The sequence below is a fragment of the Grampus griseus genome (assembly GCF_964374135.1).
Source record: "Grampus griseus genome assembly, chromosome: X".
Lineage (NCBI taxonomy): Eukaryota > Metazoa > Chordata > Mammalia > Artiodactyla > Delphinidae > Grampus > Grampus griseus.
This window is the reverse complement of record NC_138999.1, coordinates 92,774,984-92,919,162: the sequence shown is the minus strand read 5'-3', so window position 1 is coordinate 92,919,162 and position 144,179 is coordinate 92,774,984. Positions and strand designations below refer to the sequence as shown.

The following is a 144,179-nucleotide window of genomic DNA, read 5'->3' as shown; positions in this document are numbered from 1 at the left end:
ACCAGGGTCCAGGGAGGAGACAGGACTTGTCCGACATTGCCTAGCCATTCAGTGGCAGGTGTGGGAACAGAACTCAAGACTCCTAATTTTTCTGGACGGTCTTCGCGGTCTTTTCCAGAGACCACTCTGCCTTCCTGGCCTTGCAAACCCTTTACCTGGGAAACAAGGATGCAGCGCCCTTCAAAATGAATTCTTCTCTTCTATGGAACCCTCCCTCAAAGCTTTGACCAAGTTGGTCCTGAGACGTAACCTGAGCCCGTGATGGCTCTGTTCTTGTAGCACACACCACTGACATCATCCAACACAGGCCCGCTGCCAAGGGTGCAAGCTGGAACCTGGAGCGGATGGAGAGTAGTTCGGATGTGTGGCCAGGCGCCACAGTCTTTGGTCCTAGAATGATCAAATCAAGCATGGAAAGGCTGCCCACAATGTATATGGAGGTGGGGACGATGGTGAGGGATGGGGGCGGGGGGGGACAATGACAAGAAAGAGAGGCTCCCCAAGGCCAAGTGCAATGAAAGCCAGCTTAAATAAAAGGTTGGAGGGGAGAGTAAGAGTCAAGCAGGCCAGAGGAGATCGCCAGAAGCCACTGAAAGGATACGATGGGGGTTAAGGCGGGTGTGGGGTGGGGACCGGAGTGAGTGAGTGAGCAAATAAAGTCAGGCGGTCATTTAATTATTCCAACTTCGCCTTTTCTCAGAAAAGATTTCCAGCAGCTTACAAGGGCACACAAGATAAGTCAAGGCAGCACAAATTAAAGATGGAAAGAAAAACAAGAGTGGGCAGGACGTGGAGCCAAGAATAAGGGTAGGAATGCATACCATCAAAACCTCTGCTCCCACGAAGGGTGGGCCCGAAAGTTGGCTCTAAGCTTTCTAGCAGCCAACAGGAAAGGGGAAACCTTGTTACACAATTCACAATGTCCAGGAGATAAAAACAAAGTCGTTGCTCAGAAGGGCAACTGTTCCCAGTACTCAGATCAGACAGGAATTCCTCCCGGGGGTCCTCAGAGAGGATGTTGTGGGATACAATGAACGACATCCTTGACGACATCCTTACAACAGCGGTAGCAACAAGTTTCAAAGGGCTGTTTTTCATAAGGACCCTCAGGATCGGGGCCTGTATCCCACTGCAGCCAGGCAATTAGATGCTAAAAATAGCGTGTGAAGGTGCAGAACAGTGCGGCTAGTATGTTCACACTGGTGGGAAAAAAGAGGGTTATATATAGGCATACATATGCATAGAGCTCCTCTGGAAGCATAAATTGGTAACAGCGGTTGCCTCTAGGGAGAGGAAGTGGAGGACTGTGGCTGGGATAGGAGAGACTTCCTTTTCATCGTATACAATTTTGTACTGCCTGGATTTTTGTTAACCATGTTTTATCTTTTCAATAAAAGCATTCGTTACTAAAATAATAATGACATTCAGAGTTCAGAGGGTCAGCTGGGTTTTATCTCTGAGCCACAGACAGGCCCAGGATGTTGGGAAGTTCTTGATGATTCAGGAAAAAGTTAACGATATTTATTGAGCAACTCCTGGGTGCTAAGGGCTTTCACTTCCATTAGCTCGCCTAATCCACACAATAATCTTGTGAGAGAAATCTACCTCATAGACAATCATGTCAGTTTCCTTGGAGAAGAGACCTGAGGTAAACTGCTTATTTTTCGTGGGACTATTAATTTTTGTAGGAGAGGTGAGCAAATTGGGAAGAAAACAAGCAGCTATGGGGAACTTAAAATAGCAGTTGCATGGGACATACTTACACTACAAAAATTATTCATTTTGGGGCTTCCCTGGTGGCGCAGTGGTTGAGAGTCCACCTGCCAATGCAGGGGATGCGGGTTCGTGTCCCGGTCCGGGAGGATCCCACATGCCGCGGAGCGGCTGGGCCTGTGAGCTATGGCCACTGAGCCTGCGTGTCCAGAGCCTGTGCTCCACAACGGGAGAGGCCACAACAGTGAGAGGCCCGCGTACCAAAAAAAAAAAAAAAAAGAAAAATTATTCATTTCTATCTGAAATTCAAATTTAGCTGGCCATCCAGTATTTTTTTTAACTTTAAAAAAATGCAGATACAATTGACAGATAACATTATATTAGTTTCAGGTAAGCAATATGATTCACTACATGTATATATTTCAGAATGATCACCACAATAAATCTAGTTAACATCCATCCAGTATTCTTTTCATGTTTTTTAATCTACTGTGTAACTCTAATACTTTTATTTGGTGTATTTAAACCATATACATCAAATGGGATTATTTGCTATATATTCTGGAGATCGAGACCACCATTTTATTGTTTGTTTCTTCTGTTTTTTGTTTTCTTTTTCCAAATTCCTGTGGGTTACTTGTACCATTTTTAGAATTCTATTTTAATTATCTATAGTGCTTTGGGGTGTATCTCTTTGCATGACTTTTCTAGTGGTTGCTCTAAGCACTATATAATATGCACGTAACTTATCACAGCCTACTGGTATTGACATTTTTCCAGTTTGAGTGAAGTATAGAAATCTTATCTCCTTTTACACTCCATCATTTATAATATAGTGGGCTGTTTTCTTATTTTCTTTTATTTTTTTCTAGCTTTATTAAAGTATAATTTATAAGCATATAATTGTCTTAAATATCACTTCTACATACATTGAGAACCACATCAGACAGGGTTACCAGTTTTGCTTCAACCATCAAACATAATTTAGAAAACTCAAGAGGAGAAAGAAAGCCTATTGTATTTACCCATGTTTTTGCTTACCTTGTTCTTTCCTTTTTTCTGATGTTCTATGATTCTATTCCTTCTTTAATCGACTCCTTTCTATTTAGAGAACTTCCTTTAGTCATTCATTCTTTCAGAGTAGGTCTACTGGTGACAAATTGTCCTTAATTTTCCTTCATCTAAGAACGTCTTGATTCTTCACCTTGATTCCTGAAGGATATTTGCGCTGGATTCTGGGTTGACATTTCTTTTCTTTCAGCACTGCCTCCTGCCCCCCTTGGTTTCTGATGAGAAATCTGCTGTCATTTGAATTGTTTTCCCTCTATGGGTAAGGTGTTGTTTCTTCCTCCCTGTGTTTTATTTTTTTAAATTAATTTTTATACGTATATGTATATATGTATAATCCTCTTTTTTGGATTTTCTTCCCATTTAGGTCACCACAGAGCATGGAGTAGAGTTCCTTGTGCTATACAGTAGGTTCTCATTAGTTATCTATTTTATACATAGTATCAATAGTGTATATATGTCAATCCCAATTCTCCCTCCCTGTCTTTAAGACTTTTTCTGTCTTTGGTTTTGATGTGTTTGGGTGTGGATTATATTGGGGTTTATCCTGATTGGGGTTCACCCAGCTTCTTGAATCTGTGGGTGTGTGTCTTCTGCCAAATTTAGGAAGTTTACAGCCATTATTTCTTCTAGTACCTTTTTAGCCCCATCCTCTTTCTCCTTTCCTTCCAGAACTCCAATGTCATGAATGTTAGGTTTTCGTTATTATAGTCACACAAGTCGGCAAGGTTCTGTTCTTTTTCTTCCATTTCCATCTACTTTCTCTCTGATGTTCAGAGTGGGTCATGTCTATTGTTCTATCTTGGAGTGCGCTGACACTTTCTCTCTGGCCCCTGCACTCTGCTGTTGAGCCCATCCTTTGAGGTTTTGGTATTTTTCAGTTCTGAAATTTCCAATCGTCTCTTTATGTCTCTATTTCTTTGCTGAGACTTACTATTTGTTTAATGTGTTTTTAATTTGTTTCATATTTGCTCATAGAAGCGCTTTTATGATGGCTGCTTTAAAATCTTTATCAGATAATTCTAACATCTCCATCATCCTGGTGTTGGCGTCTGTTGACAGTCACTTTTCAATCAGTTTGAGATCTTCCTGGCTCTTGGAGAGATGAGTCATTTTTTTATTGCACTTTGCACATTTGGGGTATTAGGAGATTCTGGATCTCATTTAAACCTTCTGTTTTAGTCAACCTGCTCAGACACCATCTTGCTGGGAGAAGGAGGACAAGGTCCCCACTCAGGCTCCACTGACATCCAGAGGCCAGGTAGGAGGGGGAGGTCAGTCTCCCCACTAGGCCTGAACTGGGAGGGGAGAGGGTATCTCCATTGGCACCATGGGATGAAGGACCTCCTTATGGTCTGGTGGCAGTGAAAACCGCGGCCGCATGCTAGGTCTTTCATGAAACCACCCTGGTGTGTGTACGTGTGTGTGTGTGTGTGTGTGTGTGTGTGTGTGGGCGTGTTGGGACACCTCCTTATGGTCTGCAATTGTGGTGTCTCACTAGGCCTTCCCTTTTCTTTGTGGTGTTTGGTTGCTGTAGAGCAGTTTTTATCTGAAAGTTTTCTGTCTCAGGCTGTCTCTTTCCTGTTCCTTTGCCTAGAGAGAGCTGGGTTTTGTAAGGGCTTTTTTTGTCTGTGCCCACTGGCACTTCTGGATTGCCTTCCTCCCCAGCACCAAGTCCAGCATATATGAGACAAAAAAGAAACCCAATGAAATGTTGGGACATAAAAGCTACTTAAAAAAAAAAAAAAAAAGGAAACCCAAGGAACTCACCACTATGCTTTTCCTCAGGTCCTGAGCTCCCTAGCTGCTCTGCCTTCCTGTCTCCATCTTTCAGAGTCTTATTTAAAAAAGAAACAACGAAATGTCAAGGGTTGTTATTTGACATCCTGTATTTTTACTTTCTAAATCTGGCAGCCCTACCCAGGATCCCAATTCCAAATTGAGGCAGTGAAGACAACTTGTGAATTTTGGATGAATTTGCAACCACATGGAGTGGAACAATGAGAAGGTTCTCCTTAACCCCTATTAACTCAGAAAATCCTTTTTTTTTAAGGGAATTAAGCCGAACAGCCAATTTTCTTGCACATTTCTGTTAAAGTTTTACTTTGCTTCAAGAACCTTGGCAAACATCCCTTCCCATATATTTGTCAGTGACATTGAGTTTGTGCTAATGAGGCCCCCTGCTGTCTGCAGAGAGAAGGGCAACGCCATAAATCCAGAGGCTGTAGCAAATCTCTGCACTGGAACAAGGCAGAGCACGAGTTCATAAATTACATTCAGGTATTACAGTAGCTGATCCCCAAACTTTGGGGAGTTGTAATGCCCTAGCTCTGTTCAACTTCAAGATACTCTTTCCTTCTCTCCTAACAGGAATGTGTAGTGACATAGTTTGGAAATGAAGGTTACGTCAGACTACATTTGGGTTATTTATTGACAAGCTCTCTCCTTAACCCCCAGATTGGGGTGCTGGGAGACACCTTGGGACTTCACCGAGGCAGGCCTGGGCATGGCGGCCAGTACCATTTGCCAGAGAAAGGAAAGGACTCACAGGGACCAAGCTAGGACATGGAGTTGTACTGGCCCGGAACTCTCCAGGGCCTTTACTCTGCCATATTAAGAAGGAAGTACAGTAGTGTCAGAGCTGGGGGGCCAGGCAGACCTCAACCTGTGGAGAGGGGGCTGGCTTTCCCACGAGCATTACCTTCTGCTCCATCCAGGCCTTCACTGAGAAGAGTGCAGAGTCGGGGCATGAAGGAAGGCACTGGAACCTGACCTTGCTCCCAAGCAGGGGAAGGAAGTCTGTCCCAAGGGAGCCTGATGCATATTCCCAGGAGGCCCTGGGAAGGACATCACAGCACAGCCACGGTGTGTGCTGAAAACTCTGGAGAGTATGTATGAAACAACCACAGGATCTTCCCCACTGAAGCTTTTCCCTCTTTTCCTCTGACCCATGAGAACAAAATTACAATAGGTACCAACTCCTTAGTGTTCCCCTGCAGGCAGGAAGGAGGAGAGCTAACACTTACCGAGTGTCAGGAACTGTATCGGGCACTTGACATAATTGATATCCCTTAAGATTCACACAAGTGCTAATACTAACCGTGGTAATACCTACATTGATTGAGGGTTGGCTTGTGTGTCAAGTGCTTTTCTAAGCACTTCACATGAGTTGTTTCATTTAATCCTCACAGCACCACGTAAGGGCCTACTGTTATTACCCTTTTCTGGACCACACAGCCGACAAATGGGAGAGCTGGGATTTGAACTCAGGTTTGACTCCAATGCCCATGTTCTTAGTCACTACACTGAACTTTGGGTAAGTAATGGAACTCAAATTTGAACTCAGGTCTGTGAAGAACTTGCAAACCTAAGGTGCCCAGGCGAGGAGGTCAGATGGATAGAGTGGTGTGCAAAACCCCACCAGCCTGCACGTGAGGAGGCATACACACACACACGCACACAACACAGGAGAGAGCTACAAGCCAGAGTGGATCTCCAGCTGTTGCTGCCCTTCTGCTGGGCTAGCCAGGTAAGAGCCACAGAGGCAGTAGCTGCTGCAGTGTGGAAAGTGTGGCCGAGAAGGGCCATGAGGGGACTCATGAAGTGCTGGTTATGTTCTGTTGCTTTGATCTAGGTGTTAGGTGTGTCCAGTGTGTGAACATTCATTGAGCTGTAAACTTATGAATTGCACATTTTCCGATATGTTGTTCGTCAATACAAAGTTGTGTTTTTTTCAAAAGCAAAAGGAGGTCTGGGAAGATGGTGTAGATGTGCTTTTGCCAATTCCTTCTGCTAAGTACATCTGAAAACTCTGGAGAGTATGTACGAAACAACCACAGGAGATTCTGAAAGGTGGAGAAGGCAGGCAGGCTAGGGATTTTTGGACTCAAGGAACGACATGGTGGTGAGTTCCCTCAGTTTTCTTCTTGCCTCATTTTCCCAGACTTTGGGCTGAAGAAGCTGACGATCTGGAAAGGCTAATGGTTGCAGATTAAAAAGCCCCAGCAAAAGTTGTCTCTCTCTAGGAAAGGGGCAGCCTAGGAAGACAGAACATTTTAGATATGAACCTCTCTACTGTTGCTAAACACCACAGGAAAAACTGTGGCCCCATCGCTACCAGCAAAGGCCGAGGGGAGAGCAGAGACTTCAGCTTCAGGCCCCCAAGCTCCCACCCGAGTCCCCTGCCAGATGGGGAGGGAGAGGAGGCAGAGGAGGGAGCTGGATTTTCATCCTCACTGGGTGGTAATGTGGTCCCTCCTCAGGCATCAGTGGAGACCATGTGGGGACGGAGGACTTCCACACCCACAAGGCGGTAATGCGACTACCCTTCCCTTCCTGGTTGGGTGGTGTCAGAAGCTCTAGGAGGACTTCCCTGGTGACACAGTAGTTAAGAATCCGCCTGCCAATGCAGGGGACATGGGTTCGAACCCTGGTCCAGGAAGAGCCCACATGCCGGGGAGCAACTAAGTCTGTGCGCCACAACTACTGAGCCTGTGCTCTAGAGCCCGTGAGCCACAACTACTGAGCCCATGTGCCACAACTACTGAAGCCCGTGTGCCTAGAGCCAGTGCTCCACAACAAGAGAAGCCACCGCAATGAGAAGCCCGCTGCACCGCAACAAAGACCCAATGCAGCCAAAAATAAATTAAAAAAAAAAAAGCTCTAGTAGAGAGCTAAGACTTTCTCTGTCACCCAGCAATAATGGAGACACACCCCTCCCACCCTGTGATGTCAGTGGAGGCCATGTGGGGAGCAGTAACGAGGAACTCCTACCCCTCCCAGCCAGGAGGTATCAGTGGAGGCTGGAACTACCAATCCTGACCACCAGTAACAGGGAGGCTCCCTACTTGGTTGTCAGTGGAGGCTGAGTGGCGACCTGTATTTCGACCCCCAGCTGGCAGTCCTGCGGTGGCGTCCTATCCCCCGCTTTCTGTGCTGGAGCCATGTCAGAGGGAGCCAGCTGAAACAGAAGGCTTAGAAAAGATCCACAAAGATTTGATCAGACACTACAGCAAAGAGGATCTAAGGGTGGCAAATAAGCACAAGAAAAGATGGGCAATATCATCAGCCATTAGGGAAACGCAAATGAAAACCAGGAGACATCGCTACACACCTCTCAGAGGTGTGTAAACAAAAGCCAAAAACCAAACGGTGATACCACCAAAGGCTGGTGAGGATGCAGAGAAACTGGACCATTCGTACACTGCTGCTGGGAATGCGAAATGATGCAGCCACTGTGGAAACCAGTTTGGCAGTTTCTAAAAAAAACCTAAACGTGCAACCACCATACGACTCAGCAACTGTGTTTCTGGGCATTTATCCCAGAGAAATAAAAACTTGTGTTCACACAAAAACCTGTACATGAATGTTCATAGCAGTTTTATTCTTAACAGCCCCAAACTGGAAATACATATGTCCTTCGATGGGTGAATGGCTGAACTGTACATATATACCATGGAACAAACTATTGATAACTATCCCTAAAGGTGACGTGCTGTATGATTCTATTTATATAACATTCTTGAAATGACCAAATTATAGAAATGAAGAACAGATTAGTAGTTGCCAGTGATTAAGGAGGGGGCAGGGGTGGGAGGGAAGTGGCTGTGAGGGCTCCTGGTGGTGATGGCACTGTTTGTATCTTGCTTGTATCAATATATTGATTCTGGTTGTATATTACACTCTAGTTCTGCAAGATGTGCCTACTGGGAGAAAGTGGGCAAAGGGCATATGGGATCTCTTTGAATTATTTTTCACAGCTGCATGTGAATCTATAATCATCTCAAAATAGACATTTTAATTAAGAAGAAAAACATAAGGATTCCGTTCAGTGTGGACACAAGGCTCTGAAGCCCTTGCCCCCTGCTTTCAGTGAGTCCCTGATTGCCATTCCCTAGCTGGGTTGCTGATGTAGCCTTCTAAATCTGGCCTTGGACCCTGTTAAACTGTTACCATAGATTTTCTTTAGTTAACCTGCTGTTGCTGCTCTTGCTTCACTCATGCATACCTCCCAAATACACCAAAATAATCATCACTGTCATGGGGTGGCAGATTACAGGTTAAGGCTTTTTACACACGTCTCCCTGTCTATAATGCTGTTGTAAACTGTCTGTAATTTTTAAAATATCCACATTTCTTTCGTTTAGAGTCTTCTTTGTTGGCTTCTATTTATCGTTCTCCTTTAGATAACCTATAATCCAGATTTTTATCTTGTGCATTTAAAACACTTCTTACCTTTCTTCACTGTTCCCTAGCTTTCCTCCCATTCCACAACTTCCCCCCACTTTTCCTTATCCTTTGGATTCAAACACCCAGCATCCTTAAGGCTGGCCCGGTTTACAGCCCCACCGCCTCATGACTATCTGGAGAGGGCATTTGGGCAGAAATGTATTGATGAGCACAACCTCTCCGCTGGCAGCAACGGCTGCCCGTTGGGCCCTCCCCCAGGCACCTTAAACTTAGCAGTTCCTCAGCTGAACTTCAGCATCACGCCCCATCCTCCACAGTACCAGCATCCAGCAGGCACTCAAGCCAGAAAAATGGAAGTTGTCCTGGACCCCCTCCTCCCTCAACCCATGCATCAAAACATCACCAAGTTCTGTTGCACTTTCCTGCCAAATATATTGCAGATTGGTCTTCTCTCTACCAGCACTTCTCTCGCCCTGGCTGCCCTCATCTCTCCCTTGGACAACTGCACGGCCCTGTAACTGATCTCCTTCCTCCACACTCACCCTCACCTGATCCATTCTTCACATGCTGCCAGTCTATTTTAACTGTGTGGATCTTATCCTGTCAGTACCCTGCTTAAAACTTTCAGTGGCTTCTCTCTGCTCCTAGGATAAAGTTCACACTCGTAAGCATGTCCGGTCATCATTCTACTTATAAGATCCTTCATGGTCTGGTCTCACCAGCCCCGTTCCTCATCGCGGCTCCCCATCTTACCCCTACACACACACACACACACACACACACACACACACACACACACACCAGCTGCATTCTTTTGGATGTCCAGGTAAGCACATGCTATTCTGTTCGCCTGAAACACCCTTCTCCCCAGTCCCCCTTTGGCCAACTTGTAATCAACTGCTTTGAGTCAAAATAATTTTCACGAGGAAGCCTTCCCTGACTTCCACCACTGACTCAGGTGCCCCTTCTGTACTCCTAGCGCACTTTGCTCTTCCCTCTTCAGAGTTCCTATCACAGCAAGTTGTAATGTCCTGTTTCGCCCTCTAGACGAGTGCCTCGGGTAGAGAACCAAGGCAGTTTCCTCTGTGTTCCTAGCATCTAGCACAGCACTTGGAATACGCTTACACTGTGTGCACTTTCCTGTCTGCTGAATGAGTGGGAATTGGGCACCACGTTGTCACCCTGACTGCTGGGGACATAAAAGGGAAGAGGGGACATGGAGTTCCGGCAGGTGCTTAGAGCCCTGAGCAGGTCTCCCTTCCCTCCAGCCCGCTTGGCTCCCCCTGGTGGAAGTCGGACAGTAGTGACAGGCCCCGTGGTTGGTGGCTGCAGGAAAACCATGGGAGGGGGAAGGGTCCTCATCCAGGCTGGGAAGGGTCCTCATCTGGGCTGCAGCAGACCTCCTCTCATTGTGCTCCTCCCCTGCCTCGCTGCAGCCCCTCCGGCACACTGAGTCCCCATCCACTGTGTCATCAGAGGCCCTACCCCAGGAACTTTGAGGATGAGGGCTACAATTGGGTGGAGTGGCTCCAGGCTTGCTTACATACAGAGAACCTCTGCTGTGTATCGCCCGGGTGAATGGACAAGCCTGGCTGCCCTGTTTGTTTCACAGTAAGTCCCCTACATACGAACCTTTAAGTTGCGAACTTTCAAAGATGCGAATGTGCGTTCACATGTCCAGTCACGTAAGTTAGTTCACGTCTGGCGTCCACTGTCACGTGCGTGCATCCTCTACAAGTGGTTGTGCTTCTGTGTACTTTACTGTACAGTACTGTATAGAGTACAGTGGTACAGTATCTTTATTTCAAGCCCAGGATGGCTGGAAGAAGTGTAAAAGCAGCAGTGATGTAGCTGGTACAGTACTACCCAGACATCACTGGACCGTTTTTTCAAGAGGGTAGATAGAATTGAATCCAGCAAGGAACCAGAACCTGTGCCATCCACGTCAGGCGTGAGTGAAACTGCAGCTTGTCCTCCGTCTCCTGTTGCTGACGATCCTTCAGCTCTACCATCTCCCACCTCCCCTCCCTCCTCCAGTCAGTAACTCTTCTTGCCTGTTCACTCGATGCCAGCCTCTGTATGCCAGCTGTTGTACTGTACTACTGTACTTTTCAAGGTACTGTCCTGTAAGATTAAAAATGTTTTATTTTTTGTTTTTTATGCATTATTTATGTGAAAATTATTATAAACCTATTACAGTACAGTACTGTATAGCCGATTGTGTTAGTTGGGTACCTAGGCTAACTCTGTTGGACTTACGAACAAATTGGACTTACGAACATGCTCTTGGAACTGAACTTGTCTGTAGGTAGGGGATTTACCCTGAATCAAAACCCCAAGATGTGAGTGAGCTCATGGCAACTGTTATGGGTGAAGAAGCAACAAGACCCAGCTGCAGCGGCAAGTGGACACGTCAAGTGTGGAGGTGAACGTGGAGAATATAGAATTGAGCCATTTGAAAAAACAAAGCAGGATGGAGAGGAATGGGAGAAAGGCCTCTTGTCACTCTGCAGGGCTTCAGACATTTTTGCTTCAAAAAGAGCCTTCCCCTCCCTGTTTTTAATTTTATAGTTGGCCACTGAGCTTTCGGAGAAACGTACTGGGGAAAAGAGCTTGGAGAAAGGGAAAGATGGGGAAGAGTCCGACTCTGGTGGCTGGCTTTGGTGTCCCTCCAGACATGGGGTGGGGACAGTGAGCTGTCACCAAGGGGCGTACAACAGGTCAGCAGCAAAGAGGATCACACCACGTGGACTCAGCTGGAAGAGGAGCCAGCCAGGTTTCTGAGGCTCTGGGGCGGGTAAGTTTACCAAGGGTTGGGATGGAAAAAGTTACCCTGCCGCTCTGTGTCTCCTTCCCTTTCACTCTGCAAGCTAAAAACCAAGGGAACACGCTCAGGAACAGAGGGCCTAAGGAACTTCATGGCAAGATCAATGTCCTTAGGAACATCAAAGGCTAAGGGCATCCAGACAGGAGAGCGGGGGAGGAGGGATGGAAGGTGGTGGCCAGGCCCTCAGTGCTGAGACAGGAAAGCAGCCTCAGGAAGGGTGAGGCAGTGGGGACCTGTCCAGTCCCTGCAAACCCTTTACCTTTGCAATCTTAGAGGCCATGTAGAGCAGCTACTCAACCATCATTACCACGGGTCTTCTGGGGCCAAGTCAACTTCCTGAAAGTTTTAAGGAAAGAACCATCGCTGCTTCTTCGTATCACCCTCTGTATCGCTCACCCTCCACTTCAACGTTTCTCATTAATATACACTCACGGGGATTCCTGGCGGTCCAGTGGTTAGGACTCAGCAGTTTCGGTGCTGGGGCATGGGTTCAATCCCTGGTTGGGGAACTATGATCTCACAAGCCGGGTGGCATGCTCCCCCAACCCAAAGAAACCGTGAGCTCACCCCCATGCAAATGTACCAAATGTGACCATAGGTCAGTCTTCTGGTGAGCAGACTTAAGGCAAACCCTCAGAAACTGACTTTACGCTGGAATTTCCTTGAGATTTGAAAACTAACATCTGGCCTCACATTCAATCTTCTCCCTGAAATAATAGTTTTCCTAACACAGGTTTTTCTTAACAGCACAAAGGTTTTCTTCTGAGGCAGCTAACATCACCTGCCCCGGCAGAAATATCCCAGAAGAGCAACCCGAGAACCAATGGCAAGGCCTGATGGATCCTAACCCCGACGTGTGTTTAGTACCAGGGATCTGAATATGCCCGTTAACATCTTAGCTCCCTTGCCGCTGTCCGGCCAAGACTTTGGAAAAGGTGATTTAGAAGAAATATTTGAACCAAGCAAGATTCTGCGGAACATCAAGCCTCATCTGTCATAATTTGGAGAATTTGCTTTTTTCTTAAACAAGGAGTGCGAGACTCGCCAAAAAAATCTACAAGAGAAAACAGGCTTCAAAACCTGGCGAAAGAATACAGCAGCAAGGGGAGTCTTTAGCTGTAGCTCCATTGCCTTTCAACCATGACCGTCAAGACAGAACCTGTTTCAGGCAGGAGTGTCCAGGGGCCAATGACTGGTTCTGAGGGGAGGGACACCACCGAGCGTGCTTTTGGATAAGCAGGTGCCAAAGGCTGAGCCTTTCAGAACAGCCTTACTGTTGCCGGCTGTTGGCAAGAGGCAGCAAATGACTAACAGGCACATGATCGGTCAAGCCTCAGCCTGGAAATGAGGTGTGAATTAACTTCAGTGTGTTCCCACCATATGGCTGTGTGAATTCCAATCCCCCCCTCTCCCATTTGCAGCTCCGATAGGAGGGCAGCACAGATGACCCTGGTGACCTCAGTTACCTCATGATCCGGGGTGGCGGGATGCTTTGGCCTCTGTAGAGGACTCCAAAGACACAGGGCCCTCCTATAATCTCTTTTGGTTCTGTAATGCACTGGTCGCAAAAGGCCTTGTCAGGGTAATGGAAGTGAATCCCCGGCATAGGCAGGGCAAGGGAAAACCAGAAACAGAGGAGACTGGGTCTCAGTGCTGCAGGAGCCAATCAACTGAAGAGCCAGCCGTCTCAAGGCTGGAGGTGCAGACTAAGGCGAGGCTGGGGGCTGGCTCTACTTCCTGACTGAACGTAATGGCTCTTTTTGCAAACTGGGCACATACCCACTCAGTGGTCTCCAGTCCGAGTGGTGGGCCCCGGGGCGGCAGTGCAGAGCTTTCTTCCCCCGTCCTCACCTTAAAAGTTGCTGGGGAGGTGCCACCAATAACCTGACTCCTTTTCGGAGGCCTCATCCCCCCGCCCAAGAGCTAGTTAAGAGGGAGGTTGGTAGGAGGGCAGGTCAATAGGGGAGACAACGTTTCTCTTTTTAAAATTTCAAGTTTTCCATGATTCTAATAACCCTCAGGTTAAGGGCTACATGCTATTAATGGGCAAGCTAAGTAAACTCTTGAGCAGAAAATGCTTTTATTCCAAACGTGGAAAGCTCCAACTTGAGATGAAAGAAACCTCTGATAAAGGCATTAGGTTTGAGGGTTGCCCAGCTCAGCCCTGGTCCAAGGAATCTTCTTTTCTCCAGTTCTGAGGGTAAGGGGAGGTTAGGGCATATGGGAAATCGAACCTGGTGATGCCTTTTGCTCAGAAGCAGTTACATAGCTATTTCCTTTCAACTGTGCTCTCCCTGCAACTCCAGCTTTTGTGCCTCCTCCCCGGCCCCTCCAGGTCTGTTCCTGCTACTGTTCCCCAGTCAAGAATCACTTGCCATCCAGCACACTTGGGTCTCTCCCACTGGAGAGAAAAAGAATGGCCTCAGTGGTACTTAGGGCACTTTACTGGGTGTCACAGGGAATTGAATCTTGACCTTCCCCCCGGGCATAGGGATCAAAGATGGGGACTGAGGGCCTTTCTTGAGGGCCTCAAAACCTCATCCTAGGAACTGGATTGCCCAAGGGGGCCCAGAGTACAGGTCTGATGTCAAAATATTCTGACATGGCAAGCCCTGATCAACTGACCCAATACTTCAGGAAATAGCAGAATCAGCAAGTTATAGCATCAGTGCTCCATGTCAGCTTCTCCCAGAGCAAAGACTTGAAGTTAAAGAGGGCTAGAGGGTCAAAAGAACATGCTTCATAACTCAATTCAGTCCCTTTTCAATCACTTTTTTCAAAAGATCATTGTAAATATCCCAATATTCAACATAAAGCAAAAACAAAAGCAGAACCAGGCTTCAAAGACAAGGGAGCACTCTTCACAAAGCTCCAGAAGCATTTAGCATCCCAAAAAGTCAGTGTCCTTATTTGACGATGCAAAAAGAAACTCACTTAACATTTTGGAATGCGTTATAATTAGAAGGGCTGAAATTAAATGCTAAATGTGTGTCAACTACTGATGGAGGGAAGTCTTACCACATTTGGCAAAATTGGCTCAAAATGAATAAACTGTACAAACTACTCTCTTCCTCTGAGAAAATACCTAAATCCTATCACCAGGAATAAGAACCAGAGATCCAACAGGCATTATACAGCCTGTAATTCAGGTATAATGCACCGAATTACACTACATCTAGTTCTTAGTTAACCTCAGACAGCTCAAGGTCTTACAGTTGAATAAAACCACTGCCGTGTCTACTCAATGCAGTTAATGCAGTTAATAGCTCAGAAACAAAGAAGTAAGAGCTATCATTGGGCAGCCAAGACACTTAAACCAAAGCTTTGGCAGAGAGATCAGTACAGATACAGACCCACAATCAAACAGAAACTTTATTAGTTTCTTCTACAAGAGACAGTGACATCAATCTTTTTAACAGAAATCTCAGGTCATCTGAGAGGTCAAACAGATCCAAGGAAGAAAGATGACAATTAAACAGTTAAATTAATCAAAAGGCACTACAACACCACCTAAAACCTACTACCGCAGTGGTAGTGGGCTAAGGAAGATTAAGCTACAGCGAAATAGTCTCATGTAAATTGTTATAGATTATATAGTAGGAAGCGAGTTTGCTTTCCAGAAGACTATGGCACAATGATCACTTGGGACCAAGTTGATATTTGGCCAGGAAAAGAAGGTCAGGCCAAATGGAAAGGAACAGGGACAAAGGAGAATCCAAGTGACAGAATCCAAGCAAAGGGTGATGGATCAGGCTTTTTCCTCCCAAGAAGCATTTGTTGCATGGTGGGTTGTCTCCCCTCAGGCTCCTGCCCTAGAGCTGTTCCAGCCTTAGAGGGGCTCAGCAACCAGAGCTGGGTTCAGGCTGCCCCAGGATCATGCTGGAATTTAGTACAGACTTTAGAGAACTTGTCACAATTTCGGGGGGGGGGGGCGCTGAAGCATTCACATGCAAAGTAGTCTGAGCTCCCCAAACACATTCAGACATCCTTACACAACTTTTTCCAAAGTCTGACATCTTGTACCAGCTGAGCTGTAGTTAAAGCTGCAAGGCTCACAAGATCAAAGAAGCCAGGACGAGACAATACAGGTAGGAAATCTCAGCAGTTAATCTCAATCTTTCTCTAATGTAGGAGAAACACTCATATACCTGATGTGGGATGTAGAAAGCTACACTGTAACAAGTTGGGTCTTCTGCTGGATTTTTCATCAAATACCAAAGGAAAATAAGGGGTGGGACTCACTTTATTTTTTAAAAGCCTCAGAACTTATTCTATTATAAAGGGACATGGCTGAACAGGTAGGAGACAGATTCCCCATTGTGAGTTCTCCTGATGGCTTCTGCAAGGATCATGGAGATGTCGATCACCTAGGAGGGCAAGGCAAGCATCAGGTTAGTATCATACAGACAGAGATGACTGGCCAGTTTGCAGACACTGATGAGCAGCCCGATGAGGGTCCTTCCTCTTAAGACTGCTGCACTGTGCTGTTTCCCCAAGGGAGCCCACAGCCAGATGCTCTTCATACCCACATTTTAAATATAACCAACCACTTGGGAAAGAGTCAAAATGCTTATGGAGGAAAAACTCTGACTCAGACTCACCAAGATGGTGGTAAGTTGGCATTTAAAAATTCTTAGGAATGAAAAAAGAATATTTAAGCTGAAAAAGAAATCCTTAAGAATGATATCAACCCTCCAATTCCATATATTTCTAGTGGATTATATTTCCATATTTCTAATGGAAAGCCTTGTTCTTTTAGTGCAACAGCACTCAAACTTCATTGTCTGACAATTACCTGGGGAAATTAAAGTCCCGGTCCCATGACCTCTGTTTTTGTAGGCCCTGGGTAGAGCAAAAGAATCTGTATTTTAACGAGAACCCTAGGTGATTAACTTAGGTGGTTTCCAGAGCACACTTTGAGAAACACTGAAGTTCTAAGGAGCATACCGTCAGTTTAAAAGTTTCACATTATGTTTGCAGGGGCCAATAGTTAAGAGTGATACACACAAACTGTAAAGCATGGACCTGGAAACTTGAGTGTGCATCACAATCACTGGGAGAGCCTGTTAAAATGTAGAATCCTGGGCTCTGTAGGTTTTAGGTGGTGTTGTAGTGCCTTTTGATTAATTTAACTGTTTAATTGTCATCTTTCTTCCTTGGATCTATTTGACCTCTCAGATGACCTGAGATTTCTGTTAAAAAGATTGATGTCACTGTCTCTTGTAGAAGAAACTAATAAAGTTTCTGTTTGATTGTGGGTCTGTATCTGTACTGATCTCTCCTCCAGAGATTCTAGGTCTAGCTGTTTGAATATTTAGACACATGATCTTTTTCCTTTTGGGTCACAAATCCTGATGACTAAGCCTTGAGAGCAAAGGAGGAAATCTTTAGAACCCACCCAGACACCTAATTCAACACATGTAACCACCTCCTAAATACTCAGTGGAGTCTTGTTTTGCAAGAATCTCAGCCTCACCTGTATTTTGGAGCAATGCTTCATCTTATCCTCCTGAGGTATGGTATTGGTGACAACTACTGCTTCAAAGCATGCATTATTAATGCGAGAAATGGCTGGGCCAGAAAAGATTCCATGAGTCAGGATAGCATAAACCCTGGTGGCTCCAGCTGAGAGAAGTCTAGAGGAAAAAGCAGAGTTGATTAGGAGTAATCTTACTTGTCACTATAAAATCCGACTTAGGGAAGAAGAATGTCTTAGTCAACTTGGGCTGCCATAACAAAATACCACAGACTGGATGGCTTAAACAGAATTTTATTTCTCACTCGTTTCTGGAGGTTGGGAGTTCTAAGATCAAGGTGTCAGCAAGGTAGGTTTCATTCTGAGACCTCTTCTCTTGGTTTGGTGGTGGCCACCATCTCGCTATACGCTTCCATGACCTCTTTGTGTGCATAGACCAAGAGGGAGAATGGGTGGTGGGGTTGGGAGGGAGCTCCCTGGTGTCTCTTCTCATAAGGGCACCAATATCATCATAAGAGCCCCACCCTCATGACCTCACCTAAACCTAATAACCTCCCAAAGATCCCATCTCCAAACACCATCACACTGGGGGTTAGGGCTGAATTTTAGGGTGATACAATTCAGTTGATAGCAAGGAGAGAGAAACAGACTAAGAACTTATCTGAATAGGTTTAGATTAGTGTAGAAGGACTGTGGCACAGACTTCTATGCTCAACAAAATCTGTCTCCTCTTCTTCCTAGCACACAGCTGGACATTTCCTAGCCTCCCTTGCATAGCTAGGTGTGGCCATGTGACTTAATTCTGGCTATCTAAATGTGGACAGAGGCTTGTAAAATCTCCCATGGATGATCCTCCATGCTCCTTTCCCTTTCTGGCTGGACAAAATGGAAATGTTAAAGATGCAGCGCCAAGAGACTGAAAGGGGAATACTCGCATTGGAGCATACCATGAACAAGAAAGAAACTTTACCGTGTTCAGGGAGTTGATCTGTTAAGAGCAATTAGCATTAACTTACTAATATGATAAAAGGAGTTTTATAAATGTATACTCCAGGATCCAAACCAGGAGAGCACACAAGTCTTTTTTTTTAAGCATTTATTATACATATATGCTACGCACTGTGCAAGGCACGGATACCTGGAGATTTAAAAAACAAATTATGAGAAACAATGCTGTCCATACTGGCTTGGATTATAAGCAGTGGGGAGCCACTTAAGGTTTTAAAGGAGGCATGAGGGGAATCTAGTCTTAGTTTTAGGAAGATAAGCGAGTATGGTGGCAATGTGAAAGATGGACTGGGGAGGTAAGAGACTGGTGACTGGCAGCAGAGAACAGAGGGAAGGCAATTCAGAACAGTGCAGGCAAATGATGAGAAGGAATACGAATGAAGGTAGTAGCAGCGAAAATGAACAGTCAAAAGGTAAGGCCAGGGATTCTAGCTTAGGTAAAATATAAACATGAGAATCTATTTCTGTCTCCTCAGGCATATGGACATTTTTACCTTAACTTGTTTTAAAAAACTATCAAGGGACATCCCTGGTGGTCCAGTGGTAAAGAATCCCCCTTACAATGCAGGGGACATGGGTTCAATCCGTGGTCAGGGAACTAAGATCCCACATGCCACGGGGCAACTAAGCCCATGTGCCACAACTACTGAGCTCGTGCGCCTCAACTAGAGCCTGCATGCCGCAAACTACAGAGCCCATGTGCTCTGGACCCCACACGCCACAAATAGAGAAGAGAAAACCCGCATGCCACAACTAGAGAGAAGCCCATGCACCACAATGAAGAGCCCATGCACTACAACAAAAGATCCCGTGTGCCTCAACGAAGATCCCGCGTGCCACAACTAAGACCCGACGCAGCCATAAATAAATAAATAAATAATAAATAAATCTTAAAAAAAAAAACTATCAAAAGTAGAGTACTTAGAATGATGAGATAATTTTGGAAATATAGTGGTGACAGTTGCACAACACTGAATGCAACTAATGCCACTGAATTGCACACTTAAAAATGGTTAAAACAGCAAATTTCATGTTACATAAAGTTTAGCACAATAACAAGGAAAAATAAAACTAAGAAAATCTAGAGAAAAACATAATACTTATCAATTTACATGCATTGCAATTTTAGCCTAGGGTGACAAAAGAAAGCTAGTTGTCATCTCCTCAATTCAGTTCCAAAGAGAATCAACAGGATTAGGGCATTCAGATAGCAGTTAGCTTTTTACTTCTAACCCCCAGCTCCCCCACTAGGCACTCACTTGTCAGCTGCGTGGCAGATTGTACCACAAGTGTCAGCCATGTCATCCACGAGGATGGCCACCCGGTCCTTCACATCTCCCACTAGCACCATGCGGTCCACTTCATTAGCTTTCTTCCGTTCTTTGTGAATCAAGGCAAAGTCCACATTCAACCGGTCTGCGATGGAGGTCACTCTGCAACACAGGGTATTCACAGTTAAAACGTGTGCATGTGCCTGTGCGTGTGCGTGTGCGTGTGTGTGTCTTAGGACAAAGAAAGGAAATAAAGGATGGGCTTGTTTTCTGGGGGAGAAGACTCCTTGAAACCCAACAGTTCCCAGGGTTGGAAGAAAGCAACCGGAATTGATTGGCATCACAAACTGGGTTTCATAGACTAATGCCTCCATACCCTGAGAGCAGTTTATGAATGTATTAGTCAAACTTAGATTACAATTCATTCTGGGTTACTGTAGGGGAAGACAGACACCCTCACCAGTCCCAGGAAGCGGTATAATGAATGCTAGGGCATGTTCGTTTACTAGACTGGCAGTGAAAGGGGAGAGAGAGGTGACTTGGTTAACTAATGCTGGGAGTGTAGATCACCCCAATTTGACATGCGGATGTGGTGAGAAGTGAACCTGAACTTGGTGGGAGAGGAGCAGTACCCAGCCCATTCCAATGCCCACGCCCTCATCACAGTCCCCTCAGTGATCCACCAACTGTCAATGTCAACTGTACCTGGACACCAAGCTTGGGAATTCCTTTAAGGACTGCTAGAAAAAAAGTTTTACCAATTAACTGGGCAAACCAGGCATCTTGCTGTACAGCTCAAAGCATCTCCAAATCAAAACAAAATTCCTTTTTTTAAAATGACAAGGCAAGGGCTTCCCTGGTGGCACAGTGGTTGAGAGTCCGCCTGCCGATGCAGGGGACACAGGTTCGTGCCCCGGTCCGGGAAGATCCCACATGCCGCGGAGTGGCTAGGCCCGTGAGCCATGGCCGCTAAGCCTGCGCGTCCGGAGCCTGTGCTCCGCAATGGGAGAGGCCACAACAGTGAGAGGCCCGCGTAACGCAAAAAAAAAAAAAAAAAAAAAAATTACAAGGCAATAAAAACCAGACTAGAAGGTGGGATAGAAAACAAATCTTTCTGGCGACAAAGTACCATGTAATCACTCAAACAACAATCCATTCAGTGTATATGACTGTGGTGCCCCAGTGACACATACGACCACGCTCCACCATGCCATCCTTCTTATGGGTGAAGAGGCCTTTGCGCTTTGTGTTTTAATGTAATACTGATCCAACCAGAGCATTATGTCCTATTTCCCTTGTGGCTATGGTCACATATCTCGAGTTTGTGCTGAATAAGGGAGAACCTGTGACCATATAATAAAGAACAAACAAGACTTGGACCACGACCTAGGCAACATTTATACCTGATCTAAACAACCCATACCCTGTGCTCTCCTTTCCTACTGCATGGGCACATAACAACATGAGTTACCAACCTGGGACTTCCCTGGTGGTCCAGTGGTTAAGACTCTGTGCTCCCAAAGTGGGGAGCACAGGTTCGATCCCTGGTTGGGGAACTAGGATCCCACATGCCGCACGGTGCAGCCAAAAAAAAAAAAAAAGTTACCAATCTGCTTGGAATGATTATTTAGCCGAGGCAAATGCATGATCACTTAGTTCAAGCATCCCAAACCGTCCACACTCAATGGCCAACAAACTCAGTGACTGACAAAGTGTAAAGGGCTCAAAAAAGTCACTCCCAATATCCTTGATGGTAGAACTACGTGCAAGTCACAATCACACAGGAATCTCTACCTAGTCCAAAAACCCTGCCAAGACAGACGTGATAGCCATTCACTTTGAAAATCTTTCATCACTAAAAGAAAATTATAAACAAACAAACAAAATCATTTAGCAATAAACCATCTACTGAAGGCAGTTTTTTTGTACCCAACTTTGGAAAAAAAATCGTGCTTGATTACTTATTTCAAATGTGACTGTTTTCTAAGTCTCTGTGGAAGATGATTTTCCCAAGTATGACAACCACCATGAGGGGGATGTGTTTTAGGCTCCGTCTCTAGTATTACAGATGGTAACTAGCGACAAGGGACTCACAAAGCCATACATCTGGCTGGAGAACAGAACTCAAGCTCTCAGCTTATCAGTTCTGTTGACGTTCCTGAAATAAAGAGGTTGTTGAGAAACAGTCATTGAAGGTTTGAATGGCTTTTGCAAAGATCTGAATTCGCGTTTCCTAATCATCTGTGTTTTGTAGCTCTTCATTCTATTTCCACAACAAGAACATGTGTCACGCTTTTGAATGCATTACTAACGAGTGAGCCGCTAAAGAAATGAAAAGCTCTTAGTCTGCACCACGTGAGCTGAAGCACTGCAACTGGCAATCCCTGGCAATCAGTTTGTTTAGAATGTTCAGAGCTTGGCTTAAATAAAATCACCACACTTTCTTTTCCTTCCTGCTTAATATTTTAATCTAAAGGATCAAAACGGTTTAACCAACCATTTGGAGGTATGTAAAAGCTTACTTGTTCACTATTATCATGGGCTTCGATAGCAGGTGCCATTCATTAGAAAACCAAATTCCTCCCCCTCCTGATGGGTCACAGCGCTGTTGCCAGCCCTGCAGCGCTGAGTCACTGTTGGGTTATGGTCAAGCCCACGATGCCAGACTATTTTGTGCACCTCTGCTGTCTTTCAGGTAGTGACTCAGGCCAGTAGAAGAGGAGTGAGTAAAACCATATCCAGCCCATGTCCTAGCTACCGGCACATCCAAGTACTTAAAAACGGTCACTTCTCAATATCTTGTAGTAACCGATAATGGAAAAGAATCTGAAAAAGACTATATATATATGTATATGTGTATATATATATGTGTATATGTGTATATATATATGTATATGTGTGTATATATATATATACACACATACATATATATATACACATATACATACATACATACATATATATATATATATATATATATATATATATATATAGTCTTTTTCAGATCACTTTGCTGTACCCCTGATGCTAACACAACATAGTAAATCAACTATACTTCAAGAAGAGAAAAATTCACTTCAATAGAGAAACATCGTTTTCTGACACAACTGTCTGAAAGCTTTTCCCCAGTACGTTGGGAATAACATGACGTTCAACCATACCTCTTAGCTCCTCCAGCATCGGGTGAAACAATCGTGCAGTTCCTCCATTCCGAGATGTTCTCCCTTATCCACTTGAGGACAGCTGGCTCTGCATACAAATTGTCCACTGGGATATCAAAAAAGCCCTATAGAAAGAAAGAAGCTGGGTCAGTTTTGCTTGTTTTCCTTCTCTTCCATTTACAAATAATGAACACAAAGAGAATAGTAACTTGCCAACAGAATACTTTACTGCAACATTCAAACTGATCAGAAGGCATGCCCGGTGTGGCAGACTGTAAAAACAGCCTCCTCAAATCTGGGTTATGTAAGAGAGCCCAGCCACGACGGGCAAAGCCAGGCCTCAGCTACACCACAGCTGACCACAGGCACATGAGCAAGCTCTTGGGAAAAAATGGCCAAGTCCAGCCAAGACCAGAACTACCCAGCCAACGTGCAGACCCACGAGGTAATAAATGCTTACTACCTTATGCCAGTAAATGTTGGGCTGGTTTGTTAAGGAGCAAAAACTAACTGGTAAACAGGTTAGAGATGCTATGGTATATAAACTTAATGGAAGCCATTTACAATAAATGGTCACAGTAACTAGAAGTCAGGAGATCTGTGTTCTAACACTAGTTGCTACATATTAGTTGTATTTCACAACTAATCTGTTCCTCTTCTATAAAATGGGTATAATCACCTGTCCTGTATCTCACTGAATTCCCAGAAGCCTCCAATGATAATGATTTCAAAGTCTCTTTAAAAAGTATAAACTATAAGGTGGTATTCTGCTCCCCTAACTCTGTTTAGGATAGAAGGTAGGTTCCAATATCTATGGCTCTAAATTTAATGATGACAATAACAGCTTCCATGTATTTTGTATCTTTCATGAGCCAGGTGTTATACTATGAATTTAATATCTTACTTGATACTCACAATAACAAAGCAGTGTGTGTTCAGAGAAGTTAAATAACCTGCCCAAGGTTACAAAGCTAGTTAGTGTCAGAGCCAGTATTCAAACTAAGTCTGATGCCAAAGCCTACGTGCTTCCCAGAATCCCAGACGTCCTCCCTGTCCAACCACCCCACGTGGCTAAGATCATGATCTATGCTTAAGGTGAGGATGTTGAAAATGTCATCAATGTCTAGTTTATTTGAGCTGTACTTGGGCAGTTTTTGCTTCCCTACGGTTTTCAGCATTCAGTCCTCTCCTACCCCCTTTCTAATCCCTAATAATCCCTAAGCTAATACTTAGCTTCCACTGATACCTGAATTTGAGAAGCATGCAGGTCCATGGTGATAATATGATCCGCGCCTGCTACAGAGAGCATATTTGCGACAAGCTTGGCTGAGATTGGAGCCCGACTCTAAATGGAGGGGAGGAAAGAAAAAAAAAAAAGCCAATTTGAGAAACAATTCATTTGCTCAAGAAGCACTTATTTACTGTGCACCTACTGTGTTTAAGGTACTGTGCTACCAGGAAATTCATAAAAAGTGACATAGCCACTGACTTTGAGTAGATCACAATCTGGCACAAATATGAAGTGGATTATCATTTTTCCAAATCAAGATACATATTTCAGAAAAGAAAATACCTTCCCTACCTTTCTTTTTCTTCACGTACATATTTTCTGCCTATTCAAGTGTTTCCAATGCTCCATTATTTAAATTATGCAGACTTTAAAAATCTTTTTTGAAAGAATTTTATTAAAATCTCTTTTAACACATACATCCTCAAACCTGTGTAACATCTAACGTGTCAACATTTAAAGACACATTAGGGGCTTCCCTGGTGGCACAGTGGTTGAGAATCTGCCTGCTAATGCAGGGGACATGGGTTCGAACCCTCGTCTGGGAAGATACCACATGCCGCGGAGCAACTAGCCCCGTGAGCCACAACTACTGAGCCTGCGCGTCTGGAGCCTGTGCTCCGCAACAAGAGAGGCCGCGATAGTGAGATGCCCGCGCACCGCGATGAAGAGTGGCCCCCTCTCGCTGCAACTAGAGAAAGCCCTCACACAGAAACGAAGACCCAACACAGCCAAAAATAAATAAATAAATAAATAAAATTAAAGACACATCACAGGATGGAAATTATAGTTTTATTTTATAAATTACACCACTCCCTTACTCATCCGGAGGCCAATGTTCCAGTAACCTCAACCCCCTTTAATAACAGGTAAACACACCTGGCTGCACCATAAAATAGCAAGGCCCATGCCCTTTACTCTACTCTGTGGGAGCACTGTATTTTACTGAAATAAAAATATCTGGCCTTCTCCCAGGCATTGTATGTAAAATTTAGGCATCAATTACAACAGACCTGCAAAGTTTTACATATATGCTTTATCCTCTAATACTCCAAATAAGGTGAGAAGTGTGTGTGCGTGTGTGTGCGCGCGCGTGTGTGTAATGAGACCGAGTATTCATGTAACTGACTTCAAATTATATGAAGAGGTCACCACTAGAACCAAGAGGGTCCCAGAGGAGCTACCATAGTTTAAAAAAATATTCTACTCCATGGGAGCTGGTGCTTAGTCTTGCTGATACAATGAAAAAATAGCAGTGAGTTAGCCAAAAGTCACATACATATGACTGGAATAAAACAGACAGACTGCAAATGTGTTACTTTATACAAACCAATCACACCAATTGCTGTGAAAATCAGGTAATGCCTACGATAAAAAAAAGTAATATCCTCTAAATATACATTTGATAATTAAGGAAGATTTTGACTTTGGGCAAGTGCTCCTGCTTCCCCTGATTTTAAAAAAAGAATTAAAGAAAAAAAAAAGATTCCGCTCCTACCTTATCCTTCTTATCCTGCCGGGCATAAGGGAAGCATGGGATGACTGCAGTAACCCGACTGGCTGAAGCAATCTTGCAGGCATTAATCATGATCAAAAGTTCCATGAGATTGTCGTTGATTTCACCGCAGCCACTCTGAACAATGTAGACATCCTCTCCACGCACACTTTCGCCAATTTCCACACTACAGGAAAGGGAAGGACAACAAAAACAATAGATTTTAAAGCACTATAATGTATATCTACAGACAGTAAGGTCTAAAAAACACAGCTTCCCCACTAGTATGCTATGAATGGGTTACAGCTGCATGTGGTCTTGATCCCCTCAGACTTCAGGAGATTCCCCAGGAGTCTATTTACTGCCTCAGTTTACTCCAGTGTACTATACAGATATTACCTGCTTTTATAGGTGACATGACATGAAAAAGATTGGCTAAGGCACTTAGAAGTGACTGGACTATAATTTCAGTAGGCAGGCTGTATCTCATTTCATATACTGAATGCAAATCTGATATAGCATCTATGACTGTCACAATCCATATATAACAAAAGAAGTAGAAAGCTCATATAAGGAATGAATCACTACCATTCTATAATGATGCCTTCTACAGAAGCTAGTGCTACATCTACCACATTGGCAGTTCACTGAACAAATAATAAATGTTCATCGCCAATCACTTTGCTTGGTGCCAGGGATACGATGGAGAACAGATGTGGTCCCTGCCTTCATTCTATGCTAACTGTACTCTGGTCCAATTAGTAATTCTTATTTTAAAAAATTCCACAGGAAGTTACTCTGATTATGGAGTAACACTATATTTTACCATAAAATGAAAGTTTTAATATTCATACTTGGATCCTTACCAAGAATAACTTATTAAAAAATAATAACCTCAGTGACACCTCAAAGCAACACCATTTCCCCAATTAATCCTCTAGGTGAGGTGGGGTGTGTGTGTGGGTGTACGGGCACGCGTGCATGTGTAGCGTGGGTAGGCAAGTAGACCAGAACAGCTGATAACCTGTACTGATGAAGAGAAAAACTTCTTCAACAGAAGTAATTCCATTGCCAGAAGCTGATATAAGAGCTAATTGTTATTTAAAATTTATTCCTTTCCAATCCAAGTAACAATTGTTACTTAGTTCCCCGACTAGGGATTGAATCCACGCCCTCGGCAGTGAAAGCACCGAGTCTCCAATCCCAGGATCCTACTTTTTAAAAAATGGGGTTAGCTTATATTGTAAAGCAAGAGAAATAAAAGCAAAGAGTAAAAATCAAACCAGAAAGCAATTAGAACAGGGAAGTTGAGATTCCTGGTAGCCAGAACAAAGAGGAAAAATCATTTGTCGGGATGTTTGGAGGTAAACCTTCAGGCACTGAAAAATGGGCAAAATAAACCCAAAGTAAACAGAAGAAAATATAAACATAAGAGCAAAAACCAATGAAGTTAAAGACAGTAAAACAATAGAGAAAAACCACTGAAACAAAAAGCTAGCTCTTGGGGCCTCCCCTCGTGGTCCAGTGGTTAAGAATCTGCCTTCCAACACAGGGGAAGTGGGTTCAATCCCTGGTCAGGGAACTAAGATCCCACATGCTGCAGGGCAACTAAGCCCATGCACTCTAGAGCCTGCGTGCCACAACTAGAGAACCCGTGTGCACCACAACTACTGAGCCCTTGCACTCTGAAGCCCACGCACCACAACTAGAGAGAAGTCTGTGTGCCACAATGAAGAGCCCATGCGCTGCAATGAAAGATCTCGCATGCTGCAATGAAGATCCCACATGTTGCAACTAAGACCCAATATAGCCAAATAGATAAATAAATAAATAAATAATAAATAAATTCTGAGAGGGACTTCCCTGGTGGCGCAGCGGTTAAGAATCTGCCTGCCAATGCAGGGGACACGGGTTCAAGCCCTGGTCCAGGAAGATCCCACATGCCACAGAGCAACTAAGCCCGTGCACCACAACTACCGAGCCTGCGCTCTAGAGCCTGCGACCCACAACTAGTGAGCCACATGCCACAACTACTGAAGCCCGCATGCCTAGAGCCCGTGCTCCGCAACAAGAGAAGCCACTGTAATGAGAAGGCTGCACGAGCAGCCACCGCTCACCGCAATGAGAAGCCCGCAATGAGTAGCCCCCGCTCACCGCAACTAGAGAAAGCCCGTGTGCAGCAACGAAGACCCAATGCAGCCAAATAAATACATAAAAAAAATCAACCAATTGCACTGTATGGACCTTATTTGCATACCAATTCAAGCAAATTGTTTAAAAATCCCACATTTATGAGACAAATGTGAATACTGGCTAATTATTTGATATTAAGAGATTACTGTTAATTTGTTTCAGGCAAGAAAATGGTATTGTGGTTAATGAAATGTATATGGGTGATATGACATAATATCAAGGTTTGCTTCAAAATAATCCAATTGTGGGGGGGGCGGGGGGAGGGGGAATAATAAATGAAACAAGATTAGCCGTGAATTGATAACTGCTGAACTGGGTGACGGGTGCATGGCAGGGAAATCATTTACTATTCTCTCTACTTCTGTACATGTTTGAAATGTTCTATAACAGGAAGAATGAATGAATGAATGAATACCACTCCGGATTAGGCTGCCTCTTGCATCTGCTCACTTATGAACCTTCTGCAGGCCTGCCATCGTGAAAATTTAGAAGACTGAGGTTTATCGTCCCTCACAAAGTAACTCACCTCACACTAGAGGTAAGTGGGTCCAACGTGTTTCTTCAAAAGGTTTTGACAGATCTGCTCATACACTTTTACAGATACCCAGCTGACAGATATTTAATTTTGGGTGGAAGTACAACTTGATGGGTCCACCAGGATGCAATGGCTACAAAGAATTTTATGGCAGGATCCTGAAATAGTGATGCTGAGCAACACGATGAACTGAACAGCAATTCTGTGGACCCCAGGACACAGCTGGACAGACATCTATTAATCACCAAGATCAGCCTTAGGAAACAAGTAAATCCGTCAGCAATGTCAACTATGCTAATACCAAAATTGCTTTCTGGAGACATTGCTTTAAATTCAAATGGACAGGCACGAGAGGGCCAGGGAGGGCTTCCTGGGAGAGCAACTTGCATGCTATCCAAAGTGTAGGCCCTAGAGCGTCACTGTCCAGTAAGGGAGTCACTGGCCTCAGGTGGTTGTTGAGCACTTGAAATGTGGCTAGTGTGACTGAGGAGGTGAACTGAGATGCGCAGTAAGTGTGAAATACCACACCTTACTGTGAAGCTGGTATAAATAAAATAAAAATATATTGATTTTTTATATTAATTACATGTTAAGTTTTTTTAAAAAAACACTCAAATGGACAGGACTAAATAACACCTTGTGGTGAGCCTGCTCTGCAAGTTCCTCACTGTGGTGGGCCCAAACAAGAGGCTGCGGGAGTTTCAAGAGACTTCCAGATCTCCTTTACTAACGCTGCCTGCCCTTTGAGAGGTTCCAGGCTGAGTCCCTTCTGTATTTTATGGCGCACAACTCTAGGGCCCTGACTGAGTACTTCAAATATCCAGCAACTTCAAAACTGAAGAAATTTTATTTTATTTTTCAAGAAAATTTTATTTTATTTTTCAAGAAAATTTCATTTTATTTTATTTTATTTTTCACTCCCTGCCCCCCCTGCCACCTCACCTCCTTGACCAAGCTCTCCACTTCTCTGGGGGAGAATGAAAGTCAGGCATATTGATTGCCAATAAAAAGCCAATCGTGTCCTCTACACCTGGCGTGGGAAACCTATGGCTCTTGTTCCAGTCAAGAACACAGAATATCATCTGTGCTCCAGACATTCACTCACCAGTCAGACTGTTTGATTAGGAGCCAGGGGAGAGCAGTTTGATAATTGATCCAAGACAGTATAAGGGATGGGCTAATTATCTACTGTAAAGCTGTCTTATTATCAAGTAAGACCAGAAAACAGTATATTTAAGACCATGGTGGCTTATCTCTTTTTACAAATGCCTCAACTACCAAAGTCAATATAAAAAATATTCACAAAATTGCTTACATTGTTCATTATGTTACTCGGTATCACTATTTAAGGATTCCACCCATAAAATTTGTAGAATTTTGTGCCTGGAAGTATCTAAAGAGTTTTATGAAAATGAAAACTACATAATCCATTGCATATGCCTTTATCCCTTTGGCTGCCGGGAAGCCAAGGGATACAGTTAAAGTAACACTAAATCAAATTCAGTAATCACTTTATGCCAAATTCTTGGCACAATTACTATAGTCCTTTGTTCTAACAGGCTTCTGATGTATCTACTTAAACTTTTTGTACCTGTGACTATCATGAAACACTTTAAATCCTTTCTTGAAAGCAGGTAAGGTATTAATTACAAAATTAAATTTTCACTGCCAACTTAAACATCAGAGAGCATTTGCTAAATACATAACTTTAGTAGAAGTGATATTTTTAAAAAGTATATTCTAACATCACATAAGGTTTGAAAAGTAATTCTTAAAAAAAGTCACCAGCTCACCACCTAACAATCACCAGTACCATTTTTGTATTATATCACCTAATAAGCAACCAACAGTGCAGCCGTTTCCCAAAGCCACACTTAGGACTAGCACATACCCTCAAGCAAAGAAGGATGTTATGACCAGACATGTATCTAATAACTTAAAAAAGTTATTTAACTATATTAAAAATAAAGTGGTACACATAAACTAGGACACTGCCTTGTTTTACTGTACATAATTCTAATCCCACTAATCAAGACCAATCTTTCCCTCCAGTTAGTGCTATGACGTACAGACTTGCATAAAGCCTTTAAAAAAGCCCATGAAGTACACTTAGATTATACAGCTCGGTCAATAAACAGTTCAGTGAATCCCAAAAAACCTTAATATTATTCTTATGGTTTCCTCTAAGAGATGATAAGTTAGGCAGTGATGGATGGTAGAAGAATTGATGGTGTTTCTGAAACCTGTTTGCTCTTAATATCATCTACCACCGCAACGAAGAGTAGCGCCAGCCGGCGTGCAAACACAGCCATAAATAAATAAATAAATAAATTAATTAATAAATTAATATATATATATATATAAATCATCTACCAGGTGGAAAGACCTGGTTTAGCAATTGAAAGGGTAACAATCCTTGTTCTTTCCCTCTAGCCAATGGTATGCCCTCCAAATGGCTTTGGGCCAATGATTCTCCCAGCTGTTCTGGGGAGGCCAGATGACTGGCTATGTCCATCCAGTGAGAAAAACTGGCTTCTCCTTTACCCTTTCCTTTAGCATCAGACATAATTGCATCTGACAAGCACAAAATGTTAAACATAAAATGGAAATAAAGTGAATCTAAAAGTGCCTTTTGATCTGTGGTATTCTTAAGAAAATCTCAAGAATTTAGATGGATGTTGGCACGTGCAAAATATATGGGATTAACTAACAAAGGTTATAGTTCTTAGGAAAATCCTAGGCAACCAAGGTTAAAGTCATCCCCCTCTCAGCCTATCCAGAGTAACCAAATAAACCAAAGTTATTTAACAATATTGAAGAGAATTGAGTCCAAAAATTTAGTACATATAACAAGAAAGAAACAGACTCACAGATATAGAGAACAAACCAGAGGTTACCAGTGGGGAGAGGGAAGGGGGAAGGGGAAGATAAGGGTAGGGGATTTAAGAGGTACAAACTACCATGTATAAAATAAATAAGTTATAAGGATATATTGTACAACACAGGGAATACAGCCAATATTTTATAATAACTATAAACGGAATATAACCTTTAAAAATTGTGAACCACTTTGTTGTACACATGAAGCATATAATATTGTACATCAACTATACCTCAATAAAAAAAAATTTAGTACATTCAGAAGTTTCAAAAGCCAGATGAATACTGTAACAGCAAAAAATTTAAAGAAAATACTCAGAGTTGGGCAAGTTACTTAACCTCTGAATCTTAGTTCCTTCCTCCATAAAATGGGGATAGTAAGAGTACCCCCTCAGAGCAGTGTTGAGGGGATTAAATATTAGATGTGTATAAAGTGCACAGCATAGGAACTAGCACATTTTAAGCATTCACTATTTATTAATTATTAATATCATCATTGCTGATAGCAGAACTCGTTCAACTTTTCTAGAAAGCAAATTTGGCAATAGGTATTAAAAAGCCTGAGAGGGACTTCCCTGGTGGCACAGGGGTTAAGAATCCGCCTGCCAATGCAGGGGACATGGGTTCGAACCCTGGGCCAGGAAGATCCCACATGCCGCAGAGCAACTAAGCCCGTGCACCACAACTATAGAGCCTGCGCTCTAGAGCCCGTGAGCCACAACTACTGAGCCCATGTGCCACAACTACTGAAGCCCGCGTGCCTAGAGACCATGCTCCACAACAAGAGAAGCCACCGCAGTGAGAAGCCCGTGCACCGCAACGAGTAGCCCCCGCTCACCGCAACTAGAGCAAGCCCGCACGCAGCAAGGAAGACCCAACGCAGCCAAAAAAAAAGCAAGCCTGAGAAGTGGTGTATACCCTTTAACCTAGTAATTCCCCTTCTAGATATTTATCCTAAGGAAATAATCAGAAACAGTCAAAAGATTTACATTCAAGAGTTTTCACATAAAAGAATCAGATCAAAACTTTTAAATATGTAATAGAGACTTGCTTATCTAAAATTATAGTAAAACCATGACAAGACTATACAGCTATTTAAAACCATGTAGACTAAATATTAAGAGAAACTACTCAAAATATATTGCTGAGTGAAGAAAGCTATAAACAACCTATCTTACTTTTTTTAAAAAGTACATAAACAAGCAAACATCTGGAAGTTCATAAATCAAATGTTAAGTTTATCTTGGGTGGTGGAATTATTTGGGATGTCTTTTCTCCCCTCTGTCCTCTTCTATATTTTCCACATTTTCTGCAATACCATCACCACCCCTTACCAACACTGTGAATTTGTTAGACAATTTTCTAATAACTTTACTCCTATCTCATTTAATTGTCACAATAGACTCTGGGTAGATGCTACTTTAGAGATGAGATTACTGAGGCAAAGAAAGGCTTAGGATTCAAACCCAGCTTCTCTGATTCCAGAGCCTGAACCTTTAACCTCTCATAGCTATTTGTGTGTGTCATACACCCACATATATGTATGTATGTTTCCTCAAAAACAGGACAGCAGGGGCTTCCCTGGTGGCGCAGTGGTTAAGAATCTGCCTGCCAATGCGGGGGACACCGGTTTGAGCCCTGGTCCGAGCACTGGTCCAGGAAGATCCCCCATGCCTTGGAGCAACTGAGCCTGTGCACCACAACTACTGAGCCTGTGCTCTAGAGCGCGCGAGCCACAACTACCGAAGCCTGCGCGCCTAGACCCTGTGCTCTGCAACAAGAGAAGCCACCTCAATGAGAAGCCCTCGCATGGCAACGAAGAGTAGCCCCCGCTGGCAGCAACTAGAGAAAGCCTGCGCACAGCAAAGGAAGACCCAACGCAGCCAATAAATACATTAATTAATTAATTAAATCTATATATATATGAAAAAACAAAAACTAAAAAACTGGACAGCAAAGGATGATCCTGACTTCAGAAGAAAGCTTCTTGCTCAAGAGAGCATCAACCCCTGAGATTCAGCCAAATTGCTGCAAAACAGTCTCATTTGAGGATGGGCTCTGCAGTTCCCCGTCTGATGACCCAAAGCACCCACTGAGCTGCCCTGTCCATGACCTTTAGATCCCAAGAGTCACACAGGGCAGCAGTTACCACTTATGCAGTGCAGAAAAGCCAGAGGTTGGGGGAGGGAGGTAAGGGGAAGCTCCATAAGCAACATATTCGATTATGTTCAATGAAGATTTCAGAACATCTAAGGAACCAAAAAGCTAATGATTAAGCCAGAAACAAGGCAACTTAACCAGTCAGCAATTTTCCACATTGGGCTTAATCTTATCCAATGTTTCCAAGCATGTTACTGTCCAGTTGTTTAAAAATGAATTCAGGGGCTTCCCTGGTGGCGCAGTGGTTGAGAGTCCGCCTGCCGATGCAGGGGACACGGGTTCGTGCCCCGGTCTGGGAAGATCCCACATGCCGCGGAGCGGCTAGGCCCGTGAGCCACGGCCGCTGAGCCTGCGCGTCCAGAGCCTGTGCTCCGCAATGGGAGAGGCCACAACAGTGAGAGGCCCGCGTACCAACAAAAAAAAAAAAAAAAAATGAATTCAGCTTTTTATCTCAGGGAAGTACATTGGGACTCCTGCTAATTCCGATAAATCAATCAGTAGAACATTAAAGTGTTCTCCCCCTCCCCTCTCCCAATATAGCCTCAGGTCCTGATGTGTTGCACTAGGCAGAGGGTCCACAAAGAAAAAAAAGTCTTTGTATTTTTTCATGAAGCATAGGAAAAGGACTTAATAGTCACAGTTCTCTAAGGGGAACCAAAAAAACCTCTAAATGAAAATCATTCTTGTCCCCTAGCTATAGTGCCACTTGCAAAGTCTGGTCCTGTTTTGTTTTATTACAGCCCATGAGTCATAATGCTGTGGTTAAAGCTAAAGACAGCAGCTCGGCTAGCCTTTCGACTAAGGTACTGCCTGGTTACAAATGGCATCAATGTTTGCACTATCATTTGCATCACAACCAATGGTACAATGATCAAGAATCCAGAAGGAAGCTGTCCACTACAGATGAATGCTCTTATCAGCAGAGTCTACAAAGGATAGGGGGAGTTACACTTTGGTAAACAGTTTAAAGAAAGAAAAAAGGGAACAAAAGCATTTAGGAAAAAATGTTCAAAGCAATCTTCACTAATTTAACTGATTCATTAGGTTTGGTGTAAACTTTCCCCTAAACTGCTCTGATTTGATCAACAGGGTACCAACGAGAAACACAAAAAAACACCTAACAGAACCAGAAGATGCTATGTTTAGGTGGAAGGGGTATTGAAAGGATCAGGTGACCAAGCTATCTCTAAGATGGCCCCAAGGTGCAAGAGCACGGTAGAAGTGGGGGGAAGGTGCAAATTTAATTAGCAAAGCAATGAAAACAATTCATTGCAATGCTCTATGCATTCCTGGCCTTCCACTCCATGACCTTTTCTCGATTATCTTAATATTCAGGGATAAAACTGTTTCCTAAATCCCCTGCACAACGTTAGAAGTGGGCAAGTTCAGGATAGACTTTGGTACTGAAAAATATGCTTTTGTATTGTCTAGACCAGTAGCTACACTTGGGAAGATCAAGGATTCCAGAATTAAGGTTCCCTAAGATTTTCTGGATGGCTCAAACGGAGATGCTGGCAATCAGGATGCAGTTAATGCATCCTTTTATCCGAGCAACTAGATTTAACTTAAGTATGGCTCCGAGTCTAAAGATGTGAAAAGCCAACGCTTGCCAATCGAAGGGAAGTCCTCAGTATTAATTTTGGCGCCCTCAGTACATAATGTCAAATTCCCTCAACAGGAAATCCGACCGACACCGTTTCGAATTGAAAAGCTACTTCTTAGACTCTAGGAGAAGCACTACGAGGGCGCAGTACGCAGTAGGATCTCCCAGGCAAGCTGGTCTAAGAGCTGAAGAGAACCCAATCTGGTCTGGATGGCTCAAAAGCGAAGCGACAAAGCCACGTGTCCCCACTGCCGAGCCTAGGCGTCTTTTCCCTCTAGCCGCTCTAGGCAGCGTTGGGTCCTCCAGCCCTTGCCTTCAAACCCAGTAGCTTCGCCTCCTGCTCCATCTTGACTCCACCCAACCGCACGGTGAGAATGAACGTGACCCTCCCGCGAGAGGTAAAATAACGGAAACAGCCCGTGGGGCACGCTTGCCACAGAGCTGCCCCGTACCCCACCCCCCAAAGCCGGCCCTTCAGAACTCACGCGGTGGCCCCATCCCCCTACCCTCTGCTGCCCAAGTGTCGCCTGGCCGCCCCGGCAGGTGAGGCCGGTCGGGGTCCCAACTTCATCCTCACCAGGTCTCCTGGTTGCTGAATTTCTTAGTCACCACCTTGCCCAGCTCCAGGCCCAGGCGGTCGGCAATCTTCTGGGATAGGTCCTGGTGGGAGCTGCCGCTGAAGATTTTGATATTTGGCATCTTGGCCAACTACCCTAGGCACTCTCTGCTTAGTAATCGCTGCTGCCGCCGAGACCCGAACCGAGTCGGCCCAGAGACTCAGTACTAAGCACTTCGCATTGCTACTCCGCCATCTTACATTCCCGCCGGCGCGCGGCTCTAAATTGCCTAGCGCCGGGTAGGCGGAGTCAGCGGGGAAGTTTACACCCTGCCCTTTCCGATTAGCTGAGCGCCGGCGAGGGGCGGGTCCTTGTTGTAGTTCCGCCTACCCCCAGCTGTCTCAGGGATTGACTGGAAGCCCTGAAGGGGGCGAGGCTAAGGAATCGCCCCGCCCCCTATAGCGAGGCAGCCCGAGAGGGCTGACTAAAAAACGCTGAGATACCCGCGCTTGGCTGGGGGTGGAGGGGTGCTGGTGACGCGTAGGGCCAGATCTTTCCCGCAAGTCACGCTTTTTTTTTTTTCTTCAGCACCTGAAAGCAAGCCTGGCTCTGGTTTACAGTTTCTTTTAAAAATATCTGTTTATCAGGATGGCAGCCACAGTTCGTCTGAATGAAGGGGAGATTTCTCAACGTGATTGAGTTTGCATGTTTCTGAACATGATTTTTGTCTTTTTGTAAGGATGGGGCTGAATTAAAGCACGTTTGCATCACAGACAGACGCCCATAGCACAGGCTCATCCAAAGGGCAAACAAGCAATTTCAGTGTCGCCTTTGCCTGGCAGACAAGTCCCAAGGGGAAAGTGACTGAGGGCAGGCTACCTGAGTCATCCAGGGACACTGCAAGAGAAGTCTCATTTTGTTTTCAGCGCTGGGACCAAGTATGTTCAAACAAGTGATGAAGTATGGATTTCCCACGATATCTGGGCAATAAAGTTCTGATTTATCTGACCCTTGGAAAGGAGAGAAAATTTAGAATACTTATGGGACTTCAGATAAAGAACCCCGGAGGAATCAGAAAACCTGGTTTTTGGTCCTGTCTGCCTCATGTTGTCCTCAGCATCATATTCTGCGTGTTACTAATGTGTCCTTTTACACCACTATTTTATTATTTTTATGATGATAACTGCTAATTGGACCAAAGAGGGCCTTTATTCTCACCACATTTTCATTAAGCATATTCCAACCATGGGTTAGAAGTAAGAGAAAAATCATACAATTTTAGAATCATACAATTTTAGTTATGAGTGCCATAATGCTCATAACTACAAGCTGTAAAAATAAAAGGGACTTCAAAAATCATCTAGTCTGGGCTTCCCTGGTGGCGCAGTGGTTGGGGGTCCGCCTGCCGATGCAGGGGACACGGGTTCGTGCCCCGGTCCGGGAAGACCCCCCATGCCGCGGAGCGGCTAGGCCCGTGAGCCATGGCCGCTGGGCATGCGCGTCCGGAGTCTGTGCTCCGCAACGGGAGGGGCCCCAGCAGTGAGAGGCCCGCGTACCGCAAAAAAAAAAAAAAAAATCATCTAGTCTAGTGGCTTCATTTTACATATGGTTGAAACTGAGACCAGAGATGGGAAGGAATTTGTCCAAGTGGCAAAGGCAGAAAATATTTAAAGCAGCATCCTAGCTTTCCCTTCCTGCCATTTTCAGCAGTGTCCGCAGAGGACCTCTCCTTCTGACCTTTTGTCATAATTTTACGAGTTCAGAAATGTAACATAGGCCTAGGTGTATAGGGATACTTGAAGAAGGAAGTAGACTGCAAGGCAGAATATTAGTAGTCTTCCATCATATTTCATTCATCAAAGATTTACTGAGTGCTTCATTGCATACAAGGCAGTACACTAGGCACTGAGGGGACTATAAAGTATTTGCCTCCAAGGAATTTGTTCTTTCAATATTTAATGAAATATTTATTGAATACTTCTAATGCACCGGGCCATGTTCTGGGCACTGAGAATACAGCAGTAAACAATCAGAAATCCCTGCTCTCATAGAGTTTACATTCTCAAACAATAAACATGTAAATGAAGAAATTGTATAATATATCAAGTGGTGATAAGCGATGTGGAGAAAAATCAAGCAAGGAAGTAGCAAAATGTGCCATGATGGTGGTGAAGGGGAGGAGTCTAATTTTAAATAGGATAGTCAGAGAAGGCCTATCTGGGAAGGTGACATTTGAGCAAAGACCTCAAGGAGTTAAAGGAATGAGCCATGTTGATATCTGGGACAAGCAGAGGGTACAGCAAAAACCCTAGGACAGGAGTGCATCTAAGTTGTTTGAGGAATAGTAAGGAGGCTGATGTGTCTGGTGCAGAGTGAGTGTTGGGGCCGAAGGGGTAGAACACACCAGTAAGAAAAAATAAGATCAGTGAACTAAGAGCAATTGGTGGGAAGGTGCCAACCATGTAGGACCTTGTAGGTCATTTTAAGGAGTTTTGCTATTACTGAGTAAGGGTGTTTACCAAAGAATGACATGATCTGACTGCTCTCTTAAAAGGAATAGAGCGTAGGCAGCAAGATAAGAAGCAGAGAGACCAATTAGGAGATGGCTTCCTAGTAGAGATGAGACATTTATACAAATATTTATAAGACATGGCACAATTTAATACACTACCATAGAGAACCCTGTGTTTGGGTAAAGGGTAAGCTGCTGTAACACAGACCCTAAAACACAGTCGCTCAAATAACACAGATTATTTCTCTCTTGCATAACATGCTCCCAGGCCAATGCGACAATTCTGCTCCATGCTAGGTCATGAGCACATCCATGTTCCAGCCCATGGGAAGGAGGAAAGAGAAGAGGCAAGGGATTTCTTTTTAAACAAGTCACGTGGAATTTGCTCATTTCATTTTCCATCACATCCCTTTGGAATGAGCTTAGTCACGTGGCAAGAGCTTAGTTGCAAGTCACACCTACCTGCAGGAAAGACTAAGAAATGTCTTGTTAGGTGGCCCTGTACTCAGGATGCAGAGGAAAAGGGGATTTTGGAGGTACAACTAGACATCCGACCCAAACAAAGTCATATGCAGACTCAGCAGTAAAAAATATCACCTCTGCCTGGGACATCCTGTCCAGATATCCTGGAGGTATTTCTGGCAGTGGAAGCACATGAGCTAGGCCTTGAAGGATGGGCAGGGTTTTGACAGTGATGAAATAAAATGCATATATTGTGGCAAGACTAAATGTTTCTCTGCCCGTTTGGGCCTCCTCCCTCCCTTTTAGTGTGTATTGTGTATCTGCACTAACCAGACCTCCCTAGGAAATAACCTTCCTTCTCAGTCTTGTAAGGGTTCACCATGACCCACTACTCACTTTGTATGCACAGATCAGGATTATGTAAACTGTCAATATAGGACTTGATGTATAACCCTATGTCTCAAAAACTTATATATAACTGTGCTTTGACCTTTAACGGGCTGAACAGTCCTCACAGCTTTCTGAAATATTGTCTCCCACATTATAATCCTCAGGTTGGCTTGAATAAAATTTTCCATTTCTTTCTTAGTTCGATTAAATTTTTTTTGACAACAGGCAATGATTGGCAGGAGGTGGTTCTCCCCTGGCAGGAAGCAAAGGTGAAGAAGTAGAGGTTTTGAGGAAAGGGAAGTAGTCTGCTTTGGCTGGAGTATCAGGTACCATGTTGAGATTTTATTCTGCCCGTGGTGGGAAGCCACTGACTACTCTGGAATAAGGGAATGACATGATCCTAATTGTGCTTTTGGTAAATTTAACTGTGTGAATTAATAATAGGGAAGAGATCGGAGGCAGGCAAATCAGGTTGGGAGGGTAAGTTAGTAATGTCCTTAATTGGGCCAGTAGCTGTAGGGTTTAAGAAGAGGGATGAGAGATGTGAATCTCAACCTTTTGGAAATCATGGACCCCTTTGAGAACTTTATGAACACAAGGGACCTTCTCTCCAGATAAATGATCAAAGAGCCCTGTGCTCATTAGATTAAAACTAATAATCCCATTAGGGCAAAAACTAAGTAATCTAATCAGAGAATTCGAGAATATAAATGTATGTGGGAAAAATGCTGTTGTCTTTGTTCCTTTTGTCTCTATCTAGAAAGGTAAGCAATGTTAGGGCATGGGAGATAGGTGTCTTAGTCCATATCTAAGGTAAGGTAGTCCTGAGGAGAAAGTTTAAAGGAGACTTGAGTTAAAGTCATCTAGGAAAAAAATGTCCTCAGACCTTTAGGGATGGATGAACGTGGACAAATTAGGCCATCAGAATAGGAACAATGTGTGCGAAGCTGGCATAAGGATCCTAAGATGTGAGGTTTTGAAAAGAGTATGCTGAGTTATATGTAAATGGTGATGGGTTCTGTAAGTTTGATATCATTCAAAAGAAATGTGCTGTGGGACTTCCCTGGTGGCGCAGTGGTTAAGAACTCGCCTGCCAATGCAGGGGATACGTGTTCGAGCCCTGGTCCGGAAGATCCCACATGCCGCAGAGCAACTAAGCCCATGCGCCACAACTACTGAGCCTGAGCTCTAGAGCCCGTGAACCACAACTGCTGAGCCTGCCCTCAAGAGCCCGCGTGCCACAACTACTGAAGCCCGCGTGCCTAGAGCCCGTGCTCCACAACGAGAGAGGCCACCGCAATGAGAAGCCCGCGCACCGCAAGGAAGAGTAGCCCCCGCTCGCCGCAACTAGAGAAACCCTGCGTGCAGCAACGAAGACCCAACACAGCCAAAAATAAATAAATTAAATGAAATAAATTTATTAAAAAAAAGAAATGTGCTGAGATCCTTCTATATGCCAGGGCCTCTGGAGGGTGGGTATACAGAGAATGAGCAGTACACAATCCTTTCCCCCTAGCAGGCAAGACAGATAGTTACAGAAATAAGGTTAAGTATGGGGGGTGGGGCGTGAGAAATGCAATCAAATTGAGAGGATGTGCGAAGGGTCTTGCAGGAAATGGGCCTCCTAAGACCAAGGATTGCAACCTTGAGAAGAGGGTTGTTGCAGAGAAAGAAGGGGTGCAAAAGGATGGTCATGTCCCAGGTCTCAGGTGAATCCCTGGGACGAGCTGCCAAGTACGGGTTCTTGGCTTTGCGCAGGAAAGAATTCAAGCCATAGTAAAGTGAAAGCAGGTTTATTTAGAGAGATACACATTGACAGAATGCAGCCCGTCTCAGAAAGTGAGAGCAGCCTTGGAAGAAACATACTTGACAGACAGAGTGTGGGCCCTGAAATACGGGGTGGTTAGTTTTATGGGCTGGGTAACTTCCAGGCTAATGAGTGGGAGGATTATTCCAACTATTTTGGGGAAGGGGTGGAGATTTCCAGGAATTGGGTCACCGCCCACTTTTTGGTCTTTTATGGTCATGGCGCTCGTGGGTGTGTCTTTTTATTTTTTTGGCCTCGCTGCACGGCATGAGGGATCACGCAGGATCTTACTTCCCCAACCAGGGATTGAACCGTGCCCCCTGCAATGGAAACGTGGAGTCCTAAACACTGGACCACCAGGGAATTCCTGGGTGTGTCATTTAGCATGCTGACGTATTACAATGAGCATATAATGAGGCTCAGCTTCTAGTGGAAATAGCATCTTCCACCATCGGCGTAGTTGGTTCTAACCAGTTTATGTTGTGTCCTCAACGGCTATGTCGTTCTTTTAAAGGTTGTGCACTGCCCCCTTCCTGACTCAGGTTTATCAAAGGCCCTGGGGAAGGTGAATGCACAAGTGGGGTGAGGTGAGGTGAGGGAAGGTGTGTTGGGAGCTGAGGCAAGAAAGGCAACTAGAAGCCTTTTATGTATCAACTTGTCTAGGCTGTGGTCCCAGTTCCTGAATCAAACACTAATCTGGGGGTTGCTGTGAAGGTATGAGGCTTCCCTAGTTGAGGCACACGGACTCTACAGCACACTCAGTAGTTGCGGTGCGTGGGCTTATATTTGCCCCGAGGCATGTGGGATCTTAGTTCCCCGACCAGGGATCGAACCTGCGTTGGAAGGTGGATTTCTAACCACTGGACCACCGGGGAAGTCCCGGTATTTTGTAGATGTGATTAATATTCCTAATGCTTGTCTTTAAGTAGAGGAGATTTTCCTAGACAATTTGGGTGGGTCTGATTCAATCAGTTGAAAGGTCTTAAGAGCAGAACTGCAGTTTTTCTGAGGAAAAAGGAATTGCAGCCTGCCCTTCCTGATGGCCTGCCCACAGATTTCAGACTTGCTGAGCCAGCCCCACAAAGGTATAAGCCAATTCCTTACAAGAAATCCCTTAATATACACTTCCTACTGGGTCTTTTTCTCTGGTTGACCCTGACCTATACAAAACCAGACTGTGGAGAGCTTTTTTTTATTTTTTTCTGTACGCGGGCCTCTCACTGCTGTGGCCTCTCCCGTTGCGGAGCACAGGCTCCGGATGCGCAGGCCCAGCAGCCGTGGCTCACGGGCCCAGCCGCTCCGCGGCATGCGGGATCCTCCCGGATCAGGGCACGAACCCGTGTCCCCTGCATCGGCAGGCGGACTCTCAACCACTGCGCCACCAGGGAAGGCCTGTGGAGAGCTTTGAATACCGGTTTCCGGGTGCTGAAGGTAAAGGGCTGGAATCCTGATCCCCAAATTGGAGAGGAAGGGAGGAGCAGGAGCAGACTATTTTGTTCTAGAAAAGGCTGAGGAATGCCCTCTTGTCCATATTTCACATTTCCAACTAACTCCAAAGCTCAGACCCCTGGGAGAATTTTGTAAACACCCACCTCCTTGGAAGGGCCCCCTCCCTTCCCCTCCCCACATAGGGTAGGCATGGCTTTGCTTCCTTTTGAAATTCTAGGCATTATAGGAGGGTCTAAATTCATCCATTTATTCAATCAGTCACTTCTTCTGTAGGTATTTCTTCGGCAGCAACTATGGGCAAAATAACAGTGCTCAGCCTTTGGATTACAGGAATGAATAAAACACGACCTTTTCCTTGAGAAGCTTTACAGACTCATAAATGACTCCTTTAACAGCAGGCAGAGAGAAAGAATTCCCCCTGTAGGACTAGAAGGAAGGAGTTGCAGCAGAATCTTTCCTGGGTCTGCCACTTCAATCCCAGTGCGCAGGACTTTTTTTTTTTTTTTGGCTGCACCGCGCGGGCTTCTGGGATCTTCCCCGGCCAGGGACTGAACCCTCGCCCCCTGCAGGGGAAGCGGAGAGTCTTGACCACCGGACCGCCAGGGAAGTTCACGCAAGGCTCCTTCTAGCGTCACCTTTGACTAGCTGGACCTCCTTGTCATCTTCAAGCAAACTTTCCTGCTCCTTCTGGGTATTAGCATTTCTTTCAAGACATTTTCTCTTTTCTGTCTACTGCCTATGTTCAGATTTTTCCCTCTGGAGGCCAGTGTGGCCTGTCATTATTCATATCCTCAGCTTCGAATTTTCAGCCTAATTCAATGCCAAATTGATGGCAGGTGGGCGTCTCTCTTTTGTAAGCACATCAGAGGGCTTTCAGGCCACCAGAAAGCACATCACATCTGTAGAGACAGCCCAGTGTGCTGCAGCCCATGCTGAGAGCACCAGCTCTCAGGAGTCAGCCCTTGCATTAGGACCTGGACTCCCAAACTTATGTTCTCTGTGTCTTCAGCAAGCATGCAAGCTCTTTGAGGCCAGAGACCCTGCATTTCCCACAGCCTCTTGCACAGACCCTCAGAGTAGATGCATTTTATTTATTTTTATTTATTTATTTTCACTTGTGGGAGTTTTTTAAAAGGTTTTTTTTGATGTGGACCATTTTTAAAGGCTTTATTGAATTCATTACAATATTGCTTCTGTTTTATGTTTTGTTTTTTTGGCCACAAAGCATGTGGGATCTTAGCTCCCTGACCAGGGATTGAACCCACACCCCTTGCATTGGAAGGTGAAGTCTTAACCACTGGACTGCCAGGGAAGTCCCTGGATGCTTTCTATTTTATTTATTTTATTATTATTTTTTAACAGGGAAGTCCCTGGATGCTTTTTATTTTATTTTTAAAAATTATTTATTTATTTATTTATGGTTGTGCTGGGTCTTAGTTGCGGCATGTGGGCTCCTTAGTTGTGGCATGCAAACTCTTAGTTGCGGCATGCATGTGGGATCTAGTTCCCTGACCAGGGATTGAACCCTGGCCCCCTGAATTGGGAGCTCGGAGTCTTAGCCACTGTGCCACCAGGGAAGTCCCCTTGGATGTATTTTAAACGCTTAAGGATTTGAACTGAAAAACTGGATTTACACCGAAGATATATTAGGAGGTGAGTATTAATGGCTTTTCAAAAGTATTCACTTTAGGAGTCCTTTGAAAGAGCGAAGGGCATACATGTAAATCATGGTTTTATTAACAAACGAGTATCTTTTTTGTGTGTGTGCTGTGTGGCATGGCTTGTGGGATTTTTAGTTCCCTGACCAAGGCCCTTGGCAGTGAGAATGCAGAGTCCTAACCACTGGACCACTAGGGAATTCCCAACGAAAGTCTATCTTAAAAGCAGCCCTGCCTGTTCCAGAAGATTTATCTCATAAAACAAAGTTCACTGTTTTACCTTAGGATTTGCCTGGACCCTTTAGATGCATTTCACTCTCCTAGGGTGCCTGTGAGTTGGTTTCCTGTGAATATAGGCTTTATTGTACAAGTTCAGTATCCCAGTGAGTTAGAATCATCTGGGGATTTAAAAGAGATGGGAGATTTCAGCCCCCCTTGACAGAAGGGAATTAGATGAAAGCAGCAGGGCCAAGCAGGCTCTGTGGTCTGTTCTGGTGCTTAACTTTTATGAGTTGGGGAGTTCTCCCAGTTTAATTACTGATCTGAGGAGTGTTTGGGTGATGCTAGAAGTACTTGCCTTTGTCCAAAAAATGTTTAATGTCGAGAAAATGTGCTTTTTTTAAAGCTAAAAGGCCCTCTAGTTCAACCCACTCCTTTTATATGGCAAGACACTGATACTCAGAGAAGGGAAGTGAATGCCCAAGGTCACACAGCTAGTTCTTGGAAGAGCTGCAAGTAGAACCAAAATCTCCTGGCACCTAATGCAGCTCTGTTAACAGAGCCAAGCTAGCGTGGGCTCAGGGCTGCAGAAACTGCAAGTCAGATCAAAGCCTCTTCCATTGTTCAGCAGGAGGAACATCTGTCTGTTTTCGACTTGGCTCTTTGAATTTTTCCAGGTCCCTGGAGGCATACATGCCTGCTGTACCAGGTTAGAAAAGGGGCAGGAATGCTTGTCTTTGCCTCTCTTTCCTAGCAATTCCCCTGTCCTTGGGGGCCAAGGGTCATGCCACTGCCATATAGCATTTTTTCCCCTTTTTTCCTATAAACTGTACTAGGAAGCAGGAATTGTAGTTACCTCCAAGAAACTGCAAAACAGCCTGCCCATACTGCAGATTTATCTTCCAATTTAAATGAGGGGAATTCCCTGGCAGACCAGTGATTAGGACTCCGCACTTCCACAGCAGGGGGCACGGGTTTGATCCCTGGTTGGGGAACTGAGATCCTGTATGCTTTGTGGCTTGGCCAAAAAAATAATATTTTTTATATGAGGTAGGGAGAGACAGGTGGGCTTCTGAGTTTACAAGTGGGCAGGCTGAGGGATTGAGTGATTAGGGTTCTAGAGAAGGCGAAGAGAACACTGTTTACCTTGGTGGCTCAGACCCTCCCCACTGGCATAATCCCATCACTGAGAGAAGGGATTTCCAGCAGCCCCGTTACCAAGGTCACAGGCATGCATACCAATTAAAATATCAGATTCATTGCGTCCTGCATTGGATATGACTAAATCGCACTTTGTAGGAAGCCCTGAGGCACAGCATTATTGCTCTGTGTGTTAATCAGATGGCTCAAAACCAAACATATGCCCATAAGACCAGTTTTTACTTGGGGAGAGGAAGATGTCATTTTGAAGGGAGAACAGGCCTAGAGGGTTATTACCATGTAGGGCATTGAGAAGCCAGAAGAATGCTTGAGGGCCCAGGACATCCTGGAGAGAACAGGGGGTAGGAAAGGAACCAGGAAGTGGGAATCGAAGCCAGCTTTGCCTTCTAAGCCATCTTGCCATGATCTGAGAACTGAACTACCCCTGCCCCCCACCATGGGTCTTCAAAAATCGTTTCTCCGGCTGCCCTTGGCATGCTGCCATAGGTTGGCAAACCGCTAGGGTGGGAGTGGGATGCACGGGAACTAAACACTGGGCACGGTAGCTAGAGCTCGAAGCTGTCACCGGGAAGCTGGCTGAGAGTTTGGAGTTGAAAGCCGTTTCCTGTGACCTAAGCCTAAATGATGAAGAAAACCGAGAAGTTCAAGCCTCCTTGAATTATAGCTGCTTCTAGCGAAGAGGATGAGAATGAAGAGAGGAGAGGAGGGTGTCAGAGAAACAAGCTGGGGTATTGGCCAAAGGCCAAGCAGAGTCTTGGGTCTGCCTGACTGTGTCCACCCCAGGACGTGGGTCTTTACTGAGGTAGCAGGTGGGCTTCCCAATTTCAAAAGGAAGGCCCAAGAGGGAGGAGGCAGGCCTCAAATATGCCTTTTTTAGGGGAAGGTGGTTTTGACGGAAAATAATGGATATTTGAAGGAAACAGACACCCAGTTTTCTAGTGCTAGGCTCTTGGTGCAAGCTTAATTAGTTTCTGTGGACGAGGTGCAAACGGGGCGGTTCAATTTGTACTTGTTAAGCTCATATGGCTAGGATTTGGGATTTTTATAGCGGTTTTATTCAGCACCACATCATTAATCCTCCGAGCCTCAGAGAGAGGCTGAAGACTCAGTCATCTTCATTTTAGAGAAGAGACCCAAGCAGGTGAAATGACTTGTATCCCATCATATGGCAAGTCAGCGGCTGGGCTGAAGATATGAACCAAGCCCTGATTCTAGGGGGAATGGCTCACCTTAGCCCACATGGCCTCCCTGCTTTGCTTGCTCATTACAGATGCAGAAATCTCGGCTGGCACAGAATCTGGCTCCCCTCAGTCTGTGCCTGGAGCTGACCCTGTGCTAAAGTGTATAAGAGGCAACACTGGGACTGAGAAGGAGGCTTTGATAACGCTGCCCCATCTCCTTCCTGGCATCCTGTTATGCCAGGTCTCTCATCCCCAGAGAAGTGCCTGACCCCTACCTATGCCCAGATCCATGGAAATAGGCCAGTCCTAGATGTCCTCCCCTTGGGGCCCACACCACTAGTTAGTTCATCTGATGGACCCTGAGTGTGTCCAGCATTTCCACCAAAGCATCTCTGGGGTAGAGGAGAGTGAACCTGGACGCTGGGAAGGTGGACATGGGAATGAAACCAGAAGTATCAGGCACAAGTCTCAAGTGTCTTTGAAATGATGTTTTCTTTACAGGGTGTGCAACTTCTGCATTCCGATCCATATTTTTACATAAAAACATTGAAGATATCATTTGTGTGATATTTGCCTCCAAAATCTTTGAGAAAAATGCAAATGCATAAGGAGTATGGGTCACAGCCTTGGGAGCTCAGACCCCAATTTGAGGAACACAGGGGGGTCCCCTCATTTTGATGGTGCCTTTTTGGACACAGCTGCTCTACCCACAAATTTTCATGCACAGATACCACTCCACCCCCTGGTTCCGAGAGGCATGTGGCACTAGGGCCGCCTGGCGAAGAGAGTCAGGTGGGCTTGCTGTATCCCACACCTTACACCCCAATGTTACCAATGTCTGGTTACCCACAGGCTGCCTGTACCCTGAACAACTGTTACAGGTTATCCTCTGATGAGTGTGGCTGCATCCATGCCTCTGTTTTCAGGGGAAGGGCTTCAGAGGCGGCACTGGGCTGAGTACTGCAGGGTAGCAGGTGAAATCTTGGGCTGGGCTTGGAAACCAACTGGCTTACCGCTTACCAGCTGTGTGACCTCAGGATAGGGATTTAGCCTCTCTAGGCTTCAGCTTTCTCCTAAGAAAAGTGGATATGCTCATAGTATCTCTCTCAAAGGATTGTTAAGGCGATTAAATAAGATCGTGGGGAATTCCCTGGCAATCCAGTGGTTAGGACTCTTTTTACTGCCGAGGGCACAGGTTAAATCCCTGGTCGGGGAACTAAGATCCTGCAAGCCTCTCGGCATGGCCAAAAAAAAAAAAAAAAAGAAGAAGAAATAAAACTTAAAAATAATGAGATTGTGGGGCTTCCCTGGTGGCGCAATGGTTAAGAATCCACCTGCCAACGCAGGGGACACGGGTTCGAGCCCTGGTCCGGGAAGATCCCACATGCTGCGGAGCAACTAAGCCAGTGCGCCACAACTACTGAGCCCGCGTGCCACAACTACTGAAGCCCACGTGCCTAGAGCCCATGCTCTATAACAAGAGAAGCCACCAGTGAAAAGCCCGCGCACCGCAATGAAGAGTATCCCGCGCTCACTGCGACTAAAGAAAACCCACATGCAGCAATAAAGACCCAACACAGCCAAAAATAAAAATAAATAAATTTTTAAAAAGTGAGATTTTGCATGTAAAGTACTTAACACAGTGCCTGGCATAGGGTAAATGCTTGTACACAGTTGTTTGTGCACATTTAAGGGCAGCAGTCAAGTTTTCTGTGTTGTGCAAGGCTCCCGACCTACTACAGCCACGTATCCCTTTCAGCCGAAGCAGTGAACATAGGAATGAAGAGTCAACATGCAGAAGGACAGACATCACAGACAGGAGGGCAGGGAAGCTCAAACTGAGCACATTGCTAAGTGGTAGGTCTAGAACCCACAGCTGGAAACGTCAGCGAGGGTGTCAGAGGATGTCCCTGTGATGCTGGGAGCGTGGGCAGCACTTGATGCGTGGGCACGTGGTCATGAGTGGGAAGCAGTTGCTAGAAACCCAAAGTGAAACAAGCAGTTCTGTACTTGTGAGAAGGCAGGCCTCCATAATTTCCACCTAATGGTGGCTTCCAGGAGGTCAGGGCATTGAAACCAAGAGACCCGCCTGGAATCTGAATCCAGGACATTTTGCCCCGGCCCGAGATTGAACCCTCAGAGGCCATTTCCTCCCACTCCATGGAGGACCTCCTCCTTGCTCCAGACACACCCACACTCTGGCTTCCAGCCTACAGGATGGGGCATGGGGTGCAGTTATTACTGCCATCCTAGTGGCTGTTTGGAGGAATCTGATCCTAAGACATTATGCTAAATTCATGCTTCTTCCCAGTGCGGGCAGCTGATCCTTCCCCACCCCTTGGGCAGTAAAGCTCTGGCTGAGGCAGGTCCTTTCAAATCATTGTTGATGAAATTGCCTATTATCCGCAGTGCCTTGACAACAGCTTGGAAAAAATGTGACTGTCCCAGCACCACAGGCATCCTGGGCCCACACCAATAGCATGAACCCATTTTCCTTGAATGAACTGAAGTTGGAAAGGCAGGAGTCAGGCTCTGGGGATTTGTGTCAGGTATGGGATGGCTGGAGAGCTTCAGCTTCAGGCTCCAGCTCAGGCCAGAGCTGGTGAGCAAGATACTGGGGGGAAGATGTCCCTGCCAGCCCCCACTCAGGGCTCCCAGCTCTGCAGAGAAAGGCCCTGGGACCACAGAAAAGGAGCTTGGGGAGTTGGCAAAGCTTTTGGAAAGTAGTTGGTGAAACTCAGCTGAGTGCGTGGGACGCTGGGTGATGGACCTGTCTCCTCATCTTTGATAGGAGGATGCCAGGCTGCCTGGCCTCGTCCAACTGCACTGACCTGGATTAGTCATTCCCAGAGGAGAGAGGACCCTTTTCACGAGGTACAGAGGTCTGGGGGGACTCACTCACGGCAGTCATCTCATTCAACACTCATGCATTCAACAAATACTTATTGAAGAACTACTATGTGCCGGGTGGGTACCGGGTGGGTGGGTACCCAGAGTATAGAACCGAATAAGAATGCTTTCTGACTTTAAGGAATTACCAGTGTAGTTCAGGAGCCCAAGTTTCTGGACTGTCCAGTCAGGTCGTCTTGAGTGGTGGCAGGCCTCACTTTATACTGGCACCAATTTCCTGAGTCCCAACGTGATGTTGTGGGACAGTATCCCTGGCAGGCACATCCCTGATGGGCAGCTCCCAGTCTGACTGTGTTGTCTCTGGCTCCTCCTCCATGCTTGGCTTCCAAACCACTATATATATATTTTTTTATTTTTAAATTTTATTTATTTATTCATTCATTTATTTTTAATTTTTTGAATTTTTGAATTTTATTTTATTCATTTTTTTATATACCAGGTTCTTATTAGTTATCTATTTTATACATATTAGTGTACATATGTCAATCCCAATCTCCCAATTCATCCCACCACCACCACCCCCCTTCCCCCCTTGGTGTCCATATGTTTGTTCTCTACATCTGTGTCTCTATTTCTGCCCTACAAACCGGTTCATCTGTACCATTTTTAGAGATTCCACATATATGCATTAATATACGATATTTGTTTTTCTCTTTGACTTACTTCACTCTGTATGACAGTCTCTAGATCCATCCACATCTCTACAAATGACCCAATTTCGTTCCTTTTTATGGCTGAGTAATATTGCATTGTATATATGTACCACATCTTCTTTACCCATTTGTCTATTGACAGACACTTAGGTTGCTTCCATGTCCTGGCTATTGTAAATAGAGCTGCAATGAACATTGTGGTACATGCCTCTTTTTGAATTATGATTTTCTCAGGGTATATGTCCAGTAGTGGGATTGCTGGGTCATATGGTAATTCTATTTTTAGATTTTAAGGAACCTCCATACTGTTCTCCATAGTGGCTGTATCAATTTACATTCCCACCAACAGTGCAAGAGGGTTCCTTTTTCTCCACACCCTCTCCAGCACTAGTTGTTTGCAGATTTTCTGACAATGCCCATTCTAACTGGTGTGAGGTGATACCTCATTGTAGTTTTGATTTGCATTTCTCTAATAATAGTGATGTTGAGCATCTTTTCATGTGTTTGTTAGCCATCTGTATGTCTTCTTTGGAGAAATGTCTATTTAGGTCTTCTGCCCATTTATTGAATGGGTTGTTTGTTTTTTTAATATTGAGCTGTATGAGCTGTTTATAGATTTTGGAGATTAATCCTTTGTCCATTGATTCGTTTGCAGAGTTCGTTTGGAAGAGTTTGAGAAGGATGGGTGTTAGCTCTTCTCTAAATGTTTGATAGAATTCACCTGTGAAGACATGTGGTCCTGGGCTTTTGTTTGTTGGAAGATTTTTAATCACAGTTTCAATTTCATTACTTGTGATTGGTCTGTTCATATTTTCTATTTCTTCCTCGTTCAGTCTTGGAAGGTTATACCTTTCTAAGACTTTGTCTATTTCTTCCAGGTTGTCCATTTTATTGGCAGAGTTGCTTGTAGTAGTCTCTTAGGATGTTTTGTATTTCTGCGGTGTCTGTTGTAACTTCTCTTTTTTCATTTCTAATTTTACTGATTTGAGTCCTCTCCCTTTTTCTTGATGAATCTGGCTAAATGTTTATCAATTTTGTTTATCTTCTCAAAGAACCATCTGTTATTTTTATTGATCTTTGCTATTGTTTTCTTTGTTCCTATTTCATTTATTTTTGCTCTGATCTTTATGATTTCTTTCCTTCTACTAACTTTAGGTTTTGTTTGCTCTTTGTTCTCTAGTTCCTTTAGGTGTAAGGTTAGGTTGTTTATTTGAGATGTTTCTTATTTCTTGAGGTAGGCTTTTATTGCTATAAACTTCCCTCTTAGAACTGCTTTTGCTGCATCCCATAGGTTTTGGATCTTCGTGTTTTCACTGTCCTTTGTCTCTAGGTATTTTTTGATTTCCTCTTTGATTTCTTCAGTGATCTCTTGGTTATTTAGTAACGTATTTTTTAGCCTCCGTATGTTTTTTTTTTTTTTTTTGCGGTTTTTTTCCCCCTGTAATTGATTTCTAATCTCATAGCGTTGTGGTCGGAAAAGATGCTTGATATGATTTCAGTTTTCTTAAATTTACTGAGGCTTGATTTGGGACCCAAGGTGTGATCTATCCTGGAGAATGTTCTGCGTGCGCTTGAGAAGAAAGTGCAATCTGCTGTTTTTAGATGGAATGTCCTATAAATATCAATTAAATCTATCTGTTCTATTGTGTCATTTAAAGCTTGTGTTTCCTTATTAATTTTCTTTCTGGATGAACTGTCCATTGGTGTAAGTGAGGTGTTATAGTCCCCCACTATTATTGTCTTACTGTCGATTCCTCTTTTATAGCTGTTAACTGTTGCCTTATGTATTGAGGTGCTCCTATGTTGGGTGCATATATATTCATAATTGTTATATCTTCTTCTTGGATTGATCCCTTCATCATTATGTAGTGTCCTTCCTTGTCTCTTGTAACATTCTTTATTTTAAAGTCTATTTTATCTGATATGAGTATAGCTACTCCAGCTTTCTTTTGATTTCCATTTGCATGGCATATCTTTTTTCCATCCCCTCACTTTCAGTCTGTATGTGTCCCTAGGTCTGAAGTGGGTCTCTTGTAGACAGCATATATATGGGTCTTGTTTTGGTATCCATTCAGCGAGCCTGTGTCTTTTGGTTGGAGCATTTAATCCATTCACATTTAAGGTAATTATCAATATGTATGTCCCTGTTACCATTTTCTTCATTGTTATGGGTTTGCTTTTGTAGGTCCTTTTCTTCTTTTGTGTTTCCCACTTAGAGAAGTTCCTTTAGCATTTGTTGTAGAGCTGGTTTGGTGGTGCTGAATTCTCTTAGCTTTTGCTTGTCTGTAAAGCTTTTGATTTCTCCGTCGAATCTGAATGAGATCCTTGCTGGGTAGACTAATCTTGGTTGTAGGTCCTTCCCTTTCATCACTTTAAATATATCATGTCGCTCCCTTCTGTCTTGGTGAGTTTCTGCTGAGAAATCAGCTCTTAACCTTATGGGAGTTTCCTTGTATCTTAGTCATTTTTCCCTTGTTGCTTTCAACAATTTTTCTTTGTCTTTAATTTTTGTCAATTTGATTACTACGTGTCTTGGCGTGTTTCTCCTTGGGTTTATCCTGCCTGGGACTCTACCCTTCCTGGACTTGGGTGGCTATTTCCTTTCCCATGTTAGTGAAGTTTTCGACAATAATCTCTTCAAATATTTTCTCTGGTCCTTTCTCTCTCTCCTCCTTCTGGGACCCCTATAATGTGAATGTTGTTGTGCTTAATGTTGTCCCAGAGGTATCTTAGGCTGTCTTCATATCTTTTCATTCTTTTCTCTTTACTCAGTTCTGCAGCAGTGAATTCCAGCATTCTGTCTTCCAGGTCACTTATCCGTTCTTCTGCCTCAGTTATTCTGCTATTGATTCCTTCTAGTGTATTTTTCATTTCAGTTATTGTATTGTTTATGTTTGTTTGCTCTTTACTTCTTCTAGGTGTTTGTTTTTTAATTATTCTAGGTCTTTGTTAAACAATGTTAAACATTTCTTGCATCTTCTCGATCTTTGCCTCCATTCTTTTTCCGAGGTCCTGTATCATCTTCACTATCATTATTCTGAATTCTTTTTCTGGAAGGCTGCCTATCTCCACTTCATTTAGTTGTTTTTAAGTTTTTTTTTTAACATAAATGTATGTATTTTATTTTATTTATTTTTGGCTGCATTGGGTCTTCGTTGCTGCATGCGGGCTTTCTCTAGTTGCGGTGAGTGGGGGCTACTCTTCATTGTGGTGCATGGCTTTCTCATTGAGGTGGCTTCTCTTGTTGCGGAGCATGGGCTTTAGGCGCGTGGGCTTCAGTAGTTGTGGCTTGTGGGCTCTAGAGCGCAGGCTCAGTAGTTGTGGCACATGGTCTTAGTTGCTCCTTGGCATGTGGGATCTTCCCGGACCAGGGATCGAACCCATGTCCCCTGCACTGGTAGGCAGATTCTTAACCACTGTGCCACCAGGGAAGCCCCATTTAATTGTTTTTCTGGGGTTTTATCTTGTTCCTTCATCTGGTACAAAGTCCTCTGCCTTTTCACTTTGTCTGTCTTTCTATGAATGTGGTTTTCCTTCCACAGGCTGCAGAATTTTAGCTCTTCTTGCTTCTGCTGTCTGCCCTCTCCCAAACCACTTTAGCCACGACTTTTGCAAACATGAGAAAAAGCATCTGTGCCCAAGCTGTGGAAGGAAGTTACTCATCAGGGCTACTGTAAATGGTTGTATAGTTTGTACAACCGGCCATCAAAGTAAGTGGGGCTGAAATTACCAAGACCTGTGCTCACAGGTCTAGCATCACCCAGAGGACTGGTTTTTTTTTGTTGCTGTTGTTTTCTAATTCATCACGGTGGGTAGGTCCTGCAGGGAGAATCTTTTTCTAGTTGGCACAAAGGCATCTCATAGGCTAGAGGGGACCTGTGATTACCAGAAGGACCTAGAACAGGAGAAATAGAATCATCACCCACCATTAGGTAACTCTCTGAAAAGCCAGAGAAGTCAGCTCTGGTTAGGGTCCTGCTGCTTCTATTGTATGGAAATACCCTCTCCCAAGAAATCGCCAGAGGCCATTGCAAGGGACTGGCTAGCCTGAGCTACAAGGCAGTCAAGCTACGTTCTGAGGTGACTGGGAACGTTTCAGAGGGAGAGGCCCCATTTCCCAAAGCAATTTGAGAGCTGACCTGAATCCCTATCTCCCAATTCCCAGGCTGTCCGGTGCTGAGGAGCACATTGTTTTTATGTGTCCAGCCCACCCATCAGCTCTGAGGTCACAGCCATGGTGGCCAGGTGAGCCAAAGGACCCAAGGTCAAGAGAAAGGAGTAGACAGTATCCAACTCCCGTGACCAACAGGAGACTTCTAAGACGGGCAAAGGGGAGGCGGGAGGAGCAGGATTCTCATCTCTCCTCAACCACCAGGGCCCAGGTAGATGGGCGCAGAGGCCTGGGGGAGCACCCAGCAACCAACAATTCAAGGACACAAGGACACCCACACAGAGGCATTGCAAAGGCTTATTGGGATAGTAAGATGAATAGATTTAATCATTCTTGTTTGAAAAACAAGACATAAATTAGTATAATATAGAATTTATATATTTTATGTAGTATATATACTATATACAGACATTAGAAAATATGTTCTCTCCGTGAAGCCGAGGGAGAGGTGAAGGATGGCGGTGGAATGAATGACACAGGTGGGGCCTGAGTGGTGAAGGGGCAGGATCAAGATGTTGGGAGAAGAGGCAGACCACGTCAGCAGGCAGGGTCGCGGTGGTCGCGGGGGGCAACGGTCCCCCACTGGCTGCATCTCTGGCCCATTAAACAACTTGGTCCTGTGGGAGGAGAGGCAAGGAAGAGGGGGGCTGGCTTTTGCAGAAGGAGCTCCCCTAATCCTTGCCGGGAGGAAGCGCCACTTGGGGGGTCCTTTATCGCACTCGGGGACACCAAGGATGGGTGGGGGTTAAGCACAGTGTACATCTTTATAAAACTCACATAAGAACGGAAGGTTTCACGTAAGCCTCTCACGGAATGATGAAAGAGAGGCAGACACAGGGCACGAGCTTGTGGGAAATGGGGGGTATGGAGAGGTGGATGAGAAGCAATCTATACAGAAGAAACATTGGCTTTCTTTGTTCCCTACAATGGGCAATTAGTAGGGACTCCGTGTCTTCACTCCCAGGAACGCTGTAGTGGGGGCGGTGACGGCAGCAGATGTGTGTCAAGGAGGATGCTAAACAGTGTGGATTCCCTTCCAGATGACTCCGGGGGAGTGGGGGGGGAGAGAGAGAGAGAGAGAGAGAGAGAGAGAGAGAGAGAGAGAGAGAGAGAGAGAGGTGCCGGACTGCACCAGGTAAGGCGCTCAGCTTCTTTTCTTAGAGAGACAAATCCACAGGGTCAATACACAGCCAAAAGCATATACTCAGGGTTAACATATCACGCTAGCTTCCAGAAGTTTAAGATATAGTCATCAACAGCCCCCCTGACCCCTCCCCCCCACCCCCACCCCCCACCCCCCACCCCCCATCTGTAGCTAAGTCGGACTCCTAAGGACAGTCTGTCTGGTAGAGAGATGTTGAGAGGAGCCGCACGCCGGCAGCGACAGCCCCTGCGCTGGGCTGGGCCAGGCGGGCTCTGAGGCCTGCGCTGGGTCTCCCCAGGGCAGACGTGTTCACCAGGTACCTTACCCAGAATGAGCGGGGTGATCCCAGATGCTTGCTCCCTAGTGGACTGAGCCGCCCTGCCTGTCAGCGAGGGGCAGGGCACTTTGGGGATGGCTGGTGTGGAGCTACTGGGCCCGGGGGCGAGCGCTCCCTGAGGCCGCCAGCCTGCTGGGCCGGCCACAAACAGCTGAGCGCGGCTGTTTTCTGCAGACCCACTACCCGGGCACAAGCCCTCCGGGGTGGCTCCTGCCGAGTTAGTGTGAGCCCAGGGTGGGTGGGCACGTCTGGACTGCGTGCCCGAGCCTCTCCGCTCGCTCGGCGCTGTGGCCTGCTGCTACTGCCACTGCTCCCCAGAGGGGCACAGTAGCCAAGAGGAGCTCAAGGCCCACGGGCCCCCTGCTTCAGGCCCGCCTCCCTCCGGCTACCACGATGGAGCAGGAAGTGGACCCGACGTCACGTCTCAGCCCTAGAGAAGAGAGGCAAAACAGATCTGCGGCGGGCGTGGTGACGGGGGAGGGGGGGCCTTGGCCCTCACAGTGACGCCCAGAGGCCAGGGAAGGGGTGAGGATACCCAGGGTGGCAGTTGCCCGGAGCCCTCAGGGACAGCCTCAATGCACGGAGCTGTCACTCCCTGGAGACTGAGGGCTCTGGGACCCTGACTGGCCCAGCAGACACCTATACTCACCACAAGATGCAAAGACCACAAAGCTCAAACCTGGGGCCACGGTTGGGGAAGGGGGGCAGGCCCGGGCAGATGGCCTACTTGATAAGGGTTTTTAAGGAGCGGGTGAATGTGCTCATAACAGTCGCTGAAGTGGGGGAGCCCGGCGTGTGCCCCGCGGCTGCTGCCTGCTGCTGCTGCTTAAGGCTCCGGGCGGTGGACTCCTCGGCTGCGCGCAGCAGGAAGGTGTAGTTCCTCACCACCTCTTCCACCTTGGCCAGCAGCTCTTGGCGCTGGGCCTCAGAGCGCACGATGAACACCAGCCGCACGAACGTCTCAATGAGGCTGCTCAGCACCTGGAAGCTGCCCGTGATGGCCGCCAGCATGTGAGTGGGGCTCTTGTCCACGTTGGCCACGCGGCGGCAGGAGGCCCGGAGCTCCTTGAACTTGAGAGCCAGCTCGAGCTTGTACTCAGAGATCTGGGAGACGTAGGGCTTGGGGGCGCGGGCCTCGGGGCTGGCCACGCACTGCCTCAGGACCGTCAGCAGCTCGTTGGTGTCCAGCCGGGCGGCCAGGAAGCCGTCAGGCAGGCCGTAGGCATGGGCCCGCAGGGCGTTGATCTTGGCCAGGCTCCCCTCGAAGGTGGACACCCGCAGGTCGATCTCCTGGGTGCGGGAGGCCTCCGGGCTGCTGCAGGTGGCGGCATCCAGCACCTGCAGGGTCCTGCTCACCACGGGCACCACCTGTTCGTCCAGCTTCATGCCGGGCAGGATCTTCATGGGGATGGAGTAGGACAGCTCGTCCTTGCCATCGCTGGTGTCATCCGCCATGTCGCACTTGCGGTAGTAGAAGCAGTAGCGGATGGAGCAGCACTTGCCACTCTCACTGTCCTCGTCCAGCTCCGCGGGCTTCCGGTACACCTCTTCCGGCAGTGAGAACACGGCCATCTGTCTGGGGCCTTTGGTCTCAGGGGCAACGTGGACGTAGGAGGGGTCTCCCAGGGTCGGGGATTCCAGTGACATGCTTTTGGGACCCACGCCTAGGGGGAGGCCTGCCTCTACCTCCCTGGCCTCCCTGGGCAGCATGCCCAGGGGTGGGTGCGGGTAGACGTCCGAGGTCAGCGAGGCCCTGTCGCCCTGGTCCAGCTCACTGATGCTGTAGCGGCGCATCAGTTTCCTGTAGTTGGGAGCTCCTAGACACTCGCCCCCCGAGGCACATGTGGTCAGGCATGAAACCCCGCTCTCAGGGTCCGATCGGCACTCTCGGGATTCCAGGCTGGTGGAGCGCATGCGCCGGACACTGGTGGGGCTGCCGAGGCTCAAGCCTAGGCCGGCCTCTGGCTGCCTCTGGGTCGGGGGGACCCTGTCCCCCTCCCTCCCCCGGAGGCCGGGCACCGGCGTCTGGGGGGCCTGAGGCCGGGCCCCCCGGCACATGCGCTTGCAATCACAGCTGCGCCTCTGCTCTCGGGACATGCCGGGCCCCTGCTGCACGGGGCTGCTGCGGAGCTGGCAGCTGCAGCGGCCTGGAGCTGGGGGTTGCAGGTACTCGGTGCCCGACAGCTCCCCCTGGCTTGGTGGCTTGAGAAGTTCCTCAAGGAACTCCAGCTCATACTGCTTCACCTTCTGCAGCTGGGCCTGCCGCTCATCGGTCTCCTTCTTCTGGCGGGTTGGGAAGGTGGCAGAGAATAAGTTGCGGAGCCGGAAAGGGCCCCGGGACGATTTGGGCTTGGTGGGGCCTTCGGAGGCCAAGTGGGCTCCATCCAGGGTCGTTTCAATCTTTCTGGAGGGCATGGTGCTCACCTGCCGGCTGGCAGCCTGAGGCCTCAGCGGGCTCTGGCCTCGCTGCTGACAGCTGGGGCTCTGGCCTCGCGGCGGACAGCTGGGGCTCTGCAGAACCATGGGGTAGCCGGCTCGGGGGACCAGGCTGGTGTCTTCAAGCTTGCTGCTTTGGAGGGTGCTCTCCAGCTGCCCCTTCTCCCCTTGGCCGGAGACGGTGCCCTGCTTGTGCAGGGAAGGCTTAGCACCCTCAGGCCCGCCCTTGCCCGCCACCTCCCCGGTACCTTGCTTGCCCACTGACTCTCGACTCACTCGAGAAAGATAGCTTTTGGGAGGGAAGCTTTGAATAGGCAGCCTGTCCTCTTGTGAGGAGAGGTGCAGGCTATCAGCTCGGCTGCCTGTGGGCGCTCTGGAGCCGGAAGAGACTTCCGGGCTCAGCTGCAGCTGGGAATTCCGTGAGGCCTCTGGAGCACTGGGACTCATTTTGAACTTAAGATTCTTATTGGCACTGCCGCTCATCATGCTAACTTCTGGCCTTCCCATGCTGACCTCTGACCTCCCCATGCTGGCCTCTAACCTCTCCCCACTGTTGGGGGTGCTCCCCAAGGCCCCGCCAGGGGCAGACAGACTCTTAGTATGAACCACCTGCTGTAGGGCGGCCGAGATGATGGCTGGGGTCACACTGCCCTTTGGGTCCAGGATAAGCTTGGGGCTCAACCTGACCTCCTTGGGCAGGCTCTCCCTTAGCTCAGAGACCTGCTCTTCACTGAGGGACGGTGTGGCCGCCCTCAGTGACATCTCTAGGCCCGCCCGAGTGTGGCCAGGCCCTTTGTCCTCAGGAACTGGGGACAGCAGGCTCAGATTCTTCTGCTCACTCAGCTGAGGGGACAGTGCTGGGTGCACAGCCAGGGCGTACGTTTGCTCATTCTGTGGCTGCGCCTCTGACGGGGGCACCTTCCTCCGAGCACCAGGGGCGCCAGGACTCTGGCCTGTGACAGCTGGCTGGAGGGATGGGTTGGGATCCGGGCGCCCGAGAGAGTAAGGGGCCGTGAGAACGGCCTGGGCTGCACAGCTCTGGATCCGGAAGGGCAGGTCCTTGCGGGCCAGGAGGCTGTCCTTGTTGAGATGCTGGGCCAGGAAGTAGGTGGTATTCTGGTGTTGCTTCATGGCTGACATCACCTCCGACATGTCCGTGAGCTCCGAAGAGTTGGTTTCGTGGCCCGAGTCCAGCGACGATTCAGGGGTGATTGTGGCCAGCACAATCAGACCTGGAGGGACAGGGATAGGGTCTGCAGCACTTACTCGTGTCAAGTCCTTTCCAACCATATGTAGACAGTCTATGAGGGTCAAGGTTAGTCAGCAGGATTTCAAGCCGGAAAAAACCAGTCAGGCCTGGGGGTCCTGCAGGGCTGAGGGTGGGAGGTCGGGAGGGGAGGGGACAAAGAAAGGCAAGCTGGGAGAGGGGTGATGAAGGGCTGGAATCCGAGAGAGAAACAAAAGAGGCCTAGAGAAGATCCGGGCAGTTTGATGGCAAATTAACATGCAGATCACAGGCAAAACAACATGCTAATCATCACTATTTTTAGATTCAACAGCTAGGAAATTTTTGTTAATTGTCCTGAAGAGAGCCAGCAAAGAGAGCTCCCTCTCTCTCTGGCCCTCCTCATCTGGCCAGGCCTGCCTACAGTCCCTGCAGCTGAGGCCATTTAGCTGAGCTTGGCCTCTCTCTGGCTATCACATGGGCCTCTAGCCTGGGAGCAGCCAGTGCTTGGAGCTCCAGACTCTGAGCAAAGAGAAATGCCAGGCCTGGGGGCCGAACACATGGGGGCTGCCCGACACCAAGGATGCGCTCACATACAGAAAAGGCAGGTACTCGCTCTGGTCAGCGAGGTTCCCTCTGACCCCAATTGCTTCACCCTCTCTGTCCACACTTGCCCTCGCCTCACAGGCTTTCTCATATGCCTTATTCCTCCCTATTTCCTTCCTGTCACTGTATCACTGACCTCTTTGTTTGAAGGCATATGTGTGTGGAAGGATGTATGTGTGACTATGGGTGCATGTCTGACATCCGTGTTTGTCTACAAGATGGATGTATGTGGGTCTATAACAGGGAATAGCATGCATGCTGTATAGTTTGCCCACCGAATAATAACAACAATGATAGCGGCTACCACTTACAGAGTCCTTACTATGTGCTAGGTAGTGTTCATGTACTTTGCATGAACGATCTCATTTAATCCTCGCAACAACCCTACGTGATAGGACTATTGTTCTCAAATCCATTGAAGATGACAAAAGTGAGGCTCAGAGAGGGTTAAGTGCCTTGCCAAAGCAAAGGTGACCCTGAAAGTGGTGAAGAAGCCAGGACTTGGATGCGTCTGAGAGCCAAAGCTCTTAGGCGGATAAAGGTCTCAGCCCTGAGCGGTGAGGGCTCCTGGCTCCCCTGATCCCAGGTCCCTAGGTGGTTAGTTGGTCATTTTGTTTTTCTTCCAGTCATATGCATGCTGGATGTTCTTTGCCTGTCTTCTATATGTCTCACAATCTTGCTCTGATCCTCCATCCTGGCCTGGCTCCGTAGCTGTCACGGCCCCAATCCCTGGGGTCCATCGGCAAGACATTTCCAAAGCGATAGGAATGGTGAGAGCCGGAGCTCTAGCGGGGGCTGAGCAGTAGATCCCTGCCGCAGCTTCGTCGCTCCCCCGACCCTACCTGAACTGTCTCTGGCCCATCCACTGCCCTGACACACCACGCTGACTTTGACCTCTGCTTGGGAAGAAGAAATGTCACCTGCTGGGTCTGCCTGGCCAAGAGAAGGAAAGGGAGGCAAGAGGGAGGAGGAACGCGCTGTTACCTGCAGTCTGAGGGGCTGGGGGGTGTGGTCCATCCTCTGAGGCTGCCAGGGCTTCCAGAGCCTGCAGAGTGGACACCAGGGCATCATCTAGCTCCTGGGCATGATCTCGGACTGTCCGGGTCTGCACGCTGTCAATCAGTGTCACCGGAATCTCATCGTACAGGAGCCCATGCAGGTGGCGTCCTTGCTCCTGGCTCTGGACGGCCCGGCGCTTGGGGTCCTCTTCATCAGAACTGTTGTCTCGGAAACCAGGAGGTGGGGCAGCAATGGAAGGCAACAGCGAAGTGCTCTCATCTTCCTCCTCTTCCTCCTCCTCACTCCCGGGGGGTGGGAGGGACATCAAGTCTACCATATTGTCACGAGAGGAGCCAGACCTCCCACCTTTGCGAGGGCCCAGCTGCTCCTGGAGTTTGGCTTTGCAAGAGTCACAGTAGAAATTCAGGGCTTCAGCCCCAAGGGAATTGTCCAAAGTGTAGGAACGGGCCCTGCTGGCACAAGGCTCATGGTCTAGGCTAGCTGCATCAAAGTCATCAGGGATCACATAACCTTGGCCAGAACTCTTGGACGTGGGGTCAGACTTGGTCCGGGGCCTGGTCTCCTCAAAGAAGATTAAGTTCTCATTGACATCTGTCCGGCTTTCCTGATCCTTCCTTTGTTCCCGCATGTGGAGGTAGCAAAAGCTGACAAGCTCAGAGTCGGCAGGCGGGGGCGTGCAGCGGCTCGACTTCCTGGGGCTGGTGCCCATGCTGCCCACATAACTACTCTCCTTTTTCCCCAGGTGGCCCCCAGTGACAGGGCGGTGGGCGCTGTGCATGTAATCTAAACCCAGAAAGAGAATCAACACATGAGCCCTGGTGCTGAGGACTGTGGCTGAGTTTCCTTGGAGTCTCAGGCCTGGGTCTCTGGAGCCCAGCTGGGTGGTAGGTACTGAGAGGGAGCACTATCTGGCTGCTAGAGAGGAGGGCAAGGGGCAGCCATGCTGCTGCTGCCCCTGAAAGTAAAGTGAGTGGAATCAAATGGCCTGGGCTGCTAATAGCCCCATCACCTGTGAAATGGGAAAAGGCATGGGCTGGGGTGGGGGTGAACACCTTGGTATCTGGGCACAGCTGGACTCTTACACGGGTATGTCTGGTCTGAGAGTCAGCTGTAGGGTGAGGTTTGTTTTATGTCCCCCCTGGAACTGTCCCTGTCTCAAACCCCAATCTATTCAGAATCTGAACCACCCCCAGTGCTCTGTTACACTCGTGTTATGTTGGATCTCTTGAGGCAGAAGGAAATGAATCTGACAGGTTAGGAGTGGTTCAGTGGGTAAGTGTAAAATAGGCTAGTACAATCCCAAGAGTGTGTATTTCAAAGAGGATTTTCGATGGAGGGACCCTAAAAGAATAGAGCTCTACTAGTAAAATTCAGTGTATCTGAATGTGTAAAGCATATGAGGGATACGCTGGGATGTGGGAGGAGGGTAGGGGGAGCATTTTTGTCAACTCCTCAAATCATAGCACTTCTCTGTATTCATACAGGGCTAGGCTGCCTGCTCTATATACATGTGGCAAAATGTTCTAGTCAAAAGTTTTTAACGATGGTAAGTGTGTGCATCTGAGAATTATCCACAGCAAATGCTTTCTTTCTGGTTTCTCTCTTTTAGTCTGTTTTGGGGACCCCTTCCCATGTTATCTGTGAGAATATACTCAGACAATGCCAATTCCCTTTGCTATCAGCAGACAGACAGACAGATGGCAGGCATTAACTTAGGCTAAGGTCATAAACATGATCCTGTTTAATCCTCACAACAACCCAGTGAGGTAGGTGCTATCATTATCCCCATTTTACAGACAAAGAAACTGATCCATTCGTTTTGTGACTTACACAAGGTCACATGAGTTGTGAATGGCAGTATGGATTCTTTTTATTTATTTCTTGGCCGTGCCACGTGGCTTGTGGGTTCTTACTTTCCCGACCAGGGATTGAACCTGGGCCCTTGGCAGTGAAAGCACAGAGTCGTAACCACTGGACCGCCAGGGAATGCCCTGGCAGTCTGGATTTGAGCCCAGGTTTGAGGGTCTACAAAGCCCATGTTTCTTTTTTTTCTTAAACATCTTTATTGGAGTATAATTGCTTTACAGTGGTGTGTTAGTTTCTGCTTTATAACAAAGTGAATCAGTTATACATATACATATGTTCCCATATCTCTTCCTTCTTGCGTTTCCCTCCCTCCCACCCTCCCGATCCCACCCCTCCAGGCGGTCACAAAGCACCGAGCTGATCTCCCTGTGCTATGCGGCCGCTTCCCACTAGCTATCTATTTTAAGTTTGGTAGTGTATATATGTCCATGCCACTCTCTCACTTTGTCACAGCTTACCCCTCCCCCTCCCCATATACTCAAGTCCATTCTCTAGTAGGTCTGTGTCTTTACTCCTGTCCTGCCCTTAGGGTCTTCATGACCTTTTTTTGTTTTTTTTTAGATTCCATATATATGTGTTAGCATACGGTATTTGTTTTCCTCTTTCTGACTTACTTTACTGTATGACAGACTCTAGGTCCATCCACCTCACTACAAATAACTCAATTTCGTTTCTTTTTATGCAAAGCCCATATTTTTTAACCATTACCCTATAGTTCATCATGATTCTTAAGATGCTGGGGAAAAAAAGTCTCAAATGCCCTTCAAATTCCAGCTGGACAGGGTCAATGTGTCAGTGTTGCTTTTTATTAGTGCTTACAGTCATCACAAAAGCATGGTGCCGTCACTTAACAATGGAGCCGTGAAATACATGAAGCAAAACCTGACTGAATTGAAAGGAGAAATACACAACTCAACTGCAATAGTTGGAGACTTCAATACCCTACTTTCAATAATGGATAGAACAACTAGGCAGAAGATCAACAAGGAAATAGAGGACCTGAACAGCACTATAAGCCAACTGGACCTAACAGAAATCTATAGAGAAAGGGGGAAGATGGCAGAAGAGTAAGACGCGGAGACCACCTTCCTCCCCACAGATACATCAGAAATACATCTACACGTGGAACAACTCCTACAGAACACCTACTGAACGCTGGCAGAAGACCTCAGACCTCCCAAAAGGCAAGAAACCCCCCACGTACCTGGGTAGGGCAAAAGAAAAAAGAATAAACAGAGACAAAAGAATAGGGACGGGACCTGCACCAGTGGGAGGGAGTTGTGAAGGAGGAAAGGTTTCCACACATTAGGAAGCCCCTTCGCGGGCGGAGACTGCAGGTGGCGGAGGGGGGGGAAGCTTCGGAGCCACCAAGGAGAGCGCAGCAACAGGGGTGTGGAGGGCAAAGCGGACAGATTTCCGCACAGAGGATAGGTGCCGACCGGCACTCACCAACTCAAGAGGCTTGTCTGCTCACCCGCCGGGACGGGTTGGGGCTGGGAGCTGAGGCTCGGGCTTCGGAGGTCGGATCCCAGGGAGAGGACTGCGGTTGGTTGCGTGAACACAGCCTGCAGGGGGTTAGTGCACCATGGGTAGCCGGGAGGGAGTCCGGGGAAAAGTCTGGACCTGCCGAAGAGGCAAGAGACTTTTCCTTTCCTCTTTGTTTCCTGGTGCACGAGGAGAGGGTATTAAGAGCGCTGCTTAAAGGAGCTCCAGAGATGGGCACGAGCCGCGGCTAACAGCGCGGACCCCAGAGATGGGTGGGAGATGCTAAGGCTGCTGCTGCCGTCACCAAGGGGCCTGTGTGCGAGCACAGGTCACTCTCCACACCCCCCTTCCGAGGAGCCTGTGCAGCCCGCCACTGCCAGGGTCCCGGGATCCAGGGACAACTCCCCTGGGAGAACGCACGGCATGCCTCAGGCTGGTGCAGTGTCATGCCGGCCTCTGCCGCCGCAGGCTCGCCCCGCACTCCGTGCCCCTCCCTCCCCCCGCGGCCTGAGTGAGCCAGAGCCCCCGAATCAGCGGCTCCTTTAACCCCATCCTGTCTGAGTGAAGAACAGACGCCCTCTGGCGACCTACACGCAGAGGCGGGACCAAATCCAAAGCTGAACCCCAGGAGCTGTGCGAACAAAGAAGAGAAAGGGAAACCTCTCCCAGCAGCCGCAGGAGCAGGGGATTAAAGCTCCACAATCAACTTGATGTACCCTGCATCTGTGGAATACATGAATAGACAACGAATCATCCCAAATTAAGGAGGTGGACTCTGAGAGCAAGATTTATTATTTTTTCCCCTTTTCCTCTTTTTGTGAGTGTGTATGTGTATGATTCTGTGGGAGATTTTGTCTGTATAGCTTTGCTTTCACCATTTGTCCTAGGGTTCTATCCGTCTGTTTTTTTTTTAATTAAAAATTTTTTTTTCTTAATAATTATTTTTTTATTTTAATAACTTTATTTTATTTTACCTTACTTTATTTTCTTTTATCCCCTTTCTTCCTTCCTTTTTTTCTTTTTTTTTTTTTTTTGCAGTACACGGGCCTGTCACTGTTATGGCTTCTCCCGTTGTGGAGTACAGGCTCCAGACGTGCAGGCTCAGCGGCCATGGCTCACAGGCCCAGCCACTCCGCGCCATGTGGGATCTTCCCGGACCGGGGCATGAACCCGTGTCCCCTGCATCGGCAGGCGGACTCTCAACCACTGCACCACCAGGGAAGCCCTCTTTCTTTCTTTCTTTCTTTCTTTCTACTTTTTCTCCTTTTATTCTGAGCCGTGTGGATGAAAGGCTCTTGGTGCTGCAGCCAGGAGTCAGTGCTGTGCCTCTGAGGTGGGAGAGCCAACTTCAGGACACTGGTCCACAAGAGACCTCCCAGCTCCACATAATATCAAATGGCGAAAATCTCCCCGAGATCTCCATCTCAACACCAACACCCAGCTTCACTCAACGACCAGCAAGCTACAGTGCTGGACACCCTATGCCAAACAACAAGCAAGAGAGGAACACAACCCCACCCATTAGCAGAGAGGCTACCTAAAATCATAATAAGTCCACAGACACCCCAAAACACACCACCAGACGTGGACCTGCCCACCAGACGACAAGATCCAGCCTCATCCACCAGAACACAGACACTAGTCCCCTCCACCAGGAAGCCTACACAAATCACTGAACCACCTTTAGCCACTGGGGACAGACACCAAAAACAACGGGAACTTTGAAGCTGCAGCCTGCAAAAAGGACACCCCAAACACAGTAAGATAAGCAAAATGAGAAGTAAGAAAAACACATAGCAGATGAAGGAGAAAGATAAAAACCCACCAGACCTAAAAATGAAGAGGAAATAGGCAGTCTACCTGAAAAAGAATTCAGAGTAATGATAGTAAAGATGATCCAAAATCTTGGAAATAGAATAGAGAAAATGCAAGAACATTTAACAAGGACCTAGAAGAACTAAAGATGAAACAAGCAATGATGAACAACACAATAAATGAAATTAAAAATACTCTAGAAGGGATCAATAGCAGAATAACTGAGGCAAAAGAACAGATAAGTGACTTGGAAGATAAAATAGTGGAAATAACTACTGCAGAGCAGAATAAAGAAAAAAGAATGAAAGGAACTGAGGACAGTCTCAGAGACCTTTGGAACAACATTAAACGCACCAACATTCAAATTATAGGGGTTCCAGAAGAAGAAGAGAAAAAGAAAGGGATGGAGAAAATATTTGAAAAGATTATAGTTGAAAACTTCCCTAATATGGGAAAGGAAATAGTTAAGTCCAGGAAGCACAGAGAGTCCCATACAGGATAAATCCAAGGAGAAACACACCAAGACACATATTAATCAAACTGTCAAAAATTAAATACAAAGAAAACATATGAAAAGCAGCAAGGGAAAAACAACAAATAACACACAAGGGAATCCCCATAAGGTTAACAGCTGATCTTTAAGCAGAAACTCTGCAAACCAGAAGGGACTGGCAGGACATACTTAAAGTGATGAAGGAGAAGAACCTACAACCAAGATTACTCTACCCAGCAAGGATCTCATTCAGATTTGATGGAGAAATTAAAACCTTTACAGACAAGCAAAAGCTGAGAGAGTTCAGCACCACCAAACCAGCTTTACAACAAATGCTAAAGGATCTTCTCTAGGCAAGAAACACAAGAGAAGGAAAAGACCTACAATAACAAACCCAAAACAATTAAGAAAATAGGAATAGGAACATTAATTACCTTAAATGTAAATGGATTAAATGCTCCCACCAAAAGACACAGAATGGCGGAATGGATACAAAAACAAGACCCATATATATGCTGTCTACAAGAGACCCACTTCAGACCTAGAGACACACACAGACTAAAAGTGAGGGGATGGAAAAAGATATTCCATGCAAATGGAAACCAAAAGAAAGCTAGAGTAGCAATTCTCATATCAGACAAAATAGACTTTAAAATAAAGGCTACTAGAAGAGACAAAGAAAGACACTACATAATGATAAAAAGATCAATCCAAGAAGAAGATATAACAATTGTAAATATTTATGCACCTAACATAGGAGCACCTCAATACATAAGGCAAATACTAACAGCCATAAAAGGGGAAATCGACAGTAACACATTCATAGTAGGGGACTTTAACACCCCACTTTCACTAATGGACATATCATTCAAAATGAAAATAAATAAGGAAACACAAGCTTTCACTGATACGTTAAACAAGATGGACTTCATTGATATTTATAGGACATTCCATCCAAAAACAACAGAATACACATTTTTCTCAAGTGCTCATGGAACATTCCCCAGGATAGATCATATCTTGGGTCACAAATCAAGCCTTGGTAAATTTAAGAAAATTGAAATTGTATCAAGTATCTTTTCCGACCACAACACTCTGAGACTAGATATCAACTACATGAAAAGATCTGAAAAAAATACAAACACATGGAGGCTAAACAATACACTACTTAATAACGAAGTGATCACTGAAGAAATCAAAGAGGAAATGAAAAAACACCTAGAAACAAATGACAATGGAGACACGACGACCCAAAACCTATGGGATGCAGCAAAAGCAGTTCTAAGAGGGAAGTTTATAGCAATACAATCCCATCTTAAGAAACAGGAAACATCTCGAATAAACAACCTAACCTTGCACCTAAAGCAATTAGAGAAAGAAGAACAAAAAACCCCCAAAGTTAGCAGAAGGAAAGAAATCATAAAAATCAGATCAGAAATAAATGCAAAAGAAATAAAGGAAACAATAGCAAAGGTCAATAAAACTAAAAGCTGGTTCTTTGAGAAGATAAACAAAATTGATAAACCATTAGCCAGACTCATCAAGAAAAAAAGCGAGAAGACTCAAATCAATAGAATTAGAAATGAAAAAGGAGAAGTAACAACTGACACTGCAGAAATACAAAAGATCGTGAGAGATTACTACAAGCAACTCTATGCCAATAAAATGGACAACCTGGAAGAAATGGACAAATTCTTAGAAATACACAACCTACCAAGACTGAATCAGGAAGAAATAGAAAATATGATCGGACCAATCACAAGCACTGAAATTGAAACTGTGATTAAAAATCTTCCAACAAACAAAAGCCCAGGACCACATGGCTTCACAGGCAAATTCTATCAAACATTTAGAGAAGAGCTAACACCTATCCTTCTCAAACTCTTCCAAAATATAGCAGAGGGAGGAACACTCCCAAACTCATTCTAAGCGGCCACCATCACCCTGATACCAAAACCAGACAAGGATGTCACAAAGAAAGAAAACTACAGGCCAATATCACTGATGAGCATAGATGCAAAAAACCTCAACAAAATACTAGCAAACAGAATCCAACAGCACATTAAACGGATCATACACCATGATCAAGTGGGGTTTATTCCAGGAATGCAAGGATTCTTCAATATACGCAAATCAATCAAGGTGATACACCATATTAACAAATTGAAGGAGAAAAACCATATGGTCATCTCAATAGATGCAGAGAAAGCTTTCAACAAAATTCAACACCCATTTATGATAAAAACCCTCCAGAAAGTAGGCATAGAGGGAACTTTCCTCAACATAATAAAGGCCATATATGACAAACCCACAGCCAACATCGTCCTCAATGGTGAAAAACTGAAAGCATTTCCACTAAAATCAGGAACAAGACAAGGTTGCCCACTCTCACCACTGTTATTCAACATAGTTTTGGAAGTTTTAGCCATAGCAATCATAGAAGAAAAGGAAATAAAAGGAATCCAGATCGGAAAAGAAGAAGTAAAGCTGTCACTGTTTGCAGATGACATGATACTATACATAGAGAATCCTAAGGAAGCTACCAGAAAACTACTAGAGCTAATCAATGAATTCGGTAAAGTGGCAGGATACAAAATGAATGCACAGAAATCTCTGGCATTCCTATACACTAATGATGAAAAACCTGAAAGTGAAATCAAGAAAACACTCCCATTTACCACTGCAACAAAAAGAATAAAATATCTAGGAATAAACCTACCTAAGGAGACAAAAGACCTGTATGCAGAAAATTATAAAACACTGATGAAAGAAATGAAGGATGATACAAATAGATGGAGAGATATACCATGTTCTTAGATTGGAAGAATCAACATTGTGAAAATGACTCTACTACCCAAAGCAATCTACGATTCAATGAAATCTCTATCAAGCTACCACTGGCATTTTTCACAGAACTAGAACAAAAAATTTCACAATTTGTATGGAAACACAAAAGACCCCGAATAGCCAAAGTAATCTTGAAAATGAAAAACGGAGCTGGAGGAATCAGACTCCCTGACTTCAGACTATACTACAAAGCTAATCAAGTAATCAAGTAATCAAGTAATCAATACAGTAATCAAGACTATACTACAAAGTATACAAAGTATACAAAGCTAGTATACTAGCTATACTACAAAGCTAATCAAGTAATCAAGTAATCAAGTAATCAATCAGTAATCAAGACAGTATGGTACTGGCACAAAAACAGAAAGATAGATCAATGGAACAGGATAGAAAGCCCAGAGATAAACCCACGCACATATGGTCACCTTATCTTTGATAAAGGAGGCAGGAATGTACAGTGGAGAAAGGACAGCCTCTTCAATAAGTGGTGCTGGGAAAACTGGACAGGTACATGTAAAAGTATGAGATTAGATCACTCCCTAACACCATACACAAAAATAAGCTCAAAATGGATTAAAGACCTAAATATAAGGCCAGACACTATAAAACTCTTAGAGGAAAACACAGGCAGAACACTCTATGACATAAATTACAGCAAGATCATTTTTGACCCACCTCCTAGAGAAATGGAAATAAAAACAAAAGTAAACAAATGGGACCTAATGAAAGTTCAAAGCTTTTGCACAGCAAAGGAAACCATAAACAAGACCAAAAGACAACCCTCAGAATGGGAGAAAATATTTGCAAATGAAGCAATTGACAAAGGATTAATCTCCAAAATTTACAAGCAGCTCATGCACCTCTATAACAAAAAAACAAACAACCCAATCCAAAAATGGGCAGAAGACCTAAATAGACATTTCTCCAAAGAAGATATAGACTGCCAACAAACACATGAAAGAATGCTCAACATCATTAATCATTAGAGAAATGCAAATCAAAACGACAATGAGATATCATCTCACACCAGTCAGAATGGCCATCATCAAAAAATCTAGAAACAATAAATGCTGGAGAGGGTGTGGAGAAAAGGGAACACTCTTGCAGTGCTGGTGGGAATGTGAATTGGTACAGCCACTATGGAGAACAGTATGGAGGTTCCTTAAAAAACTACAAATAGAACTACCATATGACCCAGCAATCCCACTACTGGGCATATACCCTGAGAAAACCATAATTCAAAAAGAGTCATGTACCAAAATGTTCATTGCAGCTCTACTTACAATAGCCAGGAGATGGAAACAACCTAAGTGTCCATCATCGGATGAATGGATAAAGAAGATGTGGCACATATATACAATGGAATATTACTCAGCTATATAAAGAAACGAAATTGAGCTATTTGTAATGAGGTGGATGGACCTAGAGTCTGTCATACAGAGTGAAGTAAGTCAGAAAGAGAAAGACAAATACCGTATGCTAACACATATTGTGGAATTTAAGAAAAAAAAATGTCATGAAGAACCTAGGGGCAAGACGGGAATAAAGACACAGACGTACTAGAGAATGGACTTGAGGATATGGGGAGGGGGAAGGGTAAGCTGTGACAAAGTGAGAGAGTGGCATGGACATATATACACTACCAAATGTAAAATAGATAGCTAGTGGGAAGCAGCCGCATAGCACAGGAAAATCAGCTCGGTGCTTTGTGACCACCTAGAGGGGTGGGATAGGGAGGGTGGGAGGGAGGGAGACGCAAGAGGGAAGAGATATGGGGACATATGTATATGTATAACTGATTCACTTTGTTATAAAGCAGAAACTAACACAGCATTGTAAAGCAATTATACTCCAATAAAGATGTAGAAAAAAAAAGAGAAATCTATAGAATATGTCACCTAACAGTAGCAGAATATACATTCTGCTTAAGTACACCTGAAACATTCTCCAGGACAGACCATATGTTAGGTCATAAAATAGACCTCAATGAATTTAAAAGGAATGTAATCATATAAAGTATGTTTTTTGAGCACAACAGAATTAAATTAGAAATTAATAACAGAAGGAAATTTGCGAAATTCATATATGCGTGGAAATTAAATAAAACAGTCCTAAATAACCAATGGGTCAAAAGAGGAATCAAAGGAAATTCGAAAATACTTGGACATGAATGAAAATGAAGACAGTATATGAAAACTTATGAGATCTAACTAATGTAGGGTTTAGAGGGAAATTTATAAACACCTACATTTAAAAAAGAAGAAGGATTTCACATCAATTACCTGACCTTCCACCTTACAAAACTTGAAAAAGAAGAGCGAACTATGGGAATTCCCTGGTGGTCCAGTGCTTAGGACTCGACGCTCTCAGTGCTGTGGCTCAGGTGCAGTCCCTGGTCAGGGAACTAAGATCCTGCAAGTCACACAGCGCAGCCAAAAACAAAACAAAACAAAACAAAACATAACAAAGCAAACAAAAAAACAAACTAAACCTAAAACAAAGCAAGCAGAAGGAAATAAATAATAAAGTATAGAGGATACAAAAATGGAGAAAAATAAATGAAACTAATAGTTGGTTCTTTGAAAAGATCAATAATAATAACAAACCTTTAGCTGTACAGACCAGGCAAAAAAGAGAAGATTCAAATTACTAAAATCAGGAATGAAAGAAGGGACATCACTGCTGACTCTACAGGTATGGAATCATTTATAAGGTGAATATTTTGCATAAGCTTATACCAACAAATTAGATAACCTGAGATAAAATGGACAAATTCCTAGAAATATACAAATTACCAAAACTGACTTAAGAAGACAGAAAGTCTGAATAGGCCAATAACAGGAAGATAAATTGAATTAGTAATTAACTCTCCCCAAATCAATCAATCAAGTCAGCCAGTCAGTCAGTCAGTCTGTCAGTCCAGGCCCAAATGGCTTCACTGGTGAATTTTGTCAAATGCTCAAAGAAGCATTTATAGTAAATTTTCAAAAACCCTTCCAAGAAATAGAAAAGGAAGGGATACTTCTCAACTCATTTTGTGATGCCAATATTACCTTGCTACCATAACCAGACAAAGACATCACAAGAAAACTACAGACCAATATTTCTTATGAATTTAGATACAAAATATAGATCTCAACAAAATACTAGCAACCTGAATCCAGAAACATATACCAAGAATTATACACCATGACCAAGTGGGATTTACTGCAGGAATGCAAGGTTGATTTAACATCCAAAAATCAATTAATATAATATACTATGTTAATAGAACAGAGGACAAAAGCCACATGATCATCTCAATAGACACAGAAAAATCACTTGACAAAGTCCAACACCTTTCATGATAAAACTCGACAAAATAAAAGGGAACTTCCTCCACACGATAAAGGTTAACTATAAAAAACCAAAGCTGGGCTTCCCTGGTGGTGCAGTGGTTAAGAATCCACCTGCCAATGCAGGGGACATGGGTTCAAGCCCTTGTCCGGGAAGATCCCACATGCCGCAGAGCAACTAAGCCCGTGTGCCACAACTACTGAGCCTGTGCTCTAGAGCCTGCAAGCCACAACTACTGAACCCGTGTGCCACAACTACTGAAGCCCATACGCCTAGAGACCGTGCTCCGCAACAAGAGAAGCCACCGCAATGAGAAGCCTGCGCACCTCAATGAAGAGTAGCCCCCGCTCACCGCAACTAGAGAAAGCCCGTGCACAGCAACGAAGACCCAACACAGCCATAAATAAATAAGCAAACAAATAAATAAATAAAAACAAAGCTTAACATCATACTTGATGGTGAAAGACTGAAAACTTTCCCCCTAAAATAAGGAAAAGTCCAGGATTTCCATTTTAACCACTTCTATTCAACACCATACTTGGATTTCTAGCCAGGACAATTAGACAGTAAAATGAAATACAGTCATCTAGACTGGAAAGGAAGAAGTAAAACTATCTCTATTTGTAGATGACATGATCTTATATAAAGAAAAATCCCAAGGAATCCACTAATAAGCTATTAGAACTAATAATCTCAGCAAGGTTACATACAGGATAAAAGCTTAATATACAAAAATCAATTGTATTTTTATGCACTAGCAATAAACAATCTAATTGTAAAATTAGGAAACAATTCTATTTATAATAGCATCAAAAAGAATAAAATACTTAGGTATAAATTTAATAAAAGAAGTACAAGACTTGTATACTGGAAACTACAAAACATTTGTGAAAGAAATTTGAAGAAGATTTAAATAAATGGAAAGACTCTATGTTCATGGACTGGAGGACTTAATATGGCTAAGATGGCAATACTTCCCAAATTGATCTATAGATTCAACACAGTCCCTATCAGAATCCCAGCTGACTTTGTAGAAACTGATAAGGTAATTCAAAATTTCACATGGAATCACAAGAGACCCAGAATAACCAAAACAATCTTAAAAAGAAGAACAAAGCAGGAGGACTCATACGTCCCAATTTAAAAACTTAACTACGAAGCAATGGTAATCAAAACTGTGGTACTGGCATAAGACTTAGACATTATAGGTTATATGGAATAGAACTGAGAGTCCAGAAATAAACTCTCTTTTATGGTCAAATAGCCCAATTTAAAAATGAGCAAAGGATTTGAATAGATATTTCACAAAAAAAGATATGCAAATGACCGATAAGCACACGAAAAGATGCTCAACATCACTAATTATTATGGAAATGCAAATCAAAACTACAGTGAGATACCACTTCACATCCGCTACAATGGATATAATAAAAAAGATGAACAATACATGTGTTGGCGAGGATATGTTGAAATTGTAACCCTCCAACATTTCTGATGGGAATGTAAAATGATGCAGTCACTTTGGAAAACAGTTTGCAGTTTCTCAAAATTAAACATAGAACAGCAATCTTACTCCTAGATATAAATACCCAGTAGGAATGAAAAAATGTGTCCCTACAAAAACTTGTACATCAATGTTTATAACATCATTATTCATAACAGCCAAAAGGTGGAAACAACCCAAATGTCCATCAGTTGACGAATGGATAAACAAAATGTGGTCTATCCATACAAAGGAATATTATTAGTCAACAAAAAGAAATGAAGTACTGATACATGCTGCAACATGGATGACCCTTGAAAATATTATGCTAAGTGAAAAAAACCAAGCTACAAAAAGACCATATATTATATAATTCCATTTATACAAAATGTCCAGAATAGGCAAAGCTATAGAGACAGAAAAGTCAATTAGTGGTTGCCTAGGGCTGGGTGGGGGAATGGGAATGAGTGCTAATGGGTACAGAGTTTGTTTTAGAAGGGGTGTAAACATTCTAAAACTAAATTGTGGCAAGGGGCTTCCCTGGGGGCGCAGTGGATGAGAATCTGCCTGCCAATGCAGGGGACATGGGTTCGAGACCTGGTCCGGGATCCCACATGCCACGGAGCAACTAAGCCCGTTGCTACTGAGCCTGCGCTCTGGAGCCAGCGAGCCACAACTACTGAAGCCCGCACACCTAGAGCCCATGCTCCGCAACAAGAGAAGCCACCACAATGAGAAGCCTGCGCACTGCAATGTAGAGTAGCCCCCGGTCGCCGCAACTAGAGAAAGCCTGCGACCCAACACAGCCAAAAATAAACAAACAAACAAATAAATAAACAAATTTATTTTTTTTTAAATGTGGCAAGGGGCTTCCCTGGTGGCGCAGTGGTTGAGAGTCCGCCTGCCGATGCAGGGGACAGGGTTCGTGCCCCAGTCTGGGAGGATCCCACATGCCGCGGAGCGGCTGGGCCCGTGAGCCATGGCCGCTGGGCCCGCGCGTCCGGAGCCTGTGCTCCGCAACGGGAGAGGCCACAGCAGTGAGAGGCCCACGTACCAAAAAAAAAAAAAAAAAAAAAAATGTGGCAAGGATTGTACAACCCTGTGAATATATTAAATATACTCAAAAACACTGAGTTGTGAACTTTAAATGGGTGAATTTTATGGCTTAGAAATTATGTCTAAATAAAGTTATTTTTTTTTAAAAAAAAGCACAGCCCTGGGTACATGATGAACTCCCAATCATTATAAAAAGAGCAAAAATGTGCTCTGTACTTGAAAGGACCTTATGGGGTTTATCTCACACGAGCCTGTCAATCCCTCATGAGGCAGGAACTATTATTATCCTCATGATCACACAGCTGGGACATGGCAGAGCAGGGACTGGAACCCAAGTCTTTCTGACTTCAGATCCCAACCCCTGCTGTTTTCCATAAGCCATGTTGCCTCTCTATACAGTCAATGTAACCACATTGAGTGGGTTCAATTTAGATCATAGTGGCTGTATCTAGGGAACTCTGGGTCAGCTGGGGGAGTAGTATGTAATGACCTCTGTGCCTTAGGTAAGAAGTGCTCTAGGGGAGCACTGAGCCAGGAGCACAAACTATCAGTTCAGGAAGTCTACCCGCAGGCACTGTCCATGGGTCCTCGCCATGTACCCGTGCTAACTCCCTGTGACACAGCTGAACAATCAGCATAGCCAGCCTGGCAATAAGCTGCCATCCGAGGTGGCTCCCATGGGCGTGTCCAATAAGCAGGTGGTGACTTCTCTCAGACAAGATCTGGAAGTCTAACGGTGGCTTCCCTCCCTGCAAGACGGAAACATCTCCCAGCATCAGGTTATCAAGGCCAGGTGATGCGCAGCCTGCCACTCGGTATTGTGATTTGCAGATCCAAGAAGCAGCATGGGGCTGTGTGGAGGAGAAAATGTGCCTGGAAAAGCCCAAATCTCCTCTGGACAGAAGGTTAGAAATGCCAGTAAAGCCAGGTGCGGTAGGCTGATGGCTGGGACAGCATGCCTCTCAGATTGTGAATCTGCTGTAAATTGCTCATCAGCTTTCCCCAAGAGGGATGCCCTAGTCTATCGCTCTGTACTCAGCCACTCGGCAGGCTGACTTAAAAGAAATGCTTGCAAAGAAACAGGACGGTGATCCAAGTAGGTCAGCATATATATATGCTCAAATATATATCGCACACACACACACACAGCACGATGTTGACCCAACCAGCTTTCTATTACTTGGCCTTGCTGTATTCTATAGTCCGATGATCATTACTGGTTATAATGACCTAGAAGACTTGGAATACGTTCATGTTCTTTCTGAATCATCATTAAAAAAAAAGAGTCTGTTATGTTCAGTCTAGCTTTAGCACTCTGCATGTTGTGGAGTTTTAACTTCATGAAAATCAGTAAGCCACGCATGGGCTATGTAGTAGCCTTTAACCAATATTCAATTCACTAGACCAAACTGTTTTCTAACCATGGGAGAAAATGTAGAGTGAGTTCCTCCAACTGTGGTCCCAGTTGGGGCCCCCAAAGCCTTATTTTCCTGGATTTCCCCAGGACACAAGTGAATTCAAGGCTGGAGAGATGGTAGCTGCCTCTGGATTTCCCACCAGCGGTACAGCTGGAGAAGTGGTATTTGTCTGAGCCTTTCTCAAGCCCAGGTGTTGTTCTGTTGTGTCAGCTGAATTTCCCCTAAATAAATGCAAATGTACTTACTGCATTGACATTATCCCTTTAATCATCTGTCCGTATTCCCCCACTAGATTGTAAGCTCAGTGAGGGCAAGGACCACGTCTGTTACTCATGGCTCTATCCGCAAGGCCTGGCACATAATGAATAATCGAGAAATAGTTGTTGGGTGAATAAATGAAATACCTACTGTGGGGAAACTACTGATAAAGCCTAAGAGGTAATCCCTTCCATCCCACTTCCCCATTTTCCTTTTGTTTTCTCGGTCTCAAAGGAGAGGTGATGCTTTCCCTTTTCCACTTGTGGGTTTAACAGCATCCTTTTGGCCCAGCCGGCTGAGCATTGAGTTGGCTAGCTGGCAGCCAGCGGCTGCAGAGGAACGAGAGTAGAGGGCCGGCCAGAGAGACCAGGCCCTGAGTAGGCTGGAGTTTTGGCCCCCGAGGGAAAAGCCCCGCTGAGGTTGGCAAGATTCCTGTTTCCGATAGGCCTTTGCTAAACAACAGGTAGCACTGGGGCTTCTGTTCTGATATGAAAGTGCGGGCCAATGGAGGAAACCCATCTCAACTTTGTACCAGGGACTGATGGCCCCTCACTGTAACCTGGGCAGAGGTCTCCTCAGTGGTGCCGCTTGCTGTCCCCCTTGCCCGTCCTTGGGGCCATGGGATAAGATGTGCATACCAGCCCCCGACAAGCGGAGCTGTGAGGCTCACCCTGTCCCACTGGCCAAGAGCACTGGGTGGCTGATGTTGAACCCAGCATCTAACAGTCCCAAATGCCACACATCTGGGCCCCAAGCGTGGACTCAGGGCCTTGGGGAAGTGAAGCACTGCAAACAGCAGGGACACCACCGTGGTCCATGTGGCTCCTGTATGGACAGAGAGGCCTTGTGCTAGAGGCAGCCTGAGCCCCCGTCACTCTGCAGGCCCAAGGAGGCTCTCAGGAATCAGGGAGGAGCTCTAAAGCCATGCCCGTTATTTCTAGAAGTCTCCTTTCCAGGCTGCAACACCTCCAAGAGAAATCGATTTGCCTTTGGAACAGCTTCCCTTTTCCCTTTCTCCCTCTCTATCCTGCTCAGTAAGAGGTATCATTGGGTGTGATGACAGAGGAAGACCACAGGGGACACTGACAAAGCTAATGCCGGCCTTGCTTTCCTTTGGCCATCTGAGATTTGATAGTACAGATGGCCACCGCTTCAGAGCTATTCACCTGGAGGGGTGTGGCAGCTCAGCCCCTGGGCACCTTCTATTCTAAGTCAGTTCCTTTGCTTCTCTATGTGAAGCCTCCTTCATATGCTTTGAGGCCACCTATCCTTTCCCACATCTGTGGTGGATTGCCTTCTAATTCCTGTGGACGTGACGAGATGTAAACGTGGGCCTGTCACGACGTTCGTGATGAAGAGATCATGAGGTGAGAGGGTGGGTGTAGGTACACGGCCCACGGGGTGCTGGTCATCCATCAGGAGTGTGTTTCTAGGGGCTTCCCTGGCGGTCCAGTGGTTAGGACTCCGCGCTTCCACTGCAGGGGGCCCTGCAGGTTCGATCCCTGGTCGGGGAACTAAGATCTTGCAAGCTGTGCAGCATGGCCCCCCACCACCAAAAAAAAAAAAGGAGTGTTTCTACTCTCAAACTCCTCGCTCTAGATCACATGGGACCACGCCGTAAACCAAGACAGCTTTGAAGAGAGAAGAAAGAGTCAAGCAGCAAGGCAAGTGGATGGAGCCATCAGCACGTGAGGAGGGTGACTCCTGGGTGGTCAGTCTCAGCTTCCACCCGTGATGTTTGGGTGCAGGGATGGGGAAAGCCTCGGGTCTAATACGTAGAGTACCTGTTCTTTGGGTCTCCCCCTTCTCCTCCTACTCTGGTTCGGGGCAGCAGCATCTGGACTGGGCCGATTTGTCCTGAGGCCCCTGTTTGTGTCATCACCAGGACAGCCCTGAGGGGTGGCTGTACTGAGTTGCCTAACTGGGAAGCCTTCTGTTTGGGGGCAGCACTTGACCCTGTTTGTTCTCAGTGATCGTCCCCTCCTATCTCCAAGCCTCCTGCTGGATTGCATTCTGGGCCTGCACAGCCTTTCCTATCCCAGCCTTCCATGGCCTCTTACTTCAGGCAGCTCTGTCAATGCCGACTCTGATGGACAAAGAAAGGTTTTAGCTTCAGTTTCCACCTCCACTTTCAACTAAGCCAGAACACCCGTGCATCTCTCTTAGATCACTGTAGCTCTAAAGCTTTGCCTTAGATCCAATGCAATTCTCGAATTGGCTCTACGTATTGCTCGTTTGCTATTTTTATCTTACGTTCCTTGATCAACTAAGACACAAGGTATTGTCACAGGCATCCTTTGTGGGACAGGCCCATCTGAAGGCCAGCTGTCTTTTCCACTGTCTTGTGCCACGTAGGACGCAGTGGTACAGCATGGGCTCCTGGTAAACCAGGCGCTGGCAGAATGGGGTGAGCATTCCATGTCTCCAGGGTCCAAAGGGCCTCTGTTACACTGAAAACCGAGACTCAGCCCTACCTGCCTTGATCATTGGAGGTGGGAGAGGCTGGCTAGCAGGCCTGGAGAAGACCATCTTCCTGGAATCCAGCAGGAGGCGGCAGTACCCCGCAATCAGGCAGGCAAAGTTGGTGGCTTCGGGCCACTCCATCAACAGCACCAGAGGCTGGGGGAGACATGGGAGGAAACGTGAAGACACAGGAAGGAGCGGAGCAGGTGCGTGTCCAACAGAACAACAGCAAAGGCAAGATGACTTGCATAGTTATGAGAACATACTCTCTGAACCCCAAATGAAGGCACATAGCCTGACAAATAATTTCTTCTGATTTGAGAATTCATTTATAGTAAACTCTTACCCAGGTATCAAAACTAAATCAACCTTTAATGACACATTTAATGAACCACTTTTACTGAAAAAGACTAAAATAATATAACATCACATGACTGCTGTGTGGCTGTTTGGGTTTTTTGGGGCTCAGCAGATGTGCAGGCCTGCCGGGAGAGCAGGGCTGAACCTGGGAGTCTAGGCTAGGTTGGGGAACATCCTTGACAGGAAGTTCCTCAAGTGCACAAGCTATCTCTTGCTCATCGCTATAACCCGTTATGGTACCCAGAACAGCCCCCCGGACATGGACACTCTGTGCAACCTGGTTCTCACTGTGTCTTCTGGGCCACAAAGTCTTTATGGTCTGCAGTCCTGCTCAGACCTTCATGCTCTCCCCCCCCGTTTTCCTCTGTTTCCCAAAGTGCTCTCACGATGTTAACTGGTGCTCCTTAAAAGAGTTCCTTGGTCAAATACGTGGTGAAATGCTGAGTTAAACAAAGCTATGCAGATAGTTATACTTATGGGAATTCTCAGATCCTTTAATATATTAACGTGCACTGTGAAACTTCCAGAGGGCTTTAGTATTCCAACTTTTTCCAATTATTTGATGGAAAAATCTATTTTCATAGAACATCTCATGGTAGTAGGGTTGCTTTTTCTGTTTTGTCTTGTTTAACCCACGTTGGAAAATACTAGCATACCCTGTTGACTTCTGTTCCTGACCGTAAATCAGTCAAATTAATCTTGGCGTTAGCTAGTTGACTGCTTCAGAGACCTGGCAACGATATACCCAAAAAATCAGTACCTTTTTAAGAAACCTTCCCAATATCTGCATTGTAATTTTATGGTTTGAAAATAAATCTGGGTCAGACTGACGTCAGCCATGAGAGTATTCTCCCTGCCATAGGGCAGTGGCCTCCAGATAAAGACCACTGAAGACTGGCTGAAGAGGGAGCCATGGGGTCGTGGCGCATCTCGTCTTTTGAGGGTTCCCGGACCAGGCATTAAGAGCTAAAAGAATTAAGAGCAGGGAATGAGTCTCTTCTCTGACTAGTGAGGGGTGAGGAGTGAGGTGAGGGGTGATTAGGGCCCCCACTAGGGTACTGGCAGTAAAAAGGGACATAATGAAGACTTGATGGAACTTGGTCACCAACTAGACTAGCCTTCTTTGGCTGGATCATCACCTTGGGAACAATTCTGAATCCAAACCAGCTCAGCTTTTAGCTAAAGTTGTACCAGTTTTCTTTGCTATTTCTCAGGATCCTGACACGTAGCTTGAGTTGAATATTTTCAGTTCATATAGACCATGGGTTGGCAAACTTTTTCTGCAAAGGGCTAAATCGTAAATATTTTAGGCCTTGTGGGACACACGGGCTGTGTTGCAAGACCTCTGCTATTGTAGTGTGAGAAAAGCCATAGATCATCTGTAAGCTAAACAAATGGATGTGACGGTATTCTAAGAAAACTGTTTCCAGAAATAAGCAGTGGCGGGTCAGGTTTGGTTCATGGGCCATAGTTTGCCACCTGATCTAAGAGAAAAGCTTCTTTCCAGTTAAATACAATTGTCTGTATTCATTTTCACACCTCTCAGCTTGTTTCATTTGTCAACAGTGATCTCCTTGTCCACTGGAAATTCTTCTCTTGGCTTCTTCACAGTGAGGTGACACTGTGCTCTGGTTCTATAATCTCTGACCACCTCCATCTCTGTCTCTCTCTTCTTGTGCAACCTCCCCACTCGATGTCCCAGGCTCAGTGCTCAGCCCTCAGTTCTCCACGAGGGCATCAACTTTCACTTTTGAGCTGGGGATCCCAAAGTCACCATCTCTAGTCTATTTCCCCCTTGAACTCTTCCTATCTCAGAGCTCGTACAGTGCTGGGTCTATATCGTACAATCTTGTGCTGGATCGAATCCTCTCTTGAGTTGTTTAATAGTTATTGTTCATCCAATTCTACAGCACACCACGGTAAGGCATTCGGATTCTGCCCCACAGGCAATGAGTTAGCGATGCTCCTATGGAACTCATTCAATACCATCAGGAAAAAAAAGGAACCATCCATACTCGGAAGAGCAATGTCTCCTTTCTCCAGTGAGAAAGGGACCAGGGATGAGACGTTACCTTTGGGTCATCATTTGGAAGGGGCAGAGGGGATGTCTGTACCTCCAGTTAATGCATGCTTCTTAATCACAACAGAATGGTCAACTCTGGGTACAACAAAGTAGAGACAGAAGGGGAATAGAATGGGGGTGGGGGAGAATAAGATGCCCTTCCTTTCTGCCTCACCCCCTACCACCAATGACAGAGGTTTGGGTATGGATAGCTGCTACCGCCATTACTATGAGGTCCCAAGACCTGCTAAGCTGGCCTCCAGAGCGTTCACAGACATCATGGCCGTCACTGCTGCCACTGCTTTATTTCGGACCCTCAACATCTTCCTCCAAGGCCAAAACTTCTCAAGGTATATGTGAATGGGTCACAAGTGTGCTGAGATCCTGAGCCCCTCGGCTTCTGGGTCCTGTTGCCTCTGGCCACAAGGTGCCTCATCTGTTTATTCCAGTGGGTCGTACAAATTGTGGCATTTTCATGATATGGAAAAGGTGGGGACACACTAACCTCAAGACCTTCAGTAGCCTCCTGATCGGCCTCTCTGCTTCTAGGCTCTACCCACTTCACCTCCATATTGCTGCCTGAGTGTCTTCCTAAAACACAACTCTCACTTAAAATCTTTAATAGCACATCACCTAAAACCCACTGCCTTCCAACATCACACAAAGCCTCTTGTGACCCAACCTATAGCTCCAAGCATATCTCCCACTAACTCTGCCCTCCTCCCGCCACCGTCCCTCACCGTATGCTCCAGCAACACCACCTCATTTACAGGGTGCTAGAGAGGCCTTGTCGTTTTACCCATTCATACCTTAACCTATGTTGTTCTCTCTGACTGAAATGCTCCCGTGCCCCACTCTGTCCACCCAGCAAGCTGCTACGCACTGGCTAGATGGCTCATGGACCATGCGACCCGTTGGGATGTGCAGCTGTGCATCCCAGAATGGGGCCAACGCAGGTCCTGCCCTCGTGGAGTTTATGAACCATCAGGAAATAAGACATAAATGAAAGGGATTTCCTGGCGGTCCAGTGGTTAGGACTCAGCACTTTCACTGTGGTGGCCTGGGTTCAATCCCTGGTCGGAGAACTGAGATCCCACAAGCCTCGTGGTGTGGCCAAAAAAAAAAAAAAAAAAAAAACAAAAACAAAGACATAAATGAAATAATCACACAGAGGAATATGATTGCAAGGTATGATAAGCACTATGAAGGAAAAGTAGAGAGACCTACCAGAACACAGAATACCCTGGACTGGGGGATGGGTGGATGGGTGGGTGTGAATGTGTGCATGTGTGACTACTTTGGTTTCAGAAGCTGGAGGGAGCTTCTTTGAGGAAATGGCATTGGCTGACAAACAGAATGAGAGACCACTGGACCAAAGCACAGGCTGACTGGCTGGCTGACTGATGGAGAGACTGATAGACTAGCTGGCTGCAGAGTAGCCTGACTCGCTGATGTCCTTGCTGACGAGCTGTCTGCAGGACAGGCACAATGCCTCCCAGCCTGACATCCTGACTGGTTAGCCGCCTGGCTGGCTGGTCTGCTGGCCGATGGACAGATCGGAGGCTGAGTGCCTAACTGGCTGATGGACTTAACTGTCTGCCTTCAATTTCCCCTCTTCTCTCTTACCCCCAATACAGCCCAATGTCGGTAATAAAACAGCATGAAGGCAAAACCTTGTGCCCAGAGAGGGCCGAACACAGCCCGAACTGGTTCAGCACAGCACATCAGCAGCCTCTCGTCTGCATCCACCCACAGCCCACTGGGTCCCAGCACCGGCCAAATGCAGCTGGCAAAAGGGACACAGAAGCAATTTTTGCCAGCAGGGGTAAAAATCAAATCAAAGGCAGGCAAGCAAAGAGACTGGATAGGTTTTCTTAGAAACCTTCAGAAACAACATTTTATTTTAAATAGAATTTTAATGATCATGACGTCTAATGTAATGCTTGTCCCGACAGAAAGCACGAGAGCAATGAGGCTCAAACACGAGAAGAGGAGACACACTGGACCGCAAGAGATCCCTTGGGACTTTCCTTTGATGGTTTACTTTCCCCCCTTACGGGCTCCTGTGGTAATGGGGTATGGTAGTGGCCCAGAGCTGTCTCATTCCCAGACTGTGCTGTCTCCTGAAGAAAGATATTTGCATACTACCTCACGTTTGCCCCACTAAGAGCAAGTAAGCTGAGTGAAAACTGTAATTAAATATGCCCAGGCCATCTTCAAATGGAAAAGGAGAAAAGGAGAATGGAGTTGGCGGCATGGCCAGCCCTGAGAAGGTACAGCAGGCATTAATTTGACATGCTCTAGCCCCATCTCCTTCCTGGGGTGCCCTGGGAGCTCAAACACAGCCAGCACTTTGGGATGCCAGCTAGGGAGGGGACTGGCTTTGGGGTAGCCTTACCTCATGCTAGCATCCCTGAAAACAGGGAAACAAAATCGCAATCCAGGGGTCTGGAGGAGTAAGTGTACAAGATGACGGTCCTTGAGTCCCAGGGGACCGGTACCTTTGAGTTCTTGCCTCCACAGCACTCACTCAGCAAAGTGCAACCTTCTCGTAGCCCCCTCCATGCACCAACACGATGTCCTGTTTATCCTGCGACGTAGGCTCTCACCTCTTCACCCACCCACGATTTGGACCGTCCGTGTGCTGCGTGCGCAGCACTGTCGTTCAGTGCACTCAGGATATAGGCAGCAGGCAGTAAGGGTTACGTATGACTTATGCTTTGTGTGTGCAAGACAGGAATGTGTAAGGGGATACGCGTGCACTCTTAGTGATTCTACGTTTCATCCTCACTCTTTCTTTTCCATTACCACTGCTATTCCTCCAGCTCAGGCCCTGCCCTTGTCACTTCACACCTGCACTAGCACTACGATCCCCTCCCCGCCTCCCTGGCTTGGCACTAGCCTTGCAGACAACCATCTGGTACATTGGTCCCAGTCAGCTTCCATCCTGTCACTCCTCTCTTCAAGGGCCTACAGTGGATTCCCACTAGGATTCTCAATTCCTCAGACTGGCCTTCGAAGCTTTTCACCAGCTTCTTCTGCCCACTGCCAATCTCTCTCCAATCTCTTTTCTCGTTATTCTCCTCTCCAGTCAAGCAACTATGCTTATCGACCTGCACATATGGCTTACTTATTTCTGTGCTTACTCTCTTCCTGTGAACACATCCCACTTCTCCCTGCTAATCCATGCCTATCACTTCAAGATCCAGCTTCAAATACCCTCTTGTGGGAAGCCAGTTCTGGTTAACCCCTTCCTCTTCTTTTGTTCCATGTTCCACACCACACTTACCTACAAAATTTTACTTCATATGAACTTCTCCTCATTGCTGTTTTGCTTCGGAAAAATAACAGGTCTCGTTTGTTGACTACTTACTCTGTGTCAGGCAGTGTCCTAAGACGTTTTACCTACATTTTCTCATTTAATCCTGAACGACAACCTATGGAGGAAGGCACTCCATTTTGCAGTTGAGGAAATCAGGGTTCACAGAAGTTAAGACACCTTTTCAAGGCCACACAGCTAGAAAGTGGTAGAGCTGGGATTTGAACCTGGTCTGTCTGATTCCAGAACTCCATACATGTTCCAATGTGGTGTGATTAAGGCAGGTCATGTGCCTTTGTGAGTCTCCCCACTAAGAGCGAGACCCCTCCTGGGCAGCATTCATGCCCACAACTGTGGCCAGATCACTCCTAGAAATGAGAATAGTGTTCCTCACTCAGGCAACATCCACTGACCCTGCTTGGGCTGGTTCCTCCCAGAGCTTTGGACCCAGAGGTCAGTGGTTCTCAAACCTGGCTGTACTACAGAATCACCTGGGAAGTGAAAAAGAAATAAATCCTGACGCTCAGGCTGTACCCTGACCAATTAAATCACAATCTCTGGGAGTAGGGTCCAGTCATCTGTATTTTTTAAAAGCTCTCAAGGAAATTCTATTGCGTAGCCAACATTGAGAATCACTCGTAGAACACAGGAGACTTGGTTGGAAAGGTGTTTCTAGTTTTAAACCCTTTTTATTTCTCAGGAAGCCATATCTCCCCTGCATGTCTTGTCTTTCCTCCCACGCTTCCCTACCTGTCCGTTTGGCTTTTTACCCAGCAACATCTGAGGAGGGCAGCAATCATTGGTTGAGGTAGTGGCCACAAGCCAATGAAATATCAGCTCCGGGCAGGTTCCTAAACCAATGGGAAGCCTGTGAATCACAGGTGGAAAACTCAACATATTAAAGCTTCCTGGGTTTCACAAAGACACAAATAAATAATTTGCTCTTTTAGAAAGAGCAAACGTTCCACCTGTTAATCTGCTAACAATATCTCCCCCCGGGAAATCCTTTAAGAAAGGAAACTTGCACCTCCTCTAAGAGCATCCGCCAGCTGGCAGGCCGGCCTTCCGCCACCCACACTGGTCACTGGGTGTTGAAACAGGAGAGCCATGGAGGAGGCGGCTGACCACGGCTGTCAGACTCTGCACAGGCGACAGCTGCTTGCCAGTCTGAACGAGCTGATCTATGGGAAAGGTTCTAAGATTCGAGAAGAGCCGAACCCTGGGAGGTGAAATGGGGACGAGGTTCTGCCTGCTCCCTGTCTCCCCAGGCCCCCTTGGTTCTGTCCACATACTCAGACACCCTCTCATCCATGGATCCAAGTGTGCACGCCTACGGCAGAGCTCCCTAACTGGCATGCACATATCCCTTCAGCCTCAGGGGCAGCCAGGCGGGGCCTGGGGTGGCCAGAGTCCCCGGGGCTGGTCCATTTAACCCAGTGTCCTGCATGAATATAATTTTCTCTGTGTGCTGTGACACGAGAAAGATTGGGAAGCAATGGCCTGGGAGGTAGCTCCGAGTTCCCCAATCCCCCTGCCCATTGCTGAAAACCTGTCACAGGTTGATCAGACACTTTCTAGCCTTCCCTAGCACCGCCTGATCTTAATATGGGGTCAAGACAGTGTCCCAGAGGGTTGAGAACAGAAAGAAAGATGAGCCCCCAAAGGCCCAGAGTCTGAACCACTTCAGAATCACTGAACCTCACCTAATGGGTTGACACTCTGTTTCTCAAGTTTACTTCTTCCTCTGTTCCCAAGGCCTGTTCCTGGGAAGAAGTAGCCCCTTGAAGCCGCGCTTACCTTGGCATCCATGATGCTGGTCTCCACCCGGGCCACGCCCTGGTTCTCCCGGAACAGCTGGATCTTGCTGATCTTGCTGAACTCGGACAGCACAGTGGTGAGGTTGGTTTTGAGGTCAATAACATGGCTGATGCCGTGACGGGGTCCCACTAGGAGGGTGGTGGCCGACTGCTTCTCATCCTGGTGCCCCAGCGTGGTGGGCAGCATTCAAAGAAAGAAGGGCAGAGGAAGTGAGGAGAGGAGGCGGGAGGAGGAAACAGAAAACAGGCGTTGGACCGGTTCTGCTGGAAGGTCTGGAAACATCTGGAGCTCAGTGCCAGGGCCAGAGGACAACCTCGAAGGGAAAATGGTCTGGGATGCCCCTGTTCTCAGGCCAGGGCCCCGGATCATCGGTCCAAATGGACACATTAGCCTCAGCAGAAGGGAGAGTGAAGAGGGCAGCAGCAGGGCTGGTTCTAGCAAAATCGTCAAATAGGTGAGGTTTATTTTGGCGCCTTGGAAGCACCCTCTTCCTACCAAGCCCCAGGGATTTTCCATTTGTTGCCTCAGGCCACTCAAGGCTCCCACCTGGTGCTCTGTCTGAACAGGTGACATCCTGTGTTTGGTCTTTACCCTCCCTCACCAACAGCCACTTGAACTTGCACTTCTCACCTGGTGCTAAAAGCTGAAGTGACAAAGTAACTCTGCCCAAGGTGTCAAAGGTTGACTGGGCGCTTAATGACTGGAGGAGTGGAGGGGGACCTCCCTCCCTAAGAAGATATTTGCCCTTTAATAGGCATTACAGCAGTCTTACCCCAGAGGAATGACCTATAAGAATTTCAGCACTGGGCTTTCCGTAATCCTCAAATCCCAGTATGTAAGTGGCCACCTCTGCGCCTGATGGACTGGATTCCCTTAAGTGGTCGTGACAGGCTCCTTGACGCCATCAAGCCTGAGCCCTCTGCCGGCCCATTCCCTGGCATTAGCATCATTCCCGAGGAACCTATTCCATCTGCTCTAGACGCTTCGGTAAGCGGCTTTCCATCAGTTGCCCCACGAGCATGACAGCGTGTTCCCCAGAGCGTGACAAGCACCTGGATCCAGTCAGCAAGATGATTTGAATTTCCTTTCACCGAGGCTCACTAGGGTAAACTAGCCTGGGGCACAGTCTTAGGGGGACCACTTGTGCCCCACTGGAGAGGAGCGTTGCTATAGTGAAGGCCCTGGCAGGGAGGGGGGACGTCTGGGCTAGGGGATTGAGGGAATATGGGTAAGAGCAATGAAACAGGGCAGGGGTCGGCAAACTCTGGCCCACAGGCCAAATCCAGCCCTCTGCCAGTTTTTGTCCAGCTCACGGACTAAGAATGGTTTTATACATTTTTAAATGCTTGGAAAAAATTCAAAAGAACCGTATTTTGTGACATGTGAAAAATCACATGAAATTCACATTTCAGTGTCCCGTAAACAAAGAGATGTTGGAACACAGCCAGGCCCATGTGTCTATGCGTTGTCGACGGCTGCTTTCATGCTGCAACGGCCGGGCTGAGTAGTTGCGACAGGGACCTTCATGGCCTGCCGGCCAGGCCTAAACTATTCACTTATCTGGCCCTTTATAAAAAAAGCTTGCTAACCTCTGAAATTGAGAAAAGGGGGCACAAAAGAGCCTAGAGGGATACTGTTAACAAATATAGCCTCCTACTTTACATTTTATCTTTTCTTTTTGTCCGCATCGCGAGGCTTGCGGGATCTTAATTCCCCAACCAGGGATCGAACCCAGGCCCTGGGCAGTAACAGCGTGGAGTCCTAGTCACTGGACCGCCGGGGAATTCCTGAAATTTTTTATTTTATTTTTTTGCCTCCTACTTTCACCATTTTACCAGAGGCGGGACCAGAACACCACGGGAGGGAAGAGGGAGAAGAAGGAGGAAGAGGACAGAGCATGCCACCTGAAAGATCTAATGGAGTCTCTCCTGTCCCCCCAGCCAAGGACAAGCGCCCCCGAAGGGTTCCCTCCCCCTCGCTGCCCTCACTGACCAGGCCCACAGTGTTGAACAAAACGCCCGTGAACGTCGGAAGTTCATTCAGAATTCGAAGATACTGGAGTTTGGCCTGAATTGCAGAGCCCTGTGGAAACAACCGACTCAGAAATATGAGAAACTTGAGGTGCACAGGAAAAGCAAACCCATGTTCGCAGGAAGGAGGGTCAACAGCTTAGGACAGGCACTAGTCAGACCAGTCAGAAAGCCCCACTGTGGGACACTCGGGAGAACCACAGGAAGGTTCCAGTTTGGACAGCTCTTGCCAGACTCTAGCATCCCATCTCCCTTCCTAAACCCTCCTCCTATCCCCCGATCTTCATTCCTGAAGAATCCAGCTTACTCATTTTGTTCCTCGGTTAATTTCGACGCCTTTCCCCAACTCCAACACCCCACGACATCTATACCTCTCTCCTGAGATCCCTGATGGCCACTAGGTACTGGCCCTCCCCAACTGGGGGTCACACTCAGTACCTTTATCCTGAGCACCTCTAAGTCCCGAGCCTGCTCTTCCTCTGGCAGAAAAGTCTCCATCAGTGGTACCCGCATCCCCCGGGCACTTGAGCCAGAAACCTGTGAGTCACACTGGACTCTTCCCTCAGCCTCTCACCTGAGGGCCACCAGTCACCAGATCATCTTGATTCTACCTCCTAAGTCCCTCTCCACCCTACCCATCCCTCTTCTCTAGCCCCGTGGTCATTGCCTGGATGTCCCCCACTTGCATCACGGTGGCAGCCGGGTTACCTTCAGTACTAACACTCCTTTCCCTCCATCCCTCCACATTTTCAGTTACAGGGAACAGCCTAAAACATAATCACACCACTGGCCGCTTAAAGCCTTCAGTGGCTCCATGCTGCCTACAGGGTGAAGGATAACCCCTTTCCACGGCACACGAGGCCCTCCGTGAACAGGTTCCTGCCAACCTCTTTGGCCTCCTCTCTTGCCCGTACCCCACTCAGGCAGCTTCCTTGAACCCTCCGCACTGGTTTCTGCTGCTCTCTTTGGATCTCCCTGCCTGGGAAAGTCTTCCTCCCCGCAACTCATCTAGACAAACTTCTATCTGTCCTTTAAGACCCAACTCTGGCATCAAATGCACCGACTCCTGGCCTTTTCCATCTCCTCCAGGCTGCGCTGGCTGCTGTTCCTCCGCGCTTCCAGGGCACCTGCACTGGTCGCACTGTGTTGTGACTGCCTCTTGTTTCCCCACCAGCCTGTGCCTGACTTGAGGGCAGAGACCGGGCCTTCTTCATCTTTGTATCTCCAGCCCAAGCACTGGGGGTGGGGGGCTCTCAGAAAAAGTGTTTGCTGAGGAGATGGTTGGGAGCCCTGAAGCTCTCAGCTGGGAAGAAAACAATCTGATTAAATATGCACAGCAAAGTAGGAATGGCTTAACTCTCGGGGGAAATCTGCATCTTAAAAGAGAAGCTAGTTGGTAATGCAGGGAATCTGGCATGGGTGGAATATAAGGGGGCAACTGTGTCCAGTGTCTCCATCTGCATGTGGATTCTGGTGCCCCTCACCACCCGCCTGCCTCCTAGGCAAGCAGACTGAGCCTTGCAAGCCTGAGAAGGGCCTGCGGGGTTGGGAAGGCAGGGAGTGGGAAAGCGCGGGAGAGCACAGCAGTGACCTGAGTCCTCCACCCGCCACCCGGCGACCCATTCTCCAGGTCAGGCCTTGCCCCATGGGGCTGGGCTTTTATCTCCCAGAATTCCCTGTACCAGGGCTGATGAATTAGAAAGCTGATGAGGGACAGAGCAGTTGTTTCCACGGGAAACATGTCTCCCCAGGGTCCAGTGCTGTCCACACCACAAGTGCTTCATCAGCACTGACTAAATGGGTGGAACGACCCAAGAATATTCTCCTCCTGCACCTTTGTCCCTTTGCTTTGAGGACCCTGGGCTCTCCCAGTTACTTGCCACTGAGCAGTCTCTGGGGGTGTCTCAGGCTTGGGGAAAACCCCTCTCCACAATCATGCCCCATATCTGGCCAAGCTAGATGTGTATCCAAGTCAAAAACAGTGGGGAGGGTTCCCCAGAAGACCACACCTGCTGGGAAACCACACAGGAGTCCCCCATGGCCACTAGTGCCCGAGCAGGGTGCCCGGTGGCCTACTCTGGATACCTTGGTGCTGCTGGAAGGATGTGTTTGGTGCGCCTTCAGCTGCTGAGAGAGAGATTTCCGGAGGTTCTTCTCTTTGATGCCCTGTAGGAGGGAGGGGGGAAGAAAGGGTTCCAGGCCCCACTCCTTCCTAAAAGCAGAAGAAAAGTAAGAAATTAGAGAGACAAGGTGAGACAGAGAAAGCAAAATGGTAAGACAGAAACTAGCTGAAATCTGAGACAGAGATGGAGGAATGGAGATTAGGAGAGAGAGACAGAGAGGGGCTGGAGGCAGGCGAGTAACATTGGCCACAGTTCTCTAGTAGAAGCTGTAGCCCAAGGGCATCCTGGTCTAGGTGTGAGGAATTCCAATTCTCACTCCCATCCCAGGCCCACATTCCTAAAACGCAGAGCACAGCTCAACCACTGCACCTTCTCCCTACACAGCTATTTGCCCCCATCCGGAAGGGCCCTGGCGCAACTCACTCCACATTCTTGAGTGAGATCTTCTGACTAGGTCGAGTAGCTGAGACAGTGATATAGATGTGGAGGGCAGCAAGGCCCAAAAGCATCTCTGGCTTGGAGTCCATTCCAAAGCGTTCTCGGATGACATCGTTCCGACTCTGTGAGAGAGGGCAGTCCAAACCCGTCAGTTAAAGGAGACGTTCCCTCCCCACCCCCCACCCCACCCCACCCCATGGACTCCCTTATATCCTAGAAAAAACTCGTGGTGTAAGTAAGCATCCTAGATCAAGCGGAAGAGGAAGATTCTGCCCTTGGGGAAGAGGTAACAGAGGAACCTCAGGTCTCAGAGACACTATTTGCTTCATTCAGCGGATACTGGACAGCCCCCTTCTCAGTGACTGGTACACACAATGGCAAGGCACAAATGGTCAGAACATCTAGGGCGCTGCAAAAGTGAGACATGGCAACACTCCCTTTCTTTCCTCCTGTTACAAGAGACCTTTCTGCCTTTTCTCTGGGGCCTATACTCACCGCCCCCCAGCCCCAGCCATCGGAGGCTCCTCTACCAGCTCAGATGGGAACAAAGGAAGAGAGACACTGGGAGGGATTCTCTACAGGTCTCTGGCCCAGAAGCCCACAGTGAGAGATGGATTGCAGGGATGGGGCAGATATTCTTTCCTTGGGGTCTGCAGATCAAAGCAGTGATGAGTCAGTCTTCCCTATGCTATCCTAAAAAGGGTCTCCTGGAACTACTGGCCAAAGGTATGACAACCCCTAAACCCTGAAGGTCAGAATCCCAGCTATCAAGGATTCAGCCTTGGTTAGACCAGTTGCCCATTGTGCTGAGGTGAAACCAGGATGAGCTAAGAGACTAGAGAGCCACAGTGGTATCACTACAGCATAGGAGAGAGTGTAAAAGGAATACTCCATCAGTGATCATCTATGCAGAAAATCCAATGGAATCTACAAAAAAAAAAAAACTACTAGAACTAATGAGTTAGCAAGGTTGCAGGATATAAGATCAATATACAAAACCAACTGTATTTCTACATGCTTGCAACAATCAGAAATTAAAGCTAAAATCGAAACCATTTACAATAGCATCAAAAAACGAAATAATTAAGGATAAATCTGTCAAAACATGTGAAAGACCTGTACATTGAAAAGTAGAAAACACTGCTGAGAAAAATTAGAGAAGACCTAAATAGATATATATTGTGTTCATGGGTTGGAAGACTCAAACCAATGTATAGATTCAACACAATCTCAATCAGAATCACGGCAGGTTTTTGGTAGAAATTAACAAACTAATTCTAAAATTCACATAGAAATGCAAAGGACCTAGAATGGCCAAAACAACTTTGAAAAAGAACAAAGTTGGAGAACACACACTACCTGATTTTAAGACTTAATATAAAGCTACAGTAATCAAACGAGTGTGATGTTGGCATAAAGATAGACACATAGATCAATGGAATAGAATGGAGAGTTCAGTAATGACCCACACATATACAGGCAACTGATTTTTCACAAAGGCACAAAGGCAACTACATGGAGAAAGGATGGTCTTTTCAATCAATGGTGCTGGAACAATTGGATATCCATATGGAAAAAAGAAGAACTTTGGTCAATACTTTGTAACACATATAAAAGTTAACTCAAAATGGACCACAGACTTAAATGTAGAACCTAAAATGATAACACTTCTAGAAAAAACTAAGAGCAAAATCTTTGTGACCTTGGATTAGGCAAAGACTTCTTAGATATGACATCAGAAGCACAAGCCATAAAAGAACAAATTGACAAATTGGACTTCATCAGAATTCAAACTTCTGCTCTGTGAAAGACACTCTTTGGAGACTGAAAAGACAAGTTAGAGACTGGGAGAAAATAACTGCAAATAACATACAAATGACTTGTATCCAGAATACACAAATAACTCTCAAAACTCCATAATAAGTAAACAAACAACCCCAATTTAAAAAGTGGGCAAAAGAGTTGAATAGACACTTCACCAAAAAAGCTGTATGATGACAAGGAGGCACACGAAAAGGTGTTCAACATCATTAGTCATGAGGGAAATGCAAATGAAAACCAGAATGAGATACCCCTGCATGCTATTAGAATGACGGAAACTTCAAAAATACTGCTAACACCAAGTGCTGGTGAGGATGTGGAGAAACTGGGACTCTAACACACGGCTGGCGCTTACATAAAATGGTACAGCCACCTTGGAAAACAGCACTGGAGTTTCTTCAAGAAATTAAAGAAAGATAGATCTACCATATGAATCAAGCCATTCCATTCTTAGGTATTTACCCAAGAGAAAAGAAAGCATATGTCATACAAAGACTTGTACGTGAATGTTCATGGAAGTTTTATTTGTAGTAGCCAAAACATGGAGACAACCCAAATGTCCATCAGCAGGTGAACTGTAAACAAATTTTTATACATCCATACGATAGAACACTACTCAACGATGAAAAGGAATGAACTACTGATACACACAACAACATGGGTGGACCTCAAAACCATTATGCTGAGTGAAAGAAGTGAGATCAAAATAAGTGTTCACACCGTATGATTTCATTTGTATAAAACTGTAGAAAACGCAAAGTAATCTGCAGTGACAGAAAGCAGGTCGGTGGCCGCCTGGAGATGGGAGTATGAATTACAAAGGAGCCTGGGGAGGCTTTTGGGGGTGTTGGATGTGTTTAATATCTTGAGTGCGGTGATGGTTTCGTGGATATAAACATATGTCAAAACTTATCACACTGCCATTTTAAATACGTGCAGTTTGCCGTGCGTCAATTAGACCTCACTAAAGCTGTTCAGTATAGAAAAGGAATACAGCTGAACACATCATCACAGAGGGGAGAGAGAGGGTGGACAAGGTCCTGTCACCAAATTCCAAACTATCTGAACTAAACATCCATCTCTGCACCCAGCAAACATCCACTCATCTTTCAAGGCTAACAGCACGCATGCATCACTTCCTCTGTGAAGCCTGCATCGTGCCCCTCCCAGGGAGAGTTGGCAAATTGCTTCCTGAGTGCCCCTACTGACATTGTACCCTGCCATCCTCATGGTGCGTGCCTGTCACACTGCCTTTATTTGTGCACATATCTGCCTATGAGCTCTAGCGATCTAGGATAGTTCTTTGACCACCTTGATTGTCAGCACCTAGCACAGGGCCTGGCCCAGAGGAAGTGCTCAGCAAACGTTTCTGGATGAACTGAACTGGGAACCATCTCCTTAGTGGAGCTCGGGATTGGGGATTGGGACCTCCCGTTACTCAAATGCACTTGTTAAACCGGGGTATGCTGTGAAGATGCCAGAGTTACTGGGGTTGCTTCCTCCTGAAAACTGATAAGATCTGTCTAGACAAACAGACAAGACTTGGAGCCAGAGCCAGCTCAGGTTGCCAGGCCAACCAACTTGACCATGGCCTACGGTGGTAGCAGAAAATAAGAGAGCTTCAGAGCTACCTGAAGGTTGGAAAAACTTACATAGCGACTTCATTGTGATGGCAGAACAGCCTGCCAGCTTGTTTGTCCATTGGTCTGTCTGTCTGTGTATCCCCAAGCCAGACTCTACCTGGATGTAGAGGTACTCGAAAGCAGCAGGATCCCGATGCAGCAGCTCCACCGGGTCTTTGGGAAAGAAACTTATCCGGAAGAGGCATTTCATTCCATGATAGTGTGTCCGCTGCACTACCTGAATCCCAGGGGTGAGAGGTGGGAGGAAAAGAGAGCTGGGATCAGTGGCTGGGTGCCAGGAGTCAGCTCGGCGGCTCTTCAAGGCAGGGCCTGGCTGATCCCAATTACCACTGGGGAAAGTGATGAGGAGCTAAGTCTTTTCTGCCCTTCTGACCCAAAGTGACTAGAATTTTCGAACCACTTATCCACGACTTGGCCTTTATCAACAACCTAAGGCCCAGGACATGAGGTAGGAAGCAAGGGCTCCTGGCAACTTCTCTGACTCTTCTTGCTGCGGGGCTAATGCCTTTGCCTTGCAGAGGAGCTCAGCCTCAAGCAAAGGAAGTTGCTTATGAGAAAGCAAATCAAAGACTTAAAATCCCATTTGGAGGTGTAGCTGAAACAAGCTGGCAATATACCAGTAACTGCTGAAGCTGGGATAGGTAATGAGGGTTCATTATCCAATTCCTTCTACTTTGGTGTATATTTGAGATTTTTTTGTAATAAAAATGCTTAAAAATCCCATTTGGAACAAGAGACCAGTTGGATCCACAAGGCCCCTTGAGGGGTGGGGAGGCGCTTAGGCATCCCTCCAGGCAGGACACCCACCTTTCCTTCACAGGTGGGAACCTGTGAGTCTCTGAAGTGCATCTGGCTGAGAGCTAAACTTGAAGAATTCTTCTTTCCTAAATCCTTTCATTTTTGCGTGTCTGATTTCAGCTTTTGTTTCGCTTCCTTCAGACATTTCTTCCCAGCCGTCTCTCTCCAACTCCTTCCCTCCCTCCCTGGGAATATATTTTTTTTGAAGCAACTGAGAAATTATTTATTTATTTGGCCGCAGCACGCGGCATGTGGGATCTTAGTTCCCTGACCGGGGATTGAACCCCCGTCCCCTGTATTGGAGGCGCGGAGTCTCAACGACTGGACCACCAGGAAAGGAAGTCTCCACTCCCTGGGAACACTGATTGGCCCTGGTTGCCTCTCTTGCTCTCCATGGTGCATCACCACTGGTAAAATACTATCGAGCAATCTTGGATTTCCTTGGCCTTTTTCCAGAGGCTGGGAAGATAAGACACTTTCTCCTACTCTACTTTGGAACTTGACACGGGTGACATGCTGTCTATGCTTGGTCGCACCCAGCCCGTTCCCAGCCCACGTGTGTCCTAGCCTCAGAGGTCTCACTAGACTCCACTCGCTCATCCTTCCATATTACAGCCTTCACCCTGAAGGTAAAGTTTCCCCTCGCAGGAGGAAAAGTCTAGCAGGACCTCCAGGAGACAGTGGAGTTGACACTGCTCAATTCAGTCTTGCACGCGGTAAATCACCACCCCATGCTTTCCCCACTAGTGACCGCCAAGACTAACAACTGTCATGCCTTTCTTAGGTCACAAGAGACATTTTACAGAGTTTTTTTTTGGCTGTGCTGTGTGGCTTGTGGGATCTTAGTCCCCTGACCAGGGATTGAACCCGGGCCCTTGGCAGTGAAAGCACAGAGTCCTAACCACTGGACCTCCAGGGAATTCCCAAGAGACATTTGAAAAGGCCTCTGTGGGTGGGTCATAAAGATCTTGATTGAGAATTGGGACTTCTGGGAGCTGGCTGAGCGTATCATGATGAATTTTCCAGAAGGAGAGTACCTGGTGGCCTCTTCTCTACTAAAGGCCATCTGCAAAGCTATCAGGCCAGGACAAAGGAGTTACTTACATAAGCCAGGGGCTGCTTGTCCTGGAGAAGCAGGAACTTGTGGTTCTGTTCTGGCCCGGCATATTCAAGGACAAGGGCAAAGTGCTCAATGTACCTCAGGGAAAGCCGGTCCTGTAATGTCACCATGACATCCTGTGGAAGACAAAAGAGCCTTGAGAGAGAGATCCCTTCCAGCTCTAAGATACTCTAAGCAGGACAGGACCCAAAATGGGAGACGGGGACTGAACATCCAGAAATATAGTCCTGGGGAGAAGGCTGAGGCTGGGAAAGTGGGCCAGACAGAGACACTGGCCTTTATGGTAGCCCAGGCATGGCGCTCCAGGATGAGGAGAATGACCCAGGAGTGCTGTTCAGAGGCCTGGGCCCTGGGGAACAACACAGGTGCAGGGGGTGGAGGGAGGTATTTCTGAACTTGGCCGGGCCAGGCATATGGCAAAAGAAGGTCATGGCCCTTCCTCCCCCTCTCTCTCCTTTCATTCAACAAATTGTCTCCTGAGTGTGTCCTAAGTGCCAGGCACTGTGTTGGTTCTTCCCTCAGCTTCTCACATGAGTCAGAACGTTCACTCTGGTTTGTCCGGCAACTTAGGAATTAACAAAAGCCAAAGCCACAATTACATGATTAAAAAGTAGACGATTTCTGGATTCATAACCTAAATTGAATGACTGGAGTTACTGGCAAAATGTTCATCTTTGATTTAGCTGGCTTTGAGAGACGATCAATTTAGCAACTTGAAAAATGCATCCACGCAGAGGAACAATGTCATGTGTTTTATGTACAGTCATGAATTTGACTACTTCTGCACTCTGCTCCGCTGCCCTACTCTTGATATTAGGGTGTCTGGAAGCAGATCCATGGGGGCTGCCCACATGTCAGTTTTGAGACTTCTACCATCTATTTGCTGTGGCTTCAGCATACACTGGCTTCCAGCGTGTGTGTTCGTAGAATCGGCATCGCTCAGCCCCCGAAGGCTGGAAAGAAGCAGGCTTGGGAATGCGAAGCTCCCTTCCAGCCAGGGTTGCCAAACAAGCCCCTCAGTGAACATTGACAGCTGTTTAGCTATTCAAATGTTAGGCTGGAAATTGGTGGGTACTTGAGAATATCTCTTTGTATTATCCAAGTAGTCACAGAGGCGCCAGTGTTGCTGAAGTGCTGGCAGGGAGAGATGAGATTTTCTCTGCAGTTCGGCTGCTTTGGGACTGTGGACGGCCAAGCTGGTGATTGCCAACCAGTGTTACAAGTCTAACAGCTCCCATGCCAGGCTGTCAATTCACCCAGGTACCTCTCTGGGACAAGCGGCCTGGCAGCCTGTCCAAGTTCCAATGAACAGCCAGTGCACCCTCCCTGAAGTCATGGTAAGGTCACAAGCCAGGGGACGCTGCTGTCCTGGAAGGCTGGGGCTACCTGGAAGCACTAACGGCGGTGACATTGTGAGGTGGGAGGACGCTCAGAGGAGCCTCCACGGGGAAAGAGAGGAGTAAATGCTCCAGTGTGGAGACAGATCGACAACGGACATACCGGTCCATGATTTAACACAAAGGAGGATTCTGACACAGAGAGATACCCACATCTGGAGGAGGGGAACTTGGACACCCCTGGGTGGCCTAGTTTCAATGTCCCTCCCATAGACGGAAACCTTCGATAGTCAAGAGACCATTCTGCGGCACCCTAAGGAGTGTGTTTTGGTCCTAAGTCCCCTGGGGGACCCACCCAGGCCTAAGCCTTCCTAAGAAACTCTCGGTTCAATCAACACGGGTTAGGCCCAGGCTTTTGCAACTCGGGCGCTACTGGCACTTTGGACAGGACAATTCATCATTCGGGGACTGTCCCATTCCTTGCAGGACATCTAGCATCTCTGACCCCGAGATGCCAAATGCCAGTAGCATGCCAAACCATGGGGATGACCCCAAATACCCTCAGACATTCCTAAAAACTACCTGGGAGGGGACAGTGCCAACCCTGGCTGAGAACCGCTGGCAAAGCCAATTCTGAACACCTGGTAACTCCTCTTAGGGAAAGTTTCCTGGCCCAGGGCTTGCTTTATTTATAGGGTTGTCTTAGCCCCAGCAGGGGCACCTCAGGACATTCGTGGGCCAAGGTGGGTTTTCTGGGCAGGCAGCACTGATTGCATGGAAACATTCATTCTGGGGATGGCATTCTCTTTCTGGAGAGAATCCAGAAGAAGCAGGAGCAGATATTTCTATCCCAGAGCAGAGCTGAACCTGAGGGTTAATAGTACATCGCCTCTCCTCCTCAGGACTAAGGGAATAACTACAACTTCTAGATGCCTGGCTGAGCCGTTAAGAATCAGAGCTCATTAATTGCTCTTCCTGGGAAAGGAACAGCCAAAGGGACTGTTGGTGGACTTTTCAAATCTTGGTTCAGTGCTTAAGAGCTGGCTGGTATTTAAAAAGCAAGCCATGGCTAAGCTAATCTCCTGAGAGATGGTTTGTTGATTTCTGTGTGTAAACTTGCGTAGGTGTTATTGTATCCATTTAAATCACTTTTGCTTTATAAATGGTTTAATGATCTTCATACTCCTTAGCTCCTAAGCACTCCTTGAAGGACGCAGTGTAACATGGACACGGAACAGTTAGCAGATGTGTGCACACATGCATGCATACACACATGCATGCACGTGTACATGCGTGCACGCACGCACACACATACACACAAACAGTCACTAGCACACAGTCGGGCATTCAACTTTCCCTCACCACAGTCATCCGAGGACTGTATGTTTTTGCAACAGGGTGCTCCCAGAAGCAGGAGTTCAAAGACCAAGACCACCTTGCTCTGGTAGCAAGCGGCTTGGTGCAGACTCAGAGGAGCCCAAGGACCAGCAGTGGTGTGTGCTCCAGAGGAGAGCACCTCCTAAGAGAGGACAACACCAATCCGGGAGAGGAGACCCTGTGGGTACCTTAACAGTGGTCCGGCCATCAAACGTGAACGACTTGATCTGCCCATTTTCTAAGAAAACCTTCAGGACATTGGGGATGAGGAGAAGAGCTTCTTTCTTCATCATCTTCTGTGAACAGGCAGGGAAAGGACAAGGAGGGGGACTCATTTAGAAGGAGGAGGGAAGCCAGAGGAGGGGCGTGGAAAGGAAGAGAAAGGAGTGAGTGAAGGAGACAGGGAACCAAAGGTATGGAAGGACAGAGATACAGAGGAAAGAACCCATCAGTGATAATGTTAACGTGGAGACCAGAACCGAATTCTCCAAGAAGACACTGGGCCATATCCAAAGCTCACCCTTCATTCGATGTCACTGCACATCCACAGTCTACTGTGGCTCAAAGCTCCGCAGCTCAGAGGGGGCTTGGCCCATAGAGACCACCGCACTCTGAAGGGCTGATGGAAGGCCTTAGGAGCCTGCCTCACTCACCTGCTCCTATCTCCTGACTCCTGCCTTTCCACCTGGCCCTTCACACATCGAGATCACTTCCATGTCCATGCCTTTGCTCTGCCAGTCTCCCTCCCTCAAGGCATCCTAGGTCTTCTGTGACCTGGCCCCTGCCTACTTTTCCAGAGTCATATCTTACCATTCCCGGTACTCACAGTGCTCTTTCATGCCTGCATACCTCTAACAACTCATCATTCAGGGACTGCCATAATCCCTGCAGGACATTTAGCGTCTCTGACTCTGAGATAATAAATGTCAATAGCATGCCAAATCGTTGGGATGACCCCAAACACCCTCAGATGTTCCGAAAAGCTTTCTGAGAGTGGGCGGTACTGACGCTGATTGAGAACCACTGGCAACGCCCATTAAAAAAATATTTAATTAATTAATTTATCTGGCTGCACTGGGTCTTGGTTGTGGCACACAGGATCTTCACTGCCGCGTGAGGGATCTTCACTGCGGCATGCGGGATCATTTAGTTACAGCACGTGGGATCTACTTCCCTGACCAGGGATCGAACCCAGGCCCCCTGGATTGGGAGCACAGAGTCTTAGCCTCTGGACCACCAGGGAAGCCCCCAAAGCCCATTTTCGAATACCCGGGGCTACAGCAAGTGCAGAGGACCAGGGTCTAGCCTTACACTAGTAGTGACCTGGCACACATACGCAAATCCACTAGAGAACAACAATAACACCAAACCAAACCAACAGGTATAAGATAGCTACGGTTTCCCAGATGAGGTGAATTGGATTTTGATTTTAAAGGAGGTGGCAGGCATGGACTATTAGAGAGGCCAGACAAGAACAGTCCAGATCTAGGGACTGTCACGGACAAAGTATGAAAACATAAGCAAGTCCTCCTGGGTCAGGGTGTGGTAGGAGGAGGGGGGTGGTGCTATCGTGACATCAGATCATTTCGTGATGGAGTCAAGCCACAGTGGGGAGTGATGGGATCTAAAGTTGGAAAAGTGACTCCCCGGTTCTCTCCCTGATCCCGAGACGCCTCGCTCCCGCCAAGCCCAGAGGCCCCGGATTCCCAGGCTGATGACGCTCAGCGGTGGCTGGTTTTATTTAGCACACTGGGTTGGACTCAGATAATTACTTAATTGATCGTGCTTAAAAATAGAGCTGGCAAGGAACACCCACAGGATTTATTTTTGCTCTGGCTACTTAATAAAGCGCTGGAACACCAAGAGAAAGGGATGATAGGGTAGCTGGGAGTCACCTGGGCCTGGACTCCCCCCGGGACCTGACCGGTGGTGAAGCTGCTACGGTCCACACTGGGGTGGTGGTGGTGGGCGTGTATTGTGACATCATTTCCTGAGCACAGTGAGAGTGAGAAGGTTGATCCCTGTGTCTCTCCCAGACAAGAGCCTCCACCATGCTTGGTGGCCTGTCCGGGAGCCTGTCCTGGAGCGACAGAGTAACCCTGGGGGGTTTCTAGCTACACTGGGGCATTTATGTGCAGACTGGTCTGCAGTGGGGGCCGGCTTCTGCCTGTGGCTAGACGTGACATGTGGAGAGGGGAATCATGGGGGAGGAAGGGGGAGTGGGGAAGGGAGAGGAAGAAAGAGGAGGAAAAAGGAGGGAAAGAAGGGGAGGGGGAGGAGAGGAGGGATTCTTCACTGGGTGGCCTGGCCTTGGTGGGTTACTCGGTGATGCCAAGACGGGATAGGTTGTACCTATCTGTACTCTCCAAATTCAAGCCTCACTTCCTCTGGGTGTTCAAGGGTTCAGGACACAGATGTCCCCTTAGTGACTTGGACCTCAGGATCTGCTTTACTCCGATCCACAAGGACTCCACACCACTCCCTTTCCTCTCTGCTCACTGGCCCCGGCTTCTCTTCAACCTCTTCTTCTGTGACCGACACGGAGCTCAGCCACCAATTATTCCGATGGCTTAGCCAATGGGGCCCAGTTGTCACTTGGGCTTCACAGCCTTCCTTGAACAGGGATGGAGGAGGGCCTAGGTGGAGTTTGGGTATGAGAGTCAGGGAAATGGAGACGGAAGACACCTCTGTCCTCTATCCATCCCTTCGTCTGGGTGGCTCTGCCTCAAAGAACTATAGGGGTGCCTGGCAACCTACTGATTTCTCCACTCAGGCTGGGCCTCCTAGCTTGTCTCAGCTGCAGCTGTTCCTCACTACAGAAATGCCACGGGCCTCCCGAGAGCCCAGCCCAGGACAGCCTGTAAATGCACACAGTGCCTGTTAGCTCCGGCTGTCCTTCCCTCACCCACCCCCATGGGATGTCACCAACTTCTGCGGATTCCTAGAGGACTCGGAGTTATCCATGGCCGCTTAATACACATCTTTCTGCGCTCCACCCACCTCTTCTCATTTGCTTATCTGGAACAGATGGCTCAGTTCACGTTAACCCCACAAAGCAGTGCGAAAGAGTGGGCTGGCCATGACCCCCCAGATTGGCCGCTGCATGGCATGGGCGGTCAAGCATCACCTGCTCCTCGAAATCATACCACCCTGCGGTGGATTCTACACTGTCTCAGTCTGAGCCGCTTGTACTCCCAACATCACTGAGAGGTATCCAGAGGCAGGGAACAGGCATTTATTTTGCATCCCTTGTAACGCTGGGAACACAGCCGGTGCCTACTAAAAGCTCTGTGACTTAATGAGTCTATATCATTTCCCCCAGGCTGCTTCACCCTTCATTGCACAGTCTTCTCCAATTGAGACCTGGAGCTGTGGGATCACTTCAACGTGAAGAGAGCTCAATGTCACCACCTCTTCAGAAAACCACTATTTCCTTCCTTCAAGTAGCCAAACAATGTTTATGGAGCACTGTGCTAGAGACGGAAATTTCTTGAAGCACCGTGAGGATTCTGAGAGTATTGATATATATCCCTTCTCCCCACAATGCCCAGGGCTTCTCTGGATGCCACACACCCCTCACTCAATACCCACCCAGAGTCCCGAGGTCCCCGCTCCAACCCCTTCATCATAATGCTGTCCATTCTGAGGAGCAGCAGATGAGCAACTGGCCCAGAGCGAGACCTCGACGGCCAGGCCGACTCTGGCCAAGGGCCGCGGGGAGGAGGCCGAAGCTGCACTTACTGCATCTGTTTCTCCAATTGCCACCTGCTCAGAAAATCGGACCTTCACGGGATTGGATCTCAGCTTGGCCTTCTTCGCAGCACTGATGAAGGCGGATTTGGGGGACTGGAAAAAGAACAGAGAGGGCTGGTGAGTTCTCCATCCCTGGGAAAAACCCGACCTTTGCTGCACGGGACTTAAGATGTCTCCGTATGGGTACCCTTTGCCCTGCTGATCAATAAGCCAATAAATAAGTATTGATTCCCTACTAGGTGCAAGGCAATGTGCTAAGTGCTTCCTTAGGTGACTGGTATGTTCTCTGTAAGCTGGGCATGAATCGAATTGGAGTAAGTTGAATCCCATTATTAATGCTCTAGGCCTAGGGGAGTTTGCAAAAATTCTTTGTAATAACATGCACTGAAGTTTTAAATATTTGATTTTCTTAATGTGAGATATACCTAAATGGTGGTTTTTATTACGTCTGAATATGAACATCGCAAAGGATTTACAGAAATAATCTTATTCACTTCAAAGATATGCCCTGCCCCTAGGATGGAGGCTCATAGAAAATATTTTAGATGTGGAAGAAAGGAGGTCTAGCCCTCCAAAAGGATTTCTCCACTATTTCTACACTATTGGGGAGTAGAGCCATTAGGGATTTTACCCAGGTGTCCTGGCTTCCTAGTTCTGGGCTCTCCACTACTTTGTTCATCCAATTCTATAAGAAATGCTCAATCAGCTAGGCTCTCCAGTTTTCGAAAGCTCCCACAAATTCAGCAGGACGCATGGTTAGCAAATGCTGGAAACTAAGTCTTTCCTGGGTGGGCCGTGGATTTGAGGAAATGCAGGAGCCCTGGTGAGGGGCACCCTCATGTCTTTGGGGGCATTTATTCATCCGTGTGACAAATTTAGGGAGGGCCCACTCTGTACCAGGCACAGTTCCAGGTGATGAGGGATCCAGCAGTGAACAAGATGGGCAAAACTCCCTGGCCTCAGGGAGCGCCCATCCTAGCAGGGACAGACAGACAGACAATAAACACAGAAATGTCTCTTAGGTAGCAAATAAGGACACGAGGACAAATCGAGCAGAGTGAGGGACTACAGCAGAGACTGAGGCCGTGAGGGTGGGGAGCGGCCGGGGTGTTATCTTAGACGGGACCGTCAGGGAAGACCTCTTCCAGGACGTGACATTTAAGCAGAGGCCTGAAGGAAGTGAGGTTGAGACCGCCATGAGGACATCTGGAGCAAGAGCCTTCCAGGAAGAAAGAACAAGAAAGTCTCTAAGGTGGGAGGAGGACTGGGGTGCGTGGGGAACAGCCAGGAAGCCCAGTGTGGCCGGAGTGGAATGACTGAGCGGGGAGCCGCAGAGGAGTCTGGGGGCTGGATCACGTAGGGCCTTGTAAGCCGTGTCAGGAACTTTGGATTTTGCTCCACCGGAGGGTTTTGAGCAGACAGGGTCTGACTTGCATTTAAAACGGATGCCTCTGTCTGCTGTGTGGAAAATAGTACAGGAGGGTGGCAGCCAGAGGAGGGAGGGTGGCAGCCAGAGGAGGGAGACCTGTTCGGAGTCTACTGCAGGAATACAGTTTAAAATATGATGGAGGCTTGGGCCAAGACGGTAATAATGGCGCTATGATCCCAAGTGAGTGGATTCTGGCTAGATTCTGAAGATAGAACCAAGATGCTATGTTGACGGACTAGTTGTGGGAGGTGAGACAGAGGAGTCAGCTGGAAGAATGGAGATGCCATTTACTGAGATGAGGAAGGGGGAAATCAGGCTTGGGGCTCCTTCAAACCATCTCCCCTACCAGTCTTGACGTGGAGCCTGCGAGCGCTACAATCAAGCATTCCTTTGTGTTAAGGCCCTGAAGGGTCCCCACCAGCTGGGAAGGCAATACATTAAGCTATTTTCTGCCATTAACGCTGCGGTTGGGATTCATTTACTAGATCAGCCACAGGAGGGCAGGGCCCTAAGATAAAGACACACCAGCAACAAACGTCCTCGTCAGCTCTTGGGCCCTGGTCCCAGCTGTGTTCTCTTCCGGAGCCGACAATCTCACTCCCCACAGAGGGCAGACTGCAGATAGCCACTGAGTCTCAGTGCTGGCTAGAGGGCAGAAACACCGGAGGGAGGAGCTTTAAAAAAAACCCCGGGGCTTTTAAAACATTTTTAAATTCCTGGGGCTGGGGCCCAGGTATTGGTATCTTTTTAAGCTTCCGATGATTTCAAAATGCAGCTAAGGTTGGGAACCACTGAGCTAAAGGAACCTTAGACTTCTCCTGAGCCACAGAGACAATTTGTTGGCAGCAGACAATATAGCACAAGGAAATCCAGGGCTGGAGATCGTTGCAGAAAGTGATTACAGTATTGATTGTTCATGGAAGTCGAGAAATGCCTTTGTGTTGCACAACTTGGTGCTCAAATCTTGGGTGGAGGCTGTGGGCTGTGGCAGGAGCAAAGGGAGGGGCAAGATAGAAGGATCTGTACTTCTGTTCAGGCAGCTCTGCTTGACTCTGTCTCCACAGTAGTCACATTTCCACCGGAGGTGCCAGACACAAGGTAGGTGAACTCTGTTCTACCTGACAGCCGCCCTCTCTTTTCTCTGTGATCATCCGTCATCGAATGCCCTCGTGCACAGTGTGGAATGAGGCATGTCTAGAGACCTGAATGGGCCATTTAGTCCACCCTTCATTTTTACATAAGAAACGGAGGCCAGGGAAGAGGATACAGTTTACTCAATGCATCAAAATAACTGAGTAGTGGAGCAAAAAACAGAACCCAGATTTTCTGAGTCTTGGATTAGCCACCATCCCCCACAGCGGACTGAAGCTGGAAGTCCATTCCTGGTCTTTCGTTCACTGGTCTGGTTCTACCTTGGTCCTAGTGAATGGATTTGAACAAATGAAGAACCCTAACTGGTACCCTCTTATGTATCACGTATGGAGAGGGGACAGCCTCCTTGCTATCCTCAAGGATTACAGTCATTTCCAGTGTCTGTTGTACAGCTGTTTTCAGCTTGTTTGTGCCTCATTCCTCATTGACCCTTGTCCTGTTGGTTTCTAAGACTCCATCCTATTCTCGGTCTTCAGCCTTGATCACTGATGGTGACTCACTCGTTGCCAGCTGGTCTCTGCTACATGTCACAGAGTCATGTCTAGCTTTATGCTGCGACACAGGTGACACCTGTCTTGCAGTGTGACTTGAGGGGCTCTCAAAGGTCACCCTGTCCCAAAGCATCTTCAAAGTGCAAATATGGGGCCTGAAGTTCTTGATACTAGAGTCGCTCATTTGAATTAAAGTATTGAGAATTGGGAAGGCCCTGGTCAACATTCAAATGTGGTACCTAGAAGGAATAATGAACCCACTTCAGGGGCCAGCAGACTATGGGCCTGTGTGGGCCAGCTCCTGCCCACCACATATTTTAGTAAATAAAGCTTTATTGGAACACAGCCGTTAGGCCTACAAAGCCTAAAGTATTTACTATATGGCCCTTTACAGAAGAAATTCAGAGTCCTGCACTAACTCGTTAGCATGCACTCACCCACTATGTCTAAAACTTACCTGATGATAAGAATCACTGGGAAATGCTCGTTAGAGAACACAGATTTCTAGGCCTACACCAGACTTCAAAAGTCAGAATCTCTGAGAGGGCAGTGCCCAGGAATTGTTGGAAATGTCCTAACGCACTAAGCATAGACTGAGTACCTTAAAGCTGGGACATCTGAGCTCCTGACTGACCCCATTTTTCCTCCAAGCAGCTGCGAGTCTCATTTTGCAATGGGCACCCTTTCTGGCTGAAATGAATTTTGGCCTGAAACAGGGGACTAGCATTGCTAAGTACCTCCGGGGCCATTGCAAGCCCCTTGAAGTAAATATGAAGCCAGCGGCTCCGTGGAATAAGCAACAGAAGAGAGAGGCTGCTTTTCCCTCAGGACTGAATTAAGCAGCTGGTGATTCTTTGACCATTTTTTAATTTGGTGGCTCTATTAGTGCAGATTTCAGGGTTGTGTTCACTTATACCTTGGCCAAAGACAGGTATATGGCCAAACGTTTTAGTGTATGATAGGGCCGCACTTTGATAATTGTGAAAGGATTTTAAGAACATGGAGCTCAGGTTCCTGCAGCTTTGACAGCCTCCTGATTTCCCTTTCTGCTGCCTCATTTTCTTTGACACCTGAGCCTACTTATAAGCAATTCCCATAGCAACCACTGTGGGAGCCGGAGACAATGGAGGGCCGTCCTGGTGTCAGGGGCCCACTGATAAGGGACCCAGGGGTCTTTCCTTCCTGCATTCAGGACTGCCTAGAGGGGAACATGTCCTCTCTCTGGCTTCCAAGGTCCCCCACAAACCACACATAACCCTCACTCCCCATCTATCGCCTAGTCGGGTGTTCTGCCCACAGCTCCCTGGACACATGGGGCTTCTTCCCACTTCTGTGTCTACCTCATGCTATCTCTTCACCATCCCCACCCTTCAGGGCCCCCAGCGTCCCTTTTGCTCAGCTAAATGCCACCTCTAAAACCCAGCTCAAACTCTACCTTGGTCCTGAACCCTTCCCCAACCTCGTCATTCCCCTCCCTGGGTTTCCTGTAGTACTCCTCGTGAATCCACACCATCATTGCTCATCTCCCTAACCAGGCTGCAAAAGAAGAGATGACATTTTATATTGCTGTGTCCTCCCCTAGCACCAAGCGCAGAGTAGGCAAATAGAAGGCAGTAGTTGATTGCTAGGGTTAATATCAAATTACTTCATCAATTCAGCAGATAGCGTTTGAGTACCTACTCTCTGCCAAGCAGTATACTGAAGAAGCTCTGTGGAAACTAATTCTTCTGCGGTGGTTCCCATTATTTTGGCTTTTTTTCTGGACAGGTGGTTCCAAGCAGAGGGGACTGAGACTCTTTGGGTACAGGCTAAGTTTTCAAAACCAGAAAACTAGGGTTTCATCTGAAGGGACTGTCTGCTTGCTTTGCCAGGGCTATTCTAGGACACAAGCCAGTACTTTATTTTAAAATATTTATTGAGGGCATACGATGTGACAAGGTCTAAGGGTACCAAAATGAATACATATTCAGTCAATCACGGGGAATAGTTGGTCACTCAAAGATTAAAGAACACTCTTAAATACATATAGACTTAATAAGTGGCTATCTATGCAGTATGGTTTGAGGGTCCCTGGGAAAGGATTCCCTATGACTGCCCAAGATACTCCCCAATGATCTGTCATGGTAACAGTCACTCCTTTAAAAGGAAAATGCCATCAGAAAGAGACTACACATTAGACTGTGTACCCTGGCTACATATCAGAATCATTTGGGGAGAGTTTTCAAAAGATCAATACCTGGGCTCCATCCCCAGAGCTTCTAATTCAATTGGTCCGAGGCTAGACCCCAAGGATCAATATGTTTAAGAGCTTCTCAGGAGGTTCAAATGTATAACCAGTAGAGAACCACCATGTTAGACCATTATCAGCCACAGAATGTAGGAGTGGCAGGGGCCTTAAAGATTGTCTGGTTCAATGTTTCCCAAATTCTACTGAGCATCAGAATTACTTGTGGCTCTTATTAAAAGTACAGATTCTTGGGCCACAACCTGGACCTATCAGGAGATTTTCTTCTGGACACTGTCAAGCTTGAACATGAGAGTCTGGTAAGAGGCACCCATGAGATGCCAAGTGCTACCGTGTTCTGTGATGTAGGAGCTGTAACAGTGAACATGTGCTGGGGGTCTTCAAGAAGCTTTCACTTTAACGTGAGAGAAGATTCTCTCGGTTGATTTCTGCTATTCATAGTTGTGTGAGCGCTGAACTAATGAATACTGAACAGTTGTTCCTGGGGGAAGTGTGTGTGTGTGTGTGTGTGTGTATCTCACATAGATTATAATCTTAAATTCTAAAAACAACTCATCCTGGTAGATTCGATTTTCTTTATTTCACCAGGAGAAAATGAGGTTCTGAAGTGTTGTGACTTGCCTGAAGCTGCCCCATTAACAGAGTTGGCATTCAAACCCCATCCAACTGTCCCCAGAGCTGGAGCTTCCTGCACTACACTGCACTGCCCCCTACCATCTCCATCCTCTGGACAGCTCTGCAGGACAGCTAAAACAAGAAGACAGAGCATCGTCTTGTTTGACCTCAGCTGGGAATGTGCATTGGGAGACTCAAAATTTTCACGCTGTGTGCATGTCAGCAAATGACCAGGAAACTGCCGTGAGTATGGATTTTGGAGTCACAAATAAATTTTAGGCAGTGGACGAATCTGCAACTACGGAATCTGTGAATACTGAGGATCGACTGTACGTGTATGCAAGGCTGACATTTGGTTGGGATGCACTGGTATGGCCATACGTGTTGTAAACTATTGAGGGATTCTCTCCCACTGATTGGTAAGTAGTCAGCGCCCTAAGCTTCCTGGGTGCCACCTGACCTCTCCCCTGGGACCTCTTTATAAAAGATCAGCTAAAGGGTTAACACCTGGCACAGTTAGACGGCCTGTAAGACTATGCTCCAGTGCCTGTGGCTGGCTTACATTTTGATTGGAAGGCCCCTCCTGTACAGGTTGCTAATTGTTTTACCTATCACTCCTGTTTTTACAATATACACTCCTGTGTATATGTGCTCACCCACTTTTCAATGTTTCTAGGGTTTAGAGAGCACAAGGCCAAGAACTAGAATGTAAGCCCTCTGAGAGTAGGAACCATGTCTGTCCTGTGCACTGCCATATTCCAAGCCTGGAAGAGTGCCTAGAATAGTAAGCATTCAGTAAATGTTTGGTGAACAAATGAATGAACTAGAAACTCTCATTGAGGTTAGTCAGGCAAAGGTGTTTGGAAGACATGAGTCTCAAGGACAGAAGTCTGCAGGGCAGTGAGAACTAAGAAATGTACAAAGGAGAGAAGGAAAGCAGCCTGGCCATGGCAAAGAGGCCACGGGATGGGCAGTGGGGGCATAAGAACTGGGGGACAAAGGGGTGTTGGGGGCACTGGGATGAGAGTTGGGACAGAGATGCAGGGGGATGTTAGGCTCTTCATTCTGCACCTAAGTTTGGACACTTGAGTTTAGTTTAGTTTTAGTTTAGGTTGCCGTGATGGCTGGAAGTTGGATTTCCTTCGTTCCTCCAACAAATACTTATTGAGTGCCTATTCTATGCCAGCTGCTGTTCCAGGCGCTGGGGATACAGCAGTGAACCACAGCCTCTACCCTCGTGGAGCTGACATTCTATTGAGGGAGACAGACAATAAACACCTATAAGTATAATGTTTCATGGGAATGTAAAATGATACAGCCACTCTGGAAAGTAGCCTGGCAGTTTCTTAATAAATTAAACATACATTTAATATATGACTGAACAATCACACTTTTGGGCATTTGTCCCAGAGAAATGAAAACTTAATGCTCACACACACAAAAACCTGTACATGAATGTTTATAGCAGCTTTAACTGGGCTAGCCAAAGTCTGGAAGCAACCCCAATGTCCTTCAATGGGTGGATGACCAAACAGTGGTACATCCATACCATGGAATACTATTCAGCAATAAAAAGGAGCAAACTATTAATACAAGCAATGGCTTGGATGAATCTCAAGGGCCTTGTGCTGAGTGAAAAAAGCCAACCACCAAAGGTTACATACTCTATGATTCCATTTATATAATATTCTTGAAAGGATGAAATTACAGAAATGGAAAACAGACTAGTGGTTGACAGGGATTGAGGGTGGTGAGTAGGGGCACCATAAAAGGGCAACATGTGGGATCCTTTCAGTGATAGAACTGTCCAGTATCTTGACTGTGTTGATACACGAAGCCACACATGTGATAGAGTGACACTGAAACTTACGCACACATTGTACTGACATCAGTGCCCCAGTTCTGATATGGTACTGTAGGTATGTAACATGTAGCCACTGGGAGAAACATGGTAAAGGATGTCACTGTACTAGCTTTGCAACCTCCTGTGACTCTACAATGATTTCAAAACAAAAAGTTAAAAAAATATAGTATTTCAGCTCTGCTAGGAAAATTAAGCAGTATCAGGAGATAGTGGCAGGTAGATTCTATCTTAGAAAGGATAGTCCAGGAAGGTTTGTACAAGGAAGTGACATTTGGGGAGACCTGACTAACAAAGTAACCCACAATGGGTCTCTGATCAGAGAGGTAAATTCCAACCACGCCACAAGCATCATTTTTTGGGGGAACTGGTAGCCATTTTCATGGCAGGTGATTGGGGAATGAGGGCTGACTGCCCACTGCCCACTAGGCAACTAATCATGTGCAGTAAGGTGGGGAGGGAGGGGCCTATTGGTAACACCCACTGAGGGGTAGAGCTTGCAAGCCCTGAGACAGGAGAATTGGAATTGAGAAAGGCCTAAATACCAGAAAGCGTGTCTGTATGTTTGTGTGTGTGGTTCACATTGACACAGAAGATGGCTGGGGGCCATGAGGAGAGGCAGTAAATGCCAGAGTTTGATTTGAACCCCGTCTTCCAGACTCGTGAGCCCATGCCTTGCATCTATGCACTGCCCCTCGCTTTGCACAGAAATGTCATCTCTCTCTGGGTAATCTTTCCCTCCATCTGTGCCTGGGAAATCCTGCCCCATCTCTCAAGGTAGAGCTCAGGTGCAGCCTCCTCTGTGAAGTCTCCTCTGATTTCATGTCTCCCATCCCCAACAGATGTGACCTCCCCTGTGGCTATGCGATGGGGTTGGGACATAAGTGCTGGGGTGCAGGGTAGAGTTGGGGACACTGGAAAGGGACAACTAGGCTGGAGGTGGGAGGAGGGCCCTGAGTTTTGCATGCAGAAGTTTTGCACCTGGGTTTGTGAATTTGAGTTAAGATGACTAAAAGGATGTGACTAGCAATGGACACTGGGCCTTCTGATTTCAACTTTTGAGAAGAAGGGTCTGGGGACTTTCACTTTTTTTTTTTTTTTTTGCGGTACACGGGCCTCTCACTGTTGTGGCCTCTCCCGTTGCGGAGCACAGGCTCCGGACGCGCAGGCCCAGCGGCCATGGCTCACAGGCCCAGCCGCTCCGCGGCACGTGGGATCTTCCCGGACCGGGGCACGAACCCGTGTCCCCTGCATCGGCAGGCGGACTCTCAACCACCGCGCCACCAGGGAAGCCCGACTTTCACTTTTAATAAACAGTCCTGGTGACTATTATGATCAGGCAAGTTCAGGGAACACTGTTCTAGTCTAAATCCCTCAATTTACAGATGATGAAACAGGTTCAGAAAAGGGAACTAACTCACGCAGGGTCACATAGCCAGTTAGTGACTGAACCTGGACAAAGATGAACCTGTTTGTCCAACTGTACCTCCCCAGCAACTTTACAGTAAATCCCCCAAAACAGTGCTGTGTCTCACATATTGTAGGGCATTTAGTATACACCTGTGTGAATGAGTAAATAAGATTAGCATCCACCATCTGCAAGGATTAAGGGAATCGGACACTGGACAGGGAAATTTTGATGGGGCACAGCAAAAAGGAGGTAGAAAATATGTCTGGAACTGGGGCAGGGGTGGGGCAGCTTAAGTGGGGCAAAGCAGAGAGCACAAGACAGAACAAAGCACTGTGTAGCCCTTCAAAATCCTCAAGTCTGGGATGTGAGTGTAGACAAGATGTTCCGAAAGTATGCTTCTAAGTTCACTCCTAAATCCCTGGCTCACAACAATGTTGGTCTTCGTCTCTCTCCTCCCCTTCTCCCATGGCTATAACTTTCCGATATGGGGATACTCTTGTCTCAGTCAGGAGGAAGGGCGGATGGCAAAGAGGCTCACTCACCTGATGAGTGTGCAGAACTGTAAGAACGATGAATTCCTTAGCGTTCCTACAGAGAGAAGAGGGAACAGGAGAGTAGTGTATCATGCACTGGGTACTCATCTAGCACAAGAAGCAACACCAGAATTCTCCCCTGGGCTGCATTCAGGTACATGGATTAGGACAGAGGGCAATCTAAATATGTGCATGGCTGCCTCGCCTGCCATCATTTGTGGCGGCTGACATACGCCATACATATAGGTTCACACAGGCGTCTGAAGACGGTATTACCATTATCTCTGGGGTTGTCATTTTTCAGGTCTTTTTTAATATTCCTTCTCACATTCTCTCTGTAGAAATCCTCAAACCCTAGGAGCAATTTTATCTATAGGCTAAAAAGTTCTCAAGGAAAACTAAAGACCTGAATTATGAAACTCAAAGGGAGCACAGTCAGAGTCCTGGGAAATGTGTACCAGGATTATTGGCAATTTGGTATTTAAGCAAGAGGAGAAACTGAAAGGAAAAACCCAAAGGAGGTCATTTGGTCATCATGACTCATACTCAGCAGATTTGTTTTAATTGAAGGACCAAAAAAATGAGAGCCAGGAAGCAACAGGTGGAAGGCAAGACTCTCCAGATAGCAAATATTCAAAAGGATGAAGAATTTGAAACTCTTCAGACAAGAATTACGCCAATGATCCAACAAGCTGTGAGGTATGAAAATTCTCTTCCAGGAATACATAATCCTTTAAAAGAACTGAAGGAATGGAAAGAGTTCGCCTTGAAGGAGCTTCCCCTCTCTTTGTTGGCCTTTTTCAAATGTTTCTGGGAACAAAGGTGTTCAGGAAGCAGAGTCAAGATGCCCTTGATTCTGGGTATTCAAGAAAGGCCAAGGCTCCCTGCTCAAGGACTTGGACCATTTCCCATATTCAGTGAGGCAGAGTCCAGGGATGAATCATCTGCAGGGTCTGGGAAGCTCCCAGGGGAAGGAAGGAGTTGTATTCCAGGGAAAACACCATAGAAAATCCTGTCTCTTGACCAGGGCAGGTGCCTAGTGTAAATCGGATTATGTGACTCCTGTACTCCGGCCCCTGCCACGTCTCCCCATGTCACGTAGAGCAAAGCCAAAGTCCTTGCAGTAGCTACAACTCTCCCCCTTCTTTACCCCACTCCACACGCTGGCTTCTCCCCTGTTCCCCAAACACACCAGACACACTCCTGCTTTAGGGCCTTTACGCTGGGTTCTTCTTGCCTTCTCTAACATCCTCATTTTCTTCAAGTCTTTTTTTTTTTTTTTTTTTTTTTTGGCGACGCTGCGCGGCATGCAGGATCTTAGGATCAAACTTGTGCAGTGGAAGCATGGAGTCCTAACCACTAGACCGCCAGGGAAGTCTCCAAGTCTTTCTTCAAATGTCACCTCCTCATTGAGGCCGACACTGGCCGTGCTATTTAAAGTTGCACTCTGCACCCCTGTGCCCAGCATTCCTGATCTTCTTTATCCTGATCCCCTTTCTATTCTTCAATAACATTCAGCAACTTCTAGTATACTGTACAATACTTATTTATCACGTTTATTGCTTATGGTGTGTCTCCTTCCACTAGAATGTAAACTCCAATGGGCAAGGATTTTCATCTAGCTTATTCACTGCTGTATATTTAGTGCCTAGAACAATGCCTCATGCACAGTAGACACTCATTATAATAAATATTTACTGAATGAATGAATGATCTGCTAGCCCCTGAGGTTATCAAATGAGTGAGCTCTGTCTTGACCCAGAAAATGCTCTGGGCTCCCTCACAAAATCAGGCTACCTTGTTCTGGGGTGCAAAGATATCCACTAGAAGCAAAGCAAAGACTTCCGAGGGGTCAGCCTGAAAGAACGCCAGTATACCCTGATGGGATTGAAAGAACTCACCCCATATTGGTGTGGTGGTGGAGTGTGAAGGGTGAAGGGTGGAGAGTGGGGGAATGCAATGGACAAACTGAACTTGGAGAAGAGACAAACTAAGGGTCATCAGGGACCAGACACATTCCACGATATTAAGCTGGAGGGGGAGCATGTAAAGGAAGACCTGCTCTGGACTTCAGGAGGGAGTTTTGCAAACCCCTCCAGAGCTAGCAAGGGGGTACCGCTCCTCTGCCTTTGAAGGGGAGGGAGGGGGTCTGGAGGCAGGTGGGCTTTGGGAGAACAAGAAAGACAAGTGGGATGGAAACACTCCAAATCAAGAAGGGTTGAGGAGACGGACGCAGAGATGGAACAGACTACAGCAGGCAGAGAGGGAGAGCGGGAGGGCGAGCACAGGGTTCCATTTGAGGGGAGACAGCCCAGGTCCTCCAAACTGAGGTCAGCCCGTGGAATCTAGAGCCATCGTCTCTACCATCTCATTCCTTATCAACACGTGTATGCAAGGGGGCGTGGGGGTGCTGTGTGTGCATGTGGTGGGCATGTGGGAGTGCCTACGGTATGTGTGTGTGTGTGTGTGTGTGCGCGCGCGTGTGCAGGCATGTTTGTAGTGCATGATGTGTGTGTGTGTGGTATGTGGGGTGTGTGTGTGTGTGTGTGCGCGCAGGCATGTTTGTAGTGCATGTGTGTGTGCGCGTGTGCAGGCATGTTTGTAGTGCATGATGTGTGTGTGTGGTATGTGGGGTGTGTGTGTGTGTGTGCAGGCATGTTTGTAGTGCATGTGTGTGTGTGTGTGGTATGTGGGTGTGTGTGTGGTGCCACGTTTTGTGTGTGTGTGTGTATGGTGTGCATGTGGGTGGGTGTGTAGTATGTGGTATGCATGGTGTGTATGTATGTGGTATGTGGTGGCATGGCGTGTGTGGGAAGGTATGTAGCGGCATGGTGTGTGTGTGTGTGTGGTATGTGGTGTGTGTGTGTGTGAGAGCAGGCATGTTTGTAGTGCATGATGTGTGTGTGTGTGTGGTATGTGGGGTGTGTGTGTGTGGGGGGGGTATGTGGTGGCTTGGTGTGTATAGAGGTAAAGGAGAGGAAAAGTCAATGTGATTACTCCACGGACAGAGGGTGGTGGTCCTGCTAACACCCCTTTCTCTCTCTCACCTGCCCCCATATGGGGAGGGCACTAAGGGGTCACACACACTGTGAGCAAAATCCACAATGGCAGGTTCCCTCCTTCAACCCACTGGCCAGGGATTTGGATTTTCTTCTTGTGTTTTTTTTTGGGGGGGGATGGGAAACAGTGACTTGGTCACATTGTACTTATCTCAGAATGTCCTTTGAATGGCTTGTTTGGTTCTCACTGCTCACTTGGTCTGTCTCATTGGTCACTCGTGGTTCTCATTGGTCACTCACTTGTTCTCATTGGTCACTTACTGCACAGCAAGTCGAAAACCAAAGGGCATGGGTAAGGGGAGTAGTTGGGTGGAGGGAGGTGAGGTGAGCTCTGGCAGGAGGCTGTCCAGTGATGTGAGCGGTGATGTCTGCTCACATCACTGGACGAGGCTAAGCCAGAGTGTGTGAGGGCCCTTGGGCCCCGGATGTCCTGTGTAGCCAGGAACCCTGGCTCGGGCTGCCCTTCCTGGGAGGGCTCCTCTCTCAGGGCCAGGGAGAGCTGTGGCAGCCATGGCTACGCCACTGGTGGGATGCGGAGGGCCGTACTCAGCTCTTGCCAAGACCCTATTACCTGATGAGTTCTATGAACCTCTCCCTGGGGGCTTCGCTCACGTCCTCCTCATTAATAGCCACAATCTGGTCACCAGCCAGGAGCTTGTCCTCAGAGGGGCCTCCTGCAGAGGAGAGGAGACAGGCGTGAGGGTTGGGAAAGCGCAGGCCTGGGTGGGAGGGAGTTGACACTGCCTGAGGGAGCTGACGTGGGTGCAGGCGACGCTGTGGGCCGCGTGGCACCAGTGGCAGGGCCGCTGTTTGAGCCCCGGGCCACTGCTGCCTGTTGTGGATGGAGGGCAGAGGACTGGAGAAAGAGAATGGAGTGGCCCTCCTTTGGCTGGGAGTGGTGTGGTAGCAAAGGCCTGGTGCTCAGACGAGGTTCATGTGTGCTTCCTGGCTTGGGTCTAGAGAGGAGCACAGACTTCCGTTTCACCAGGAGGGATCTGCTTGGGCACAGAGAATGGCTTCCAGACTATTGGAGGGGCTACAGGTGATGGGAGGGGGCGAGGAATCTTCTTACTTGAACAATATCCAAACTCACTGGTCTGGAAGGATGTAGGCGCTCACTTGCCTGGAGACAAGGGGATGGACTAAAAGACCTGAAGGGTTTATTTTCTTTCACCTCTGAGACATGCTACTCTCCAAGAAATGAGGGGAACAAGGCATAGACCCTAAATCACAGACACTTGGAAATTTCCTTTCCCTCCTTCCCATCTCTACTGTCAAGGTTTAGAAAGCAGACCTGCCTGAGGGCCTTACCTTCCTGTTTGGGGTGAAGGGTGGGTTTGAGGGGTGCCCCGGGCTATGCTGCTCGTGGTGTTTAGCAAAGACCTTCTTGGAGGAAAGCTTTTTAGAGATTCAGGGAGAACGAGAAGTTGGACCCAGCTTAACTCAAACCTGAAAGGGATGTTTAACGACATGCCTCTCTCAAACCAGCCTGGACGCTTACTGGGATCCACTCAAAAGGGCCAGATCCCAACTATTCCTCTCTCTACAAAGAAGTGTGCTGCGCAAATTCCACAAACATGAACAACAACAAGGCCACTGTGTCACCTGAGCACAGCTCAGCGGCTCTGCAGAGTGGGGCCTGTGTGCTAAGTGTGGCTCAGCCAGCAGGCCCAGTCTCCTGACAGCACAGTGACTTCAGAAATGGGGAGCATGGTGGGGAAGAGTCCACTCTTTGCAGCCAGCCAGCCAGGCCCAGACTCTTAACCTCATATCTGCAATTCACTAGTTGTGGACGAGACATTTAATCTCTCTGAATCTTTCTTTCCTCATCTGTGAAATGGAAACGTAACATCATGAGAATGTTGGGAGGATAAATGGGATGATGAATGTATAGCACTTAAAACAGCTGATTGATGTTGGTAAGAATTCAATAAATGGTAGTTATCATATCCTCCAAGGGACAATTCCTTCAACTCATTTCATTCCTCCTATCTACTTCTGCCAATTATGCCAATCTTTTAGGTAGAGGCCACTCTACCTATTCCCTCCCTCCCTTCTTTGCTTCCTCCCTTCCTTCCTTCCATCCATCCATCCCTCCTTCCTTCCTTCCTTTTAATGGAGGAGGTCCTCATGGAACTCAATCTCCATCACAAGCCTTGGTCTCTGATGCAGTCGTAAGCTCAGTTTACTACTATTTTCACGGAATGGTTTGTTGGCTTCTTCAACCATAACTGTTCCCCTATAGGATGCATCTTCTCTTTTCTTGCTCTCTCAAAAACAAGTTCTCTGCAATCAGCCTGCCGGCCCCGTGGCCTCCTGTGGTCTCCCCTGTGGCTTTCCTTCTCTCCACTTTTCCAACCCCTTCTTCAACATTCTCATACCACCTGCAGCAACCTTATGGATTCTGTCTCCTCTGGAGTTAAACCAGGGGCTCCTGGTGGTCTGTTACTAAGTTTTATCTGGGTCCCTCTTTCCCAGGACAGATTTGATTTCTGATCAGAGACTCAAAAACCTTTCGCCAAACTGCATGACTGACTCGGGAGCCTTAGGTCAGCCATGAACTCTTGTACTGAATTGTTTTTTTACTTTATGCCCTCTAGTTGAAGAGCGAGCTTACAAAAATCTTTTTCTTTTCCTTGGAGGATTGCAAAATTCATCAAATTTCTGCTAGACCAGTTTGTACTCCGGCTGCTCCTCTTGACAGAGCGAGAAACTGTTGTAAACATCTAATGCCTCAGGCCCAGCAAGTCAGGAATAGAGCTCCTTTCGGTCTGTCTTTTCTGTCAATGCCGAGCAAGATTCAGAACAAAACAGTGCTCAGGCCCTTTCCCATTTCATTCGTGACAGCAGGCTTTACAGTTCCGGTGGGGTTCTCGCTTGGTCCACCCCGCATGGTCCCATTCAAGCCCTGCTCCCCCCCGCATGGCATCACACAGGCTTAAGTGCAAATCCTAGCTCTGCTGCTTCCTAGCAGAGTGACCCTGGACAAGTCATTTCCCTTCCCTCTATGCCTCAGTTTCCTCATTTGTAAAACAGGAATGGTATTACTTACCTTGTGGGCGCAGCTGTGAAGATTGAACAAGATGATGTAAAGCACACAGTAGTACCTACAACAATGGTAGGTGTTGTATTGCCACTGTGGCATTCAGAGATTTCACTCTCCTCTCCCACCTATGGTCTATGTCCTGACTCCAGTCTTTAATGGATGACCTATTTCATGAACGTGTACTAGTCTCCAGAGCCTGATGGTTAGATTCTTGGGGACAGGAACTCTGTCTTGTATTTCCCTATAACCTTGCTGGGCTTAGAGTAGGCGATCAATACATATTTGTTGAATTGAATTGGATGAGTATTCCTCATCCAAGGCAGTATGGCTCTCCTATGAAGGTTCTGTGCAAAGGGAAGTTTTATTAAGACCCAGACCCTACCAAACCATCAGCTACAGCCTCTGTCTAGAGCCCAAGCAGCCTCGGTGGTGTGTGTGGGTAAGTCTTAAAAGCCTAGCTCCGTCACACAGGTACTGGTTGGCAAGTCTTCACCCACTCTTCATGAGTTCCTTGGCAACACAGTATACTCGGGTGCTCTGCTCTTTGGGGCGATGTGTGGGTGTTGGGGGGTAGGAGCCAGGGCCACGGGGACACTCTGAGGGACACCTACCTGGCCTCACAGATCGCACCACCACAGGCCTCTCACTGCCGGCCACGAAGCCAAAGCCATATATAGGGTCCCGGTGAATGGTCACTTGTCGCAGCGTCTCTGCTGGCAGCTGCTCACATTCCATATCATTTGCGCTCTCTTCCTGTATCACATGACTGAGGGGAAGGGGAAGACGGGAGCAAAACAAGACGCAAAGGCAACTAAGCCTCAGAAGCAGCTGGGAGGGACGCCGATAAGGGTGCTGCCCATGGCACCAGGGAGTTCACGCACATCACTTCCTACATCCTCCGGCACCAGCAGAGGTGAGGACTGCCTCATATTTCAGACTGGAGAAAGAAGAGTCTAGAAAGGAGAAGCCACTTGTCTACAGGGCCAGGGCCAACAGAGGAAATTGGCGTCATGGAGCCTGACATTAGAGTCAGTCCTAAAAAGGACTAACAGCTAGTTAGTTCAAAAGGTTATCACCCATTGAACTGGCTATTAACTCCCTAAGAGAAAGCAGAACCTTGAGGGAAGGGACCACAAAACAGGCAAGGAAGTGGGGAAGGAATGTGAAGTCATTTCAGAATGTGGAGCACCTTCAGGAAGTCCTTGTGTAATCTTAAACTTTAATGTCCCTTAGGTTATATATAAAAATAAACTATTGAGATGCCATATGTAAACAAACGGGCTCATGTGGAGGACCCGCACCTACACAACCGTGCATAACGCCAGCTTATTTCAGTTAATGGGATAGCTGGAGAGCGGCTCCCATGGGCAAGAAGGGGAGCTGCCTCCTGTGGCTGCCGGAAGACCCGAACCCAGACGAGCTGGGAGAAGAGAAATCTCTGCCTCAGGACTCGGGGGAGATTATAGATAGCACTCCTGATGCTGACGGCGCAACTTACTGAAGCTTAGGAATTACACTAGGACTTTACAGAGGGTCTACAGTAAGGGCCAGGGTGAAGCATCCTGAAGCCAAGGATGGCTCTGAGCTCACTATCTGAATGAAGAGCCCTAAGGGGTGAGGGCGTGGGGGACCCTGGGCTTTGTGAAGGCACTGTGTGCGGGGGCAAGGGAAGAGGCAAAAAGGGGAACAAATGGCCAGCAGGCAGGAGAGGGCAGGTGGAGGTAGAAGAGAGCGGACCAGACCCAAGAGGCCCAGAGCCTCAGCCCCCTGAATTGGCCTAATAAAAGGGATTGAGTTTCCTAGCCTAGGTGTGTATATTCTCAAAAATTAAGGTTCCAGGCAGTGCCCTTGTGAACAAGATACAGAGGGCCAGGAGCTAATTAATCAAACTAGTGTAAGGTTTGGAAAAGAAGTGGGAGGTTCTGACACTGTGAGAGTGATTGTTGACTAGCGAAGAATCCCAGATTCCTCGGGAGCAAGTGGTTGTAAGCAATTAGGTTGTTTATCAGGACGCAGATTCGGTAGGTTTAGAGTAATCGTATAAGAGAGAAATTCACAGTCCCGGGCTTGTCTCTTTCACAGAAGAACTCAGGCAGGAAGACGGACTGTGGCTGGTCTGACTCCGACCACATCAACTCTGGCTGCACTCACGCTGGCTTGGGCCCTGTCTGGTGCCCCTGAGGGAGGTGGAAGGAGCTGCTAAGATGAGGTCAAGCCTGCTGAAGATGAGTTCAGAAACTGGCTCCTTCCCTCTCATGCTGGTAAGACAAATGGTCACTCTTCAACAGAAAGTCACTTGGAAGCTGGAACCTGGCTGGCCGGTGTTCTGGATAGGGACCCTCCCAGGACAGGGGCTCAGTGAGGGTGGCCTCAGGCTGGCACCTCTCTCATTTCTGCTCCTGGTAGCAGGCAGGCAGGCACTTGGCCTCGAAGGGAGCCAGAGAACATCTTCCTGTAGCCGCCATCTTGCCTCACCCCTACAGCTGCTTCCCAAACGAGCCCTTTGCCTCCTGTCATCCGACCTCAACTCAGTGGCACTAAAGGGGCCTCTTCTTGGGATGACACCAGCTCATTTCCGCCAAGGGCACCAGCCAGGGCAATCTGGACGATGAGAGCCTGTCGGGCTGCACATCCTGGGGCATGGGGAGCAGGGACACTGCAAGGAAGATCCAGGCACCCGTGGGAGTGCTTGCTACCCTGTCCTGCATGCAGGGCCCCTGGGCCACTGCAGCCTCGGTTTTGCTGCCTTTTTCTTTTTCCAAAGCTGATGACACGCCAGTCTCCATTGGGCCTTGAGGCACCACCAATCCTCGTGAAAACAGACACTCCTGGTGCCAGGGGACCCAACAAGCTAAGAGCCTTTTGTGACCCAAGTGTTCTGCTTTCCTGTTTTGACTATGTTACTCCATCAACAGGTATTTATCGAGGGCCTACTCACACAGCTGGAGCTTTGGGGGGCCCAAGAAGTTACAGATCTCTGCCTTCAAAGATCTTCCAGTCTAGGGCTTCCCTGGTGGCGCAGTGGTTGAGAGTCCGCCTGCCGATGCAGGGGACGCGGGTTCGTGTCCCGCTCTAGGAAGATCCCACATGCCGCGGAGCGGCTGGGCCCGTGAGCCATGGCCGCTGAGCCTGCACGTCCGGAGCCTGTGCTCCGCAACCGGAGAGGCCACAACAGTGAGAGGCCTGCGTACCACACACACACACAAAAAGATCTTCCAGTCTAGCAGGGGGCGCGGGGGGAGAAGGGGCAGGTCAGAGAGACAAGTGTACACTGAACAAGAGAATTAGAGTGGTAACTGAGAATAGTATATGAAGTCCACGATTAAGGCCCAAATTGTGTGTTCAGAGAAGGGGGTGGAGGACCAGAGAGGGCTCCCAGGAGGAGACGGGAACCGTGCTGGATGGCCAGGAAAGGGCAGTGATGGGAAGAGTGACAAGAGGCTAAGCTCTGTCTGTGGGTGGCCCCCATCTCCCCACAAGGGACCCGGCTATTTCTCCCACAGTAACAGGCATGTCTCCAGGTGCGACTGGAGCACATTTGTCCCCGGCTTGTCCCTAACAGAGCTGGACTACCTGTCCCTAATTGGATCCTCCCCCAGTTCTGCAAGCAGCCATGTTTTCACACTGTCTGGGCCTTCCCAGCTTCTGTGGTCAGGGAAGAAATACCTCCTTTAACTGACCAGAAGGCCATTTTGCAATGCAAATGGAAGCTGTCCCTGCCCTCATGGGGTCTGCATCTTTCAGTGTCTGCGGCTCAGTCCCTCTGAAATTTGCTGAGTGCCTAGAGACTTGGGAGTGACACTGAAGTCAAGCGGTGACGGATGACGGGAGCTCAGCTGTCCACGGGTCACATGACTGCCATCCTGGGGGAAATACGCACTTTGAAAGATGCTTGGCTTCTGCCTTCCGGTCCCTTCGAACAGGGCAACCCTGAACAAAACTATGAAGCAGCCAAAGCTTATGGTCCTCTCTCCCCACCCTCTGCCCAGCTTTGTTTCTGGGATCTGCTATTTTCTTCTGTTTGCCCCAAAGCACGCAGTGCCTTCAATCTGTCCCTTTCCTACCCAAGGCCCCCAGAGGTGTCCCTTCACCCTGCGCCAGGCTTGCCCTCTCTAGTCAGTGACCCGGGTAAAGGTCTAGCCTTTTATCTTCTGCCAAATGATAACAACACCTTATAGCCATGTGTTTTTTTCATTTTTACACCCATTACCTCATCAGAAAAATGGTGCTTTCACATCCATTATGGCCTCACACTCGCTAACTGTCCTGCCAAATAGGCTAGGTCTCTGATCCTCCTCCAGCCCAGACTCCAAGGTGGAGGCCAGTGAGGGCCTCGGCTAGAGCCAAATTTCTTGCACAGGGCCCACAATCCCAGCACCCACACCCACACCCACTCAGGGTCCTGGACCCTCTGGCTATTCAGTCTCCATCGCAGGGTTGGCCCAACCCTGCAGCCAAAGCTCTCCACATCCTGGCTGAGTCTGGACGGCCAGCCCACATCTTAATTCATCTGTCTCTGATCCCAGTCACTCAGTGTCATTGGGAGAATGAAATGACATCATGGTTACAGAAACACTTTGGAAGGCTTAATGTATCACGTAGATGTAGAGGTGGCAATGTTACTGGTAGCATCATTCAGCGTGACTGGAGGGGCAGAGGACGGGAGCTGAAGATAAACTTCACCTGCTTCCTACAATCCAGGCCCTTCCCCCATCAACTCCTTGCCTCTGAGTGGCAGCCCCATGATATGCTCTGCCCCCTCGTTTTCCAGGGAACTGTCCCAACGATTAGACGACCTGCCTCCCTGTGGACACCCTGACTCCAGTCCTTCTCGGGGCTAAATTCATCTCCCCATCACTGTCCAAAGAGGGACTGGTGGCTGGAGCTCATGCTGACAACTGTTGCTAGGCAGGATGTGGCTGAAGGACAGGTGAACTGAGAAGAAGATGGATTGATTCTCAGCTGCTGCTCTCTCCCCTGCACTTTTCGGCAGGAAGCTGTTACATTTCTAACAGCTAAACTCCCAGGCATCAGCTTTTAGTTCCTCATCCCTCCTTGCCTTTGGCTCCTTTTTCTTTACATTTGGTTAGCTCCTTGGGGAGTCTTGTCACTCCCCTTGCAACTGGCAGGCAATGGAGCCACATGAGGACAATTAGCTCTCTGATTCCAGTCACAGGAGTCTGATTCTCCTGGAAGCTCCAGGGATCCTGCATGGCAGCTGGGACCCCAGGAGATGCCATCTTCTCCTTGTGGCAGGGATGGGAGCTCCTTCCCTGGGACTGTGAAGGAGCTTCTCTGGGTGTCGCCTTACTAGGACCTTGAACACTAACCCTTCTTCTGCTAAAAGAGCCCTCAATGGGCTCCTTACTCTAGCAGTGCAGCTCAGCCTTGAGTGTGTATATGCACCACCTGGGGGTATTGCTACAGTAATTCTGATACAGTATGTCTGGAGTTAGGTCTAATTTTCTAGCAAATTCCAGGGTGGTGCCCAGGCTGCTTGTTCATGGACCACACTTTACAATGCTATTCTCAGACGATGAGAGGGCCACAGTTACGTGGGAAGGATGAGGTGCTTTCATTCTGTTGGATTATAGCACTGAAATTAAAACACAAATGCTGGGAGGGTAGACAGCAGAAGCAAAAAGAACTACAATCCTGCAGCCTGTGGAACGAAAACCACATTCACAGGATGATAGACAAAATGAAAAGGCAGAGGACTATGTAGCAGATGAAGGAACAAGATAAAACCTCAGAAAAACAACTAAATGAAGTGGAGATAGGCAACCTTCCAGAAGAAGAGTTCACAATAATGATAGTGAAGATGATCGAGGACCTCGGAAAAAGAATGGAGGCAAAGATCGAGAAAATGCAAGAAATGTTTAACAAAGACCTAGAAGAATTAAAGAACAAACGGAGATGAGCAATACAATAACTGAAATGAAAACTACACTAGAAGGAATCAATAGCAGAATAACTGAGGCAGAAGAACGGATAAGTGACCTGGAAGACAGAATGCTGGAATTCACTGCTGCAGAACTGAGTAAAGAAAAAAGAATGAAAAGAAATGAAGACAGCCTAAGAAACCTCTGGGACAACATTAAACGCAACAATATTTGCATTATAGGGGTCCCAGAAGGTGAAGAGAGAGAGAAAGGACCAGAGAAAATATTTCAAGAGATTATAGTCGAAAACTTCCCTAACATGGGAAAGGAAATAGCCACCCAAGTCCAGGAAGCACAGAGAGTCCCAGGCAGGATAAACCCAAGGAGAAACACACCAAGACACATAATAATCAAACTGACAAAAATTAAAGGCAAAGAAAAATTATGAAAAGCAGCAATGGAAAAACGACAAATAACACACAAGGGAATCCCCATAAGGTTAACACCTGATCTTTCAGCAGAAACTCTGCAAGCCAGAAGGGAGTGGCAGGACATACTTAAAGTGATGAAGGAGAAAAACCTACAACCAAGATTACTCTACCCGGCAAGGACCTCATGCAGATTCAATGGAGAAATCAAAAGCTTCACAGACAAGCAAAAGCTAAGAGAATTCAGCACCGCCAAACCAGCTTTACAACAAATGCTAAAGGAACTTCTCTAAGTGGGAAACACAAGAGAAGAAAAGGACTTACAGAAACAAACCCAAAACAATTAAGAAAATAGTACTAGGGACATACATATCAATAATTACCTTAAATGTGAAAGGATTAAATGCTCCAACCAAAAGACACAGACTGGCTGAATGGATACAAAAACAAGACCCATATATATGCTGTCTACAAGAGACCCACTTCAGACCTAGGGACACATACAGACTGAAAGTGAGGGGATGGAAAAAGATATGCCATGCAAATGGAAAGCAAAAGAAAGCTGGAGTAGCAATCCTCATATCAGATAAAATAGACTTTAAAATGAAGAACGTTACAAGAGCCAAGGAAAGACACTACGTAACGATCAAGGGATCAATCCAAGAAGAAGAAGATATAACATTTATAAATATATATGCACCCAACATAGGAGCACCTCAATACATAAGGCAAAACTAACAGCTAGAAAAGAGGAAATCCACAGTAACACAGTAATAGTGGGGGACTTTAACACCTCACTTACACCAATGCAAAGATCATCCAGACAGAAAATTAATAAGGAAACACAAGCGTTAAATGACACAATAGACCACATAGATTTAATTGGTATTTATAGGACATTCCATCCGAAAACAGCAGATTACACTTTCTTCTCACATGCACATGGAATATTCTCCAGGATAGATCACATCTGGGTCACAAATCAAGCCTCGGTAATTTTAAGAAAATTGAAATCATATCAAGCATCTTTTCTGACCACAATGCTATGAGATTATAAATCAATTACAGAGAAAAAAAAAACATAAAAAACACAAACACATGGAGGCTAAACAATACGTTACTACATAACCAAGAGATCACTGAGGAAATCAAAGAGGAAATCAAAAAACACCTAGAAGCAAATGACAATGAAACCACGATGACCCAAAACCTATGGGCTGCAGCAAAACCAGTTCTAAGAGGGAAGTGTATAGCAATACAATCCCACCTCAGGAAACAAGAAACAACTCAAATAATCTAACCTTACACCTAAAGGAACAAGAGAAAGAAGAACAAACAAAACCCATAGCAGAAGGAAAGAAATCATAAAGAGCAGAGCAGAAATAAATGAAATAGAAACAGAAAACAATAGCAAAGATCAATAAAACTAAAAGAGGGGTCTTTGAGAAGATAAACAAAACTGATAAACCTTTAGCCAGATTCATCAAGAAAAAGAGGGAGAGGACTCAAATCAATAAAATTAGAAATGAAAAAGGAGAAGTTACAACAGACACTGCAGAAATACAAAGCATCCTAAGAGACTACTACAAGCAACTCTATGCCAATAAAACGGACAACCTGGAAGAAATGGACAAATTCTTAGAAAGGTATAACCTTCCAAGACTGAACCAGGAAGAAATAGAAAATATGAACAGACCAATAAAAAGTAATGAAATTGAAACTGTGCTTAAAAATCTTCCAACAAACAAAAGTCCAGGACCAGATGGCTTCACAGGTGAATTCTATCAAACATTTAGAGAAGAGCTAACACCCATCCTTCTCAAACTCTTCCAAAAAATTGCAGAGGAAGGAATATTCCCAAACTCATTCTACGAGGCCACCATCACCCTGATACCAAAACCAGACAAAGATACTACAAAAAAAGAAAATTACAGACCAATATCACTGATTAATATAGATGCAACAATCCTCAGCAAAATACCAGCAAACTGAATCCAACAGCACATTAAAAGGATCATACACTATGACCAAGTGGGATTTATCCCAGGGATGCAAGGATTCTTCAATATACACAAATCAATCAATGTGATACAACATATTAACAAACTGAAGAATAAAAACCATATGATCATCTCAATAGATGTAGAAAAACCTCTTGACCAAATTCAACACCCATTTATGATAAAAACTCTTCAGAAAGTGGGCACAGAGGGAACCTCCCTCAACATAATAAAGCCCATATATGACAAACCCACAGCAAACATCGTTCTCAATAGTGATAAACTGAAAGCATTTCCTCTAAGCTCAGGAACAAGACAAGGATGTCCACTCTTGCCACTATTATTCAACATAGTTTTGGAGGTCTTAGCCACGGCAACCAGAGAAGAAAAAGAAATAAAAGGACTCCAAATTGGAAAAGACGAAGTAAAACTGTCACTGTTGGCAGATGACATGATACTATACATAGAGAATCCTAAAGATGCCACCAGAAAACTATTAGAGCTAATCAATGAATTTGGTAAAGTTGAAGGATACAAAATTAATGCACAGAAATCTCTTGCATTCCTATACACTAACAACGAAAACTCAGAAAGAGAAATTAAGGAAACAATCCCATTCACCATTGCAACAAAAAGAATAAAATACCTAGGAATAAACCTACCTAGGGAGGTAAAAGACCTGTACTCAGAAAACTATAAGACACTGATAAAAGAAATCAAAGATGACACAAACAGATGGAGAGATAAACCATGTTCTTGGATTGGAAGAATCAATATTGTGAAAATGACTATACTACCCAAAGCAATCTACAGATTCAATGCAATCTCTATCAAATTACCAACGGCATTTTTTACGGAACTAGAACAAAATTCTTAAAATTTGTGTGGAGACACAAAAGACCCCGAATAGCCAAAGCAATCTTGAGGGAAATCAAAGGAGCTGAAGGAATCAGTCTCTCTCACTTCAGACTATACTACAAAGCTACAGTAATCAAGACAATATGGTACTGGCACAAAAACAGAAATATAGATCAATGGAACAGGATAGAAAGCCCAGAGATAAACCCACACACCTATGGTCAACTAATCTATGACAAAGGAGGCAAGGATATACAATGGAGAAAAGACAGTCTCTTCAATAAGTGGTGCTGGGAGACTGGACAGCTATATGTAAAAGAATGAAATTGGAACGCTCCCTAACACCATATACAAAAATAAACTCAAAATCGATTAGAGACCTAAATGTAAGACCGGGCACTATAAAAGTCTTAGAGGAAAACATAGGCAGAACACTCTATGACATAAATCACAGCAAGATCCTTTTTGACCCACCTCCTAGAGTAAGGGAAAGAAAAACAAAAATAAACAAATGGGACCTAATGAAACTTCAAAGCTTTTGCACAGCAAAGGAAATTATAAACAAGATGTAAAGACAACCCTCAGAATGGGAGAAAATATTTGCAAAGAATCAACAGGCAAAAGATAAATCTCCAAAATATATAAACAGCTCATGCAGCTCCATATTTAAAAAACAAACAACCCAATCAAAAAATGGGCAGAAGACCTAAATAGACATTTCTCCAAAGAAGACATACAGATGGCCAAGAAGCACATGAAAAGCTGCTCAACATCACTAATTATTAGAGAAATGCAAATCAAAACTACAAGAGGTATCATCTCACACCAGTTAGAATGGGCATCATCAGAAAATCTACAAACAACAAATGCTGGAGGGGGTATGGAGAAAAGGGAACCCTCTTGCACTGTTGGTGGGAATGTAAATTGATACGGCCACTATGGAGAACAGTATGGAGGTTCCTTAAAAAACCAAAAACAGAACTACCATATGACCCAGCAATCCCACTACTGGGCATATACCCAGAGAAAACCATAATTTAAAAAGACACACGCACCCCAATGTTCACTGCAGCACCATTTACAATAGCCAGGTCATGGGAACAACCTAAGTGCCCATCGACAGACGAATGGATAAAGAAGATGTGGTACATATATACAATACAATATTACTCAGCCATAAAAAGGAACGAAATTGGGTCATTTGTAGAGACGTGGATGGACCTAGAGACTGTCATACAGAGTGAAGTAAGTCAGAAAGAGAAAAACAAATATCGTATATTAACACATACATGTGGAATCTAGAAAAATGGTACAGATGAACTGGTTTGCAAGCCAGAAATAGAGACACAGATTTAGAGAACAAATGTATGGACACCAAGGGGAGAAAGCGGGGGTGGTGGTGGTGGTGGGATGAATTGGGAGATTGGGATTGACATATATACACTTATATGTATAAAATAGATAACTAATAAGTACCTGCTGTATATTAAATTAAATTAAATTTAAAGAAAAAAGAAAACACAAATGCTTTCTTGGAGAAAGAATACATAAAGCCATGCAAACAAAGAACTGATTGCCTGAATCAGAAAAGGAAAGAACAGGGAGGGCTCTAAAAGTATATGAAATAAGAAAACTAAGGTTGCATTAGGGAAAAGGAGAGACAGATCTGAAGAGATGGCGCACCGTTTAGCCTTACTGAAGAGTTTGGTTATCAAAAGAACAGCCTGAGGACACACAACATCTGGGAGTAAGTTGAGGAAGATGCTGAGAGAGCACGGTACTGAAAACAACAGCTGCCATTCACTGAGGACTCGCAATGTGCCAGGTACGGTGCATATACTGCCTCGATCCAGCCTCGCGACAACCCCCCAAGTAGGAGATATTATCGCCATTTTACAGATGCGGAAACTGAGAATTTGTGAAGAGAGATTAAGTTAAACTTGCTCTGGAACACTCAGCTGTATACACTGTGGTGGAGCTACAATGTCACCCCAGGTCCGTCCAAATCCAGAGCCAATTTTCCCACATGATTTTGGCCAAGAACCCGTGGGCTAAGTAGAAGGCAATGAGTAGACGCGGGGGGAGAGTCAGCAGACCGCTCCTCTGCCAGTGAACGGAGGGCCACGCCAGTGCTCTCTGTCAGAGCAGCCTGCCTTGAAGCCACCACAGTAGAAGGGGCATATCAGAGACTCCAGCCGCAGAACTGACTTCCTACCTGCCTATGAGTCCACCTTCCCATACGGGAGACTCAGCCCAGCGGGCCTCACATGCCTGTTAACTTCGGTCAACACCAAAGAGAAGTCCACTCAACTCTGGTCATCCCTCAGAACCCAAGATTCTCATCCCCGTAGGAGTCTGTTCATCCCCTAATGCCACACTTCTCTTCTCTTCAAACCCTTCCGCTGTGCCCTCAGGAACTCTTGGTCAACAGCAACCCCCACTATATCTTTCATTTACTCTCCGAAAGTGCACTTTCACCTTCTTTCTCAATGGAAGCCTGGTCTATTCCTTGAGGACATCATTTGCCCGGCAGCCCTCTCAAGCAGAAGCTGGATTATTTTCCCTCTCAAATCTCAAGACCTTCAGGGCCTGTGGCGGGCGGAGGTAGGTGCAGGTGCCTCCTTGCTTGCCAGTGCCATTCCTCCTTCCTCTGCCAAAAATCCTGCTCCCTTGAGGAACATGCCTGCCGCCCACCTCTACCACTCTATCTCCCTCCCCACTGCTGTCTATGATATCCTGGGTGGTCCCCACAACTCACTGAGGACTTCAGTTCCTAGTCACATGGGATCTTCCCCTCTGCTCTTTTTATTTTATTTTATTTTTGGCCACACTGTGCCGCTAGCAGGATCTTAGTTCCCTGACCAGGGATCGAACCTGCACCCGCAGCACTGAAAGCGCCGAGTCCTAACCACTGGACCGCCAGGGAATCCCCTAACTTTTTATTTCATTGTGGGAAAATGTACACAACATAAAATTTACCATTTTCATCATTTTTTAAGGACACAGTTAAGTGGCATCAAGTACATTCATATTGCTGTGCAACCATCACCACCATCTGTCTCTGGAACTCTGTCATCCTCCCAAACTGAAATTCTGTATCCATCAAACACTGATGCCCAATTCCACTCTCCCCACTGTCGCTGGCAACCACCATTCTATCTCTCTGGCTCCATGAATTTGACTACTCTAGGAACCTCGTATAAGTGGAACCATACAACGTTAGTCCTTTCCTAACTGGCTGATTTCACTTAGGCTAGTGTCATCAACGCTCATGCATGTTGTAGCATGAATCAGAATTCCTTTCCCTTTTAAGTTCGAGTAATATTCCATTGTATATGTGTACCACATTTTAGTCATCTGTCAATGGACACGGGTTGTTTCCAACTTTTGGCTATTGTGAATAATGCTGCTGTGAACATGGGTGTACAAATATGAGTCCCTGCTTTCGCTTCTTTTGGGTATATACCCAGAAGGGAAATTGTTGGATCATATAGTAATTCTATGTTTAATTTTTTGAGGAATTGACATACTGTTTTCTACAGTGACTGTACCACTTACATTCTTTAATAAATGTATTTATTTGTTTATTTATTTATTTTTGGCTGCGTTGGGTCTTTGCTGCACGCGGGCTTTCTCTAGTTGTGGTGAGCGGGGGCTACTCTTCGTTGATGTGCGCGGGCTTCTCATTGCAGTGGCTTCTCTTGTTGTGGAGCATGGGCTCTAGGCGCGAGGGCTCAGCAGTTGTGGCACGCGGGCTTAGTGGTTGTGGCGCATGGGCTTAGTTGCATGTGGGATCTTCCCGGACCAGGGCTTGAATCCGTGTCCCCTGCATTGGCAGGCGGATTCTTAACCACTGCGCCACCAGGGAAGTCCCCCATTTTATGTTCTTAACAGCAATGCACAAGGATTCCAATTTCTTCACATCCCTGACAATACTTCTTACTTTCTATCTTTTTAATATTAAACATTGTTTTGATAATAGCCACCCTAATGGGTGTGCCCACTCCAACTGTTGATACCACCATTGGTGAATTCAACATCCACAGGGTGATGAAGAGGCCTCCAAAAACTGCTTCCTCTACCTTCACTCAGTCACTCGCTCCATCATTACACCTAGATTTGGGGTCGTCATCAGATACTCGACCACCTCCCCAATCTCCCTTGCCAACATCCCACTCTGTATTCCCCATCTATCCTGCCAGTGTACCTCTGCAGGGACTCCCACTGCAGGACTAATCGAGATCACCTATTCACTTGTTATTCCCTTCCTTGGAAATCTGTTCCTCCATTCTTTGCAGAGCCAACTCTTCATTCACCCTTCAGGTCTCAGTTTAAATGTCATCTCCTCAGAGAGGCCTCCCTAAGCACTTGCCCCTAGTTATTCACTTTCTGCTCTCCTTCTTATTGTCACTTCCCTTCATGTTCACATCATTCTTCTGCAAACACCTTCAACTTCCTTACTTCCTCTTCCTCTGCTATTCTTCCCTTGCAAACTCCACTCCTCAATAAACTCAACCATATGCATTATCCATGCCTGTATCCAAGTAGCTAAAGGCAGCTGGAGAAAAACCACACACTTGAGTAGATGGCTTTCACTTTGTACCCATGGTCTCAAACCTGGTATGGGCTCTCAATGCTATCTGGCCACTATTTTCTCACTCTCTCAGACGACTCTTTCATAGCTCCTCCTCTCTCCTAGATCTTCCTTCCCCACCTCCCCATTTGTCCCAACAAGTCTCAGCTGATGACCTTATTCCATATGTTACTGAGAAAACAGAAGCCATCAAATGAGAGCTCCTTCATCTTACCACCACCAAATCTACACACCACCCTGTCTGCACCTGTCCCTGTGTTTGCTTTTTCCCCTTCTACTAAAATGGAGGATCTTTCTTTTCTCCTATCAATGGCAGATCTCTTCAGTTATGCTCTGGTACCATAGAGGGTACTCTTAACTTCTCAAGGATTTTACTCCTTTGGGCATTCACTCTCTTCCCTAAGTCATCAATCTCTTCACCTCTCCAGAATCGTGCTAGCACACTGACGGAAACCATCCGTCCTTAGGAAAACTAACAGAAACCACCTGGCTCCACTCCACAATCCCCTTACACTGCCCCACTTCCTGCCCCCCTTCATGGCAACATTGCTCAAGAGTTTTCTACACATATTTTCTCCACGTCTTCGTCTCCCACTTGCTCCTCAAGCCACTCTAATCTGGCTCCCACATCTTTCAATTCCACCGAGTCACTCTTGTTAAGGTCACCAATGGCCTCCATGGTTATCTCTCAGCCCTCAGCTTACTCAGCCTCTAACCAGCTTTGGACACAGTTGACCACTCCCTCCTTCTTGGGACACTCTGCTCCCTTGGCTTCTGTGATTGCTTCCTGACACCCAATTACCCTTCTGCCCACTTTTTCTTAGTCTCCTTTGTGGGTTTCTCCTCCTCCACTTAATCACTGGATACTGTGGTTCTTCTCAACTCGGTCACAGGCCTGCTCTTCTCTCTCTACTCTCTTTCCCAGGTGACCTCATCGGTCCCCTAGCTTGAAATACAATCTATCTATGTGCAGACAACTCCCAAATTTCCAATTCTACCCACACCTCTTCTGTGAGCTCCCAAACTCCTACATTCCAATGATCTACTCTGACATCTCTGCTGCCATGTCTCACCGGAATCACAAACTTAACATGTCCAAAACTGAACTCTTGATTTTTTTTCCCCCTCAAGCCCAGGTCTCCCTCAGCCCTCCTCATCTTAGTACATGGCACCATCACCTCTTCAATGACTCAAGGCAGAAACCTCAGAGTCATTCTTGAGTTCTGTCTCTCCCTTTCCCTCACCCCCCACCTCTAACCCTTCAGTACGTCCTTGCAGCTATTCTTTCAGAATCTGACCAACTCTCTCCATCTCCATGGCTGTCACCCAGTTCAAGCCACCATCATCTCTCCCCTGGATTGCTGCAGTAGCCTCCTTCCTGGTCTCCCTCTGTAGCCACTGCTGCCCCCTTTTAAGCCTGGTCACTACAGATATTGCAAAAGCCCGAATCAGATCCCGTCACTCCCCTGCCTAACACCCTGTAGACGTTTCCCACTGCAAGTGAAGAAAATGCAAAGTCCTTTGCCGTGGCCTACGAGGCCCTGTTGTGCTCTCTTCCTTGCCAAACTTCTCTTATGCTACTCGTACTCTTGCCTAGGACAATCTGGCCCCACTGGCCTCCTTTCAGTTTCTGAACACATCAAGTTCTATGCTACCTCGAGGTCTTCCCACTCCATACTCCTTTTTCCTGGAAGGCTCTCTCCCCGTTCTTCACGTGGCTCATCTTTCATCCTTCAGGTCTCCATGTAAATATCACCTCCTCACAGAGGTCTTCCCTGAGAACTCTGCCCCTTGATATTCCTAACACTGCAACCCGATCTGTTTCCTTCGTGAGACTCACCAGGCCCTGTAATTATAGATTCATTTCTGTGATTATTTGGCTGTAAACCCTGTAAGAGAATTGACTATGTCTCTTTTGTTCAACAGAGTATCTCTGCCACCTAGTATGTACCTGGCACAGAGTAGGTGCTACAATAAATATTTTCTTTTTTATTTATTTATTTTTTGGCCGTGTCGCACAGCATGTGGGAATCTTAGTTCCCCCGCGCCCCCTACATTGGAAGAGTGGAGTCTTAACCACTGGACGGCCAGGGAAGTTCCAATTTTTTTTTTTTTTGGCCGTACCGCACAGCATGTGGAACTTCCCAGACCAGGGATCGAACCCATGCCCCCTGCAATGGAAGCATGGAGTCTTAACCACGGGACCATCGGGGAAGTCCCATATTTTCTAAATGGATTGATGGATGCGCGGGTAGGAGTGATTTTGAGGTATATGGATTAGAATCCTCTGGCCATTCCATGCAAACCATTATCAAATGCCTACTGGTTCTGCCTCAGCCTGTGAAAGATAGGTTTCTAGTTGGGGAGTCTGGTCCACGGGAGAAACCCTTCAACATCTCTGCCCAAAGACAAAAATAGGGAGAGAATGGAGTAAAAGGAAGAGGAGGGCTACAGTCTAAGAAGAAGTGGGAGCCAGAATGCCTCCAGTCCTTTTAGGAGTATCAGGGTGGGAAATCTAACGGCTACTTTCTTTAAAGAGCAAACAACTCCTCTTTCGGGATGGCCAGAGGCCCAGGGGGTGGGCAGGATGACTTTGGATAGATAGTCTTTTCCCTTCCTGAGAGCCTCCTTCTTTCCCTCCAGGTCTTCATGGCCCTGCAACTTCCTCCTTAGCTGAGTCTGGAGAGGGATCTTCTGGAAAACCTGCTGGCGTCTGGATTCGTTTTCTGGTTGTCCAAGCAGTTGCTTTTCCCTTGAGGGCTGGAATGGAGGCACCTGTCACCTGTTCTACCAGGTCACAAGGGAGCAGGTAGAGAGACCAAAGCCATTTGTCCTTCCACAAATACCTGGGAGACTGGAGTCACCTCACAAAAGATCGACTCCATGAGGCTTCTGAGAGGATACTGCAGAGGACCCTCTTAACAGCCGACCCCTCCCCTCCCTACTTCTCCCCCTCAGGGGCTACACATCCAATAGACTCAAATGTGTTGTCTAATAGGCCCAGACACGCTCCTAAACCCTCCGTGCTGGGGCTGCCAGCCCAGTGACAGATGTGAGGCTCATGCTATATGGCAGCGTGGGTCACCAGGTCTGAAGCTGCTGACACTGAGCTGTGGCGGAGTTAGTGCCTGCATTATAGACCCCACTCACCTGTCACTGGCAGAGGCAGTGAGGGGGACTGGAGCAACACGGGAGCTTGAAGGAGTTGTCGTGTCACTCCAAGGGGCTCTGGGCACCCCGCCTCCACCCTCCACGTACCACACCAAGTATTTCTAAAGTAGGCAGAGACAGAGATTGACCGAGCCAGAGGGGGAGAGGTGAGGACAGGAAGGGAAGATGGCTGAGCAGGAGAGGGGGCCAGACAGAGCCAGGAGGGAGGGGAGAGGCGAGATGAAGCAGAGAAACCCAGACAGAAGCGCAGAAATGAGACAAGAGGAGGGCCTTGGAGACAGTGAAGGAGAAAAGACAGGCCTGGAGAAGGCAAGCCTGGCAGAGAAACTGTGCCCGCCGACTCTCATTTGCCTTAGCTTTTTTTGGCGGCCCAGTCCTGTGCCTCGCCTGCTCTCAAAATGCCCTCGAGCTGTCCCCAGCTCTGCCCTCAGGCTCCGGCAGTGGGCCACGCAGTAATGAGAGCCTTCTGGTATAGGACTCCGGGCAATCAAGCTCTTTGGGGAAGGGCACTGCTATTCTGCCACACTGACAGCAGGACGGCACCCGCCCCATTTCACAGCTGGGGATGTGGCGAGCAAGGGGCAAATCCGAAATAGCCTGAGGAAGAGGACCCAGGACACCGTCTCAGCTTGGGCCAATTCCCCAGCCACCAGAGGCTGTATTTTTCTTGCAAAGGAGAATGAGATCAAGAGGAGAAAAGGGGAAGGGGAGAGAATTCCAGAAGGTGAGAGGGAATGGTCATGATGGGAAAAGTGGAGTTGGCAGGGAAGGGAGCGGTAGGCCTGAATTCTTCCCCTCAGTGAGCACATCTCTCCGAGGCCAGGCTGGGCTGCAGAGCTCTGGCACAGAATACTAAGCCGGCAGAGGGTCCCTGGCCACCCAGATCTTTCTCTCTTTTCAGATCCTAGCCTCTAGTCTGCCCAGGGCTGAACTGTAAACAAGGTTTGGAGGCCAGATAGGGGGAGCAGGTGTGGACAGGAGCTGCTGGGAACATCCCAACAAGTAGCTTTCCCCCGCAGCCAAAGACCCAGGGCTCAGACAGCAGCCCTCTGGGGGCTGCTTGGCAGGCGCCGGCTGCACAGGGTTCCAGGCAAAGCCTCCTGAAGCCAAACGAGGGCCTACTCAGTGGGCTGGCTGTGCCACCTCCCTCCTCTCTGTGAGGCTGCCAGGCAGCGATGATGGGCCGGGCCGCCAGCCTGGGAGGCTCCAACCCCTGACTCTGGTCAAACAGCTGGAGAATCTCAGAGTCGCCGGGGACTTAGGAAGTTATTTATTTAGCCCTTATCCACTCTCTGCGGATTTCCAGAAGCAGCAGGCCAAGGCTTTCTGGAGGACTGCAGCGGGGGATTACAGGAGGGGTCAGATTTGGGCCCGTAGAGAGGGAGGGCACGGAGAACTGGCCCAGAGACAGATGGGGCGGGGGCGTGGCTGGAGGCACGAAGAGGACAGCCCGAGTGGGAAAGGGGTGCTGGGGAGAGGTGGACTGGGGGAGCAAGTAGCTGGAGCTGACACAGGGAGACAGCGAGCAAGTAAACCTTCTTCTCGCTCCCTCTCTCATGTCTGGCTCTGCTGGGGCATAAGGTCCCCTCCCCAGTGCCCCCTCGGGGCAAGCCAGCTTAGTCGTAGCTGGACAGAGAAAGGCAAATCCTTCCCACTGCTTTGCCTAGATGGCCCATCTGCCCCCTCCTTGCCTGAGATGATGCGGGTGGTATGTGAAGCCCAGGCACCATGCCTAGCAGGCACCAGGCAAACCTCTTGTGAGGGAGCAAACCGAGCAAGGCCCGACTTCTGCCCTGTGCACCAGCTTCAAGCTCTGTCCATTAAGTCAGGGGGAGGGGGGACAGGGCAGAAATCAGGCCAAGAAGCAACTTAACAAAAGAGGCTATGTGAGCAGAGGCCTGGTAAACTCATGTCACCCCGTTTGGAGATGTCCAGAGATGCAAACTACAGCCTCAGGGCAACGAGACACCTTTTATTCTGCCTAATTGCATCTTCCTGCTGAGAGGGAGGAAGGAATTAGAAGGTCTTTCCTAAAGCACAGGGAAGATCCTATGGTATCAGAAAAGGGGAAGCAAGGTTGGTGAACCCTCCGCCTAAGGATAAAAGTGAAGGGCAAGAGCAGGTGCTGATTTTCTAGCACCAAACACTCTGCACCTCTTTCATGTTATTAGTTGGGTCCCCCTGTCAGTTTCGAGGATGTGAGTAGCAGTAAAACTGCAAACCTCAAAGGGCTTGTAGGCTTGTCTTTGGGTGAAGGTGGTAAGGTGATTACGCCATATTCTGCAACCAGGCTTGGGGAAGACAGAATCCTAGGGAATCCCAAGAACCCACAGGCTACGTACTTGGCAACACAGATTCAATGATGGACCCCAGACTCAATTCACTAATTCTGGTTTTCACTAGAAAACCAGACCCAGACACTGTAGAAAGACCCAAAAAGGGTAAAGAAAAATACCTACTTTTTTTTCACCTAAACCTCAGTTACCCAGAACGTGCTACTAACCAGAAAAGCCCTTCCCCAAGCATTCAGGTTTTGGCATTACGGTGTATTTGTATTTTTTCAGTGATTAAAATCCACAGAACTGGGACTCTCTGTTACAGCATAATGCCAGCTCTGCTCCCACCTGCCTTCTTGTAAGGGGAATAATAGCAGAGTCCCTTGCTGTGAGTCAGGGACTCCCTCCACCGGCTCTTAGATAGCATTCATTCATATACACAACAAAAATGTACTGAGCATCTACTATGTGCCAGGTACAGTGCCAGGCACTGAAGAGAAACTAGGGCCAGTCTTTCCCCTCAGGGAGGTTGCAGTCTGAGGTGGGGGCAGGTATGTCAACAGACAGATAAAAAATCATGTGTCACCTGGAACCACAGGGGTCAGCAGAAGATGTTATGGGAGTAAAGAGAAGGGCCATTGCCCCCTCCCCATGACTCCCACCAGACCCCAGCACTACCCCAAGCTGAGTGGTGAAAGTGAACAGGAGTCCAGCAGATGGACAAGGCAGAGAAGGGCATTCCAGGAAAGGAGAAGATTCAGTAAAGAGGGAAACCTCTAGGTATTTAAGCCACTGTAATTAAAATAAGTCATTGAAAAAATGCAGGCAAAACTGAAGTGAATCTGTAATTTCTAGCCACAGGAATGAGGGCAGAGGACTAGTGCTACCCAGTGGCCCCTTTCGTGCAGCCTTCTGACATGATGCACTGAACCCAGGAGAGGCCACAGAGACGACCAGCGACACAGCCCAGCACTGGATTACCAGCCACACATCCTATGCACCACCCAAAAGCTACACGTGGAAGACCCCCACCTCATGGGAGGGGGCAGGAGGGGTGGACCGCCAGCAGATACACTGAAGTTCAGCCATAGTAATGGAGACCAAAGCCACGAAGCTCACACGCTGTTATGTCCACACCGAAGAGGGTCTGTGGAAGCCAGCTCTGTGAATGGGTCAGGGCTAAGGGTGGGAAATTACAAACATCCCCACTGCAGGGCCAGACGTGCCTCAGGAAGAGCCCCTCGGAACCTGGCCACATTCTGTTCAGTTCACAGGGGCCATCCTGGGGGAAGGAGGGACAAAAATCAATAGGAATAGCAATACTTCTACGCAAGTGTCTTCTGCAGTCTCTGCTACTGAAGTCCTGGCCGAAAGAGAAGCCCCCTTTCCCTCTGCAGGAGGTGGGAAGATGGCTTTGCTCAGCATTGCAAATAAGTTTCTAAAAATGTTTCAGAAAATAATTCCTAACAGTGGTACTCAGATAGAGCCATAATGTTGGATTAACAGCTCCAAGCCAGCAGACCAGACACTTGTCCAATTAATAAAACTTATAAAGCAGAACAACTTATTGATGTTACAGGCACAGCACTTAGTGCAACGACAAAACCCAAATCCATGCAGAACACTCCATGTTCTTTAGGAAGCCCTTTCTCCACCAACCTGTACAATCCTTTCTTCAGTGCAAACAGGGGGCTGGGGAATGGAGGGAACAGTGCAGGGCTCTGGACAACTGGCGGAGGACGAGATGGCTCAAGGAGTTGGCACAAATCTGCCAGAGGTGAGATCTAATCTGGACTTTGGAGGCAGAGGATCTGGGCTGGAATCCGAACTCTGTGGCAAGTTAGTTAACCTCTTGAGCCTCAGTTCTCTCATCTACAAAATGGGGTTCATGATAGTACCTATTTCAAAGTACCTACATGAAGATTAAATGTGCACAGTAAGTGTTGAATCACTAGAGGCTATTAGCAATCACGATTATCATTGTTATGTTTAGGTACTAATAGGATCTGCTGTCCTGTTACAGTCCACTTGGTTTGCCTCTCTCCACAGAATGTAATGAGGATGATTTGAAAATTGGTTCAAATCTCTTTGGACCTTGGGCCCTGACTTCAGATCTACAGAATAAATAAGCTGCACTGTGGGGAAAACAAAGCCTGTGTTATTACTTCATTAAAGTCAAATTCTCACCCTATTTCTAGTGGTTAACAGTCGGGGTGCAGATGTAAGAAGTGGGGGTGTGGAACACGGTGGGGGGGAAGCCCAGCTCTGCTTCTCACCCGCTGTGGGACCTTGGGCTTGTCCACCCCTCAATTTCCACCACCTCAATCTCCTCATCTGTAAAATGGGGAAAATATCGGGTTCTACCTCACAGAGTTGTTGTGAAGATTCAACACACGTAAAGCACTTACAACAACTGTGCCGGGTACACAGAAAGCACCGAGTGAATGCCAGCTACAGTTCTGACTGTACACGAATTCTCATTACTACCTAAAGAGGTCAGCACGATGCTTGGCACACAGTAACAGTAGCTATTATGATCATCAGGACTCTTGGTACAGATGAGAATCCGGGCGGCGGGGGTGGGAAGCATAAGGGAGATCTGGGTCTTCTCTAAGAATGGGACTCTGTGACTTTGGATAAACTCACCTTTGTGATCTCAGACACCACCGTCCCCCCCACCCTAGAATTTTACACAGCTCAGGAAAAGAAAGTGACAGGTACGGGCCTGCATATTCCCACCTGCCAAGCTTTCTACAAATAATGCATCACCTTGTCGGGCGGGCGGTCTTGTTTCTCAGCGCCGAGATGCTTCGTGAACGCTGAGGCCACGCGAGGGCAGGCCAGCCAGGGTGCGCCGGCCCTGGGGAAGCCGCGCCTAGAAGCCCCCGCACTTCTGACGTCGGGCTCCCGCGGGGGTGCGGAGCTTTGGGACAGGGCTGCTGCGGGAAGGGCGGGGCTCGAGTCCCCCAGGGGTCGCCCCTGCCCCCGCCGGCGTGTGCCTCTCGGCTTCTAGCTCTCCTCCCCCCTCGCCACCGCCACTTCCAGAGGAAAACTTTCCGCTCACGCCGCCACTTTTCCACGGGCGTCCAAACCCTCGGCCCCGCGCATCTTGTCTTTAATCTCCTCGCGGGTGGCGCCGCGATGGGGCACGCGGGTGGCCTGTCAACCCGAATGGCTCCTTAGGGACTGGCGGTGGGGGGCTGGCGGATGGTGGGGAGGAGGGATGTCGGCTCCGGACGCGCCAACTCCGTCCACGGTCTATCGATTGCGGGAGCCCAGTGGGCACGCACCCGGGACGAGGGACCCATGCCAGCGCCGCCCGGAGTCGCTGTGTGGGGCTGGCGAGGGCCCCAGCACCCGGCTGCCGACCCCCCAACCCCACACACCCCGGCCTCATCAGCTTGGGCGCCCCGCTTTCTGGTCCTTTCCCAGGCGATCCCAAACCCGGCTGCGCGGAGCGCGGTACTTACTGTCGAGGTCCCCTGCGGGCCGGGGCTGGGCGGCTGCCCTGCCCGGGGAAACCTCTGGCCACCCTCTGGCCGTCTCCCCCTCGCGCTGCCCCGGGCTGTGCCCAGTGCCGACGGTAGCGGCAGCGGCGTCTGTAGGAAGAGAGAGATCACGCCTGCCTTAGAAACCCAGCCCCTGCTGTGACCAGAATCTTAAAGAAGGAGGCGACTGGCTCGGCCCCAGAGCCGCGGCTGAGCTGAGGTGGCGAACTAGCGAGGCAGCTGGTAAACACAGCGTCTGCTGCCTCTCGCCCGCCCCCCGCCCGCAATCCGCCGCGGAGAAGCTCCCCCCTCACCCTTTACCCTGGACAGGCCCCCGCAGGGGAGCCGGCGAGGGGGGGGTCCAACTACAGTGACGTGCGGATAATCCAGCTGCCACTGGGTGAGCACTTACTAAGCGCCGGGCACTGTGCTTTCCATCCATTTTCTCACCTCAGCACCTTCCCCATTGTACAGAAAATAAAACCGAGGCTCGGGGGAGCAAAGGAAATAGACCCAAATGCAGGAGCTGGTAGTGAGTGGTGGGGGAGAGATCGGAAACCCGAAGGGTCGCAAATTCAACGCTGCCTGCCTCAAAAGCCACTCTGTGCCACTGCAAAGCAATTATTTGAATACCCGGGTCTCCACCTCCTGTTCCCCCATTTTCCTGCCAGGACTAGGGACAGGTGGCAACTCCAGGCCAGTTTGCTGGTGGAGGTGGGGTAGGGGCCCTGGGAGGTAGGATCCTGACTGCAGTGCCTGGTGCCACGGAGCGGTCATCCCTTTTTACCTCAGACAATTCACCTACTACGTGCCAGGCCTTGTGGAAGACAGAAAAAGGTCTAGGAGGTAGTCTCGGCCCAGGTGTGATCCAAGAGACAGGCAGTGAGCCTGTGAGGTGTGGGTTATGCTAGAAGGGTCAAAGGTGGCGGGTGCCGAGGCCCTAAAGGAGCAAGTAACCAGTGTCCTCAGACACCCACCGCAGAACCTTGGGGAACCGCTGGCGGGGATCACACCACCCACTCCTCTTTAAAGGATGAGTGGAAGGCAGCCTTGTTGGGAGACTGAGCCCCGTGGCTTCTCTCTGGGAGCTACCCTGCCATGGCAGTGAGATCTGTGAAATGGGAAAGATCTCTTACTCCTTCCTTCTTGGTCAACATGATGAAATAACACCGAATTCCTGCCCTTGTATTCTGATCATAAAAAAGAGAGCAGTTTTAGAAATTGTATTCCTCCCTGCCTTGCCCCTGCTTATCCACTCAGTCACTCATTTGGCAAATGTTTATTAGCATCTACTGCGTGTCAGGTACCATGGTAGGTGCTGGGCACCTCCACAGTTCTATGGGGGAGTCTACATGGGAGGTGGAAGGCACACAGGGCTGGCAGTTAGGAAACACATTTTAAGTCCTAGTTCTTTGACTAAATAGCTGTGTGACCCTGGGTGAGTCATGTATCCTTTCGGGACCTCAGTTTTCTTGTTGGTCAAACAGGGATAATAACACCTTCCCATCCTATTTCACAGGGGTGTTTTGAGACTCAATGGAGACGATGGATGTGAAGGAGCTTTGAAAAGTATAAAGCCACTCGACAAATGTCAGGGATTAGTCTGTCTCCAAGGTGGGAGGGGGCTGCTGGGAAGTAAAGCTTAAGAGAAATCCTGGCTGACTTTCCCAAATGGATTGCACTGAATTCCATCTTCCCCAAGTCACTGATTCTGCACTCAGGCAGAAGTCTCTGCTCTGTGAAACATCATCTTCCATCAGCAGTGCCCATGACACCAGGGTTAGTGATGACCTGGTCTTAAGCCAGGGAGATTGTTTGGGGAACCTGAGTGGAACCAGGGGGACAGTTTTGCCTCTGGGTCTCTAATTCCTGTTAACAGCAGCATCCTCCCCCCAAATCGAGCCCGCCGGATGTGTCTAGATAGAAACCGCTTGAGGCCCCCAGAGACACCCTTTCAGGAAGCACAGGGCTCACGTCAGACAGCAGTGGTGGCCTTGAGGGTGGATGCTCTCTCTGTTCTTTTGGAAGCTAGGGGTTCTGGGTTCAGCCCAGATGACTGAGATCTGCAACAGAACTAGGGGAGCCTCTGGGAGGGTCTTCAGTGTGCTCAGTTCAGCCCTGCAAGCAACCTCAAATAGACCTATAGTCTAAATTATACTACTACACTTGTTATGCAACACACAGCTACAAGGCAAATTCCCAAATTTCCAAGAAGCACTCTCCCCTACCCCCAGCTACCCCAAGTAAACACACAGTCTAAGGAAATACAGGGTCTTACCAGGCAAACAGCTTCCAGACAAACCTGCTAGCCTCTTTCCTTCTTCCCTCTCCCCCTTCCCACCAGACTGTCAACATG

At 47.1% G+C, this 144,179-nt stretch overlaps 2 protein-coding genes across 2 annotated transcripts; both read right to left on the bottom strand.

Moving 5' to 3' along the window:
* Positions 1–14,560: 14,560 nt before the first annotated feature.
* Positions 14,561–35,688, bottom strand: PRPS1 (phosphoribosyl pyrophosphate synthetase 1). The gene is made up of 7 exons (XM_082681520.1): positions 35,445–35,688; positions 25,500–25,683; positions 23,960–24,058; positions 22,714–22,838; positions 19,541–19,714; positions 17,274–17,433; positions 14,561–16,164 (listed from the first exon to the last, which is right to left on the bottom strand). Exons 1-7 carry the CDS (start codon positions 35,564–35,566, stop codon positions 16,072–16,074), a joined length of 957 nt encoding a protein of 318 aa, XP_082537646.1. The 5' UTR covers positions 35,567–35,688; the 3' UTR covers positions 14,561–16,071.
* A 20,513-nt stretch (positions 35,689–56,201) lies between these two features.
* Positions 56,202–119,888, bottom strand: FRMPD3 (FERM and PDZ domain containing 3; the record flags this gene model as incomplete). The annotated part of the gene is made up of 14 exons (XM_082681322.1): positions 119,738–119,888; positions 116,652–116,754; positions 113,031–113,076; positions 103,273–103,377; positions 99,720–99,827; positions 96,802–96,933; positions 94,997–95,116; positions 91,421–91,557; positions 90,960–91,086; positions 88,837–88,926; positions 86,824–87,003; positions 79,297–79,441; positions 60,730–61,548; positions 56,202–59,146 (listed from the first exon to the last, which is right to left on the bottom strand). The coding sequence occupies exons 1-14, from the start codon at positions 119,859–119,861 to the stop codon at positions 56,202–56,204; spliced, it is 5,181 nt and encodes a 1,726-aa protein (XP_082537448.1). The 5' UTR covers positions 119,862–119,888.
* Between the last annotated feature and the right edge of the window lie 24,291 nt (positions 119,889–144,179).

Bases quoted from the DNA above. Each gene is read 5' to 3' on its own strand.
- PRPS1 (XM_082681520.1), bottom strand. From the start codon at position 35,566: ATGCCAAATATCAAAATCTTCAGCGGCAGCTCCCACCAGGACCTATCC. The intron at 22,839-23,959 runs GTATCAGTGGAA...TTCTTTCTATAG, and splicing joins TGCATGCTTCTCAAATTCAG to GGCTTTTTTGATATCCCAGT. The intron at 19,715-22,713 runs GTATGGTTGAAC...CCTGTGTTGCAG, and splicing joins GATGCTGGAGGAGCTAAGAG to AGTGACCTCCATCGCAGACC.